At 40.2% G+C, this 144,179-nt stretch overlaps 8 protein-coding genes and 1 long non-coding RNA gene across 13 annotated transcripts; 3 read left to right on the forward strand and 6 right to left on the reverse strand.

The window, feature by feature from the left end:
- The first annotated feature begins 15,118 nt into the window (after positions 1-15,118).
- glipr2l (GLI pathogenesis-related 2, like) lies at positions 15,119-20,680 on the forward strand. Its single transcript, XM_068323302.1, has 5 exons — positions 15,119-15,486; positions 16,066-16,174; positions 17,653-17,756; positions 18,089-18,166; positions 19,206-20,680. The coding sequence occupies exons 1-5, from the start codon at positions 15,474-15,476 to the stop codon at positions 19,367-19,369; spliced, it is 468 nt and encodes a 155-aa protein (XP_068179403.1). The 5' UTR covers positions 15,119-15,473; the 3' UTR covers positions 19,370-20,680.
- Positions 20,681-21,378: 698 nt separating this feature from the next.
- Positions 21,379-34,293, reverse strand: nacad (NAC alpha domain containing). Its single transcript, XM_068323301.1, has 10 exons — positions 34,174-34,293; positions 30,618-30,904; positions 25,154-30,536; positions 24,824-25,063; positions 24,220-24,311; positions 24,029-24,094; positions 23,775-23,921; positions 23,516-23,647; positions 23,261-23,383; positions 21,379-21,514 (listed from the first exon to the last, which is right to left on the reverse strand). Exons 1-10 carry the CDS (start codon positions 34,256-34,258, stop codon positions 21,500-21,502), a joined length of 6,570 nt encoding a protein of 2,189 aa, XP_068179402.1. The 5' UTR covers positions 34,259-34,293; the 3' UTR covers positions 21,379-21,499.
- Positions 21,529-34,287, forward strand: LOC137601219 (uncharacterized). Its single transcript, XR_011037043.1, has 4 exons — positions 21,529-22,152; positions 26,717-26,861; positions 26,946-27,101; positions 34,161-34,287. It is a non-coding gene; the product is annotated as an uncharacterized lncRNA (long non-coding RNA).
- A 1,136-nt stretch (positions 34,294-35,429) lies between the features above and the next one.
- tbrg4 (transforming growth factor beta regulator 4) lies at positions 35,430-42,480 on the reverse strand. The gene is made up of 11 exons (XM_068323877.1): positions 42,410-42,480; positions 41,048-41,553; positions 40,599-40,919; positions 40,153-40,327; positions 39,609-39,766; positions 39,407-39,514; positions 38,942-39,086; positions 37,769-38,011; positions 37,002-37,113; positions 36,757-36,871; positions 35,430-35,901 (listed from the first exon to the last, which is right to left on the reverse strand). Exons 2-11 carry the CDS (start codon positions 41,471-41,473, stop codon positions 35,794-35,796), a joined length of 1,911 nt encoding a protein of 636 aa, XP_068179978.1. The 5' UTR covers positions 41,474-41,553; positions 42,410-42,480; the 3' UTR covers positions 35,430-35,793.
- Positions 42,481-56,461: 13,981 nt separating this feature from the next.
- Positions 56,462-66,249, forward strand: LOC137601982 (potassium-transporting ATPase alpha chain 1). The gene is made up of 24 exons (XM_068324490.1): positions 56,462-56,613; positions 57,439-57,543; positions 57,898-57,957; positions 58,183-58,386; positions 58,477-58,590; positions 58,748-58,882; positions 59,090-59,207; positions 59,889-60,157; positions 60,327-60,405; positions 60,517-60,636; positions 60,822-60,931; positions 61,103-61,237; positions 61,428-61,620; positions 61,745-61,920; positions 62,061-62,197; positions 62,340-62,490; positions 62,851-63,019; positions 64,231-64,385; positions 64,563-64,686; positions 64,848-64,993; positions 65,124-65,257; positions 65,532-65,633; positions 65,736-65,827; positions 65,938-66,249. Exons 1-24 carry the CDS (start codon positions 56,602-56,604, stop codon positions 65,964-65,966), a joined length of 3,069 nt encoding a protein of 1,022 aa, XP_068180591.1. The 5' UTR covers positions 56,462-56,601; the 3' UTR covers positions 65,967-66,249.
- Positions 66,250-66,973: 724 nt separating this feature from the next.
- LOC137601981 (DENN domain-containing protein 3-like) lies at positions 66,974-89,751 on the reverse strand. Its single transcript, XM_068324489.1, has 28 exons — positions 89,679-89,751; positions 87,284-87,441; positions 86,969-87,137; positions 86,703-86,792; positions 86,323-86,438; positions 86,042-86,157; positions 85,619-85,730; positions 85,260-85,379; positions 85,044-85,142; positions 81,984-82,103; positions 81,747-81,862; positions 81,469-81,624; positions 81,282-81,378; positions 81,048-81,151; positions 80,594-80,784; positions 80,324-80,483; positions 79,997-80,192; positions 79,604-79,772; positions 78,728-78,987; positions 78,457-78,627; positions 77,977-78,106; positions 77,629-77,736; positions 73,770-73,909; positions 73,057-73,217; positions 72,812-72,948; positions 69,737-69,855; positions 67,520-67,654; positions 66,974-67,245 (listed from the first exon to the last, which is right to left on the reverse strand). The coding sequence occupies exons 2-28, from the start codon at positions 87,365-87,367 to the stop codon at positions 67,027-67,029; spliced, it is 3,795 nt and encodes a 1,264-aa protein (XP_068180590.1). The 5' UTR covers positions 87,368-87,441; positions 89,679-89,751; the 3' UTR covers positions 66,974-67,026.
- Positions 89,752-90,423: 672 nt separating this feature from the next.
- LOC137601748 (solute carrier family 45 member 4-like) lies at positions 90,424-103,413 on the reverse strand. Of its 4 annotated transcripts, none has more exons than XM_068324125.1 (13): positions 103,301-103,413; positions 101,362-101,738; positions 97,395-97,583; positions 97,128-97,307; positions 96,293-96,984; positions 95,989-96,132; positions 95,618-95,866; positions 95,383-95,502; positions 94,689-94,788; positions 94,475-94,555; positions 94,230-94,360; positions 93,869-93,937; positions 90,425-93,724 (listed from the first exon to the last, which is right to left on the reverse strand). In XM_068324125.1, the coding sequence occupies exons 2-13, from the start codon at positions 101,609-101,611 to the stop codon at positions 93,503-93,505; spliced, it is 2,427 nt and encodes an 808-aa protein (XP_068180226.1). In that variant the 5' UTR covers positions 101,612-101,738; positions 103,301-103,413; the 3' UTR covers positions 90,425-93,502. The 4 variants fall into 4 exon arrangements, with proteins under 4 accessions (XP_068180227.1, XP_068180226.1, XP_068180225.1 ...); XM_068324124.1 differs by having other exon boundaries at positions 101,905-103,365; XM_068324126.1 differs by having other exon boundaries at positions 90,424-93,724; positions 96,899-96,984; positions 101,362-103,364.
- A 626-nt stretch (positions 103,414-104,039) lies between these two features.
- Positions 104,040-110,389, reverse strand: LOC137601803 (G-protein coupled receptor 20-like). 2 transcript variants are annotated; one of them, XM_068324219.1, is made up of 7 exons: positions 109,901-110,389; positions 107,079-107,298; positions 106,716-106,982; positions 106,379-106,620; positions 106,140-106,224; positions 104,997-105,122; positions 104,040-104,801 (listed from the first exon to the last, which is right to left on the reverse strand). In XM_068324219.1, the coding sequence occupies exons 2-7, from the start codon at positions 107,262-107,264 to the stop codon at positions 104,619-104,621; spliced, it is 1,089 nt and encodes a 362-aa protein (XP_068180320.1). In that variant the 5' UTR covers positions 107,265-107,298; positions 109,901-110,389; the 3' UTR covers positions 104,040-104,618. The 2 variants fall into 2 exon arrangements, with proteins under 2 accessions (XP_068180320.1, XP_068180319.1); XM_068324218.1 differs by having other exon boundaries at positions 109,867-110,389.
- Positions 110,390-114,280: 3,891 nt separating this feature from the next.
- On the reverse strand, positions 114,281-134,374 carry LOC137601301 (diacylglycerol O-acyltransferase 1-like). Its single transcript, XM_068323440.1, has 17 exons — positions 133,977-134,374; positions 128,018-128,105; positions 127,149-127,189; positions 126,710-126,795; positions 123,541-123,593; positions 122,999-123,104; positions 120,330-120,458; positions 119,944-120,012; positions 119,727-119,830; positions 118,756-118,794; positions 118,491-118,532; positions 118,374-118,418; positions 117,880-117,992; positions 117,403-117,468; positions 116,833-116,920; positions 116,082-116,144; positions 114,281-115,572 (listed from the first exon to the last, which is right to left on the reverse strand). Exons 1-17 carry the CDS (start codon positions 134,213-134,215, stop codon positions 115,423-115,425), a joined length of 1,521 nt encoding a protein of 506 aa, XP_068179541.1. The 5' UTR covers positions 134,216-134,374; the 3' UTR covers positions 114,281-115,422.
- Positions 134,375-144,179: the final 9,805 nt, after the last annotated feature.

Raw genomic sequence — 144,179 nt, forward strand, 5'->3', positions numbered from 1 at the left:
ACTAAACAATCAAGCCTTAAGCAGTATGGGCGGTTTTCTAATGACATAAACTAAACTAAAAGGAAGCTGCAATAGGATATCAGATGTCAAGTCTGGAAAAGGCCACTCTCAAGCAAGAGTAATGACTGAATCAAATAGCATTCCCTCCTATGGTCTTTACATGATTGGCTATACTCTGCAATAACTAATGGCCTAAAAAACGGACTGGTGCATTAGAGACACAAGTCTATGCTAATGGATTCTGGTGCTTGAAATCGGGTTCACTGATGTGGTGTCCCACTTTATAAATCATTGTACCATGGAATCAAAGTGATTTTTATGTTTTTTTGGTTGAGGCATAGTTTCATGGCTTTTATGGCTACCCAAGTAACTCTTAAAACTATGACTGCATTTTTGAAGATAGATGGAAGCAAAAGGAAGGTATGTATTGAGTTATGAAGTGAGTGGGGTTATAAGAACAGATGCTCCCAAGTTGATGGATTACAGGACGCATGAATAATTATTATTCAGTGGAAAACTTATGAAGAAGTACATTATTAATAACCGACAGTGGACATTTTGTTACAAAAAGATTTGTTTGTTGTGCACTACAAGTTGTACTGGTGTTTGAATAGTACCTTCAGGGTTTCTTAGGTATCGGTAGTTGGAATCTGAGAAACAATGGTGCTGCGGGCAAGAAAGGAGAGCAAGAAACATGCTGGTCTGAGACCGATGTTTGTGTTTGCCTCTTTTCACTTCACTAGCTCCAGATGACACATCTGATGTTTATGTCTTCCTTGAGGCACAGGGTGTCCTCATAAAGCCCCCTCAGCTATCTTTTTGAGGTTATGTTTTGGGTTCGCAAGCCATGTCCTGACACATTCAAAAAGGCCACATATAAAAACAGCTTCTCTTAAGGCAGATATATGAAGAGGTCTGGCTGAAAAACAACACTCATATTGTATAGTCTAATGATCTGCCAAGACAATGGCTAAAGCTTTTCTGTAGAGATTTTAAATGAGTAAGAGAAGAAAATAAAAGTCCATCTGCCTGGTTGGCAGCAGATGATTTATTTTGTGAAACTTATCTTGGCGTAATGCCAGAATCCAGAGAAGGAGCCTCACAACCTGTGCAATTCACTTTCTATCATTGTCGTTGTTCTGCAGATTTACAGTGAAATCTCCCTACTGACCCCTACTGCACTGGTGCTTGGTGACCAGCCTGTAAAGTTAATGGGACAGATCCAATTTGTCTTGTAACACACTTCACACACACACAAAAATCATGCACTACCACACTTTCTCTCTTCCTCACACACATCTTCCTGTTTCTTCCTGTCTCTTACAATGCAGAACAACATCATAGTCTCTAATATTTGGGGACTCCAATCACAGTGGTTATAAAACCTGACTTACTGATTGAGCGACTGGGCTGCAGTTCTTGGACATTATTTCCATATTGGACATTATTTCCACTTAACAAAACAGATTTGACCACTTCTGCACTCTCATTTCCTTGTCTTCAAATTAATCATTTGCACATACCTAGCACACAAATAGTCACCATGTACACTTTGAACATAGTTTGCTACTCATTAGATTTTATAGGTCACAACCAGAAAACTTTCGGTTTGTCCCTTTAGCAGTTGCGACAGCGTCTTGTCTTTTTCCCATTTTAGGTGAACGCTCATATTTGTTTGGCCAAGTGTTTTATGCCAGATTCCCTTCCTGTTGCAACCCTCTGCATTCATCCAAGCTTGGTACCGGCCTACAGTTGACGCTGGCTTGTGTCCCCGTCGGGCTGCAGATGTCTGGGATTGAATCTAGGCAGCATACATGCAAAGCATGGGCTCTACCACTGAGCTATGTCCCCAAATTAACAATCATGCATGTTCAGTCTTAATGTTCTGGGGCCATTGTCTGTGGCTGTGTTTTCTTTTAAATATTTACAGGCAAACCTCGGTTTCCGACCACAATTCGTTCCGTAAGGCTGGTCGAATTATTCGAATTCCAAATACATTTTTCCCATTACAAGTAATGTAAATGGTCCTAATCCATTCCAAGACGCTACAAAACTACATTTTTTCAACATAAAATGTTATTTTGTAATGTCATTTATATATCAAATTGTATAGTAATGAAACACATTAAAGAAATGTAAAAGAAAGACGCAAACTCCAGAAAGAAATAAAGAAAAAAAAAAAATCAACGTAATCAGTTTAGGCTATGGTACGAGTTACCGTCGTTCTTTGGAGAGAAGTTTACGGTACCGTAACTCGTACCATGGGCGATTAAGTGAAAATTATTGAATACACTAAACTAAAATAAAAAGCACATTACCATCACGTTTTCTCTCGACTTTCCTCAACTTTTCTCCACTTAACTTGCCTTTTCTCACGCTTGGAGAGAAGAAATTATAATGATAATAATGGATTAGATTTATATAGCGCTTTTCTGGACACTCAAAGACGCTTTACATTGGATCCATTATTAATTCACTCCTCATTCATACTTGGTGATGGTAGACTACGTGTGTAGCCACAGCTGCCCTGGGGCAGACTGATAGAGGCGTGGCGGCCAATCTGCGCCTACGAACACCACCGGAACAACCCCACACATTCACACACCAGCGAATGCCCCACTTGAGGCATGGAGGGCAAAGTGCCTTGCCCAAGGACACAACGACAAATGACTCAAAAGGAGCGGGAATCGAACCTCCGATCTTAAATCATTGGACGACCCGCGATACCACTGAGCCACGGTCGCCCAATAAAAGGCGTTTATTTTGAGTTCGACATCCGAATTTTTTTCGACTTCTAAGACAAAAAAATTCCGAATTTTTTGGTCGAATTCCGATTTGTTCGATGTCTTAAGTGTTCGAAAACCAAGGTTTGCTTGTAATTTTCTCTGTCCTAGTTTTTTTTTATGGGGCTCATTTACAGTATATGCCATTCATCTTTCCATCACTGCCCAGCCTGTGCAGAATCACAAACTTCATCATTCATCGGCCTCCTCAGATTCCTCATAATCTGCAGGACCATCAGTCTCCACCACCAAAGTCTGGAGTGCATTAGGGATTTATCTTGCTAAGGGCAAAAGCTGACAAAAATCTTTCTGTTCATGTTAGCATTATTTCTATTGTAAACAGAGATGCTGATATTTTTGAGGTATGCAATAGCCTGAGTGTACCAGAGATTGAACTGGAACTGTTGAAATAACAGTTATGTACATGATTATCATTGACATTGCGTAGTTCCCTGTTTGGCAAAATTTAGACTGCTGTTTTTGACAGTTTAAGGTGTCATAACCTTTCAGTGTAACATGACATGTGGGAGTACTTGTACAGGCAACTCTGTACAAGCCTAAACCTCTTCTGCTTCTATCATCAGTACAAATATGAACAACTGTTTACAGATTATGTAAATCTAATAAACAAAACAAGTTTGAGAACAGCTTCTGATCAGGTGAAGACCAGCACTAACATGAAGCTTCTATCTAAAATAAGCTACCTGGTGGGCCATTTCAAGTTCTACTTTCAAACGCATGGCAAGTTGCTTCAGGAAATCAGTCCTCAGATTCGATTATGCACTTAATTATACCAAAGTCCAGACAGAAAACAAGCAGGAATTCGAGGACGTCTGCTGGGTCCATAATTGGTAAGTTTGTTCTGTCACATTTTAGCATATATCAGATGAGGACCCAAATTCAAAATGAGGCCAGAGACATCAGACAAACAGTTCAAAAATGTATTAAAACAAAAGGTACAAACGTAACAGGCAGCTATGTCTATGGAGAGATGACTGATACAAATCAAGAAAAAATCACTACCAAATCAAAAAAATAAATCAAAAACATTATCATTGAGCAACACTCAGAAGACACTTGATGTGAGAAAAGCTGGAATGCATGAGAAAATTCACACCAAAAAAGGAAACAACAAACTGACAAGTGAAGAAGGGAAAACACACTGACTAAATACACAGAGTGATGAGAGATTTAGGACAGGTGGCTTGGGGCAGAGGAAACAATCATACGCAGTGTAAACAAAAAGCAATCGTTATTGAGGAAAAAAAGACAGGAAGTAGAATGAGACTACTTTGAAGACTGAACTACCAAAATAAAACAAGAAACAGAAAAAAATGGAGACTTCAAAATAAAAAGAAACTGAGAGCAATGAAACTATATTACACAATGCACAAGTGTCGACACCACGACTGGTAAAGGTGCCTGGAGTTACTTCCAATAGATCCGTTTTAGTAGACTCAGGGCGAGGACACAACGGTGTGCTGTGGAGGCAGTCCTCACATATAGATATACTGTACAGTAAAAACACATATCAGAGGAATTACAGAATAGTTACTAGAGCTTAACGTCCCTATTGGGATTATGCAAACAGTTGTCAAATTGTCCAGGTAATAAGTTACCTGTCGGTCTGTAAAACTTCCCATGGCTCGACTGTAAAATGCATTACAGGAACAGACCTAAAATATATCAATATATGTTAAATCTCTTATTCAGGGAAAAATGAACTGAAAAGCAAAGCAGCAAGAAAACACCACGTATAGTGTTTCAATCAATAATCCGTAGTAGATAATAGGCAACACATCAGCTACTGGATACATGGCTCCTCTAAGTGTCAGTAACCATATGTCCATTAGGCTACTAGACACTCGAAAAACCCCTGAGAGGAATATCTGTCTTGTGAAATCGTTTGTGTTTGAGCCAGGCTCTAGTTGTTGATGAAATGCAGGAAGCACTTTGGCAGCACTAGTTCCAAACTGAGCCCTTAAGCAGCAACACTGTCAGATGAGAAATGTGTGTGTGTACGTGTGTGTGTGTATGAGTGTGTGTGTGTGTGTGTGTGTGTGTGTGTGTGTGTGTGTGTGTGTGTGTGTGTGTGTGTGTGTGTGTGTGTGTGTGTGTGTGTGTGTGTGTGTGTCAAAAAAATTGTCTGCTTGGATTATCATTACAGGCTTTATTTGCACATAACAGTTACAACAGACGTATTTTGAAATTTAGAAAAAAACACTTAAAAGCGAACTGAAACCAAATAAGCTGGAAGAATCTCGCTCTCCTCAGCACTTTGGTTTGGAGAATGTACATGAGTCATCATGTAATAATACGAGAAGATAACTGTTGCCAGGATGACCAGAAAGAATACATGAAGTAAAAGTACTGCTAAACTGATAATGACATTTAAATTCAACCTTTATAAATACATATATATTCTGTCTGTTGATTAAATATACCCCACACCTGGGGAACAGCAAACTTCAGTGACCTGTAGAAGCAAACGCTCAATCCTTGTCTAATCCAATCTGTACTCCCATCTCTTTTTTAATCACTTCATTTATTCTTTTTTTTACTTTACACCCATTTCCTTTTAGCCCCTGTGACATGAACACCCACTGGAACAGAAGTTCTGATGGTAGTGAATATATAATTCATCCTTATGGCCACACATTGCTGCATATTTCAGCCTGACAGTCATGTATAATTACAGTTGACTCTGTGTCAAGCTGTCACTCTGGTGCCCCGTGTCAGTTTTTCCAGACTTTTCTTCATACCTAAAAAAAAATATTAACGGGGCAGTGTGGGCTGCCTTATCGTCTCTCGGTTGCAGTGGATTGTTCAATTACTGTCAATCGCTGACAGAAGAATCACCCTTTTCACCAGGGCCCACCTCCAATGAAACAATTCACAACTACTGATTAAAATGGGGTTTTGCTGAGCAGACATCCAGAGAAAGCACTGTAGTGTTTAGCAAATGAGATAAAGCCAGTGGTAATGATCCTCACAAGGGTGGTAATGAGACTTAATGGGAGTTAATGGGGTTACAGTGATCAGGAGTGCAGAGAGACCCCAGGTTAATACAGCTCCTAACAGGACAGAGACTGACTGAGAGTAGGTAACACACACACACGCACGCACGCACGCGCGCACACACACACACACACACACGCAAGCACGCACGCACACACACACACACTCACACACATACACAGACAGTATAGGGTATAGGGCATATCTTAAGGTTTGTGAAGAAACCATTACATCATTATAACTATCTTCAGTTTAAGAATAATACATGAGCCTTCTAGAAGGTTTCTGTCTTTGATTATCTTGTCCAATACAAGCAGGGTGCAGGTGTGTGTGTGTGTGTGTGTGTGTGTGAGTGTGTGTGTGTGTGTGTGTGAACATTTGTGTTCTTTCAAGTATTCTGTGCTTAGCAGCACTTAATGAGATCAGGGTGAGTGTTACCTGTGAGGAAACCTTTGATGAAATATGTTCAGAGAGGGGGGGGTCATAGAAGAAAAGATGGGAGGAGAGACCCTGGAGTTGCATGGAATTAAAAAGGAGGGGGCAGGGCATGTTGGGTACATAGAGATGGCTGGAAGAAAACGGAGGATATGAAGGACATAACGGTGAGAAAGATGGGGGAATGAGAAAAATGACAGAAGCAAAGATAAGTGACAGAGAGCAGAAAAGGGAACATTCATATTTAATCAAGAGGGAACGTCAGATTCACTGCAAAGAAAAAGACCGATGGATTTGCTTACAGTCAGAGACACCTACTGTATGAACACCAAACTGAAACGAGCATACACACTTTCTCAGCTACAAACACTAGTGAGTAATAGTCAATCTGTTTACTCTTATTTGAGTAGATTCCACTAAAAGTTTATAAAAGTCCATTAGGGAATATTTGGATTATAGTGTTTCCTTCATCATAATCTCAAATCCTCCCATTTAACTGTAATACTTTAATTACACCACACACACACTTCAGTGAGCTGAAGGCTAAGAGGGTCTTTATCCCTGGGGGAGAAGGGAGAGGCATGGGTAAGACAGTCAGAAAGAGAGGAAAATAAAGAATGCCAGAGAGCTAACAGTGAAAATAGGACGGTAGACATAACAAGTAGAAGAAAAGAAAGAAGAGAAGAAGTAGTATACTTTATTGATCCCTCAGGGGGAAATTACAAAGTCACTCGGTTAGTTTGACTAGTATACAGGGCCCCTGAACACACAAGCACACAAGGGGGCCTGTAAGCATGCAGTTAGTACAATCACATCACTACACACATCAGGGAGGCAGAGTGACGGGCAGCTGCTGTGGAATACGCCCCAATTTGAGCAGCTTGTAGGGGGGACGGCGCCTTGCTCAAGGGCGCCTCGGCAGTGGCTGAGAGGTGAGCTGACACCTCCCACTGTCAGCTCACACTCCAGGTGGCATCATGGCGGGAGCGGGACTCGAGTAAGTAAGTAACTATACCGTCTTTCTTAAAAAACTTTTCATTGATGGATAACTTTAAAATGTTTAGTTTTCTAAACACCAGACACGCAGCGCCGCACACGCAGACCACATTCTTATCATAATGTACATGTCAGCAAAATTACACGTAGCATTTGTAAACACTATGAGAAATGATCCACAACACAAAAGCTTGTTCGTGCTTGTTGGTGCTGCTCCCATGTTAATATAAATCTGCTTTTTTATGCATTAACCAAACTGTCCTCTCATTTATTCTTAAAGCGTTGCCTAAGGCCTGGCTTGCTAGAGTTTCTATTGTTTGTTTATTTGCTTTGTTTTTGTCATAATGGGAGCAATTTTGGCAAGTACAGTATATAGTCTTAGAGGATTTAGTTGCATCTGCCAAGCTGAAATATTCTGAAAAGGGTATAAGGAAGAAGCAAAAGAGTGAACTTCTGTGATTTACCGAATATAGATCTGAATGACTGCCCCCAGGTATCTACAACCTGAACAGAAAAGGGACAGGATTGGCAGGATCTAACAGCACTTTACTGACCAGCGGGCTGGAGGGATTCTGGTTCACACCAGATCTGAACACAGACAGGAAGGATTTCATTTCCCAGAAGGACCCCCCACCCCCCACCCCTCTGTTTCACACACACACACACACACACACACACACACACACACACACACACACACACACACACACACACACACACACACACACACACACACACACACTCCTGTGTTATTTCTATCTAACTTCACATTGGTGTCTTTCATTCTGTTCCCAAAAGCTGAATAGATTCACAACACAGAGAGTGAGACACACACATACAGACAGGAACAACACACACACACATAATTGGAGAAAGTACATACAAAGGAGACACACTTTTCTGTCACACACACACGCACACACACACACATACACACACACACACACACACACACACACACACACACACACACACACACACACACACACACACACACACACACACACACAAATACAGACCTCATGGGCCCTATTTTAGGTTGCTGTCAGCAGTGGGACAGAGGCTAGAGGAAACAGGATGAATTCTCCTCTGCCTCTTTCCATCACACTGCAATGACACCCCTATTTACCTCCCCCATCTATCTTTACACTGACTGTCTACCAACTTATGTGTGTGCCTGTGTGTTTGTCTTCACATGTGTGTGTGCGTGCGTGCATACGTGAGTGCGTGCCTGCGTGCGTGCATGTATGTGTGTGCGGGTGCATGCCTAAAGGTGTGTAAGTGTGTGTTGTATGAGTATGTCTGTACTTGTGCACCCAAAAGTGTACCAGCGCATCCGCAGTGATTGAGTGGGGTGAGGTGGACCCTGGATATAGTGCTCCACAGCACAGAACATGCTGTTGGGTTTAGTGTTTGAAAAACTGACATTAAGTCCCACAGGAGAGACTCAGGAAGTTTCTTCATTAAAGTTTACATGTGGTGCCAATCTCAAGGTTTCCCAAACAATCACAGCGAACGATTCCCTCTATGCTTCAATTTTAAGTTTCCACTTTATTTTCATGTCATCTCTTCAGGCTCACAAGCATTCTTCCTTCCCTGTCGTCGTCCAATTGATTTGCTCCACACCCCATATGTCCTCCTGCGAATCTGCGAAAGCTACCTTCAGTGGAGGGAACTAAAATGTTCTATCCAATTCCCCAACCTCATTTGGGCTCTGAGAAAAATGGTCCCTTTCTTTCTTTCCGTCTGTCTGTCTCTTTCTCTTTCTCTCTCTCTGTCACTCTCTCGCTCTCGCTCTCTCACACACACACGCACGCACAAACACACACACACACACACACACACACACACACACACACACACACGCAAATGGCCTCTGCCATGCAATGCTTCTTCCTAAGGCTGTGGTCGTGCATTTTTGCTTCAAATTAATTTTTTTGCTTGGTCTCCCTGGCCTTTTGTGATCCATGACCACACAAAGAGAGAAATCAGACACTGAGAGCGAATAAAATGGATATTAAAAGTACAAGCTGCTGCTGTGAGCTATCCACAGGCTGTGCACCACACTGAAACACTTCTCACATGCACTTCTCAAGGCATTTTATTTTAAAATCGACTCTTTTGTGCCTTGTATCCACTTGCATGATTGTGCTCCAACAACATCATTTTTACACTCACATTGACAGACGTGTTATGAAACACATTGTTTTCCTGTGGATACTATGGATTTACAGTATGTTTAAATCTTGCTTGTGTCCTTCATTTAGACAATGTAGCATCAGCAGAATGACACACTTCATACTCTTAAGCTAAATGAGTGTGGGACCCTGAGAGGGTTGTCATAAACACTTTACAGTTCAATAGTAAATGGTCATATTATGTCAAGTCCTTGACAAGTCAAGTCTGTTTCAGTTGTCTGAGGTCAACAATCTTTATATTTCTGAAGAGGTACCAAATGAGTGCCGAAAACCACATTCCAACAATCATGTTTACATTTTCTTACACAAGGCTGTCAATGCAGCAAATTTATTCATTCACCTTCTCAGTCTATTCAGTCACTCCCTTTTGTGCCATGAGGAGGCTGTCACGTCAGCAGGATGAAGCATGAATGCCATTTCTCATACACTCGTACCCTTCTGACAATTCAAGTACAGACTTTCTTCATCAAATGTGCAGCGATGCATGTTTGAAAAGTCAAATCTGCTCACAGCTTGCCATTGTCATCATAACACATTAATTAACATATTAACACATTCCAACATCTCAAGGACATGAATTTCCAAAAATGCTTACTTGCTGTAATGCAGTGTGAGATGTGTCTTGCTGAGTTTGCAGCAGTTGATTTAATTTCATTCGGTCTTTATCATAATCTCACTGCGTTCTTTATGATGGCTTAACTACACAGGAAGACACGTGTTCATGTGACAAAAGTTTGTAGGCATTAATGAATAGTGTGTTCTTGAATGTACAAGAATAATGAAGCCTGTAATGGACTTTGAACAAAATGAACAAACCTCTCCTCTTTCCCTGTCTATTGGGGAGGCTGGGTTTTTATTCTGTGTGTGTGAGGCCCCGTCCACACGATAACAGATTTTTTTGAAAACGCATCGAAAATGATTCGCGTCCACACGACGGCGTTTTCAAAAAAATCTCCGTCCACACATAAACGCACCAGTGCGTTTTCAAAGACTGCTATAAGCATGCCAAACCATGTGGTGGCAGTATTGAGTCAAATTTGATCCAACAGGAATCCTCCGTGTTTTTTTGTCAAAATACACACATAGATATGATGTCACAGAGGTTTTCGTCGCAGGCAAGACGTTTTTAAGCGTTTTTAAAAAGTTGCGGATACACCATCCACAGGACAACGCAGACCCAGCTTTTTTTTTTTTTTAAAAATCACCTCGGCCAGCGTTCTCAAAAAGTCGCGTTTTTGTTCCAGATATCTGCGTTGTTGTGTGGACGGAAGGCGTAAAACCCAACAAAAAAAGTTGCGTTTTCAAAAAGTTCCGTCATCGTGTGGACGGGGCCTGAGTGTCATTGACAGTCTGCTGATAGGTTACTGGAGGTTTTGGCACCCTTTGTTCTTGCATCATCTCACCACAGCATTATAGCATATATCTTCAGCATATACCAACAATAATAATGCACGTCAGCAAACCAACTCAAAAATACTGTACTCTCCAGCAAACGCATTCTAGTCCCATTTAACAAATGGCTTTATAATAACTTGAATCAAAGCAGCAGCGTAGCGTTCAAGGTTAGAAAAGATTACTTATTAACATAAACTCAACAGCTAACCAAGCCAATTCCAACCACCCAGAAATATTAAATTATCTAGGTGCTTCATCCAGCCACTAAAGCTGTACCAGATGCTGAGGAAGCAGCCCTGTGAGTCCTATGCAGGATGCTCGGGGCAATAATTAGTACCAATTATGTCAATAATTTTCTGAAAATAACAGTTTGTTTGACAACACGTTGGTGAAGAGATCATTGCTTATGCTCCTCGGACATGGCTATTAAATATGAATACACACAGTGCAGAGTGAGTAAGAAAGAAAGAAGTGCATAAGAAAATGGAAGCCCGTCTTATGTCAGTGTAATAAGAAGCCCTGGTACATGATGGCCTAACCTTTTCACACCAGGGTCATATTTTATTTCTCACGTTTTTCAGGTATGCAATCTGCTAATACTCTTTCTGTCTTGATTTTCCAGCTATTGTGGTCCTGGGTTGTCAGTGAAGCGTTCAGCTGTTTATCTCAGGTGATTGCAGCGACACCACTTCGTCAGCCACAAACACACATTATCACATGCCATCTATGAAGTTACTTATTTCAGTTGAAACACAATTCTAGTGCACACAGCAAGAGATAAGATGGAAATGAACATTAGGTACAAATATGTGGAAGAGTGCAAGGCTGTTCTGGAATGCTGTTGTCTATTTTTCTTGAGAATTTCATGAAACTATTTATTTCCTTTGGCACAAATTAAAAGGAAAATAGAGAGAATATTCTTGGAAAACGCAGTACTCCAGTACAATTAGCTATGCTGACTCATTGACCATGAAGAAAGAAGATACATTGTTGTTTATTCACTACTGGAAATGTAGTTATACTCATCTATAGTCCATCGAATCATTATAGTGAATGAAATTCAAGACACCAGTAAGAAGAATGATCAGCTTCATTGAAACAGTGCACACTGAAACAGTTAAACACATAATACTAATACTACTATTACTACTACTACTACTACTACTACTACTACTACTACTACTACTACTACTACTAATAATAATAATAATAATAATAATAATAATAATAATAATAGTAATAATAATAATAAATATTTGTTTTCAAATTCAGATTTACATTATATACAGTTCTTGTCTAGTAAATTCTACGAAAATAAAGAATACGTATTGGAAACACAGTGAACCATTGAAACTTTCAAATATAGATGAAAATGATGGAAACCAACAGCAGGTTATGAAACTATAACGTCCTTCTTCAGGTAAGCATCTGGCTCATAACATACTTTAGTTGAACATACCTAAAACTGTGTGTGTGTGTGTGTGTGTGTGTGTGTGTGTGTGTGTGTGTGTGTGTGTGTGTGTGTGTGTTTGTGGGGGGGGGGGCATGTATTTGTCTCTATTGGAATGAGGATGTGAGGATAATTTAATTATGGACTAGATAGAGCAGATTACTGAGGTTAATATCCTGCATGCACTCTGCTCTTCTCTGGACACAGCAATTGCTTTAAGCACATTAAAAAACTTTATTGACTGCTATGGCCTTTTAAGACATTAAGTTTCTGCTGCTTAGTGTCAGACAGCAGTTATACAACTCTGCTGACTGTCTCCGTCTTTCTTGGTCTGTCTTTCTTAATTTTCCGAGCTCTCAGCTTGCCCTCTGCTCTTCCCGTCACTCCATCTTCTCTGCATGTGTCTGTCTTCTTAAATGAAGGCTCCATTAATATGATGAGATTTGTATAGAGCCTCATCCACAGAGGCAGCTTGATGAGGGTTGATTGGCAGATGATTAACTCCTCTTAACCTGTAGAATAATTTGTCCTCAGAGGAATAGTTGTACTGATGACACCGTAACGGGCTTCTTGATATGTCAAATTCTGGTGTGAAGCTCTGGAGAGAGAGAGCCTCCAACAACTCGTTCAAAGAGGTAGAGCCTTTACTCAGTCCTCTCAACAGATCCTCTTCAGATCTTTCCATTTTCAGTCATGTAAACCTCTTAATGAGGAAAAAGGTGGATGGAAGGAGTTATTAAAAACTCCTAACCTTCCTCTGGGGACTGCTAAAGAGGAAGTAAGTGCACTTACAGGCTCAGTAGCTGTTATTTCACATTTCTGTTGCCATAAATCCATACTCAATTCAGACATGATAGGAGTGGAAAATGATTTCCAACCCCATGACGAATTTGGCATTTCTCACTTTCATATGAAGGATTTGTTGAAAGATTTTCATTAAGGTGCTCCAGGTGAGAAAAAAAAAGAAAGTAAATTACAGATGCGCGGAATGAGTAAAGGAATGAGAGACAGGGAGAAAGGAAAAGGGAGGAGAGGAGAAGAGGAGTGATGTCGCAACTGACAGGGAATGGAGCCAAGCAATAAGTACAGCAGCTATAGCCAATGTGAAGAGATAAATGATGTAATATCTGCATGGATCGATGTCTGTACTGTCCCTCTAAAAGGAGTCTATAAATTAAATCACCATCCCTTCTGCTGCATGCGCACACTGATGCACTTAAATAGAAACATTCCCACCGCAGATACACATAAGATACTCACACTGCATGGCTATCTCAATTAGTATGAATTAAGATGTATGACTGTAAAGTCTCAGTATCTTGAGACCACTATGTAAATGTCTTCTTCCAGTTGTCCAGACCCATCACTATACAGATGGTAGGGGGAGGCGAGGAGGAAACCAATTTCTTATAATGGCACCATCCAGCTAATGAGAAATCAAGTGGTTTGACTTTTCTCATGAATCCCGTCATGACCACTCATATTATGGAACTGAGATGTCATTAGTTGCACTTACTCTCTCTAATGGTCCCATCATATCCATGTTTGTTGCCTTTGCGAACAGTCCCATCTTGTGGTAGATTAGTTAATTACACTAGAAATTAAGAAGCCCTGCTCCACCTCATTAATATCTTATAGTGTAGGTTAGTGGCTCAGACAGCTGCCAAAAAAGAAAGACAGACAGAATGAGGAGCTTCTTTTTATCTGACAATTACTGCTGATATGTAAATGCACAGAAATGGATTTAAAATATTTACAGTATGGATGAATGCCTTATGTTCAGTAGACACATTGCTGGTATGGTGATGTATATGTATGTCACAGAATGCCTGGGTTAATCTAACGACCACCAGATATACAGTACATTGATAAGACAATGTGATCACTCATTCCAATTATCTTACAGTCAGCACTGTAACCACTGATGACATTTAGAATTCAAAAACATTCATTTATTCATATTTTCTGAGCATTGAGAGCGAGCGAGAGAGAACGAGAGAGAGAGAGAGAGAGAGAGAGAGAGAGAGAGAGAGAGAGAGAGAGAGAGAGAGAGAGAGAGAGAGAGACAGAGACAGAGACAGAGACAGAGAGACATAGAGAGAGAAAGAAAAAGAGATCCTAGGAGTAAATCAGAGTAATAGTGTATCAGTGTATTACGTGACAGTTAAACAGAAAAATATCAAAACAACAAGACACAAGGAAAATAGAGGGACAACGTAGTACAAAACCTCAGCAATGATTATGTTGGAGAAACGTGAAAGAAAATGTCAAGCAATCACCCAAATCTGCCTGAATAGTAATTAAGCCTTAGTATTCTACTGTTGAACATTAACCACCCACAGTTCAGCTGATTTAGAAGATTGAATAAAAGGATATATTTCTCAAGTAGGCTTAATCATGCTTTACACAAATTATAATAGAAGTGTATGCAGTCAATGAACAAAAGAGTTATGAAATGTACATTAAAATCCATCTAGAGGTTCTGCTGAGGGTAGCATGCCTCAAATGGTAAATCAAATGGTGTAGACCTGTTCTGCAGCGTGACTACTCTCTTTCTGTCAACCACAGTTGAAAAATTATTGCCATTACAAATGAGCATCTCGGTGTGTTCCTAAGTGGCACATTAATCAATGGCATAACTCATGCATCATGACAATGTGGAAAGCCGCTGCCATTGTGAGCATTTTATAAGACTAACATTGGCAAAATATTAGTCCTACAAAAGTTACAAAATTCAAGAATCTCAAAGCCATATATGGGCAATTGTCTCACAAAGATGATGTCATTAATGACATCAGGGACTCCTCAATCATTTGCAGGAATGCAAAGACACAGAGTGGGCGTGTGTTCTCCTGAACCCTAAAGATAGGCCAGGGCTTGTCAGTCTTAGAGAGAACCACGTTTAGTTACTAGCAGTGAAACACAACTTGAGGAAGACGGAAATTGTGAAATGCTCATTATGAGCAAATAAGTAGCTAAAGGGGAACTGTTACCATCTGCTGTGAGTTAGGGTGGCATGAGAGGAGTTAAAGGCATTGAGCAGCTGTTTCCAAACAAACTCTAATGGAAACAAGGTAGAGAAGGCAAGCAGCACAGAAACAGGCAGGAAAGGAGGGGAGATTACAAGACAGTGGAAAGACTACTGTCATTCAGCACCCAGTGTGTAAGAAAACCGACTGCAGGCTTCCTTTGTACACAATGGGAAAGTCAGGTAAGTGGAAATTGCACCTTGAGGACTTTTATTGTATCAATATGTGTTACAACTATCCCCACATGAAAAATGTTTAGGTGTGTGTGTTTGGGTGTGTGTACATGTGTGTGTGTGTGCGCGTACTTCTTTAAGTTATGTGTTTGTGATCTTTTCTTGATTAAAAAAGATTACAATTGCAAAATAATTTATACGTAAGTTAATTTTACTCTCCATTGGTGCCACGAGTGAGATTTCAAACTGACCTTAGGTCAAGATTCATTTTGCAGCTGGCATAGTGAATGTTGGAAATTAGACATCAATGGTACTTGTGTTGCTATGTCAATGTGCCTATTGTTTGTCCACTCTGTGGGTCTTGTGTAAAGGCCAGTGAGTGATAGGCACCAGGCAGATGTAGATGACGTTTTCTGCTGTGTCAGCTGTCGTCTGTCATCACAACTGTAGTCACTATCACTGAGGTCAGTCAGACTTTGGTTGGTAAACCTCTTAAGTGGTAAAGTTCAGCTAGAGTCTGTATTTTGTAGTGGTGCATGTGTCTTCATACCAGATCGTCACATCTCTCTTGTTATCTCTGTGTCTCAGCCTCTAAGCAGTTTGCTGAGGAGGTGCTTCGGTGCCATAATGAGTACAGGAGGAAGCACCAGGTGCCTCCACTGAAGCTGAGCAGCAAGCTGAGCAGAGAGGCTGGCCGGTGGGTTCATGCACGCACAAATGAAAGAAACCTAATGGGGAAAAACCACACATACCAGTCAGTGACAGTCCCAGCATGGCCTGTCAAGTTTTCTTCATATTTTCACAGCTTGTTGCACAAATTGCAGCCACGTTAGTTTTTTTTAAATCATAGTTGTAAACATGGAGTAAATGCTAACTCAGGGCTGTGAGGACAGTGAGGTGTCTACCATGTAGGATTGGTTTTCACTCTGAGTATGGTGGATGGAACAATAACAGCAACACAAAGCTGATGAAACCAAACGTTTTACTGTCCTGATTGCAGCTTCAAAATAGTTGTAACATCATTTTTAAATTAAGAGCGAGGCCAAATATAAAATCTTTTATCTAATATATTGCACTACTTATTGTTTATATATGTTCTTTCCAGATTTGAAGAGGGTTGTTTGGAACAAGATAATATTTAACAGGCATTAAGGATTAAGTGTGAAAGTGAAATTAGTGAGAATGTGGACAGAGTCCCAAAGCTTGAGGAGTGGCATTCATTAGGTATTTCTCCACAGATCATATCAGAGAGCTATTTAAAAATTGGTAATCAAAGCCAATAATTTGTTTTTATGTAATTTACAAGGGATAGTACTGCATGGACTTGGACTTATTTCAGAAAAAAGTGTCTAACAGCTCATCACTGGTTCTGCGGACGTAAATGCAAAGAAAGAAAAAAGAAACAACATAAAAAAAATTCTCCCAAATGTTCCTGCCCTGAACTCATCAAACATTAACTAATGTGAAGTTTCAAAATATGCTGTGGCTGGATGAGTCACTATTTCTATTTATTTATGTATGTATTTATTTATTCAGTTTATTTTTCTTCTTTCCAGACATGTTATTTGCATTCTTTTAATTTTCAAAAGAAAAACATTATCAAAACTGATTATGCTGACAAATGGTCCCTGTAATCATTTAAATACATGTTTGTAATTTTTTAATAGTTGGATGATTATACTTTGATAAAACGTATCATTTTCTTTATCATATTTGGAGAATTGTTAAAAAGTCCATTGACTTCAATAAAATGAACCAATTTTAATTTTTTGGCCAAGAAATGTTTAGCTCATTGAGTTTAGTTTCAATTATAATACAAAAAAGCAAACTGTCCTTCAGTTTTCTGTGATAAGAAGATTGGTAGGCTAGACGGTAACTAAAGATGACAGACAAGTGAAGTGGGACTTTTGCTGTTGAGTTGAAGTATAAATACTACCTGTACATGAAATAAGGATACTCTTGTTAAGCACAGGTACCTCAAATTTGTATTCCTTTAAACATTTAATTAGTCCACTGAAATATTTCATGAACAAGGACCATTAATTCAGAATAGTTTGGTTCCATTTCAGGTTTATAAAGATTGTCAGGTCAGACATTTTCACTGTGAAGATGATCTTAGCAGATAGTGTAGACTTCAGCAATGCTATGCTGAACTTTTATTAACTCTGTTCATAGTTATGCACAAAGTCTGGCCAGTACTCGGATTCTGAAACACAGTGAGGAGTCAAGTCGAGGAAGCTGCGGAGAGAACCTGGCATGGGCCTCCTATGACCAATCAGGTACAGACTCTATTATTACCAGTGCATGATCTTGTACATAGGCCTTTTGGATAATAGAGTGAATAAGATAATCCCCCTATGGAATCTGTTTGGGCATAAAGCAGAGTGTTTTGCCCTCAACCTGAACAGCTGGGATCTATTTCCCGTCCACCTCTGAGAGTGTTTGAAAAGCTCAGACACCATGAGTCACTGCAGAAATATGTCGGCATAGGACGATGTGATTCATAAAAATTCTCCTACGGTGCAGCACTGAGTACAATCTTCTTAGACTCCTGTCCTTTTGATCGCTCTGTACATCACACAATGCAAAACTTTGTCTTGTACACATGCAGGAAGGGATGTGGCAGATCGCTGGTATGATGAAGTGAAACAATACAACTTCAACCGTCCCGGATTCTCCTCTGGCACTGGTGAGATTTACACGAGTGTCTGCCTGTGACCCACAATGATCAGTCATAAATAATCATTAGAACTATTGTTCTATAATCTGCACAATTTCTTTAAATAAGATAAATAAAACATCTAATATAAAAAGTTGGACAATAAGAGAATATTTTCATATGTGCACAAAAATGTGAAAAGAACTAAGAAGTAGTAATTATTTCTAGAAGCACAAAAGTGTTTCCCTCATCACACTGAACAAAAATGCTCCTGCAAATTTTTCAAAGGTCAGTCATTGTTTAGATTGACTTGATGTGCAAACACCAGCTGAAACATCTGCATCATACTGTATAGCAAGGCATGTAAAACAGATATTTTCAATTTCACTGCGACACTTCCTGCCTCGTACTTTTTCATGCCTTGTCTCGTGTCAGCTGATTTTTCCTTTTTGCTTTTTAAGAAACAATTAATTTAGCTTAGTTTATGTCTTCCTCTGTCTCTTTTTGTCATTTCAGCTTAGTCATTGTCTGTTTCTCTATCTGTATATCTTAATTACCCCAGTGTGTGTGTGTGTGGTGGGGGTGGGTCGGGGGGGGGGTCGGGGGGGGTGGGGGTTCTGGTTATTTTCATTCCTCATAAGTCACACCTCATTGTGCCACGACAAAGTGTGACTGTCTGACTCAGGGACCGGGGATTGAGAAATTAAAGAGATATCACTGTCCTCCTTGTCACGTCTTGGCTATGTGTCATTTCCAGTCAGTCTTAAGTGTTCCAGATGGTTTCCCACTATTTCAGGCTCTTAATCATGCATGACGCTGCTTATTCTTTGGAGCTCCGTACACTGATTCATGTAAAGTTGCTAGGATATAAAGTGAATGAGGTAAAAGCTGAGGTTTGGAACAGATGAGTGAGAGGGAAGTCAAAATTCCTACATCTGTAAATATTTAGAGGTGTCTGTATACACTCAGCTTAAACCATGTTCTAACAGCTTCTTCTCACTCAAACATTTGCAGTCTTTTTCCAAAATGTTCTCGCTATTTACCATTTTCCATTTTTTCCACCACCTAGGCCATTTCACAGCAATGGTGTGGAAGAGCACTCAGAAGTTAGGTGTCGGTAAGGCAACTGCATCAGATGGTTCTTCCTTTGTGGTGGCCAGATATTTCCCAGCTGGGAATATCACTAACCAGGGACACTTTGAGAACAACATCCTTCCAGCAAAAACCACATAAGAAGGACAAAATGAGCAAAGCCCGAGTTCTTATTCCAGGAGAGTGTGAAGTTACCTACCTGCACCACTACAGAGGATACTCAGGAGAGCACCATTGACTGAAAGGATTTTATATGTTGGAGTACACTCAGGTGGTTAGTCCTGTGTTAGCTATTTGGAAATGGACCAGTGTGTAATACAGTGTTAAGAGTGAAAGCATTTGATATTGCTAACAAATTATTGTGGACATTTGGAGCTATTATTCTTAATTGTGAAGGTCATTTAAAGTACCTGGGAGTCGTATTAAAAAAATTAATACCTACACTTATTATTTCACAGTGATATACAGTATATCCTAACAATTGGAAAGAGAGCTACGTATATCAAGGAACACACTTCACATATTAGCACATTAATTTTTTTGGTAACATATTGTGTAAAGCAGATGTTTCAGCATATGTGGCATACATTTGTGTTATAGCTGCCTTTTTGTTGAGGCAGATCTCTAGAACTTGTTGTGCATGTGTTCTTATTTGTTCTCTAATGTGGTTTTTTCTTTTACAATAAAGTTGATAAATTATCAGAAAAACATATATCTTCTATTTTTAGATATTTTATTGAGAAATGTTTGATAATGACACTCATGTGTATGACAACTGACTGTTAAGTGCTGGCAAAATTATTAAATTGATAGACAGTTATCAGATGAATATGGAAACACGAATGAACTTTTATTTGTTCAATGGGAGGGCGGAACGGTGGTGCAGTGACGTAGCCTCACAGCAAGTCTCTTGTTTTGTTTTTTTAAATGTTATATACTGGTTTGATCCCTGAAGGGAAATTAAGAAAGCACACTACTAGTTACTAGTTCAAACGCATGCATACATATATAAGTGAGTACAGGCCCCTGTAGCACACACACACACACACACACACACATACACAAGGGGGCCTGTAGGCATGCAAGGGGGGTAGAGTGGCAGGCAGCTCCTTCTTGGTGCACCTCAAATGAGCAATTTGTAAAGGGGATGGCAACTTGCTCAAGGGCGCCCCGGCAGTGCACCGGAGGTCAGCTGACACCTCCCACTGTCAGTTCACCTCCGGGTGTTTTTTTTGGGCGGGAGCGGGAATCGAACCGCCGTTCTTGAATCACAGGACGACCTGCTCTACCGCCCGCTCTACCACTGAGCCACTGCCATTTTTGTTTTGTTTCCTACCACATATAAACTACACTTCATGGTGGAACATCCCATACACACTAACTGTATAAAATTTTCTCACAGGAAGTCTTTGACATATATGGATATAGATAATAACATTTTTAAGTTTCTAATACAGTATGTACTTCATAAAATAAAATGCAATTTAATAAAATATAAGGTGCTTCACTCATGACATCAACATTAAAAACAATGGCTGTGTCTTTACTATCTAGTTAGAGCAACAACAGGTTCTACTTCAAAGTCTACTTATTGATCATCAGTAATTAAAAGTTATCAACACAAATACTGTATGACTTCTCACCTTTCACAGATGACTAAATCTGGATCTTAACTACATGATGATGGCTGTGCCATGTCCTTAACATTCTCTAACTGCTGTCCTGTCATGATGATAATGATTCAATGCACGTTATCACCCAGTAAAAATATATCGGAATCTCCCAGACCTGGATCAATTATGTGTAATGGTGGAACATCATGAGATGACAACTTTTAATGATAACTTGTGGACTAATAGACTAAACAAAAGTAAACATGGGCCAACACATGCCTGTTTCCAACTCAAATAGGCAAAGGTAAGAGGTTGTAGATTCAATTTTGTCTGTGTCATATCAGTTTCTTGAAGACTGATAAAAACAAAGCATAGGAACTCGTTTTATAGATACATGAATACATTTTGAAAATAAAGTGGCAAGACAGGTTCCACGACAAACCTTATTAATGTTTGCTATAGACTGCACAGCATCTCGTGTTAAAAAAAACATCTGCAGTCCTCTCCATGAAATCAGTGTCACACACAGCCCACGATGGAATGAACTTTATTCAGCAGATAATGGGGATGCAACATACAATAGCAGCAATACAGAAGAATCAGTGGTGTTTAAGCTCTGTAGATTGGAGTAAAGGGTCAGGTGGGAAATCTTCACCACTTACATGGTGAGCTCCTGTATGGAAGAGAGAGATTAAAAAAAACAGAAGAAACACAAAGAAATTCATGCAAAAATTATTCATTTGGTGAAAATAAACGGAAATAAAATTCAGATTTATAAGAATGAGACAGATTTCTTACAAATAACAATTTCTATAGTCAATAGAAAAGACAGGTTCTATCTTTCCTTACTAACCATAGCTTGTCATCGTAAGAAGCTTTATTTTACTTCCCACCGCATCAAGTAGCAATCATCTGTGTAGGGCAGGGGTGTCAAACTTACAGCCCCAGGGTCGGATCAAGCCCGCAAACGGGTTAACTCTGGCCAACAAGAAGATTTTTGCAGAAGAAGTATAAAAAATTGCTGCATTTTCTCATGAAATTGCTGTTCTAAATGTGTCCACTAGATGCCGCAATAGCGATTCTGTTAAGCATATCCAAGTATATACAGGGAGTCCTTATGCACACAACAGATTCCGAGATGTTTGCCAGCTCAATTGATCACACGTCATTATATATAAATTTAAATCTATAATTGCAAGAACAAACTGGGTGGCACGACGAAGATGAGTGTTGGGGGTGTGCGTATGGAGCAGTGCTGCTCGGTTTGGGGTTGCGGCAGAAAGAGGAAGTAATCGGATGTGGTGCGCAGTTGTAAGTACAAACTTGCAAACGTCAGTCAGTGGTTGTTTATATCTACAAATGTTCGCAAGTCAGACGGTTGCTTATCGTGGACCACCTGTATGTGGCAACTATAGCCTGCCGTACCACAGTGATGTAAGATGGTTAAGTCAAGGTTCTGTGCTGAGGCGTTTCTCTGGAACCTGGAAAAAGGCTTCAAGGGTTTTTGCTCACCAATCACCGCGAATGCCTCTGTTCTCCCCATCAATAACCAACTTGAAATGATAGACTTCAATAGAGAATCAGACTTGAAATAGACATTTGCAGCAGGTGGCCTGGATACATTTTATCAGTATCCGTTGTCAGGTTACCCCACCTTGACATTCCTGTTGGCTCAGGATCAAGATGTGGAAATGTTGAGGCACACCAATATGCCTAAAAGAACTGTTGGTATTTTGTTCAATCCCAGATAAGCTGTTACTTAAAGCTGCATGTCTTCATGGATATACTGAGATCGAAGGGGAAATCAGTGAGGTATTGTTCTCTTGAAATTGCACCTATTTTTTCCCCCAGAATTTTCAACAAACATAATGTGTTTTTTCAACTGAATTATTACCAATGTGTACATTTTCATAAAGTCCTTGTACAATTTTAGACCAAAAAAAACAAAGGAAAAAATTTGAAGTTTTTGTTATTTTTAAGTTACTATGCAATGATTTTACTGCTCTGGCCCACTTCAGAATACAGTTTCTGCCGTGAGGCCACTAACATAGAATGAGTTTGACCACCATGGTGTAGCGTGAACATGACAGGCATTTGAGTGTGAGGTACCACTGCCACCTAGTGGGCAATAATCTGCAAAAAGAATCTACAAGTTTAGTCAAGTTTCTAAAGTTGTTGTCAAGTTACTAAAGGGGACGTCTACTTGTCATTTGTCCTTTGATGTATCTCCTTTAATACAACCCCCCCCACGACACACACAGACACACACACACACACACACACACACACACACGCACACACAGTCATTCTCCATGCACCCCCTGCTCACTGACTATGACTCATTATTTTGTTCACCATCTGCCCTCCCTCTGTCCTCGTTGTCTTCCTATCATCCACCCCATCCTCTCTCCCTCCTCACCATGATAGCATTCACGATGTCATTCTTGTTGTGTTTCAGTGCACGGATGGCCTTGGATCGTGACACATTGGCCTGAGCCATCACCAGCTCAATGTCCCTCTGCTCAAGACCTCCCTCATCCACCTGATGTGTATAGAAAAGACAGTAAAACAGTTAGGGAGTCAACACCAGAGCAACGGGTTTACATAGCATTAGAACATTCATTCAACATAGTAACATGAAGTGCTTTAAAATAATAATTTAAATAGCAAGTACCTCTTCCTCCTCTTCACTCTCTTCCTTGATGGTGAGGCTGGGTGGGACAGGTGGGGCCAAGGGAGGAGAGGTAACAGGTACCTTAAATTTTTCTGCAGCTGCTTTATGAGCTTGCTGAGATAGGTCTTCAATCTAAAGAGAGGAGAGGAGAGGAGAGGTTGAGCATTTAAGAGGTTAAGAGAGAATAAATACAATATATGAAAAAACAAAATTGAAAAAGGAAGAAGAGACAAACAAAGACAGACAGAATAAGACATACCTTTGCCTCTCCAAATACAATATAAATGTCTGATGTGGGGCTTTTGAAAACATCTGGTCTGCTGATGACAAACAAGATACTCTTGGACTTCCTGATTGTGATTCTGGTCACACCATGAACTGGCTTCAGCCCCAGTTTAGACATAGCCTACACACACATCCACAACAAAGAAAACCTTGGACAGTTTAATTTCTTCCATAATCAATATACATGACTATTTTATTGCTTTATTTTCATGTAGCAAGTAGCCTGACCTTACGGGCCTTCTTCTCACTACGACTTTGTTTTGGTCTGTTAAGCCCTTCTGCACAGGAGATGGACTGAAAATAGAAGGTTTCTATTACTTTACTATGGCATTTTCATTTGTCTGTTTTGCTAATATTTCATTAAAATAAATCTCAATCATGTCTTGTCTTACTAACAGTGATGCTAGTGGACAGATTACCTGGGGCTCTGACGGTCTCAGTGGTTCGGACTCCTCTAGCTCAGGCACCGATCCCTCACTCTCAGATTCATTGCAAGAAACCAATACAGAAGCTATACAAGCACATATTAAAAACACACTCAAACACGTGAAAGTAAAGCGTATCACATCCTTTTTGGATAGAAATTTATCCCCAAAACATGTGGTTTAAAAGCTGATTGATTGATTGAGTGATTTAATGATCAGTTGATCTAAAAGGGCTTTTACTCTCCAAGTAATTAGATAAAATCTTGGAACTCTACTTCACATTGTACTTAATACAGTTTTAGCACCAAAGGCCACTCTACCTGCAACCTGTAGACCTCTAAATACACTATGCAATGCAAAGAATGTATACTTTGTGATGTCATGTAGCATTAAAGCACAGCTAATATACATTTGTTTACATTATAAATTTACATCAGGGCATGAGGAATATAATGAAACATAAATGTGAGTTCACTTTTCTGTAAGAAAAGATAGCAGGAAGAAATCATGGAATATAAATCAAGGCAGTAAAAAATTCAGAGATTACTGATGGAAATACAATTGGGTGTAGTCCCGTTGGAGATCAGAAACAACTCACCATTGTTCTTAAAAGACAGGTCAATGTCTTCTGAAATCTTGTGGTTGTGGTTAATCGGCCAGCCTGACTGTCTGTTGGTTATTTGGTTATTAGACAGAGGTTGTAGTTCCAACTGACTGGATGCAGAAGACTCTTTCTGCATTGGTCTTTTTCCTGCAGCTCCTCTGGGTTGGGATCTGTCATGTTGAGGCGATTGACTCTCATCCTCACTGTCTGTCTCTTCCCCAGATAAAACAGGACCTTACAAAGAAGTTTTATATATTTACTTAATTAAATTTTTGTAATGATATTTATAACGTAAAAACAACATGCAATAACTTCTATTCTTACCTTTGCCCCTGTATTGCGAAGTCCATGAACAGTCTTGCTTAATTTGTTTACATGGCTGGATGTTAAGATTAGTTTGAGGCTGAAGACAGTACTGAGATTTGGGATAGGAACTTGAGTCTGTGACATATTCTGATTGTTCATTCCCAGACTTGTGAGAAGATGATTCCTGGGTAGGCTGGGACAGGTTTAATGGCAAGGCAGATGAAAGTGAGGCCAAAGAACCACTCGTGGCAGATGCAGAAAGACTAACACTAATCTTTTCAAGGTCACTATTTTGGAGGTCTTGGGAACTGGGAGTGTGTTGCGTTGTGGAGGAGGTAGAGCAAAGTGTAGGTGTGCTGTGAAACATGGTCAAGGAAGACTGTTTCTCTGCTGAGAGGACAGGTTGGGATTCTTGCACAGGTGTAGGAAGATTATCCTTCTGTTCTGTTGAGTCAGGTAGAGGGGATGAGGAAGAGACAGGAGATGCAGATAAAGAGACTGGAGTCAATGAATATAATATGCTGTCCTGTGCAGCAGGGATGTGAATAGTACATAAGGTGTTATCATTAATGTCCACTGTGATTCCTCTCTGATCGTCAGATAATGGTCTGTTATCAAGCACTTCCTCTGTTTGATGTAATTGTTGGGTCATTGCCGACAGAACGCTGACCTTGTCTGCAGTGTGTTGGGTAGAGTTGCAGTGTCCACGTCTGGGACTTTTGACATCAGGACATCTGTTACGCCCTTGCATACCTGAACCATACTCAGCTTTGTACTTTCCCATGTGGCTTGTTTTAGTTGCTGATATGTTTGTATCCCCCTTTGACATTCCATCTGTAGTGTTTAAAGAAACAGGCTGTTTCTTTGGATCGTCAGCAAAATCAAGGCTGGAGTTAACAGAACTGCTTGACTCGAAAGCCCTGTGTTTGTTCTGCTTCCCTCTTTTCCCTTTTTTAGCAGGAACTGGCTTATCTGTGCAAGCTTCCAGTTTGTGGTCATTACATTCGTGATGTCCCAGGCCATCCTGTGCAGGGAAAGTTTTTCTTGCTTTTTTGTTCTTAACTTTCTTTTCTTTTCTTTCTCCTCTTTTCTCTTCTGATTTTTCATCTTCATCATCTTCCCCTGAGTAGCAAACACCCTGCTGTCCTCTAAAGGCATCTTTAGTCATAGGTTCATCAATGACCTTGTTAGTCACATCACTGACATGACCCTCTGTTTGGCTTTCTGTCCGAGGCGCTACCAATTTTGGTTCTGACTGAGAAACAGGATTTCCCATTTTGTGTTGTAAAGCATAGACTGATATGGATTCTTTAGATTTATATTTAGGAGTAAATGAACCAAAGGAACCATGTAGCAAAGAAAGTTCTGCATTACTCACTGATGTTGTTATTTGACACTCTGAACCATTAGGATGTTGTGCCTTGGTTTTTTCTGTCGAAGTATGATGCTGATTGATCAAAGTTTTTTCTGTTGGATTTAATGGCACAAATATGCTACCATTACCATCTTTAGAGAAAGTTGTCATTGTTGTGTTTGAAGTTTGGTTCATCGAGCTGTCTGTTGCTTCTTTTTCTTCATCAGGCATTTTGTCAGACACCTGAGATGGGATCTCCTCAAGTGGAATATTTGATATGGACTCTCTAACAATGACACTCACACTCTGGGGTCTCACTTCTTCTGACAGAGCATTTAGACCATCACACATGGCTACATTTAAGGACTCAAAGTTAGTGACACTGTTATTGTTAGAATTTCTCCAACTGTCTTGTATTTGTGTGTCTGTGTATTCATCATCATTGTTTTTGAACAGATTACTGACATCATCCCCTGGGAATATGGAGCTTCCAGCTTCTCCTCCCCCTGCTTCTGAGATTTCTGCAATGGCTCTCCAATGGGCTAAATTGGATTCAGACGCTCCGTCTATGAGCAGCCCGTCCTCTGCCGTCTGGTCTCTGTTTTGACACAGGTAGTTGTTGTCTTCCTCATCCAGAACAGGCCCCAGAACATTGTTATAATTGTTACACACTTCATCCATCTGCAGGCTTTGGCTCTCTGTGTCACACATGAGCAGTCGATCTGTCTCTAAATCATAATTCTTCCCAAGAGACAGAGCAAGAGACTCCCCTGCTCCCCAAACACCAAATTCAGTCCCAGATGCCAGTCCTTGACCAAACCCAAGCCTCATGCTGCCATCACACCATGTATCCCTGCTCAAATCTGTTTCTGAGTTATCCCTTTTGGGTGAAATAGCAAGGGGAGAGTGTGGGGATCTAACAGTTCCCAGCACTCCCTCATCGGTAGTCAGGGTGTTTTCACTCAGGTTCTCCTGTGCAGAGTCACCAGGACAGAACTGAGGCATTAGGGCTAGATTATCAGCATGCTCTGAGATTATCTCTGGAGACGCAGCCATGGGGATGTTACTGGGGTTAGGATTAGGTTCTTTTGAGGTTAAGAGAGGAGGAACACCTTTATTCAAGTCATTGGTAGCAGTGGCTATATTAAGAAAGAGGCTAGAATCAATGCCTCTATATGCCACATTCATGGAGTCAGCTGAAACATTCCCCCTTTTCAGTTCAAGATCAGTATCATCCTCCTTGTGAATACTGGGCCTAGACATGGACTGTACCCCTCTGAACACATCAGAGTTATTGGAGAATGACTTGGATAATGCAAGTCTACTTGCTCCTACAGTCCTGTGGCTTTCTGAGTGATAATGATGAGACTTGATTAGCAATTTAAAAGAGTCTCTTTGTGGTTCCTCTGTCGGTTCCTCCTCTGAATAATCATCGCTCTGCTTCAAATCGGTTTTTGCCTGCTGGGGGTTTTCCTCAACCAATTTTTCAACAAGAACTGAAATGTTCTGCACTGTTGTGTCTTGTGTGGAAGTGGCATCTGGAATGTGGCACCCAACGGTGGGACCAGCTGGTATACAAGTGACTATGGAAGTGGTACAAGAGTCTAAACATGACCTATCTCTAGCTTGCTCTGTGGTGGTCGCAGAACCAGAGATATTCATAGTCTCATTCCTATCCACACTCTCATCCATAATGCTGGAGGATTCTGCTTTACAAGTGATTGCTTCTGAGTGATCACATATTTTCTTTTGATCCACTGCAATCTCTGTGCACACGCTCTGTGCAGGCAGAGATTCTGTTTGTTTTTTTTCACTAGTAAATTCCAGTTCAGAATATATCTGTGGCTCTGGGGTTTCCACTACATCCACATTAATAGGTTTCACTCTATTGCCTCTGGGGTGGTCAACAATGAATTCAGAAAAACAGGTGGCTCTAGAGTGATCTTGTTTGTCTGTGCTTAGATGTGTGTGCAAAGATTCGGATTGGCCTGTTCCACCAGTGGGCCCCTGTTCAGTTTCAAATTGAGTTTCATTTGGATCCACTGGTGTGGGCTCTACTATTTGTGCATGTCTCTCAGTGCTATATAGACTTTCATCATCCTCTCCATTATAGGAAGCAGAATCTAATGAGTCATCTGTATCATCTTGGAAACAAAAAGATTCATCCAACCCCTCATTTATGGATGTCTCTGAAAGTGAATGGAGGAATGATACTGAGCTGTCCTCATCAGTAGGATCATCCACTTCATTGCTATCATCCTCTTCCTCATCCTCTTCCTGCTTTTCCTCCTCCTCTACAACTTTAACCTCTACCTTAGCCTCATCACCTGCCTCATCACTGTTATCATCACCATCAATAGCACCATTTGCATTACCAACATCATCATAATCATAATCATGTTCCACATCCTCATCGTCATCATTGTGATCATCGTCATCATCTTCATCATCATCATTATCATCATCGTCATCATCATCCTCAACATCTGCCTCCTCCTCTCCAGCTGCATATGCATTCACATTCATTCCTTCATTTCTATCATTAACTTCTCCTATTTCATTGTCCTCCTCCGTGGGGAAGAGGGTGATTTCCATTGAGTCAGCCCTAAAGATGAGGCTGGTGTTGAGAGGAAAAGGGATAAGAGATGCAGGGATCATCCTTTCTTCTTCTGGTGTATCGTCAGCACAGGCTGTCTGGGGGAGTATGAAAGAACTGGGCCCAATCATACTAAAGCCTCCAGAACAGAAGGCATTCAGGGGGGTGATTGGTGAGTCAGGGCTAAGATTAGATGAGACCATAGTTATGTTTTCCAAATCAGGTGCCATTTCATCAAAGGGTATCTCTGAATGGTCATCCCTCTGTTCATAATTTTCTGATGATATACATGCCTCCAATTCTAGGTTCAGGTCTGCCTGCATTGGCCTCAGGCACTCTGCTGTCCCTGTACTGGCCTCTTCATGTAAGTAGGGTGAGCTTTCAAACCCCCCCCCATCTTCCTGGGAGTCACTGCTATGGCTGCTATTGCTCCTTAGTGGGGATATGTCTTCAGTCACCCAGCAAGGACGACAGTTTTCTCTTGAAATTTTAATCTCTTCTCCTCTTTGAGGCTCGGGCTCTTCAAGGACTAGTGCCCCTGTCATACCTAATTGTGAATTCATGATTAAATCCTCAGGATGGTACAAGTAGAATTCTCCTGCCTTCTCATCTTGTTCTGCACCTGCCCTTCCCTTTTCCTCCCCAACTTCATCACCAATCTCTGATAAAGAGCCTACAAAGCAGGCAGGCGCCTCCTGTGCCTCCTCTGTGAGGAGCAGGTTTGGAGAAGTGGAAGGGGAAGTTGAGGATGTGTAAGAAGTCCAACTACCTCCCTCCGCTGTGACATAAGAGCCAGAGGGAGATGTAAGAGGGGAACAAGGATCCTCACTGTCCGTGGGGGAGCCTGGGGAAAGTTGGCAGACTGGAGAACCAGGATATGAGTGATGCTTAAGGTGCAAAGAGCAAGAGGCCATTTTGATTGGGGTGGAAGGTGCAGTATAGTACAGGTCAGTGTCAAGAGATGAGGGCACACCAACTTTTAGTGGGTCAACAGCATAAGCAGGCTCAGAGAAGGACAAAGCAACTGGACAGGCAAGCTCAGAAAAAGAGAGGGAAGGCACTTTGTCTTTAGAAAGGATTTGACTCTCTTCTTGGTTGTCTACCAAATTATTATCTGTTATGATCGGTTCCAGGTAGGAAGAGGTGGGGCACAGGGGTTTGTGTAAAGGAGATGGGATAATCATTGGGAGCTGTGCAGGATCTTTATCTGGCTGTCTATGAACGTTTTGGACTTGGGTTTCCTCTTTGTTGATTTCCAACTGGGTCTCTTTTAGTTGTGATTGAGGATCTGATCGGACTGGCAAAGTGACAGACTGACCACTTGCCTCAACTAGGGGTTCCACGTTCTTCATTTCTGTTGTTTTGAGCAATGTCTCCTGACCCATCACCACCCTTGTGTTGATTGCCTGTGGCTCTTGATAGTCACTCTCCACCTCAGAACCAGTCAGAACCTAGGCATTACACATTATGTCAGAATAAAATGTACAAGTTAGTATCTACTGCAACATTTCAAACATGCTCATAACACAAACCTTTATTCTCTCCATCTTAACAGGGATGTGGCGGCCACATGGTCCATGACCACCTAATCTTCCAGAAAATCTTGATGGGTTGATGTTGCGATGGTCAGAACCTTCAGGTTGAGGTCTTGGGGTACCAGAAGTACAAGGTTTTGCGGGAAATATCCGTGGCCCAAACATAGATGTGCAGGATGGGAGTAGCTTCTGAGGAGTACTAGGAGAAGGACTAGAACCGCTGTCACTTGGGGAAGAGCCACTGTCACTAGGGGTGGAATCAGTTGACGGATGCCGGGTCATGTCTGAAAAAAGAATAACAAAATATGAAATAATATTTGAAATAAAATTGAGGCTTGATCACTTTTTGAATTAAGGAAAAGAAAACTTATAATTTTGAATACAGTGCACCCTCGCGCATCAAAGCTTGCGACTTTACCTCATCGCGGATTTTTGGTAGGCAGTCACGTGATACCGTACGTGCATTCTATTGGCTGACGGCATCCGGAAGTGTGCTCGGAGTTTCGTACTTACGTGAGACACAAAAATGCTTTAAACACTTGATAAGAGTGTAGCAAAAGGTAATACAGATAGAAAGTGGTTTAATATAAGTATGGGGAGGGTCTTAAACGTTTAAATTACCATAAATAATAAGATAAATAGTTTGTCACTCAATCGTGGAATTCATTAATCGCGTGTGGTTCCTGGAACGCATTAACCGCAAAGAATCAGGGTACACTGTATTGTTGTAGTTTTAAGGTAATGCTTAACTGGAAGGAAAAACTCTACAGTAAGATCTTACTCAACCATAATTCAGTGCTTCTCAAAAGAAATTGCTGTAATGACACAACAGAAGTAATTAAATAAAATGGTGACATGGTACATGGTACAGACAGTATCGTGTATGAGCTAGAAAGGGAAAACAAATGGTGGGAGAATATAATGGAATATAAGACTTTATTCCATATTAGTTTCAGGTCTAAAATCCATCAATTGTGTTATGTCACATTTGTTATGGATCTACCATGAAATCATACATTCAGATAATTGCTCGACAATGTGATGGAGGCGTCTTTCCAAAGCAGGGAGGGAACAGAGCCTTTATTTGGTCTCTTAACTGGGCTATTGCCAAGGTGACCTCAATCCACATGCTGATTAAAACACTGAAGAGGCTCAGCCCTGTGCCAGCCACAGACACACACTCATACACACACTTACGGTGCCAGGAATAATAATAATAATAATAATAATAATAATAATAATGGATTCTATTTATATAGCGTTTATATATCCATTATTCATTCACTCCTCATTCATACTTCGGGATGGTAAGCAATGTATGTGGCCACAGCTGCCCTGGGGCAGATGACGGAGGCGTGGCTGCCTGTCTGCGTCTATGGCCCCTCCGACCACCAACGGAACAATCCCACACATTCACACACCAGCAAGTGCCTCACTGGAGGCAAGGAGGGTAAAGTGTTTTACCCAGGGACACAACGACAAATGACTCGGCAGGAGCGGGAATTGAACCGCCGATCTTGAATCATTGGACGACCATTACGCTTATTATTTCAATGTTTATTCTGCATTCCCTCCTTTGTCTCATTGCCTAAAAATTTCTTTCCAATTGTGTGTCTAGTGAATAGTGCTGTTGCCTCACAGCAAAAAGGTTCTGGGTTTGATTCCGTTTTGTATGGATCTTGTTAGTTCTCTATGTGGGTTCTCTCCGGGTTCTCCGGCTTCCTCCCACCTCCAAATAATGTAGCTTAGATGAACTGGTCACACCAAATGGTTCGTAGGAATAAGTGTGAGTGTGTGGTTGTTTGTCTTTTGTGTGGCAATGGCATCCTATGTGGGGTGCTTGCACCCACAGCTGGCTGGGATAAGCTCCAGGAGACCCATGACCCACAAAAGTGGCTGTAGATGAAAAGATTGCAGTTGTCTTATCGAAAAGAAAATAGATTGTAGGATAGTATATCTAATAGTTTAGTATAAGTATAGTATATCTAATCAACACACTCTGGTTTATCATGAATATATTAATAGCAGCCTCTACTGGTTTCACTTTTAACTGTGACTCTTGCTTGCTTAGTGTTTGTTATTTCTCACATAAAGATACTGTATATCTTCATTGCTTCTTCCACCTTGCTGCTCTCCTTCCCTGTCTGCTTCCCTGTCAGCACTGAGCTTCCCTGCATGATTACTACCCTAATTATAAGCTTTACATGGTTTTGCATCTGCTGAGTAAAGCTTTGTAGGCTAAAACCTTTGTATTCCCAGCATTGGGAAGTGTGCTGTTTGAAATTTGTTTTTCTAGGCTGCTAAATTATTGATTTGCATGCATATCCCTGCTAGCAAAACGGTGTCTGTGCTGCAGATTCTTCAATGCAAATTGTTAAAATCATTGTGTCTGCCTCATCCCCTTAGTTGTAGAGCATTTTAAGTCTTCTCTGGGGTTGCATAGCAGTGAAATCAAGCGCCTCGTTTGCCGTTAGTGCTACAAACAGAGCAGTCTGGAGCTGCGTCATAGAAGCTGCGGCGCTGGCCTGTCAGCCCCAAGGGGCATCTCTATTTCACTGTTCTTTTCCATCTGCGATCTTTATCTTATTTTTGATCAAGTTATTAGGTTCAAAGACAAAGAGCTAGGATAAGGTAGGAGAATGGCCAAATTAAGAAGCCACAGTATATTATTTCTAGAAAAAAAGGAGACAGAAAGTTTTCTTAATAGACATTAAAGTTACCAATCTAAACTCTACGGTGTTTACATTGGAAAATACACCACCACCTGGAAGTTATATTGTGTGCAATAATGACAAACTCATTTGACCATTGTAAACTGTGATCAAGCTGATACTAACAAAATCTTGAGCAAAGCTTATTGAATTTTATATATATATATATATATATATATATATATATATATCTTCCTCCTTTCAAATTTGTCAATTACTCATTTCATACTTACACTATTCCAACAGTCTAACATTATGTTTTCGTGATCCTACAACACAGAATCCTGCCATGATGCTGTGTCATGTTCAAGCTAAGGCTAGGGGAAGGGAGGAGCCACTATGCACTTACAGCACACAAAACTGTTCTGTGATGTGGATGCAGATTGGGGTGGTACCAGAGCTAAAGACTGGACGGTGGGAGCAAGGAAGCCAGGGATATGGAGGGAATACGGTGTTTCTGACAGGCCTGGTTTGCATCCTTAGGAGAGGCTACTATTTGCTAGGAGGTGGAGGATGGTAAGGAAAGGGAGAGCAGCATGCAATTTGGTGAGGAGGCTAACATCCAGCTGAATCACAGCTTACTCAGATCGCACATGTCAACAGACTGACAACAATGACAGTTCTCCACATGCCAATTTCAAACATGCTGGTCAACACTTCTATTAGCACAGGAGATTATGTTTATATCTAGCCATTTCAATTAACACAACTCCCCTCCTTTCTCAACTCTTGCTACTCCACATAATCCTCATCTTCTTTTCTGTATTGCACCATGGTCCCTGTTAGCAATCATATCTATATGCTTACTAATACCGTTCTCAATCTACAGCCCCAGTTCCTACCTGGTCCAGGGAGCCCTGTTTCCTCACCTCCCCCCTCTGGATGTTTGTCGGAGGGGATAGATCTGTGTGTGGTCTCCCCTGGCATGTTTCTTCCTGGCTCTGTTTGACTCTGACGCACCAATAAACCATATAGCTGGAGCAGACAAGGTGAGCAGAGAGAGAGGAAGTGAGAGAGTGAGAGGGAGAAAGAAGACGGAGAAGGGAAGGGGGATTTGGATGCTCAGCAACCCAGCATTTAGATCTTCCCTGCAGCACGTGTCTGTCTATGTATGTGGTTGTGTATGAGCTGGAGAGAGAGAGAGAGAGAGAGAGAGAGAGAGAGAGAGAGAGAGAGAGAGAGAGAGAGAGAGAGAGAAGTATATGCTGGCCTCTCCCTGTGCTGCAGTACGATGATGCTGCTGTTGTGGGTGTGCTTTTCAGATCCTCATGATCCAGTTCATCTGAATATGTATGTGTGTGTCTATGCATGCGTATGCGTGTAGAGTCTATGAGGGAGCTGCAGCATTTTTTTTTTCTAGATGCCCAAGTCTTGCTTCCATCCTCCTTCTCCCTCCCTTTGTCTTTCTCCCCCTCCCCCCAATCTATCTTCTCAGCCAAGCTATGACTGGATGTTGGAAGATGATGTCAGCAGTTTTCCACTGCTCTCTCAGTGCTGCCCTCAACCTTGGCGTAAAAGACCAGTACTGCAAAGTAAAAAAATAAATAAATAAATAAACGGATGGAGAGCTTGGGCAGGAAAAGGAGGGGATTTACTGAAAGTCAGAAGTAGAAATTTATTGATTCCTGAATATCAGGAAGCATAAGGTCAGCACCATGGCTCCCCAATGTCATTGTTCATCAGGGTAACAATTTCTCATGTCACTGTATTACAATTTGTTTTCTTCATTTATACACTTTTTATTCCCACTATCATGTACCCAATGCCATAACAGCTTCTGGTCAGTGTTAATGCTGATGTGTAAATAGTATCACTCCAATTAAATCTTGATCTTGCCGTGTATTTATAATCATGTCACATGGAGATTTTTTTATCAATTGAAAGAAGTGCTTGAGGAAATCAATATATCAATTTCCCACATATTCAAATGAACTGATTCTATTTTCATACAGCAGTTTCATACAAATGATAAAACAAACTACCACCCACCACCCGCTGTGTGTTAGGAATCCTTAGAGGCATGCCAATGAAATATACTGTGGATTCTAAAAAAAAAATTACTGAATCTTGTAAGAATTAAAAGACCAAAAAATTGCAATAAAACATTTTATTCCAACACAATGATTCACATAGTTAATTAAGTTAAAACAGTCTATTCAGGAAATCCAATATAGTGACAACAAATGATCCGGGCAGTTCTGTTATGACATGTCACTTGCAGATGTAAAGGCTCGACTTTCAATCGACTTTCTGCCGTTTATTTTTGTCGCCCTCGCTTGCTTGCCATCACCATGGGAACAGGGAAAGCCCTGTTTGTTGCCAGGGAAACCCGAGAATTTTTTTTTTATTTTGAACAAATCCTGAAATACTCCACTTTTCGAGCAAGAACGTGGCTGTACATGAGCATTGCTTGTGGACACTTTGTTTGGAAAGCTTGGATTTAACTGAATATTCAAGGTTGTTCAAAACTTATGGGCCATGTCTTCTGCCACCACCTTGTTTATTTTATCTTTTAGCCATCCCAGTCTCAGCGAGTCTGTCTTCAACTCCTGCCACTCATAATACGGAACCTGAAAGGGAACAAAAAGGACTGATCTGAAAATATTCATTCAGTAATCAAAAGACGAATTGCTTTTACCAATGACAGCTTAGGGAGTGTGACTGTTAAACTTATTTTATAGTCATAGACATGAAAATAAAGATGCAAAGATGGCTACAGACATTGTCCTACATGACAGATTGGCCTGGAAAAGGCAAAGCAGTGGCAGCAGCTCTATTTTTACTACAGACTGCAGCAGAATCCACCTGACTCTCAGCTCTAAACCAAACCCCATGGTTTGCGGTAGCAGTAGTGCTCATTTACCTCTACCTATATTCACTCATATGTGACTCAGTTGAATAGCAAATATCACACAAGCCATTCCTTTGCATCTGGCTTAAGTAAGTGTAAGGAGAACAGTACACCCCATTAGTAGGGGTAGAGAATCAATTGAAGACACTTGAAGAAACTATAATCCCCTTCGGGGATTATAACAGTATATAAAATTAAAAAATTAAAATTAAAAAATCACTACAGCAAACAGTACCAAGATAGTCGTGGATAAGTGGTAGCAGTCTTCTGTAATCTATTTTAGGTGCTTCAGTTCCCTGACCCTGTAGTCCACGCATAGAAAAATCAAAGGGTTAAACACTGAATCCCAATCGCAACCAGTTGCTGTTCCACTGGGGCATGTGCGATCGTGTATATGGTTTCCGTTCCTAATGGTGCCTTCGAGGGTACAAATTCCATCAGTATGAATTTTTATGTGAATGACTAATTGCTGGTTTGTGTGGTCAAGTGCTTTGAATGGCCAGGCAGACAAGAAAAACCATAACTGCAGTCCATTTACAGTGTACAAGAAAAGTTGGTTTATTCCATTTCCTACCTCCACGATGAGGAAACCAGCCAACTGAAGATGCCGCTTCATCATGACAAACCGTCCCATAAGGTTTTTACTCTTGGTGCAAAAGTTTGAAAATTCCCAAGTCAAGAAAGCAATCCTAAACAGACAGACGAGTGCAACAGACAACAAAATGGAATTAAAAAAACAACAACAACAAACACATGCAACATTCAAAGTATTTGTAAGTCAAGTAAAACATATATTCCAACAACTTCTTGATTACTCACTGCCGTGACCCTGCAGGTAAATCCTGATGTCCTCCTCCGCTGGGCAAATGAGGGGCTTTCAACATTGTCAGGCCAATTAGATTGTTCTCACAATCTAGTAGCAGTTCACCATCTGATTAGAGAAAGGCGGGTAGTGGGTAGTGGGCAGCTGTCAGTGGGATGCCTTTAATCTTATACTGAAATGTGAAAAATATTGCTTGCAGAATTCCAGGAATAAATAACAGTTAGTACTGCATGAATGTGATCTCAAAATATACATTGCCAAAGGTATTTGCTCAGCTATCCATATCGTTGAACTCAAGTGTCCCGATCACTTCCATGACCACAAGTGTATAAAGCCTAACACCTTGGTATACAGACTACTTCTACAAAGATTTTTGAAACATTTGGTCTCTCTCAAAAGTTCTGTGAATTCCAGCATAATTCCCACTTTGCGGGAACTGTTTTGAGATGGCCCCTTCCTGTGACAACAAGACTGTGCACTAGTGCACAAAGTAAGGTCCATAAAGATGTGGATGAGTGAGCTTGGTGTGGAAGACTTGACTGACCTGACCTCAACCTGACAGAACACCTTTGGGATGAATTAAAGCAGATAGTGAGCAAGGCCTTCTCACCCTGCATCAGAGTCTGACCTCACAAATGCCCTTCTTGAAGAAGCTGTTATAGTTGAAAATTCTATGGTTAAATACTGGGACACCACTATTCATATGCGAGTGAATACTGTGAGTAAAAAAGTGTATAGCTAATGGTTTACTTGGCCCTCTTACCAATAGTCCATCCATACACAGTCTGAACACCAATGCGAAGGGAAGCCGTCTTCTGTGCAGCAAAACTCTGTAAAGTCTCTCTCAGGCTATTCTGCAGGGGCGTCAAAGCAGCACTGGAGACCGGGACAGGCAAGCCACTCAGGGAGGGGGGAGGATCAGAAGTACCCAAATGCTCTAACTGTAGAGTAGCAGCAATGTGGCGGAGCTTCTGAGTATAGTTCCCTACTTGAATGACACTGCTCCCTACAAATCAAAACATAGAAAAAAAAACAGTAAGTCCTGAAAACTGCTTTTTAAAGCATCATAGCAATCAATGCAATGTGTGAGAAAATGTCATTAATGTGCATCATTTGGTGCTGCACTGCCATCTGCTGAGCCAGGTTGGTATCTGGAAGGTAAACTCACAAAGACCATTCATCATTTTAACATCATTTCTGTAGGAAATGTTGTGTGGACAAATTATTAGCACCTGCAGCACAGCTTAGATTTGCCCCTTGACTCTATGAATTTCTTTAATTTAGGCACTTGGTCATGGTTTATGCTCAGAAAACTGGTTAAGTATGGAATAAGAGGTACAGCTTACCTCTTTAGAAAATAGTCCGTTCAAATTAATGACACAATATATTTATTTAGTAACGTTACATGTGGAGTGCCCCTGGGATCTGTGATCTGCCTGAAATTCTTATACAGTATTCCCTCACTTCAAGATGCACGGCTTCACTACATCGCAGATTTTTAGTACGTAGTCACATGTTTCTGTACACGTATACTATTGGCTGACAGCATCTGTGTGTGCGCTGCCTTCCAAGACTTAGGGATGCAGTGCACTTCCGTGTATTAAAGAAACACTTTTCTTTAATGCAAAAGTGTTTTAAACAGTCTGCAAGAGTGTGGGAAAAGGTAATACAGATAAAAAGTGGTTTAATAACAGTATGGGGAGGGTTCATAATCGTTTAAACTACCATAAGTGATCAAATAAATAACTTGTCTCTAGAACGCAAATTTTGTTTTTCACGAGTGGCCCTGGAACGCATTAACCGCGAGTAACGAGGGGTTACTGTTGTTAACATGACTCACATCTGAACTTTTGTTTGTTTGTTTGTTATTTGTTAAAATCTGTAAGGTTGACAGATGGCACAGATTTGTGTTCATCTGGGAAGCCACAGTTCTTACCAGACACTTGTTTAACATGATCCTCATGTGTGAGAGGGATGAGGTACTGAGGCTTGGCCTGCTGCAGCACACATAAAGACCACACCACATCAGTATGCAAGAAAGGCTCAAGGTCTGAGAGACAGGGCTCTAGCACAGCATGAACCTTAACAAAAATAAGGAAAGAAAAAAAATTAAAAGAAAATATTTAAAGCAGCACATTTTTAATTATGGTAAAAATTTTAAGTTAGCTCTAAACATATAGGGAGAGGCAGCACATCACTATAACAACTTACACATTGTTCTCCAATGTAAGCTGTTAGCAGATAGCTATGGAGTTAGTGTAGCTAACTTGAGTAGATACCTCATCGACAATTCATAAACATCATTCCTGATTGATTTTAACTAAACTTCTGATCTTAGCACAAATTGTGCCTTGAAGATAAAAGGTAGAAACAACTATAAACAGTGACTACTCTTTTGTACCTTGCTGAAGAAATCTCCACTGCTGGGTAGAAAATTCACTCTGGCAAAAGTCATGAGTAGATTACAGATCTGATGAGGACGGTACTTCTCACTGTTTTCTAAATAGTGCTGGTGAAAATAATACAGTGGACAATTATATTTCTTATTTGAAAAAGAGATCAAAATGAACTGAATTACTGACAGTATTTCTAGTATTACTAACCTTAGCAAAGGCATCAAAGAGAGGGATGTGGAGCCATTTGAGTAACGCCAGTGACTTAGCACAGCGTACAACCTCAGTAGAGCTGAGTTGTGGAACTTCAGGCACCAGCTTTGTGGACATTTGCTGAAGTAGCTGACATTGGTGGAAACCCAGCTTCCCTGAAAAAGGGCACGAGAAACGCTTAACTGTCAGCATCACAGCACACAGTATGCTACTGAGCAGAGTAAATGTTAAAGTTTTTATAAGCTTCATGAATCAAAAAACATTGATAATGAAAAAGAAACCAAATAAGACCCAGTAGAAAATAAAACTTAAAATAAAACTTGTTCCATCTATTCCATTGTAAGTCATTCACTTCACTATTTCCCATTTCCTTTTTTTAAATATCATGTTCTCCAAATCCAACATTTTTATGTATGCACACAACAATAATTACATCACACGAAAAGAAAAATACAGAATGAGACACAGGAGCATTAATACATTGACACACAGAACACTGGTGTATACATGCCATCATGATTACAGTCAGTTTTGCTATTACCAAAAGTGAATGCCATGTCCATTATCAGTGGAAGGGTGAAATCTGATGAGGGCTTCAGGAGAAGGTGGTAGGACAATGCTCTGAGCAGCGGAATAGGTCTGCGGTTTTGAACAGCCAAAGACACACAGATTTTGCGAATATCTTGTGATGAAAAATGTTCTACGTATTCCAAAGCCTGCAGTAAAGACAAACAGGAGGAGACCACTAAGGTTTGGGATTCACGATGCACTATTCAGAGAACTACCTTAAAAGAGATAGGCCCTTGAGACTTCAGTTATATTCTACGTTGTGCATTAATTAGTGGGTACCATTGTTTAACACATGCCTTAATTTCATATTATCAAACACGTTATTAAATTTATGTTGTTTTTTGTTTAATTGATGACATCATACAATTATACAAGCCATTACTTCTATCAAAGCCATAGATTATTCAACTTTAGTACCTTGTGTTCAAGTTTCTCCATGAAGGATGGTGACAAGCTTTTTCCTCTGGTTATTAGTGCCCTGACAATCTGAGGATGAGAAATTTCAACCCAGCGCAGCTCCAGCTGCTCTAATGCGGCGTTCACCACTTCCCCAACATTCTGTGTTCTGCTGCCTAGTCCCTTGTCTACCAAGTAGCTCAGCTGCTTGTAAGAAAGCCTGCGAATTCGCCACAAGACCTCAGCCTGGACATGGCCAAGTACTGAGTCAGTGGGGGGTAAATCCAGTAACGTGAGGCTATACCACACTGACACTAGAGTGCTGTTCCACACCTGAGTCACCTGGATAAAAACAAAGACACACAAAAACAAGTCATTTTTTTAACTGGTAAGCACGAGGGCTTAGACCAGATGTCAGTCGACCTTATAAGATGATCATGCCAGTTCACTCCTGTATCAGGCTCCCTTACTTTATCTGATGTGAGATTCATCATTTCCTTTACTCTTGAATCCCCCATTATATTGTTTGCTTGTTCCTGAAGCTTGCCACTTTCCCCTAGGATCAGATAAGTCAATTTAACCAAAGCCTTAGCTGCTTGATCAGCATTTCCTTTATTCTCTTCCCAGGCCTGTAGGACCTCTTCTGGCACGGTTGCCTTCTGTAATAAGACATCCAGTGGTGGGGCAACAGGTCTTTTGACGTCAGTGTTTTGAGGGGTATGTAATCTTCTATCAAACATCAACCATTCTGTGACTAATGGCAATCCCTGAGCCCTATGAAGCCCAGGTCCAACCAAAAGTACAGGCAGACGGGCAGCAGCAAATGAAGCAGCTGGAGTCTGTAGGGAGGTCCTACTGAGCAGAATGGCACATCTACTGAAGAGACGGGTGGCCATTGTGTTTTAGACAGTGGCCAAGCAATGGGAAACAAGCCTTTCTCACAGTTCAGCAGCTGGAGTCACTGTCCCATGTCAACCTAAGAGGACAGGGAAGAATTCAGTCAGCTGTGGTTGACAGAATGAATGAAAGAATGCTCACATGTATCATAAATTCCATGAGTCAACACAATAATGGAAAAACATATATATACATCAAAGAAAACAAAAGTACACCTAAAGACAAGGTAACAATCTGTAACTTCAATAAAAAATACCCTGCAGTAACCATATACACTGAAAAGTCTGGCATTTAAAACTTTTACATGAACTAGTCTGTTACATTTCACTGTTGTAGATGTTGTATTACAATTTTTTTCCCACTCTACACTGCTGCAAAGTTTAATGTACAGTACTGCATAGCATGCTATTCTTCCAATGAAAGTACAATCCCTAACCAATGACAGATTAGCAATAAATGGACCTCAAGCGCAGCTATTTGAGTGAATGTTTTAGTGACATTCAATCGACGATCTCAGTCATTTCCCCTGAATCTTTCAACAACTCAACATAAACTATTTTTAAACGTTAACAACATACATAATCCAATCTGTATTAGCCGGTCCAGATAGCCATGTCTTATTTGAACCCTAAGGTTGTGTGATACCAGGTGACGCTTGTTACACACACCGACACTTCTCTGAGGCATGCAAGAACAACGTAGCTCGGAGGTAATTTTGAACATTTCTCCTTTTTAGCAGGGGTTATGCTACGAAAGCCAGAGCGTGGACGTCATTCTGGTCCATGTCGCGTTAAATCCTGACCTTGTCCCGGAAGGGAGACAGTCTGACACACCGGCAGTGTTTCCTTTTGCGCGCCATCAGAGGCGTCATGAGCAAATATGAAATGAATACTGGCGTAAGTCCACCACAGCGGCCAAACATCTGCACAACTCACCTTTATTTAACCAGAACTTTCGTTGACGCTCTTCACATGGGGCTAACTATGACAGAGTCGCAGGATAGTGACGTAGCTGTACACTGTCATGTTACCCTCGACTTCTTCTTCTTCTTGATTTCCGGCAGTGTAGACGCTGTACTGCGTATTACTGCCCTCCAGTGGTAGCTATTTTAATCTACTTCAGATTTTTCCATATAGTCCAGTTTCATGCAAAAACTTCAAGACTGCTCTGGAAATCAATTGATGGTTCTCACAGTGGCCAAACATAGAAGAAATAGAAAAGACTTGAACTTCTAGTTCTGCCATCTTTCAGTGCTGTATTGACGGCATTCTAAGAACACATGTTTAACTGTTTCTGGCCTCCCACAGTGACATAAACCTGTGACATGTTTTCCTATAATAAATAGAGACTCATTTAAACCACAATGAGCCATCCTCAATCTACAAAATTTAACAGAGTCCCTTCGGGATAGTGAGCTATGATGACATTTCCTATTGACTTGAGATTGAATAGAAAAGTAGTGTCTCCCCTTACTTTCTTTCTCCCAATCCACTTGCCACTCCTTAATTAGGCCCTCTTTAATTATTCCTCTCAGTTCCACTCTTCCTAAAAGGAGGTGTTCTACAACTTGCTTATTTAAACTTTCTTTGGCTAAGCTGTCTACTTGCTAATTACCCTGTATCCCATTGTGCCCAGGAACCCAGCAAAATGAGATGTCACTGCTTACCCTTACTCTATTTATTACTCTCAGGATTTCATATACAATTTCAGACCGAGCATGAGATTTCCCCCTCTTTAACGCCTCTAGGGCAGCAGCAGAATCGGAACAGATAACAATTCCCCTGGCATTTGTCTCCTCTATCCACCATAAAACCCAAAGAATTGCCATTAACTCAGATGTGAACACAGAACTTTCATCAGAGATTCTAATACTACATTTTAAATTAAGTTGCTCTACATAGACCACAAACCCAGCTCTCCTACTGTCTGGATCCCTAGAACCATCTGTAAAAATTAGCAACTTACTCTCCCTAATTGAATTAAGATACATTTGAACACTAGTTATCATCTCTCTCTTATCTTTCTTGTGAAGAAAACTCATGTCGATGTCTAGCTCATTCATTACCCATGGGGGAATGGGTGACCAGCTCGTGTGGTCCACTATGCCCCTCTGATCCATGTTCATTTTTGTAGCCCACTGATTCATATCAACAATACATGATTTAAATTTCCCACTTCCTTCCACCTCTTGTAAAAGACGTCTAGCTGGGAAAGTTTGAGAACTTCCATTAATTTTTACCCAGTACTGTAATCCTAAGTTAATGCGCCTTAGCCATAAGGGCATTTCTCCCATTTCAACAAGCAAAGCAGGGATTGAGGAGGTTCTAAAAGCTCCACAGCAGAGCCTCAAGACCTTTGCCTGAATTACTTCCAGCCTGGCTAATACTGTTTTCGAGGTCGCACCATAAATAAAACACCCAAAATCAAAAACTGATCTAATCATGGCCTGGTATATTAGCTGCATCGTCTCCCTGTCAGCTCCCCACCCACACCCAGCCAGGCTTCTTAAGATGTTGATGATCTTTTCACACTTTTCCACTATTTTACTAATGTGTACGGCCCAAGTCATACGCTCCTCAAACCAGATGCCCAAAAACTTAAAAACCTTCACTTTTTCCAATAGAAAACCATATATTTTCAACTCAGTCATAGTTAGTTTTCTCTTAAATCCAAAGATCATATATTTTGATTTTGATGTTGAAATCTTGAAACCCCATGTCATTCCCCACTCCTCTACATTCTGTAATGCCTTTTGGACCTGTTTTACAATAAACTTCACATTTCGTCCTCTTTTCCAGATGGCCCCGTCGTCTGCAAACAAGGACAGCCCAAATCCTTCACTTATACTATCAAAGATGTCATTTATCATTACATTAAACAACACTGGAAAAATAACACTTCCCTGAGGAGTACCATTCTCTATTAATACTGTCTTAGAACTGACACCACCCACACAAACCTGAATAGTTGTTTCCTTTAAAAAATCTTTGATCCAATTAAACATTCGTCCTCTAATTCTCAGATCATAAATTTTTATCAATAATCCATCCTTCCACAGAGAATCATACGCTTTCTCAATATCTAAAAATACACCAATTACCACTTCTTTATTATTAAACGCCCTTTTAATATCTTGACTAAGACTAACAAAGTGACTGACTCCATTGCGGAGCGATCCCTCCTAAAACCATTCTGGAAATTAACAAAAAGCCCTCTTGATTCCAAGAAATACTCTAACCTATTTGTAACCATCCTCTCCATTATTTTGCAGAAGACTGATGTAAGCACTACGGGCCGGTAAGAACTTGGATCCGTCACCTCTTTGCCTGGCTTTAAAATGGGGACCACCACTGCATGCTTCCATTCCTTCGGTAGACATCCCTCTGCCCATACTGTGTTCATCAAAGCAAGGAGGTCATCCAACACAAAGTCGTCTAGATGTTTAAAGAGCTCGTAGGACAGTCTGTCTCGCCCTGGAGTGGTATTTGCCCCAGCCATAATGGCATCCCTCAGTTCCTTGATGGAGAAAAATAGGTTAATTGGATTCTCATTTTCCATGCTCCTCTCCAGTTTCCACCGGTTAGCTGACATCACCTCTGCCCTCCTCCTAGATCCCTCAACCCCAAAACTCTCTGATTTATGCACCTCCTGAAAAGTATCTACAAACATGTCTGCCTTTTCTTTATTTGACACTGCCTCAACCTCACCTTTCTGCAGCACTTGGATAGATCTTCTCCTATAAGCCCCTGACAGTTTTGTGTACAGCTGACCATAACTGCCCTTCTGACATCTCTGGACTTATTGTGTCACAAAATTTCCTCCAGCTATTCCTCTTTTCCTCTTTTATGACTTTCCTTGCCAAAGCCCTCAATCGCTTAAATTCAATAACATTAACCAACATTGGATATTTCCTTAATATTCTATACGCTCTATTCCTGTTCCTTACAGCCTTATCACACTTTTTGTTCCATCAGGATACACGCTTCTGGGTCTTAAGCTCTCGCTTCTCAGGAATGGTGCCACAAGCTACTTCATGAATCATGAAACTAATGGAGCTATTCCACCTGTCCACAGAGCCCTCACTGCCAACCTCTCCTACTAAGCTATTTGCTCTTTTCCAAAATTCATCCCACTCGGCCTGAGAAAAGTTATATCTGGGTACCCTCTCTTCTTCTTCCTTCCTCAACTCTCTCCCAAACCTACACAAAATTGGGAAATGATAACTACCCAGCGTACAACTATCCATTACCTCCCACTCCCCTATTCTAGCTAAATTGGGGGACACTATTGCTAAATCTATGTTACTAGAGGTGTTTCTAGCAATATCATATCTTGTTGGACTACCATCATTTATCACTACCAATCCATGCTTATCCAGAAAGTCTTCAACTACTACCCCATTGCTGTCCCTTTTCTTACTACCCCATAAAGGATTGTGTGCATTAAGATCTCCTGTCCATACAACAGGGCACCGTACTTTCTCTATTATCTCATCAAAATCTGACAATAACAAACAATTACAGGGATTATAGAAGTTAATCACAGTCACTCTATCTTTATTTTTACAACTATTATTACTGTACCTGTTGCTGCCCCACACCTCCACAGCTATACACTCAAGACTAGCACTTAAATTCACTCTCCTGTACTGCAGCCCATTTTTAACAAAGGTCGCACAACCCCCATGAGATTTATCAATCCTCCCTATCTCTCTACCTACCACTTCTGCCCGATTCAACCTCAGGCACTCATATCCTGGGATTACAAAATCCAAGCTGGGCTTTAACCATGTCTCCTGAATACAAATCAGCTTGGGCTCATTCTCAAGCTTGTCAACATACTTTTTCAACTCCTGACCATTTTTAATTAGGCTCTGGGCATTCCATTGGAGGATACAAAACATTATGATGCTAACAATCCTCCACATCATCTGCTATGTTTGAATCCTCATCCTCACTGTTTTCCCTCATCCTCTTTGCTCTATTCTGTACCTCTGACATGTGCTGATGTAATTTGTCTGGAACCTGCTTCGCCCCAAGGAACCTTTCAGCTGCCCCCACCACTTCCCTGATAATGTCTGATCTATTTGTGGTCTTTGACAGAAAGATGCGCTTAGCTCCAACCAATACATCAACCACAAATGACAAAAATGACTCCTTACTCATAACCAACATGTCCGGAGGAGGCATGATTGGTGCAGTGCTTTTGTTCCCCAGTTTTACATTAACCCCACTTTCTACTCTGTACCCTCTTGCCACTGTCTTCACTGCCTCAGCATATGACAACTTGTCTCGCTCCCTCACAACCTGCACCTGCCTGGCCTTGATAATATATTCACATCCATGATATGCTGCCACATGGTCCCCCCCACAGTTATTTAGAGCATTTAGGGACATCTGATCTACACTCTTTAATTCCATGATCTCCGCCACACTTTAATGTACACATCTTTTCTTACCCCTACAGGAGTCCGCAATATGTCCATACCTTTGACAGTTGTAGCAGCGCAGCGGCGGCCTCACGTACCTCCTCGCCTGATAGGCCATACTACCAAGAAAAACCCTCCCTAGTAACTCAGTGCCTGCAAATGTTAGCAGAACTGGCGGGTCCCACCCAGCTCCCTCCCTACTCTTAAACCTCCGTACATCTGTTACCTGTCCACCTCTAATGTTGTCTAGTATTTCTTTTTCCGACATACCAGCAAACATTTCATAGACCACTCCCTTAACGCCTTGATTCCCTTTAGGAGTTAAGTTTATCTTCTCTACTTTGGTCACCACTTTCCCCATGCTGATAGCATCCTCATACTGCTTCCTATTCACACAATTAATCTTCAACACTCCATTAAATACAATCTTGGCCTCAAAACCCTTGCCTATCTGACTCTGTAGTGACATGTCAATTTGCAAAGGGTTGATTGACTTGAACCCCGCATCCCCCGGTTTAGCTCCCTTAACTCTGAGCAGCACTGTGAGTTCTTCAGGACTTTTAACTCTCCTTTGGTTCTCTGGTATTTCACCTTCCTCCCCCGGAGCCCCTCTCTTCCTGAGCACCTGCTGCCACCCCCCTCCCTCAGACCCCCCTCTCCCTTCAGAAGCCATACGGCCTCAAATCCTTTCCCCCTACGCTGTTCTCCTAGTTCTAATCCTACTCTGTCAAAAGAAAGAGAAAGGAGTTTTACAGTTGTGATCAAACAAACAAAATGAAAAGAAAGAAGGGCCAACAGAACAGTGAGAAACCACCAATGACCAACAACTAGCATCAAACACAACTCCCCCTCTCGGTACCTTACCCTCGACTTGTACTGTGGTTGGCTAGAAATTTTCTCACGGCGTCCAATTTTGTCGCATTAAAATGACGTCTGTAATACGGTAAAACATTTAGTAGCATAAATTTAATGAGTGGGGATCAGGCTATCTCATTTGGGGATTAAGGAAAACATATTTACTTTTTAAAACTCAACATTACAGTACTTTTATTCTGTTTTCCCTTTTATTTATCCAGGAAGTCTCATTGAGACCCCTCCCACTCTCTCCCTCTCTCTTGCGGCTGATAGAAAAAAGGTTGCTGAGGTTTTCACGGGGTTTACCCAGTAGAACTTTATTAATAAATAAATACCAGTGTTGTTGTCTAAGAATGCTTAGTGATGTCCAACCAACCAAATCAAAAACAATGCCATGCTGGGTGACAGATTTTACATTTGAAATGACATACAGAGAAGCAGGACACACTAAATCAAGTCTCTTTGGAGTGGAGGAGGCTGCATACACAGTTTATCGTTATAAAAAATCACAGATAAAAAAATCACTTCTGCAAGTACTTTTCTTGCAGCGCATATAAAACATGATGTATTTCTAGAGTAAAAGAGGATCTTCAATTGAATTATTCAAATTATGTACATTTAATGTACATTTAATGACAGTTTTTTATCAATCCATATTCCAAATTAGCTGTCGGCAGACACCTTTGCAATCAATGTGCCATCAGGTAGAAATCCCTAGATTATTTTCAAATCTCAATTATAATGTCAGATACCAAGAAAATCTTCCCCTTCTTTTCAGCTTTTCCCTTCAGGGGTTGCCACAGTGAATCAGTTGCCTCCATCTAACCCTGTCTTCTGCATCCTCTTCTCTCACACCAACTACCTTCATGTCCTCTTTCACTACATCCATAAACCTCCTCTTTGGTCTTCCTCTAGGCCTCCTGGCTACCTTGCAGTTCAAAACTCAGCATCCTTCTACCAACATATTCACTATCTCTCCTCTGGACATGTCCAAACCATCTCAGTCTGGCCTCTCTGACTTCATCCCCAAAACCTCTAACATGTGCTGTCCCTCTGATGTACTCATTCCTGATCCTATCCATCCTGGTCACTCCCAAAGAGAACCTTAGCATCTTCATCTCTGCTACCTCCAGCTCTGTCTCCTGTCTTTTCCTCAGTGACACTGTCTCTAGACCAAACAACATCGCTGGTCTCACCACAGTTTTGTACACCATTCCTTTCATTTTAGCTGAAACTCTTCTATCACACCTGACACTTTTCTCCACCTGTACCATCCTGTCTGTACACGCTTCTTCACCTCTTTTCCACACTCTCCATTGCTCTGGCCTGTTGACCCTAAGAGAATAAATGCATATTTACCAAGGTGCAACAGTCTGCATTGAGTTACTATGTTGCCTGGCTCAACTACTACTTTTTTCTACATCAAAGTCATCAAGAGGACATGATTTACACAATTCAGTTATAGCGGTTTACATGAATCCCAACAATATCTATACAGAAACATTTTAGGCCTTCCTAATGGTCTAATGGGTGGAGCAGCACAAAGGTAACATTTAACAGTTTAACAGAGTAAAATCAGGTGCACCAAGTCACCGGAATGTAAGGTTTGAAAAAATGAGAAGGTGGGTTGATTGAGCTATTAGATGAGATGATGAGATATTGATATCATATACTTCAAGTCAGCACGTGAGGGAATGTTGTGGACTTAACTTATGGGTGAAAGCAATGCTATAATCACTATATGCAAGACATATTTTTTAAGTAGAATAAAAAAGATAAAGTATATTTGAGTTATTATAAAAGAAGTCAAAATGACAACTCTAAGTCACAGTAACCAGAATAGCAATTTTCATACCAGAAAAATCCAATTTTGTCTGTGTGATACATGGGAAGATTGGTCAAGATGACAGGAATAAAGACAGTGGGGCAAACAGTTGACTGCAAAGTATTACTGGATGAAATGAAACTGAACCCTGAGAAGCTCTTATTTATTAGTCTGTTATTGACTTATGATTTATTATTATGAGATATTATGAACCATTATTGTCTCATACACTGTTTCCCATCATCCCATTTCCGCTCCTGCCTCTTCCATCTCCCATGCCATGCACTAGTTAATTTGACCCGATAAAACAGAGCTGATAACATTAGACTACTTTGAGTTCAAGACACTGTCAACCTAGTATACAGTTGGCAATAGTACAATATTGACTCTCTTAAACACAACTTATCTAACCTGGATCTTATGTACCCAGCATGCAACTGACCAAGAACACTTGAGGGACAGGATGACCTTAGCGTAGCATAGTTGAACTCAATTCATTTTAACTTACTACTATTCAAACCTTTATACTCTGCCAAGAAGTAATGTTGTTAGTTAGTGAGTTAGTTACTTAGTTACTTAGTTGGTTCAAAGCTATTGCAAATGATTTGCATGGATAATGTCTACAATTCTATGATAAATATTTCACAATGCCATCTACTTAATATCCACCACGTCAAATGATCTTCATGCAAGTTACATTCCGGTTCCAAAATCTTTTGCTATGTGGGATCCACAGAAAATTTGCTGTTGTGAGAAAACAATTGATGACGTTACAGACTGTAACACACTGAAACTGTGCTGACTCAGTTTGGTATCTTGACAGATATCAAAGGTAACTGATTTAGATCCTGAAGAAAATGAATTAATCTAATTTTTGTTTTAATCACAGCCAAACAGCTAATTACACATAATGTGACTATTAACCCTTTTGTAGGAGTTAAAGGGGAAAATTGCTGGAAGTTTACATCCTTTAGTGTGTGTCAGAGTGGTATCTTATTTTGTTAATCCGCCATATGTGTATGCCTGTATTTCTTAGAGGAAATATTACTGATTAGTCATGTTCCATGATGAAATAACAATTTGACATTGCATCAACAATACTGTGTCTTTTGTAACCCCTACAAGTCTAATAGTGTTTTTCGGAGGTTACGAGCACAGTAACATAGTTCAATACCTAATCTCAACTTTAACCATTTTTTTCTGCGCAAGTTTAAATTGCAGAAATCATACAAATTAGAAACAAGTTTTGTAACCCAAGTAAAGAAATCCTTCATAAGTTTGCTTTAGATGTTGCTATGATAACTGTTTAGTATGACACATCAAAGTCAAAATGAATACATTCTGCATCAACACACAACAATATACTGTAGAAATCTGTCTACCCCCTCACCTGAACTCAGCCTCCTTCTGCAACTCCATCATGACCTTTTTTAATGACAAAATCACAAATATCTACCTGGATGTTTTTGACAAAATCAAAAACATTCACCAACATCTTGGATCAATCCCTCACCTCAGTGTCCCAGCCCACTCTCACACACCCTTACAATTTTTCTCTTCCTTTTAGTTACCTACTCCCTCAGAAATAACAAAATTCATCAGAAGTGCTAAGACATCCACCTGTCAACTGGACCCCTTACCCATACAACTTGTTAAAGCCTGTCTCCCCTCTTTGATCCCTCTCATCTCTGCCATCATTCACTCCTCTCTCCTCACTGGAACTGTCGCTACTTCGTTCAAAACTACTGCCATCACCCCAATAATGAAAAAACCTCGTGCCAAACTGTCTGACTTCAACAACTTCCGTTCCATCTCCAATTTACCTTTCATTTCCAAAATCCTTGAAAAAACAGTTGTCTCCCAACTCCATTCTCACCTCACACACAATAGCATGTATGAATAGTTCCAGTCTGGTTTCCGCCCACTCCACAGCACTGAAACTGTCCAATGAAATCTTCAATGATCTTCTTATGGCAGCTGATTCTGGACTCCTCACCATCCTCGTCCTTTTTGACCTGAGTGCAGCCTTTGGTACCATCTGCTTATGATCATCTGTCCTTGAAGGGTTCAATAAAGCAATAAGATATACTGTAGATAACATCTTCATGTATGTATATTTAAAATAAATACTGTATATACATATGTGTTCATGTGCGTGAGTTACATAGGATGATTAGTGTCACTTGAAAAAAACAAGGTCTATATTGTGAGATAAAATTTTGATTTCTGAAACGTCATCACAGCAGCACCACTGACTTCATTCTCATGTCTGGATTGGTAACGCCTCATCATTGGTGACATGTTGTTACTGTACGTAAGGTGCTGGGAACAAAACAAACACTTCACCTGCAAATTAAAAATGACATGTGTGGTTTATTATTTTCTAATGTGTGAGCAACAGAGCCTGAAAATTTCTTAGACTTTCTTAGAAATTAAAATCTACTTTGTTCAGTGTCACCAGTTCAAAATGTCCCCAGACTTGGGATCTCTTTCTGGTTGGATCCATTGTAAAGTATTTACGATGCAAACTGTCTGTCAGCAATCGGAACGCTAATGTGATCAATCCAAGGGATATTGACACGATAAGCAGCGCGCTGCGCTGTTTCATCCATTTTAACACATCTGAAACTTGCCTGTTTTTCAGATCACCCGTTGATCCGGACCACTGAACAGTTTCACCTGGTGAATGAAAGCGCCAGTGTGTCACCTGGTGAATGGGGCGCTTAGTGTTTCAGCGCACTTTGTGTGCCAAACATCATCAATCACATGTTTTTTTCATGTTTGAAGCAGGCTCTGGGGCAGCGGTTCTCATGGGAACACCCACCGAGTCCAGGGCGTGTATTGGCACGCCGGAACAAAGCGGGCATCACAAGATGGAGCCAATACATTTACTCTGCTTTTGGAGAGTTGCGGCACAGGAAACAAACAATTTATGATTTAAACTGATGAAATGTCACATGAGGAGCACACACTTGCAAAGAGAGGAGTGTGTTACTTACCCCAGACGAAGGTCAATCAAACACAATTCCACCAACTGGCATGAGACCAGAGCCCATCCAGCCACAGTTCGCACCAGAGAGGATGAATGGACGGAAGCTTCAAATCTTGTGGCCTAAATCCTGCCAGAAAAAGGACTTGGAAACCACTGAAACAGACATTGTCCATTTTCTGGAAGGTCTGAAAGGAAAGAAGCTGGACAAGATTGGTGAGATTATCTACAACTAGGGAGCTTTGAGGTAAAGACATTTGGGTGAATCCAGGAACACAGAAGGAACCAGCAGCACACCTCAAATCCAGTAGACAACAGGAGATTGAGAGGCTTGTGAAAGAAAGAAGGTCCCTGAGGAAACACTAGAAGAAGGCCACAGAAGTGGAAAGGAAAGGATTTGAGGCACTACAGGGTGATATCAAGCAGTGTCTGCTCTGCAAAGAGCAGAATGCTTGAGAAACCAACATAAGAAGAAGGAACTAATGAGGGCTGACGTCTACAGGGACCACTACAAGTTTGTCAAAGACCTTTTCACCAAGGGGACAACTGGAACCCTCAAAACACTCATAAAAGAGCTAGAGGAGCACATGAGGAAGACCTACTCTGACAACCAGAGGCATGTGCCTGCCAACATTCTGGATGACATGCTACCAATCCACTCACCGGAGCAGCAGATGGAAATAAGTTCCCCTACATGGAGTGAAGTTGAAAGCACAGTAAAGCAGGCAAGAACTTCCTCAGCCCCTAGGTTCAACGGAGTTCCATATAGGGTCTATAAGAGCACGCCTATCATCCTGAAGTACCTCTGGAGGTCAATAAAAGTGACATGGGAAAAAGGAATTATACCAAAGGCATGGTGAGGGGACGGGGGGATCTTGATTCCCAAAGAGGAAAATTCCTCAACCATCGACCAGTTCCGACAGAGCAGTCTTCTGAATGTGGAAGGAAAGATATTCTTCAGTGTTGTGGCACAGAGGCTTTCAGCATTTTTGCAGAGCAGCTTTGTTGACACCTCAGTGCAGAAGGCAGGGATAAGTGGTTTCTCAGGATGTCTGGAACACACAAATGTCATCTGGCACCAGGTGCAGATGACCAAGAAGGAGAAGGAAGACCTGCATTCGTATTCTTAGATCTTGCCAATGCATTATGGTCAGTGTCTCATAAGGTCTTGTGGACAGCGTTTAACTTCTTTCAAGTCCCAAATAGCATCACAAGGCTGGTCAAAGCCTATTTCCAGGACCTTCTGTATTACTACACAGGCTACCACAACTGCCTGGTAGCATCTCGAGATCGGCAAAATGACAGGCTGCACCAAATCCCCACTGGCAGTTACCATGGCAATGGAGCTCATTATTCGGGCATCCCAGTGGGCAGTTGGAGGCGAACGATTGAAGACCGGACTGCGTCTTCCCCCAGTCAGGGTGAAGATGCAGGATGACATCACAACAATAACTATAACAAGCACATGCGCTAAACGTCAGCTGGATAAACTCTAGAGAAACATCAAACGGGAAAGAATGAAGATTAAACCTAGCAAATCCAAGAGTATTTCCATTGTCAAAGGCCAGGTCACCAATGTGAGGTTCCATGTTAACAACGAGCCAATACCAACAGTTCTGGAGAAGCCTGTCAAAAGCCTAGGGCGCTTGTAAGGCTCAGAGTTCAAGGACTCAAAACAACAGTTGAAGCAACTCAAGTAGGATACCATCAGTGGCCTCAAACAGATCAACAGTATGGCTCTGCCTGGAAAGCTGAAACTGTGGTGCTTTCAGTTCGGGCTGCTTCCCCGTCTCATGTGGCCACTGTCCATCTATGAGGTCACATTTTCCTATGCCAATCGGCTGGAGAGACTGATCAGTGTGCAAGTGAGGAAGTGGCTTTCTGCCAAAATGCCTTATTAGCATAGGTCTTTATGGCAATGGAGTCCTTTCCCTACCTATCAAGCTTGGTGGAGGAGTACAAATGTGTCAAATCAAGGCTGGAGATGACTCTCACTGAATCCCGGGATCCATGTGTCAGAATCGCTGCTCCAACCTTAGCTATGGGGAGGAAATGGAAACCATCTGCAGCAGTTGCAGTGGCAAAGACTACCCTCAGACACCAGGTTATCGTGGGGAAAGTCCAACATGGCAGAGGCGGCCTTGGATTGGAAGCGACAACACTCACTTTGACCTCTCCAGCTGGACAGCAGCACATGGTGGTGGAGGAAGTGTGCCACCAGGAGGAAGCAGTCAGGTGTGCCACAGCTCTCTCCCAAATCCCAGCATGGCAGCTGGATGAAGTGGGAGGGCGTGGAAAGGACGGACATCACATGGAGCGATCCGTGGGGCATGGAGTCCAGCAGGATAAGCTTCATCATCAGAGCCATATATGCTGTCCTGCCCTCTTCAACCAATCTACATGTCTGGTATGGAGAGGACCCAGCCTGTCCCCAGTGTGCAGGTGGGTTGCATGGCCAGTCTAACACAGGAAAGATATACCTGGTGCCACAACCAGGTGTTGAAATGCTTGGCTGCCGAGCTTGAGAGCAGAAGGGTAACCATCAATGCCATGCCTCTAATCCCCTAGTCTACCATCCCACAAAATATATCCTTCGTTCGGGAAGGATCTAGGCCCACTGAGTGCAGCCCGAGTCTGGGAAATGCGCGTGGACTTCAACTAGAGGCTCATCTTCCAACACAAAATTGCAACGACGAACCTGTGCCCAGACCTGGTCCTTTGGTCGAAATCCTGCCAAAGTGTCTTCATCGTTGAGGTAACTGTCCCATGGGAAGACACCATCGACGAAGCATTTGAACTGAAGAGACTGCAATATGCCAACTTAGCAGCTGAGGCAGAAGGGCGGGGCTGGAACATGAACGTGTAGCCAGCGGAGGTCGGCTGTAGAGGCTTTGTGGCCAGGTCCACCACAAAGGTCTTGAAGGAGGTAGGGATTAGAGGGCAGGCTCAACTGAGGGAAATTAAAGAACTTCCAAATGACCACGTGTTGCCACTGTCTGCCATACACCAGGTCTGATCATTTCCAATTGTTTGCCTCTTGTTGAGGCAAACAATTGGAAATGTGTCGGGTTGGCGGCACCATGTGATCATCACCAAAATCATAGCCAAAGTGCACCCCATCCAAGAAGGCGTCTCCATCTCATCCAACAACGGTCCAACTGATATACTTAATCTTACACATCTAGTTCTATTAAGAAGTTGTGTTGAGTAGAAGTGGCTTAGAAGTGGACAGCGTTAAAGAATTAGGCATTGAATGTTATAAATTCAAACCTTCATGTAGCCACCAGGGAGTGTAGCATGTCTCACTTAGAAGTGATTTGAGCTGCTAGCAATTTTCTCCACAATTGTGTTCTCATTTTATCTGTGGTTTTGTGCAGCACTGTAGGGCATCACTGACTGTCTGGCCTGCTGTCACGCTGCAGATTGCACACTCTTGAGCTTAACCTCTTCACTCTTCTTGTGATTTTCAGTTAATGTTTTCTATGTCAGGGCAGTCAATCTCAATTCAGCCAACAGATAATACTCTGCAATGCTGTCTTGCTGTATTTGCTGTAAACTGATGCTGTGTTCAACGACGTGGCAGGAATGACATTGGTCTGTTTTAACCTTCAGTGGTCCTCTGCTCTTTACGCCAATCAGTTTGTCAGGATAAAAAACGTGCTGAGGGGTGATAAGAGGTAACAAGGAAACACTGGACTACGCATGGCTTGTGATATCAGTGTGTTTGTACATGTGTGAGTTCTGGCTAGGGGTGACATTGTTACTACTGGAAGTACCATTTCACGCAGGTACCCTCTTGTGCATTTTTTTGTGCGCATGTGCATTCTAAAGGGGAGTTGTTATGTATAAAAGGCTATTCCAGATTATCTGTCCTGTTTCTGACCATTGTGTTTGTTTCAACAAGGGCAAAACTGCCTGTGCGTTTTAGACTGGACCCTAACTGGCAGCCAAAATTTCGGGGACAAAGAAGGATCGAGTCATCTGGACTTCCATTGATTTAGGAGAGCAGTCCCCTATTACACCTGCAGCCATGAGTAAAAAGGTGTGCTTTTAGATAGATTCAGCCCAGGACGGACAAAGGAAACCCTTGGACCAGAGAAGAACTTTTGTTGTTTTGTTTTGTTTTTTTTTACATTTTTAAAGCCAACTCTGAGAGACCACTAACTTATATTAAATCTGACAGGCTGGGCCTTTATCCAGATGATTGGTGCAAAATGAGCAATTTGGTTTTTATACAGACTAGTGATGTATTTGTTGGTGGGCTTATTTGTTTGTAGCTTAGCTCTGAAATTGACATTTTGTAGCATCGGAGATCTGCCCTCTATTATTTGATATTTATTTTTTCTTTCATATGATGCATGCAGTGTAATTGTGTATTTATGTTTTTAAATAGTGGAACTTCAGAGTTTCAATCACTGAAGGTCACCCAGTTAATGGGAGGGAATCCCTCAAACGTTGGGTGATTCAAGGAGTTCCTTTTGAAATATACATCTCACCAGTGTTTTTTTCCCCCCACGTGTTACTTTATTATGTTTAATTTTAATATCCCTCCTTTTGCAATCATGTAAATGTAGGCAGAAAAATTCAGTCATCCGCAAGATGTTCTCCACGTTTTTGAAGGGACTCCTATTTACTCCAAAGCACTATTTACTCCAAAACATTAAGTTTAATTTACTTATTAAAATTCTAATGCATATTCAAAGTAATGTTATGCAAATATTTAATTTAATGAGCTGATTGGATGATCCATTACAGCACAGTCCTCTTTGACATAGAAAATAATTACACCAGTATCTAGAATGGACCAAATAAAATGTATTCATACATTTACATGTATCAATAGTTTTTAATTGCTTTCTGCATTTAGGAAGCGTACAATATGTTTGAGATGGATGGAGAAATGGACAAGAAGAAAAAGAAGAAGTTGAAGAAGAAAGAGAAACTGGAGGGTATGAAGAGAGAAATGGATATAGTAAGTTAAAACAGATTTCTTAGAATAGAAGAGTAGATACAGTAGTGATAGTAATGAGCCATGAAATAATTACATTACTTTAAATGATGATTCAACTGTTAATTTAGTCCTGTTAAAAGTATGAGTGAGAGTAGAGAGAGTAGAGTAAAACTTTATTGATCCCTTAAGGAAGTTCTGTCAGAGAAATTAACTATAGTGATACATTAATAATAAGGCCGCAGTGTTAAGAAAGTTTAAATCAAGGTACTAAGTACTAAGTTACTAATGAACTCACACCTTTCCCTCAAAATAATTCTCCGACCCTAAAAAAGTCAGTTATTCTGAAACAATGTTATGATCTGTCTCTCCCTGCAGGATGACCATGAGATTACAATTGAGGAACTGGAGATGAGGTACAACAGTAGTGTTACTAAGGTAAGACACTTCTTTCTGAATGAATTTCAATCCAGAAGGTCCATTCAGTGTCTTGAGTTTTTTTGTCAGGTTATTGAATTCATTCATTCTTCTCTTCAACCACATCAATCCCTTCATTTTCCCTCTGCCAGGGTCCATCAGGGTTAAGCACAGAAGAGGTTTCAAACTCCTTTATTTTTTTCGTACCAGACTCACTTATCCCTTTTCTCTGTTTTCCACCCGTAGGGCTTGACCACTACCTTTGCTCGTCAGATTTTAGAGAGAGATGGTGCCAACGAACTGAAGCCTCCTAAAGGAACCCCAGAGTATGTAAAGTTTGCCAGGCAGCTTGCTGGAGGGCTGCAATGTTTGATGTGGGTCGCTGCTGTCATCTGCTTCATCGCCTTTGGAATTGAAATAGGGAGAGGGAACCTCACCGGCTTTGATAATGTGATTTCTACATATTTCATTTTAAAGTGTTTCTCCTGTACTTAAATGTCAAAATACGGTGCTTTATATTAGTCTTCTTTTTCACTACAGCTGTACTTGGCCATTACTCTAATTGCTGTTGTGGTTGTAACTGGTTGCTTCGGTTACTACCAAGAGTTCAAGAGTACCAACATCATTGCTAGCTTCAAGAATCTAGTACCACAGGTAAGTTGTACCCACGGAAAGAAATATATTAACAGCTTTTTTCCATTTTCATTACATTTTTATTTCCTTTTACTTTACCACCACAGTTGTCTTTACTCATTAGTTCATTTCTTGTCATTTTTCATCTAACTTTGCTCAATTTTTAAAAAAAAACTAGCAAGCCGTTGTGATCCGTGATGGACAGAAAAATCAGATAAATGCCTCAGAACTGGTTGTGGGGGATTTGGTGGAGATCAAGGGAGGAGACAGAGTCCCTGCTGACATCCGCATCATCAGCGGTCAGGGCTGCAAGGTACATCACACACACATACGCAGTATACCTGCACATGTAGACAAATATAGATATACTGCATAACTGAACTCACAAAACTTGTCACTGTGCAGTTAGTTACACACAAGACAAAAGACGAAAAGTTCAATCAATTCAATTTTTGGTTCCTAACCTGACTTATAAAGTGGACGTGTATTGAGGTAGTTGTGGAAATCCTTTGTGTGCCAGGTGGACAACTCTTCCTTGACAGGGGAATCTGAACCTCAAAGCAGAACCCCAGAATGCACTCATGAGAATCCACTGGAGACCAGAAACATTGCATTCTTCTCCACAACCTGTTTGGAAGGTAAAGCGAGTAGTAAATACAGTCAGTCAGTCATCTTTAGATTACACCGCTATATCCGCCGCATCGGGTCACGGGGAGCTGGAGCCTCTCTCGGCTGCATAGGGAGTGAGGCGGGGGACACTCCAGGCACGACGCCAGTGCACCGCGGAGCCACATACAAAGACATACTAACACGCACACACACACTCACTCCTACAGGCAATTAGTACACATATTATAGAACATAATGTGTTTACGTATGACATTCAGCTTCAAAGCGGGGATGTATTGTAATTGTCAGTGTTCGTGTGTTTGTCCGTCCGTCCACCAAGTATCTTCGCGACCGTTGCAGATAAAAAGATGAAAAAAAAGCACATTACTCATACGGCAAAGGGGATGAAAATGAGACGATGACCTTGACCTGGAGAAAACTAGGCCAAGGTCAAATTTCAACTTTTGTACACTCAAGAACGGGATAAGATAGAAGGACGAAGGAGGCCAGTGTAAGACCATAGATCAAAGATAGTGATTTGATCAACGACAGTAGGTCAGAGCACAAGCATTGATCTTTGACCTATGCAAGTAGGTTAGGGCAAAATTTTGAGTTCAGGAGTGTCACAGGATGTTGCAGTCTGTGAATGCCTTTGTTCTAGTTGTGTCATGTATTTATAGCCATCATACCAGCTTTCCTTTCCTCTCCAGGTGTTGCTACAGGTATGATCATCAACACAGGTGATCGAACAATCATCGGTAGGATTGCCACCTTGGCAAGTGGTGTCGGCAACGAGAAAACACCCATTGCTATCGAGATTGAGCATTTTGTTGACATCATTGCTGGTCTTGCAATCTTTTTTGGCTTTACCTTCTTTGTGGTTGCCATGTTCATCGGATACGCCTTCTTGGAGGCTATGATCTTCTTCATGGCTATCGTGGTTGCTTATGTACCAGAGGGGTTACTTGCTACAGTTACTGTGAGTGCCTGTAATAAATGTGAATGTGTATAACAGCACTGTTTATGGCTTATTATGCTTAATGTTTAATGTGAAATGGTTTTTAAAGTCAGTGGGTGTGTCACCGTGCATATCATCTATAGGCTACCATGCTATAACTCTACTGTGTAATATCTGCCACTGTTAACAGGTATGTCTGTCTCTCACTGCTAAACGACTTGCGAGGAAGAACTGTGTTGTGAAGAATCTGGAAGCTGTGGAGACTTTGGGTCAGTATATCTTATCTGATTTATGTGACCTTGATCATTTATTTACTAATCCACACTAAAATGACATCTTAGAAAGACTGGATAATTTCTGTTCCTTCTACGTGTGTTTAGGCTCCACGTCAGTAATTTGTTCTGATAAGACTGGTACCCTGACCCAGAACAGAATGACTGTTGCTCACCTTTGGTTTGATAACCAGATCCATGCTGCTGATACCACTGAAGATCAGTCAGGTACATACAATAATGAAATATGTCCCTCTTGCAATCTGTCAATACTATGTCAAGAAATTAAATATTGATATAGAATATCTTATATTAATATGAATTGTTCACAGAATACACAAAAACTGTTTTGTAATGTTGAAATGGGGATATGTGTGTGATCAGTAGAAACTGTGTGATTGTGTGTTTTCCAGGCCAGAGCTTTGACCAGTCATCAGAAACATGGCGTTCATTGGGAAGAGTTGCTTCACTGTGTAACAGAGCTACATTCAGACCAGATCAGGAAGGCATACCTATTCCCAGGGTACAGCTTTACCATTTTATGTTGTAAACATCCATGTGGCGTCATACTGAGTGGACAGAATTTGCTGCGTTAATTAAAATTTTGACTTTATTGATTATGCTGTCGTACTAAATAAAGTAAAATAATTTTTTAACCAGTTATTTGTATTTGTATCTGATGTCTAACATGTAGAGGATAGTTGTGGGAGATGCATCGGAAACAGCTCTGCTGAAGTTCACCGAGCTCACTATAGGAAACATCGCAGAGTATCGTAACCGCTTCAAGAAAGTGGTGGAGGTGCCTTTCAACTCCACAAACAAGTTCCAGGTGAGAGCTAGACATCTAGCTGCTAATGGACTTTGCATCACAATTGATCAGTTTCTACATGATAAAGCAGAATAGTAGAGAATATATATATATTTTTAATGAGATTTCCCGCTCTGATACTGTGTTACTGTGAAATGCAAATTAATGCCCAGGTCTATTTGGCTTCTGTCAACCATCCTTTTCTCTGCAGCTGTCCATACATGAGCTGGAGGATCCTCTGGACCTACGTTATTTGTTGGTGATGAAAGGAGCACCTGAGCGCATCTTAGAGCGCTGCTCCACCATCCTAATAAAAGGCCAGGAGCTGCCTCTGGATGAGCAGTGGAGGGATGCCTTTCAAACAGCTTATATGGATCTAGGAGGGCTGGGAGAGAGAGTACTGGGTTAGGGAGTGATAATTATGACATTCTGAGACCTAATGATGTGGTTTGCTGTATTCAAAATTATTTTCCTGTAACTTGAGTTCATTTTTATCTTAAAAAATCATTTTAATCTTCTGTTCCCCAGGTTTCTGTCATATCTATCTGAATGAGAAAGAGTTTCCTCGTGGTTATCGTTTTGACACAGACGAGATGAATTTCACCACGTCAGGATTGTGCTTTGCTGGTCTCATCTCAATGATTGACCCCCCAAGAGCCACTGTGCCTGATGCAGTGATGAAATGCCGTACCGCTGGAATCAGGGTGTGTTGACTTTTGCCACACATTAACAGCAAATTTCTTTCGATTGTATTATTTTACACTACAGGTAATTCTGACTAGGACAATTAGTTTGAATCCTGTTTCACAATCATTATCATTTTTATTGGCACTTGGGATGTCAGGTTATTATGGTGACTGGGGATCATCCAATCACTGCAAAGGCGATAGCTGCTAATGTTGGTATCATCTCAGAGGGCAGTGAAACAGTGGAAGATATTGCACAAAGGAAGCGCATACCTGTTGAACAAGTCAACAAGAGGTACCATATTATTTCTTTTTATAATGATTTGACTGGTTTCAGTAATGAAAGACAGCATTCACCTTACTACTGTCCACTTTCTGAATGCGCTGGCTTTACATTATTTGTACGAATACTTAACCTTTTCAGTCACTGTGTGCAGGGATGCCCGTGCTTGTGTCATCAGTGGCGGTCAGCTGAAAGAGATGAGTTCTGACGACCTAGATGAGGCACTGCGAAACCATCCTGAGATGGTGTTTGCGAGAACATCCCCTCAGCAGAAACTAATCATCGTGGAGAGTTGTCAACGTCTGGTAAATACATACAGAATTAATATACAACCAAAGTACTTGTACTTTCTTAGTTCTGCAGAGACAATTATTTAAATTACTTGACTCATAAAACTATTGGAAATTAATCCAAAGCTACTTTACGAAACATACAATCCAGTGTGTCTGTGTAGGTTCTCAGTTATCCAGGTCATGGTTATCCAAAGCTGTTTAAATCAGTCCACTGGACTTTAAGAAAGTTTCTTGAAAATGTTTCGCCTCTCATCCAGTATTAAAAGAATAAGAGGGATGTCTTGGAAGGCTCCTGAATGAAGAAGCAGCAGGATAAGAGATTGTTTGAATTGTATGATTTCATACATCTCATGTATGTGTACCCCTCCCCAGGGCTCTATCGTCGCGGTAACAGGTGATGGTGTGAATGACTCTCCAGCTCTTAAGAAGGCTGACATTGGTGTGGCCATGGGGATCGCTGGATCAGATGCCGCAAAGAATGCTGCAGACATGATCCTGTTGGACGACAACTTTGCTTCTATCGTCACTGGAGTGGAGCAGGGTGAGATTTTTACATCCCTCTTCAAAGCGGTGATGTATTGTAATTGTCCACAACCATTGCAGATAGAAAGATGAAACAAAAAGCACATTACTCGGGCGGCAAAAGGGGATGAAAATGAGATGATGACCTTGAGAAAAGTAAGTCAAGGTCAAATTTAAACTTTTGTACATTAAGGAACCAGATAAGATAGAAAGATTAGGGAGAAGGCCAGTGTGAGTAAAAGCTAGTGATCATAGATCACTAGCGGGATGTTGTCACAGAGTACAACATCCCGTGACAACGCTGAATTCAAAATTTTACCATGGTTTTACAACTTGCACAGGTCAAAGATCAAAGCTGCTGCTTCGATCTATGAAAGTAGGTCAGAGCACTAGTTTGATCTTTGACCTATGCAAGTTGTAAAACCATGTTAAAATTTTGAATTCAGTGTTGTCGCGGGATGTTGTACTCTGTGACTGCACTGGTTCTAGTTTAAATTGTTGTTGCATGTTGACTCACAGATGCTGCTAAGACAAGTCAGAATGCATGCAGGGCATCCACTTTGTCCTACTTAAATGGACATTCATGAAGAAATTGTATACTTTAGATCTTCTTCTTTTCCTTTTGGCTCTTCCCTTCAGGGTTCGCCACAGCGAATAGGTTGCCTCCATCTAACCCTGTCTTCTGCATCCTCTGCTCTCGTACCAACTACCTTCATGTCCTCTTTCACTACATCCATAAACCTCCTCTTTGGTCGTCCACTCGGCCTCCTGCCTAGCAGTTCAAAACTCTGCATCCATCTACCAATATATTCACTATTCACTATTGTATATTGTAGATGGATGAATAAAATGCTCCTCAAATATTGTCAAGTAACATCAGCTGCAACGACATAAAAAAATATAAAAAAGCTTTCTAAAATGTAAAAAGTAAAACTCTTATTTAAAAATTCAAGTAAGTACAAAAAAAATACATTTTTGTTTTTACATACTATCTCAGAGGTTACTTTAAAAGTACATATATATTATATACAAATGACATGTTGTACATAAGGTTTTACATATTTTGAATAGCCCCTATACCAGTATATAGTGTACAGTTTAAAATTTTATATTTACATCAAATAAAATATTGCGAGTTATTAGTCTGTTGTCCATTTGTTGGTCCTGGGAATGCAAATTACTGTGTGTGTGTGTGTGTGTGTGTGTGTGTGTGTGTGCGTGTGTGGGTAGGCCGTCTTATCTTTGACAATCTGAAGAAGTCTATTGCCTACACATTAACCAAGAACATCCCAGAGCTGACCCCATACCTGATCTACATCACTGTCAGTGTGCCTCTTCCTCTGGGCTGCATCACCATCCTCTTCATTGAGCTGGCCACTGACATTGTGAGTATTTGAGTCGATAATTGTGTCTAATGTTTTTCTTGCAGTCCACCATTACCACACACCAGTTGTATCCTCTGAAGGGGTAATTTTGGTATATCAATTATAAAATTTCCTCAGGCTGTCTTCCTCACTCTTGACTATGCTGTACAAAAACATATTATTTGTTCATTACTGTAGTTCCCCTCCGTGTCTCTGGCTTATGAGAAAGCAGAGAGTGACATTATGCATTTGAAGCCCAGAAACCCACGTCGTCATCGTTTGGTAAACGAAGCTCTGGCTGTGTACTCATATTTCCAGATAGGTGAGTCAGTGCGTGTTAGTCAACAATAAAACAACAATTAAGTAACATCATTTACATCAATCTTAATGCTGAAATAGCCTTGCTTAAACAGTACTTGAAGGAATCTCTTATGAATTAAACCTCAGTTTCTAAAAGTGTACATGAATGTTTTTCTATTTTAGGAGCAATTCAGTCTTTTGCAGGATTCACAGATTATTTTACAGCCATGGCCCAGGAGGGCTGGTTTCCACTCTTGTGTGTTGGCCTGCGTTCTCAGTGGGAGAATGTTCATCTTCAAGATTTACAGGATAGCTATGGACAGGAATGGGTTAGTATAGAAAATATATTGGTTTGTATTTATTGTTTTGAGACTGGACAGAAGAAATGTCTCATGATTATCTCCTGGGTGGTGGGGATGTTTCCATCTAAACAACTTAACTCCTCCCTTGTCATTCCAGACCTTCAGTCAGAGATTGTATCAGGAGTACACGTGCTATACTGTTTTTTTTGTCAGTATAGAGATCTGTCAGATCTCAGATGTGCTGATCAGGAAGACCCGACGACTCTCCGTTTTCCAGCAAGGATTCTTTAGGTGAATACAGCTGTATAGTAAACAGCTAATAAATAGCTATGCTGTAATTCAGAGTTTGTGAGAAATTTTTTGCCAAACGCTTCAACGACTAGTAACTAGTCTACTATATCTATGATTTATGTCATTACGAAACTCTAAACATCATCAAAAGGCCAGAAATGTGGCCTTGTTACATTATTGTCAATCCTTCCACTTGGAAACAATTACACTTCTAGATAATTTTCTGTTTAAAGATTCCACCTCTTATTTATTTCTGTTATTTTTTTGCGCGCAGGAACCGTGTCCTGGTTACTGCCATTGTCTTCCAGCTCTGTCTGGGTAATCTGCTTTGTTATTGTCCTGGAATGCCCAATATCTTCAATTTCATGCCCATCAGGTAAAGTATTACCTCATATCAAAGGTGATCTTACGCTAGAAGACATTACGTTTTTTTCCAATACAATTATTGTTTCTTCTAATGCTGTATTTTTTCCTCAAGGGTCCAGTGGTGGTTTGTTCCTGTTCCATATGGTATATTAATTTTCGTTTATGATGAGATCAGGAAACTAGGAGTGAGACGAAATCCTGGAAGTATGATAATTTTTTTCATTCCATTTAACCATTAATTTCAATTCTTCATTCATCTTTGACATCTCTGCATCTGTTCAGTATTCATAAATTTTTGGTTTGTGATCTCTCAGGTTGGTGGGATCAGGAGTTATATTACTGAGAGCAGAGAAGCTCTTTCCAACATCTACATGCATGAAAGTGTCACTCACTGAAGGAATGCAAACCTAGAACCCAAACCAGGAACTGCATTCACTCATCCATTCATTCTTTCCTCGATATTACTGTGTGATCTATGTATTCATAACCTGTCTTTTAATGCCAAAAGTCTATTTAGAGCATTAATAAGGAATAAAAAGGTATCAATTACTGAAATTCATCATTTAATTCCCATATATTTGTTGTGTTTCAGCTTGTTGATTGTGGCTGTGTTGTATTTGTATGAATAAAGAATTTTCAGAGTGATGATGACTTCCAATCGTTAACAAGATCCTAAACTTCTTCATAATCGTTTGATATTTTTTTTGTTTTGTTTTTATATCTTCACTCAGAGGTAATCGTTGACCCAAAAGTATACAGACGCTCCTCTACTTACTTTCATTCGTTTTACGTTTTTTCTATTTTATGTTTGAACTGACTGTAAAATAATTTTGTAAAAAAAATTTTTGTGAGTGAATTTTTGAGTTTAGCGCGCTCTCCGTAGTATGAGACGTTCAAACGATCTTACGTTTGACACTGTGTCCATTGTTTACATGGTGACAGACTGAATGTGCCTTGCCTCTTCCCAGTTCATCGCTTGTTACCCTTGTGTTAAGACGTCGTATCTGTGATCTCTGTGTTTACGTATACATTGTTTTGCGTATTTGTAACCCTAAGTGAAATGGTTGGTCAAAAGCTTAAGTCTACAATTGATTAGTGGTAGTCAAAAGAAGCGGTGTGTTATAAGATATGGTAATAGAATTTATGAGATGTACATACAGTATTAACGGTCACACATTGCTGGAACATACTGTAACAACTTATGCTCATTTTCACATTACATTTTAACATTTATGTTATTGTAAAAATAGGATGCACCACCAAATTACATAAAATGATTTTTGATTTAATACAGAGATTTGCTCTTTGCCATTTTATTCACCGGACTCCACCCAAAGCCAAAAAAAAATTTTTTTCCCCCTCCATGATTCTCTCCAACTTTATATTTTCTCCAAAGGTGTTCCCTACTCAACTTTCCAGATGGCGATTTTGCCATCACGCCATGCAGAACCACTCAGGACGTAGCGATCCTCAGCGGAGCAGAGCGTCTGGATGCTGTCTGCATGGGCCTGCAGCTCCTTTGTTACAGTGAGGCTCTCTGGGTTCATCACCAGCAGTTGACTTCTCATATTGCCATCACACTGACCCCCAATCCAGCCTTTTCCATGACCGGCCACCCAAATCTGTGGGGAGAAGAAAGTATAAAGAAAATGTAGAAGTGATCACTAATTAGGGGGGAAACACAAATAAAAAAAACCATAAATAGTATTACTGTAACTGGTTTTCTCAAACAAGCATACTTTTTAATATGTTACACAAAACAACTGAATCATCACAAACATAACTCCACCTTACTGCCTCATGAAGGAATGCCTGCCTTGTGTTCTCATGAACCAGTATCTAGGTCACAAAAAAGAATAAATTCAAATAGCTCAGTGCTTGTGTACCAAAACTCACCTGGTCTTTGACTCTTATCATACAAGTGACTCCTGAGCTGCCAGGCAGCAAGATTCTTTTGGCTGGAAGACTATAGTTTGTATACCAGAGACATACTTCCCCTGTGTTTGCACAGCCCGTCCACAACTGCCCTCGCTGCAACAAACACGAGAAAGTGGGCATAGACAAAATTATTTTTACTTGTGGTTATAAATTCATCTTCGTAAATGAGTTTCACTGAAGGGGATTCATGTTTCAATTAGTCTTGTTTGTCTCATTTCAGGTATATTATAACTCTAGGTACACAAAACTCATGGAAGTACCTTGACCTTCTTCTTTTCCTTTCGGACTTTCCCTTCAGGGGTCGCCACAGCAAATCAGTTGCCTCCATCTAACCCTGTCTTTTGCATCCTCTTCTCTCACACAAACTACCTTCATGTCCTCTTTCACTACATCCATAAATCTTTGGTCTTCCTATAGGCCTTCTGTCTGGCAGTTCAAAGCTCAGCATCCGTCTACCAATATATTCACTATCTCTCATCTGGACATGTCCAAACCATCTCAGTCTGGCCTCTCTGACTTTATCTCCAAAACCTCTAACTTGCTGTTCCTCTGATGCACTCATTCCTGATCGTATCCATCCTGGTCACTCCCAAAGAGAACCTGAGCATCTTCTGCACCTCCAGCTCTGTCTCATGTCTTTTCCTCAGTGACACTGTCTCTAGACCAAACAACATCGCTGGTCTCACCAGTTTTGTACACCATTCCTTTCATTTTAGTTGAAACTTTTCTATCACACAGCACACCTGACACTTTCCTCCACCCGTTCCATCCTGCCTGTACACGCTTCTTCATCTCTTTTCCACACTCTTCATTGCTCTGGCCTGTTGACCCTAAGCACTCAAAATCCACCACCTTCTTGATCTCTTCTCCCTGTAACCTCACTCTTCCACCTGGGTCCTTCTAATTCACACACATGTACTGTGTCTTACTGCGGCTAACCTTCATTCCTCTCCTTTCCATCACAAACCTCCACCTGTCTAGCTTCTCCTCCACCTGTTCCCTGCTCTCACTAAAAATCACAATTTCATCTGCAAACATCATCATCACTCCAGAATTCCTCATACAGTACCACAGTTCTTCTCTGGGAACCCTGTCATAAGTCATCCAAAGCTGTTTAAGTCAATCCACTGGATGTTAAGAAAGTTTTTGAAGACGTTTTGTCTCTCATCCAACAGACTTTTTCATTTCTGAAGGTGGCTGGTCATGTCCCAGCTTATTAACCCTGTGGGGTGTGGTCAACCTATGTTCCTGCTTCTCCTGGATCCTTTTTGCAAAGTCAAACACCATCTGTCCTTCTGCATTCCTCTGCTGGATACCAAACCTGCCCATCACCTCCTCCTCACCTCTGTTTCCTGCACCAACATGTCCATTGAAGTCTGCACCAATGACAACTCTCTCACTTCTAGGTATGCTCTGCATCACTTCATCAAAGTCCAACCAGAGTTTCTTCTTCTCTTCCAGCTCACATCCTACCTGTGGAGCATACCTACTAACAACATTGAACATCACACCTTCGATTTCTAGCTTCAGACTCATCACTCTATCTGACACTCTTTTTACCTTCAGGACATTCCTAATGAACTCCTCCTTCAAGATAAGTCCTACTCCATTTCTCTTCCTATCTACCCCATGATAGAAGAACTTGAACCCTGCTCCTAAACTTATAACCTTGCTACCTTTCCACCTGGTCTCCTGGACACACAGTATATGAACTTTCCTCCTCTGCATGTCAACCAACTCTCTACCTTTTCCTGTCATTGTTCCAACATTCAACATCCCTACTCTTAGTCCTATAGTCTTGGAGTTTGTCTTCTCTCTCATTCTACGAACACACTTTCCTCCTCTCCCTCTTCGACCAACAGTAGTCCAGTTTCCACTGGCAATCTAGGTGAACTGCACCAATGGCGGTTGTTGTTAACACTGGCCTTGGCCGATCTGGTATGGAAGTCATATATTCTATTTGCATATAGATTTAGCAAAAGTTTTAGGTCGGATAACCTTCCTGACGCAATCCTGTATTTATCCGGGCCTGGGATCTGCACAATAAGACACTGGCTTGTGCCCTCTTGCGGCTACATTATGGAAGTACCTTTACCTATGTAGTCCTTAAGGGATCAATAAAGTTATACTCTACTCTCTTAATGTCCTGCTAAATTGCACAGTTTCAAAAGTCACCTCTGGAATGACGATGAAGCTGCTGAAGCTACTGGAAATGCTCCGTAAGTCATCGGGGAGAGTTATTTTTTTTTGCGGTGTCCCACTCTTTTCCAGTACCACAATGCTGTCACGACAACCTGCGTACACACATAAACACTTAAACTGTCAAGGGGCCCGTTTTACAAAGGCAGGGTTAACATACCCTGAGGCAAACCTGTGGTTCTTGGTTGCTTTACCCTGAACTTGGAAAAACCAGGGATTTTGGTTTCACAAACGCGTTTCAGGGTTAGTTTTTCCAACCCAGAGTAAGTTGACCAGCAGTTTAACAGACGCAACAACTCGAACAAAAGCCATCATCAATGGAGCCCCGAGTCGATGATTTACCATGACGACGGACGAGACGCGCACCGCAACACTTTACGGCAGTCGAAGTGCAGATTTTAATTTATGAATATGAAGACTTTGAGGACATTTTCAGAAGAAAGAACAGCATTGCAGCTGCAAAGCAGAGCGACATGTCGTGGGAGTGAATTGCTGCTCAAGTCGATGCGTAAGTTTAAACGTAGTCCGTTCCACTCACAGTAAAAATACGTAAGTAAACGGCTTCAATAATAGTTTATTAATGTATTTTATTTAGGTGCGATCCAGTGGGGGGGAGAAGCGCACGTCAGCAGCTGAGAATGAAGCATAAAAACATTGTTCGCACAGGTCAGACTTCTGCATCATGTCGTTGGGGATCCTCCTCATTATGTTTGATATTGTACAGTAAATATTAAGTTGACGTTTGACTGTTCAGTTGTTTTATCGCCAACACAATGCTCTTCTCATGCACATAAATGCGCTCTCATCTATATCAGGTTCTGTTCAATATGAAATATATTTAAACGTTTTATTGTTATGTAAATAAAACAGTAAATTGGCATATGCACGTTACAAAAACAGTTGAGAAGGATATTCACACCACTGCGTACACCTATATTATATAAGAACTGATATCAAGAGCTGACATGTAGCTCGTTTGATACAGTAATAGCCAAAACTGCTTTAGTTCTTACATCAGTGGCTGTGACATTGTACTGCTTATAACCGCTTTAAGGTATTCCAAGTTTTATTTTCTGTCTGTTTTAGTCACATGATATACACAGGACTTAATAATTGATAAAGAAAAAGAAATTAACAAGAAATTGAAGAAACCAAAGGTGGTCAAATATTTTATGTCACTGATTGTTCTCTTCCCATTGCTTCACATTCTGGTGGAATACAGAGTGTGACATTTATCCTCTACTGAAGTATTAACAAATTCTCATCCTTTTTTAAAAGAGCATGGATGGACAGTAGCAGAAGAGTCCCAACTGCACAGAGTATCACAATGAAATAGACGCTCAGTGACCACTAGCGATTCATTCTGTGGAATTCATATGTAAATATGTTTTAATGTCCTACTCATGTATTCCCATCTATCTGCTGAAGAAGTTTATTGAATTTACTTTCTAAAAAAATACAGAAAATAGAAATGGTTTACTAGGACATCCAGATTAGGAGGACAGATCTGCACATAGAAATACTGGAGCACAAGTTAGAGGTGGGTAATGGTCACAGGTGAATCATGTTAACTATTAGAATGTTAAGTATTGTAACGATACAAAAAGTAACTTTGTATTTGTCAGAAATAAAAAGACCACAAGAAATGAGTACTGTACGTTTTTATTGTTCGCTGTGATGGTGACTCTGAAATGATTCTGGCAGATGCTGACTGTTACTGCTCTGCCTTCCTGGATAGCAGGAATCATCCTGAGGTGTCGTAGGCTCTCTCCTGTAATGTATAGTGGATTCATTAGACTGGATTACACAATGAAGACAAGTGAATTATTGTGCAAATCTTTAGGTTACTGACCACGTTACAGTAAGCTGTTCAGGTGAGACCATATATCCAAGAGTCAGGAACAGACCCAGACCTCCACATCAGAAATGTAGTCAGCAGTATTACATGATCTGGACAGATGTATATCTATAATGCAGTGTTGAACATGTTGAAACAATGTTCAGTCTACAAGTACCTTGATGGGAATGAGGTACCATCTGTGCAGCCAATTACATTGGGAAATCCTAAAAGAAATTAAAGTTAACAATCCAATTTTGAGGTTGTAGCACAATGTCATTAAGAGAATATCATTTGAAATTCATTTATCAGATTTCTACATCATTCACCTGAAATCCTGTGGAACTCCTTCTTGATGCTTCTGACAGGTTTATCTCCAGGGAAATAGAAAAACTGTTTCAAGTAAAAGTTTCAAGGCGAGGCGCACTGAGCATCTCTCACATTGTGTAGACAAACTACCGTTTGCGAATAAAAAATAAAAACTGACTGGAGCACTACACACAGCACTGCTGCAGATGTGAGGATGGATCAGGTCGTGGGTGTGTGTGTGTGTGATGGCTCGGGACGTGACTCGGTAGCAATCATAAAGAGAACTGTCTGGATATGACTGGACATCTGAACACGATGTCCAGGGCGGAGTCAGAAGAAACCCTGGGTTTGTGGAATAAAACCTGCTCCCGACCAGGTTATGATCAGAGAGTCTGTTACTGCGGTAACAAACCCAGATGTTCAGTTTACCTTGTTACGTGAAACAGGTCAGGGTTACAGCTCTAATCCTGGGTTAAGTTACCTCCCTTTGTGAAACCGAAAACCCTGGTTTTCCCTGATTTTAGGGTTTCCACTGAACCTGCTTTGTGACATGGCCCATCCTCCCGACCAGGCTTGCTTAAGAATATGTTACTGTAGTAACAAACCTAGAGGTTCACTTTACCTCGCCTCATGACACAGGCTAGGTTTACTCCTCTGACTCTGGGTTAAGTTACCTCTCTTTGTGATACCGGAAACCCTGGTTTTCCCTGATTTCAGGGTTAACTAAACTAAACTGGCTTTGTGAAACAGGCCCAAGATCATATTATAAGTAAGTGCTATTGTTTGAGTTTCATTTGACTGTGACATTAAAGTTGTAAAGCCTCAGGTACATATAATCAGTGGTCAGCTAGTTTTAAGGCAGTAACAGCTATGAAAGAGAAGAAAAGGGATTTATGTGGACTCACAACACCATAATGTCCCAGCATGAATCTGTATGGAGGAGAGATGCTCACAGCTGAGGTGCAACTGTCGCGTCACTTTGAGACTGTCCGAGTCCCATTGCAGAATTGTCCCATCACAGCTGCAGGAGTATATCTGCTGACTGGGAAAGACACATGTGCATTTATACATTTAAGGTCAGCTTCAGAAATGTGATTGTAAATGTAAATCTCACAAAGCTCGCAACTAAATAACATAATCATGCCTCTACCTGTGACACTGATCTATGGTCTCTCCTGTGAGTCCAGTCACTTCATGTCTGTGTTCGGTCAGCTGTCTGTTGCATGACATGCTGTGAGTGTCAATGATATAAATTACAGAGTCCTGCGATCCAATCCATACTTGCTCCTGGATCAGTCCCAGCATGCAGTTCTACAAAGCAAATTATTTCCTTTGAAAGTGGCAGGTCAGCTTATACAAAATCACTCTTGTTAATAATACAGCGCATGCAGCATAGATGTGTAGAACCCTATGTGGACTTTCTCCTATAACTACAGTATAACACTTGCCAAACCAATTGCAAAGATCACAAAAAAAATTTGCTTAGAGAGACACAAAGCTGAATACTTTTGGGAATATGTTAAGTACTTAAAACATAATTGAATTTGGTGTCATCAAATCAACATGAAGTTTAAATACAGCTTAATTTAAGCTACAATGTGAGAAGTTGACAGATTTGCTTTTTCTCATACACACAAAATCAAGTCCTTTCAGATATTGTAAAGACTTTCTAAATACACATATATTAAGACGTAAGGTCAACTTTTCCCTTATTAGGTTTAAACAAATTCATTTTAAAATAAGTTCTTTGATGCAGCACCCCCCACTGAGCACAAAACATTTAAGAAGACATTGATGGGAAAAAATGGAGATGTTTAAATAAATGTTGCTCATAGAAACACTCGGCAGCATCCTTGCTCTCACCAGCTGCTCCTGTCCGACCTGTATGCTGGCCTGTAGTATGGACCAGCTAGAAGCATCAAACACAACCACTCTCCCCCCGCTAAGAGCCACCCAGAGCTTCGGGTTCATATCATCCACTGCATCATTGCTACTCAGCTGACCTGGAGAAAGTTAGACGTCGAGAAAGGGTGACAGAGCAGTGAACAACTGAATTAAAAAGAAACGTTACTCAGATTAGCTTCTTATATGTTTGTAAATTGCTGTGCTTCATTTCAGCCCTTAAAACCACTTGAAACTTTTATTCTGACAAGTTTAAATAAATGACAGATGAAAGGGACAGTTATCCTGCTGCTGATATCCTGCTGCTGAACCCAGCTTCTATGGACATATCGGGGGACGACGGATCAGCGTTCACGTCGCATCACCCCCAGTACCCAGGTTCGCCTGGGGAAGCTAAAGATCCTACAAGCAGACTAAATTCTGAGAGACGATGCCAAAAAGCCAAGTCACAGAATCCTAGTCCCAGTCCTATAGCCAAAAGCAGACAGCTCCAAGAGCACCTGGTGGTAGGACCAGCCTTTTGAATACTACAACTCAATGTTGAAGGTCTTTCCTCAACCAAGCAAAGCCTCATCTAAGTCCTTGCCTCCTCCCAACATTCTGTTGATGTCATCTGCCTCCAAGAGACCCACATTGGCACAGAGGTAGCAGGCCAATACACATCAATGGTTATGACCTCCTGTGCTATACACCCCATGCCAAACATGGACTTGCCACCTATGAAGTAGCCGAAGCAAACCACCTGACAACAACACAGTTCACAGATGCCTTAACCATCGGTGGCTTCCATATTGCTAACGTGTATAAGCCCCCGTGTGCCCATTGGGATCTGCAAGTTCTGCCCACTCTTCCCCACCCCGCCATCTATGTGGGGGACTTCAACAGCCACCACCCCAATTGGGGATACCCAGCAGTGGACTGCGATGGTGAGGCACTTTCAGACTGGGCATCCAGGAATGACCTTGCTCTGATACATGACCCCATGGTGGTGACCCCCCATTGGTGCTTGATGACTTCCCACACAGCCAACACCGGCCTTAGCTCATACACATTGGCCTACAACTCCCAGTCATAACGAGCCCAAGGAAGATGCGCTGGAACCTCCACAAAGCCCACTGGCGGAAATACCGTGAAACTCTGGATTGAAGTATTGTTACCATCCCACTCCACACAATCACAATAGATGAAGCATACAACCACTTCTGCTGTGCCATCTACAAGGCTGTCCACTCAGCAATCCCAAGAGGTTACTGACCCGTCTACGTCCCCTGCCTGGATGAAGAAAGTGCTGCCCTCCTGCAAGCCTATGAAGCGTAAGGGGACCCTGAAATGGCAGACCACCTCATTGAATCACTGACTACAGCCCGACAAAAAAGGTGGGAGGAGACAGTAAATGACTTGAGTTTCACCACTTCTAGCAGGAAATGTTGGAGCCTCATCCGCCCCCTAGGAGTTGCACAGAAACCTCCTACCCAAAGCAGACCATCCGTCACACCCAACGAAGTGGCATCCCACCTATTGGTCATAGCAAAACCAACCCAAGACAAACACACCAGAAGAGGAATGACAGCTGAGCTTAAGGAACAACAGAAAACACCCAAAGAGGAAGACAACTCTGAACTTCCTCAACCTTTTGAGAGTGATGAACTGGGGAAAGTCCTGCAGGGCCTGAAATGTGGGAAGGCAGCTGGATATGACAACATCTTGCCGGAGTTCATGAAGCATCTGGGCCCTCGAGCCATAACCTGGCTGACCCAATTCTACAGTAGAATCGTACAGAAAAATCAGATTCCAAAGAAATGGCGCACAGCCAAAGTCATTGCGATACTGAAACCAGGCAAAGACCAGAAAATACCTGCAAGCTACTTCCCAATCTCCCTACTCTGTGTTCCCTACAAAATCTTGGAACGTCTAATACTCCACCACATATCCACAGGAGTAGAGGACCTCCTCTGTGCGGACCAGGCAGGTTTCAGGAAGGACCGTAGCACAAGAGAACAAGTACTGGCCCTTACTACGTTCATCGAAAATGGCTTCGAGAACAGACTAAAGACCGGGACTGTGTTTCTTGACCTCACAGCCGCCTGTGATACGGTCTGGTACAAAGGCCTCCTTCTGAAACTTGCAAAGGCAACAACAATCATCAAAACTCTCCTGACCAACCAGAGGTTCAGAGTACACCTCGGCCAGAACAACAATTCATGGAGAACATAGAAAAATCGACTCTCCCAAGGCTCATTTCTCGCTCCAACATTGTTCAACCTCTACACAAATGACCTCCCCCGCACCAAATCCCGCAAATTCATCTATGCAGATGACATCTGCCTTGCATTCCAAACACCAGATTTGGAACAGCTGGAACACGTGCTCACAGAAGACCTCAGCAAACTACACCAGTACAGCAAAACTTGGCGGCTAAAACCAAGCCCTGCAAAAACTGTCTCCAGTGTACTCCATCTGCATAATGCAACAGCAGCCAGAGGACTGAACATCTCCCTGAGTGGGCTCGAACTTAAGCACGCCCCCTATCCCATCTACCTTGGAGTGACCCTAGAAAGGACCCTTTCCTTCAAGCAACACATAGCAGGGATGGTGGCTAAGATAAAGTCCAGAAACAACCTGCTCTGTAAGCTTGCCGGTGTAAAATGGGGCACTTCCACTTCCATACTACGCACCTCAGCTTTGGCCCTTGCTTATTCTGCAGCGGAATACTGTGCTACTGTTTGGTGCAGGTCATCCACACACACCACGTGGACACCCAGCTCAACTCAACCATGAGAATCATAATCGGGACAATTCGCTGAACACATCCGGCAAACAGCATCATCCCAAAGGACGCTCCAGAAGGTCAAAGTCTCCCCCCATCTACCTATCCATCAAGACATCCTTAACCCACCCACTGCTCGACTCCCATCCAGATGCCCATCTGGAAGAACCCCCCACCAACTGACTTTACTATCCAGTCAGCTTGGAAAAAGGAATGGGATTCCAAGGAGGTCTGCAACAAACATCTGGTGTCAGACCCCACCCATCCGGTCCCTGGCACCGAGCTTCCACGAAGACAGTGGTCAACCCTCAACAGATTTAGGACTGGACATGGCCCGTGCTTGGCCAGCCTTTGAAGGATGAAGGATCTTTCATACACCACCATGATCCATGATCCCATTCAAAATAAACAAATTTTTTGTTATGTTTTGTCCTAGATTATGTTCAAAATGTTTCTCACTGTTGGAATGAACCACTGCCACAACGGCTTAACATTGTTAACGATTCCTAAGTGACATGTTTTTTTCATGGTGGGGAAACCCGGTTTAGTACAAGGCCATGCTGGGAATGCTGAGATTTGAATCCATGACTTAAAATTTGCTAGGAGTTGAACCTAGAATCTCCTGATCCCTACTCAGACGCATTATACATTTCACCACTGGCCCATAATTGCATGAACAATTTTTTTAAATTGTATTTCAAAACGGATTAGGAATTGTCATTCTATCTTGGGAATGTTTTACAGAATGTTAAAACTTTTTGAACATAGAGGAGAAATGCAGCAGAAGCACAAATGGAGCATTGAGCAGAAATGCTTTAAGCGTGTCCTTTTTGTCCTCATTAGAATCATGCTCTGACAGTGGCTGTCTTGTGACTTTAGCGACATGTGTAAAGGAAATTAAGAGCTCATGATCTCTCTGCTCAGAAAGAGCTTCAGCGAGTGAAACTGATTATCACCATACATAATGTTCTTCCATGTGTTGAACAGCAAAGGATGGATAATACCAGCAAGAGGACAACAGGGAGATATGCATGAACAAATGATCACAGTAACCTGGTGTGTATAGCAGCACATGCACAGTCTGAGGTTCAGCCAGGTCCAGTGATGGGTTGATCTTGTGTTTGAGCATCTCTGTAGTAGTTTTAGGCACCATCATGGGCACTGGTCCGGAAAACACAAAAGAATGGAAATGGAGAGGTTAAACGTTAAATGAATATTAGAAATTCAACAGAAAATGATCTGGCAACTACGCAGAGAAAAAAAGAACAAAAAAATATATTAATCATTTTCATATTCATGACAAAAAATACTCATACTGAAAGGAAGACAGCAAGTAAAATCCTGCATTAATGAAGAGTAAAAGGGCAGAATGCAGTAAAGACAATAGAACTATCTCCACACCTTCATGCTTGATCTTATCAAAGTAGGCCAACTTAGAAGCAGCTGTGATGGACCTCTGGGTCTGCAGGCTGCCCATGACAGCATCCATCAGTAGGATGTTGGTCAGAGCTTGCATCAGGTACTGAGGGTCCTATATGAAAATAAATAGTATTAGTTTCCATTTCCTTCTAAAGTGCTGTCCGTTATTGTTTCATTCCTTTTATTTTGCAATGTTTCCTTTTGTCTCTCCTTGACTTTTTTAATTCCCATTGGTTTTGTTGCTTTTTTGTAGCGTGATATTGTCTCTTACCTCTTTTCTTTTTGGATTCACAGACTGTTCTTTTGACTTTCTATTGTCATTATCTTTTTCTTTTCTTCATCTGTTGTGCATTTTTTATATTGCATTCTCTTTTTTTAAAGCATCCTCTCTGTCTTACATTTATTGAGCCTTATGGCTTTGCCCTTGATGTTTTTGTAATTTTCCTTACAGATTTACTTCACCTTATGTTGATCAGACAACTTGCGTCCAGCCCACATTTCTTTGACCAAAAGGCTCCAAAGCCCAGTCTCTGTCTTCAGGTTGGCCTCAAACACCTCAGGCCGGCCCGAGGTCATGGTCTGGATGTGAAGGGCAGGGAAACGGAAAAGCAGAGCTGGAATGACCTTCACCTCCTGCACACACATTAGATGTTGCTTTCGGAAACGTTTTTAAGGTTACACATGAATATTCGTAATATAATATTCAACAGAATTGGGAAGTGGGATATCTAACCTGAATGTCTCTGAATTTAGTGATTTCCAAGAAGCCAGGTTGTCCTTGAATGAGCAAGAACAGACGTTTCTGCGTTACTGCAATTTTACCGACGCCACGGGAAGTCTTGACACACTGCGACAATTTGTAGACACACTCGATATCATCAAGTTGGTAATTGACTTCAGAGGGCAAGCTTAAGTCTTGTGTCTCTGACTTTTTCTCTTTCCAAACGGTGTAGAAGACCTTGAACAGTTTGGGGTCCACCTGTTTTGTCTGGCCTGGAAAATGAAAAAAAAAAAAAACAATGAAAAAGAAAAAGAGAGAGAGAGAGCGAAGGAGAGAGAGAGGAATGTAGAAAGTAAAAGCAAATTCATTGAAAGGGCAAAGCTATAAATACAAGCCGCTAATGTGATTATAGTTCCTTATTCAACCTCAGATGCTGTACCTCGAAATAGCACATATTATTCTTGACATTCTATAATTAACCCTCTGACACAAGACTGATAAAACCCACTATTTATTGTTTAGGACTGTTACAGTTCCGTCTGTTTTCCTTCCTTTTCACCATGAATGGCTGTATTTCATATCTGATAAAAATCTAAGCCAAGATGGAGAAACCCATGTTAAAAAAACCCAAGAAGAAATACATAATCTACAATGAAGGGATTTATTTTACATCACATGACGTGTGTGATGTGAAAAATTTAAATCCGAGCTACAGAGAGCTGATCATTCCCCCTGGGACCTAAACAAGTTATCATTGGAGCATGTTAACTAATATAGCACAATCCAGCAAATAAGAATCCACCTTTGACAAAAATGATCAAATACATTCATCCATCCATTTTCTTGTAGACAAGACAACTGTTATCGTCACTTTTTATCTTTACTCACCTTCAGTGAGAGCGTCAAACAAACGGTGTATGGTTGCCACATCATTTACAATCCCACACTCCTGGACACAACGTACAAACTCCTCTTGATGCAAATGCTTGCAGGGCAGCTCAAACTTCTTGACATGGTCGTCAGATTGCACCACCAGCTTCTTTCTCTCTGTCATTACCTAAGTGATGGAAACACAAATTACTGCTTGCTTCATGGGTGTATGTGTTCACTAACCAAGTCACTTCACATTTGTTTAGACGTACAAAACATTGTGAGTTAAAATGAGCTTTGATCAATGAGATCTTAACACTTATATTTCTCGATGTGGAAATTTACTCAAGTATTTTGCTTGCTGTTCACCAAATTAAAGGAGGGAAATTAACACTGTATGAAATGGCTGACCTTGAAGACGAGTCTTTTGAGTTCAGGTCTTTTCTCAACTCGTCGTCTTTCGTCTTGATTCATTGAGTCCACCAGCCATGTGACCAGTGGTGTGGGAAAAAGGGCTGTGTCTGTCTTGTAGAGGTTCTGAAAATCCCCCAGAGCATCGAGATGCCGAGAACGCAAAGTATTGATGAAACCACGCAAGTAGTAGTATCTAGAAGTAAAATAGTATACCCAAGCATTAAGTAGTTCGAGGCAAAGTCAGGCACCTAGACCCCTGATGTAACGCAGTGATGCAGCAGTACAAACACTTGATTGTAGGAAATGACATACTGAGCAGAATACCTGGCCAAAAGAGTAGGGTTCTCCTTCTGGGCAGAGAATATGGTCTTGCTGAGTAGCTGGATGAGCTCAGTGTGAAAACTTTGGACAGAGTGGACAGACAGAGAGGCTGGGAAATCTGGAAGCTTAAACACCGTCAGCCTCTTACGAATGATCCTCAGTGCTAGCAGACACAAACAGATAATATGAAGGTAAGGGTGATAGCAGGAGGGAAAGAAACAACCTTTTCGAGATATGTTGTTTTTGTCTTCAGTTTGTCCCTCTGTTACTCACCAGTGTCTGACATCCTGCTAATCCCAGTCAGCAGAGTGTTTCTGTGGAAGCTAGTAGTCTGATGGTCTTCAAGATCTGGGAGGCTCATTTGACATCTTTTACTCACCCCATTCTCTGTAACAGAGCTCTTCCTCCGGGCATGAATCTCCTGTTTGGTCACTCTGCTTGGAGTTTCAAGCACAGCCCTCATCCTGGACATATGATAGAGACAATATAGCATACTTCCATTTATGATACGAAAAGAAGAAGAAATAGATTTCTATCCTGCCGCAAAGTCATAAAGGGGAATTACTAATAGATATAAACATGTATTAGCATGATTGTGTTGTTTTTCAAGTTATACCAAGATTTTTTCCAACTCTGTTCATATTAAAAATGTAGACAGACAAATCAAGGCTTGTTAATACATATTCTGCTTTGTTTTGAGGTTTTTCAAAATAGATTATAAATTCACTTATTCATCTCAAAACGGGTCTCCAGCTCCATTCGAGCAAAATTGTCCAATTTCCTATTAAGACGGTCTTTGAGGAATGAATGGAAAATATGTGTCCCAAGCACCTGTAATACAGACATGTGATTTTGAAGATTAGCTCATGGCTCAACTTCCCATGTCCACTAACATGACTATTTATTTGTTTCAATGCATATTAATATATGACAGAAAATATAACCTGTTGCATAATTGTACCTTCTTGTAGAAAAGTTGTTCAGCTGAATCTCTGGTTTTCAGGAACTCTTCGCTGTTAAACACTCGATGTTCACAATTCAAATGACTGCCGACATCCCTATTGTGTATATGAACCCTATATTAATATTAAATATTAAACATTAATATACTACATTATTTCAGAACATCATCAGGACACAAACTGAACCTGAATATGTTGACAATCAGTTCCAGGGTGATCCTCTGGATTTCATGGTTGAGGTTGTGTTGCCATGCTCTTCTCTGTAAACGCTGCTCACTGATGTCAGTGCAGCTCGCACGCTGGCACTGATACAGGTCAAAATGTGTCTTCAGGGAGAGACACCTACAAAAATACACCAATCTGCACATCTCCATTCCAGGACAAATCCCAATCCACTTGTTTTATTTGTATTTCTGTAGAACACAACTATAACCTATTGTTACTATGAGCTGTGCACTAAATACCTTTGTGTGAAGCAGTCTGCAGCACATGGAGGAATCTCTGGTAAATCGAATACCTCACAGCAAGAAGTAGAAACACTTCCTCTGTCAATGTTGACGAGGATCAGATCATCTGTTTCCTGGATAAAGGAGCTCAAAATGAAATTTGTTCCTGTCTCTGTTTTTATTTAAATGATACGCTACGTTTGTACAAAAAAAAAATCAATGTTATCTCTGTAATGCAAAATTTCATGGACTCACAGCAGCGATCTCTTTAAAATGGCTGAGATGGCAGCCCATGAGAAAAGCAGTAGGAACCATGAGAAAATCCAGCATGCCCCTGGCCAGCACAGGAACATATGGCTGCTGCCACGACAAAGGCTGAAGCAAAAGATCATGGAAGCACAGAAGGATGAATTAATGGATCAAAAGACGGATAGGCAGGTGGCTTGATCAAGAATTATTGAGGATTGAGCAGCTTTCATTACAACCTTTTAGTTACGTTAAGTTAGAATTTTCAACAAAAGACGACCAAATATTTGTTTACAAGTTGCATTTAGTTTCAGCATCCAAAGAAACATATTTTCTCAAAAGAAATTCCCTAAATATCAGCCATGTAGCACTGCACACTGTTGGTCGTGAAGTTATCATTTTAAAATACAACGGGACAACCATGCTTTGGTTTTCTATCCATCTATCTGCTAGGCGTCCACACCAAATGCCCTAACCACCTCAGCTGACTCCTTTCGACGCAAAAGAGCAGCTACTCTACTCTAAGCCCCTCGCGAATAGCAGTGTTTCTCACCCTATATCTAAGGGAGACACCAGCTCTACTCCTGAAAAAGCCAATTTCCGCCTCGTGTATCCGCAATCTCGTTCTTTCGGTGATGACCCATTGCTCTTGACCCTAGGTGAGGGTGGGAACGAAGACTGAACGGTAAATGGAGAGCTTTCCTCTTGGCTTAGCTCCCTCTTTGTGGCAACAGTGCAGTAGATGGATGGGTGGACGGATGGATGGATGGATGGATGGATGGATGGATGGATGGATGGATGGATGGATGGATGGATGGATGGATGGATGGATGGATTGATGGATGGATGGATGGATATTCTTTATTAATCCTGGAGGAAATTGCACATATCCACTGCTCAGGTATACATAATAAATTAACACTTCAAAATAACATAAACACCAGGAGAAAAAGAAATACTGACACCACAGGACATACCTCAAGACATACTGTACATTACACTAACAGACACATACAGCACTAACAGGACATATACTACACTAAAATATAAACCGTATAAAATAAAATAAAATAAAAAGTGAAAGTGAAGGTAACAGGAGGCCCACGTGGTGGGTGAGGTACACCCTTCTTACATTGTAAGGCATGTCACTATCTAATCTCACAACAAATCGCTACCGGGTATCGCTACTACTGCCCCAATTCTCTGTCCAATCTCACTTTCCATTGTTCCCTCACTCGTGAACAGGACCCCAAGATACTTAAACTCCTTCACTTGTGGTAGGACCTCATTCCCCACTCGGAGAAGGCAGTCCGCCAGCTTCCTGCTAAGGACCGTGGCCTCAGATTTGGAGGTGCTGATACTCATCCCCACCGCTTCACACTCGGCTGCATACCAAACCAGTGAGCACTGCACAGGCCGATGACGCAAACAAGACCATATCATCTGCAAAAAGCAGCGATGCAGTCCTCAGCCCACCAAACTGTAAACCCTCCTCACCACGACTACGCCTCGATATCCTGTCCATGAAAATCACGAACAGAGATGGTGATAAAGCGCAGCCCTGGCGAAGGCCAACAGCCACTCAGAATAAGTCCAACTTACTGCCGAGAACCCAAATGCGGGTCTCACTTTGAGTGTACAGGGATTGGATGGCCCTGAGGAGAGGCCTCCTCACCCCATACTCCAGCAGTACCTCCCACAGTATATCCCTGGGGACCCGATCATATGCCTTCAAAACACACGTGGACTGGATGGGCATGCTCCCAAGCCCCTTTGAGGATCCCTTTGAGAGTTAAGACCTGGTCCGTTGTTCCATGACCACGATGGAACCCACATTATTCCTCCTCAATCTGAGGTTCGACAATCGGCCGGACCCTCCTTTCCACCACCTTGGAGTAAACTTTCTCAGGGAGGCTGAGGAGTGTGATGCCCCTGTAGTTGGCAGACACCCACTGGTCCCCCCTTATAAAAAAAGGAACCACCACCCCCACTCAAAAAAATAATACTGCATGTTACTTAATTCAATCAGTGAAACATTTTTACACTTACAAATATTGAGTAGATATGAAAGCTCTCCAATATGTTAAAACAAAACCTGAGTCATGAGTAAAGTCAAAGTAATATTTTCTAGTACGTCTGAACTAATTGATTTGGTTCAATTACCTACGCAAATTGAGTAAATGTAACTGAATTTGGGGGTGTCGCACCCCAAAATGAGGGGGGATGGCACCTTGCTCAAGGGCACCTCGGCAGTGGCTGGGAGGTGAGCAGACACCTCCCACCACCAGCTCACACTCTGAGGGATGTCCTGGCGGGAGCTGGATTCAAACCACTGACATCTGCTCTACCGCTAAGCCACTGCCAGAGTGAGTGACCAGCGCCACAAAATCCTAAAAACGCGGAATCGGTTCCCTTCTTTTTACTTGATGTTTTTAAGTTGTTAGTTACGTCTCCAATAAAATTGAGTTGACTTGTTTAATAATTGCACTTATTAAAACTAAGTGATATTTGTTAATATATATTCTCAAAAACATTGGTGAAACATAAACTTTTTATTACAAATATTTAAACCATATAATCTGTGAGTCAAATACTTTATTTTAAGTAAGTAAACTTAAATTACATGTGTCTATTTCACACAAATATTCCTGTTGGAGTTGTACTAATTAATTTTGATGTAGTCAAATCAAATACTCATCATGATGATATTCAGAATTTTTATTGAGCATGCATAACTATATATTACTGTCACATTTACTAGGTCCTTGAATCATTTTTTAGAGTGCAATCTACCACTCTTTCAGCACTGTCCCAGACTCCCATGCAATGTTAAAGAGGCATGTCAGCCACGACAGCCCCTCAACACCCAGAGCCTTCAGCATTTCTGCACAAATCTCATCAATACCCGGAGCTTTGCCACCGTGAAGTTATTTAACTATGTACTTCGGTGACGAGATAGATTCGGTATTGGTTATACTTGATTTTTTCTATTTTACTTTGGTTATATCAAAGAAAAAGAAAAATCAAGCATAACCAATACCGAGTTCTCTGTAGATGTTTTCAACTGACCTGCAGAAAAAGCAAGAAGCTCTCTGCCACCAGAGTCAGTCTGGCCCAGTCATCAGAAAATAATACCACCCGCCGCTCCTGCAGAAGACAAGACAGCACCTGTAGGGATCAGGACAGGAAAAAGGAGAACATGAAACAAGAGATGAGAAAAGTGATAAGATGAGAGTCAAACTGAGCCTCATCCTGTTCCTACGACAGAAAAAATGTTTCTGATACCTGCAGTAGTTCTAGTGGCCTGAAACAGAAGAATGGTAGGTGAAGGTCTAAATCAATGGTTGGGAGGTCTTTGTCCTCTTTTGATGGCAGTACGATGGTGAGAGGACTCAAGGTAAACATCTGTAAAACATGCAGTGTTGAAGTCTGTGTTCTTTTGTTATGACATTCAGAGGATGCATGGAAAGTAAGTACACATAAACGAGTACAGTACCACTATTTAAAGTAGTTTTTCTATCATATGAGCCTAAAACTACATGTTCATGGAACTTAGAATGACCATAGGTCTGAAGTAAAATAATTAGTTTAAACATCTATTTTGTCTCTACACACTTTTATTAAGCACACACACACACACACACCAAATGTAGCTGTCCAGGAGGGGGAACTGGCACCAGAGCCAGTTTGGTTGCAAACACCTTCACCCTGCTCTTCATGTCGGACAACCGACAATCTCTAAGCTGAATTAAGAGACTGACAAAGAAACATTAAGACAGAAAGAGGGAAATATAAGAAAATTTCCCCCAAAGCATCATCTTGATGCATTTATTAGTGCAAACAAAATGTACTAAATGTAATGGATTGAAGCAAACATTACCAGCAGTACTTGTGATGTATGAACATGTTACAAACATTCAATAGAAACTCTTGAAATACAGATTACATGACATCACAGGTAACATTTAACGTCAGCACTAATAAACAGTAAATATCTGAGTAAACTTAATATGAACAAATTAAGAAAAAAACAACTTAAGTTTGATTCATTCCAGGTTTTTTCCCACCATGAAAGACAGTCTTTAAGAGCAGTGAAGTAAGGACACTTGGATATGACACAGAAGCTGTAGGCAGTGAAAAGTTGAGAAAAATCAGCTCCATTCTGGAACAAAGATGTTTCATCCTGAAAAACACCGGGGAGACTTTATATGTCATGTATAAGCAGTCATTTAGTTTATGACCTCATCCTCACTGGTTAAGTCACCAACAGCTAGGGCCACATTTGTTGAAGAGGAATATAATATAGAGGAGATGAAGTGGAACTGAAGTATAAAGCATGACTCTGTACCAGAATGGGACGGTAACACTGCATTACTACTCCATAGGTCTTTTTGCCAAAAACATCAGTGAAAACCAGGAAGTGGAACTGCTCATCTCTCCGTTCTGTGGTTATATGGAGTCCACCTGGTGATATACAGGCATGACATACAGCACTGATGACTGCAGGATGTAAAATAGTGTTACTGTATGGCTGTCAAATACATAAACTAACCATTAGACATGTCCTACATAAGTCACTATCCACAATAAGTGTCAGTCAGTCAGTCAGTCAGTCAGTAAAGCAAATATAAATCAGTGGTGCGTAACGTTGTGCTGCTGTAGATGGTCCTCATGTATTTAGTTGTGAGTCTGTCCATGTGTCCTGTGAATACCCAGACAATCAAACACCTGGGAAGCAGAGCTGAGGCATAGCCATGAGGTTGATGACTTTAGGAAAATGGACGTTTTCAGTTCTGCTTCCTCCCTCTGCTTCTCCGCCTGCAAAAATATGACATGCTAAAATAAGATAAGCAAAATTAGACAAATCATTGATGATAGCATACTTTATGTAAAATTATACCAGAGAAAAATGAGAAACTTTGAAGAAAACAGTGTTTTCATCTTTACACAAATGGTTAATGTGTATAACAGAGGCAGACAAGCAGGCAGCGCACCTTGGGTAGGAGTTGTTGCAGCTGAAGGTCGTTCCTTCCGCCGTCTCTTCCCATGTGATCTCACTCTTTTGCTTGCGGCCTGGGGACCGCTAATGAAAGGAGGTGCCAGGACATGCAGTACCTCTGGCTCTAACACTGTGTTTTCTGGAGTTCCATTATTGACAGCAGCCTGCAGGACAGACAGGAAGGGAAGGTTCTACTGGGCTTCTGAGAGAACAGCAAACAATTTGTCGTGCCAGACTGGAACTGAACTACAAATGTAGATGAGACCTTGGTTAGCTTGATGTACTTCAGCCTGAGTTTGTAAGAAAATACCTGGAAGACCTCACTGAGTTTTTCCTCAGACGCTCCCAACACAACACATGCTTCCAACAGAACAGGAGGTAGATAATCCACCATTACAGACACTGGAGGCCCAGATGGACCAGTAGAACCATTCCAAGAAACAACTCTGACCTGCTGGATCCCAGACACTGAAAGAGAGAGAAGAGGTCAGGTGTAAATGAAGAGGTGCAGGTAACAGTTAGTCATCTTCAGATTACCACCGCAGCAGGTCACGAGGAGCCGGAGCCTATCTTGGCGGCATAGGGCGTGAGGCGGGGGACACTCCAGGCACAACGCCAGTGCACCGCGGAGCCACACACAAAGACATACAACCATGCACACACACACTCATTCATTCATTCCTACGGGCAATTTGGAATGGCCAATCAACCTGAAGCACATGGTGGGAGGAAGCCGGAGAACCCGGAGAGAACCCATGCAGACACGGGGAGAGCAAGCAAACTCTGCACAGAGCAGGACTCGAACCCGGGTCCGCCGTGTTGTGAGGTGCAGCGCTAACCACTGCGCCACCGTGTCGCCCCGCAGATAACAGTATTTTTTAAAACATATCACATGTTGTAGTTACTGTTTTCCAGATAATGTAATACAGAAACAGCTGCATACTTCTACATTGTACAATTCTTATAGATGCATGTTGTCCGTAGAGGCTCAGTGCACACAATGTTTCCAGTAGGTTAAGATGATGATTAAAGTTGTCCGAAACAATCAACATTTTGTTATGATTGCAAATGTTTCATTACTTTGTTTAATATTTTTTAACAGAAAGCTTGAAAATGTCACAGTCCCTGCCTCTCATTCCCCTCCTGTCACACTGCTGCAGTATTTTTCCACTCTCCCTCTGCTCCACTCTACCTGCCGGTCATGCCTACTGCATCAGCCCACTCTGCTCACCTGCTGCAGATCACTGCAATCAGACCTGCATATAGTCTCTCCAGCACCTTCACGACTTGCCAGATTGTTCCTCAGCGTCATGCGAGACTTTCCAGCGTTCATTCCCTGTCTGATCTCCCGGTGTCGACTCTGCCTGTCCCTGACCTGCCATCCTCGTCTGCCTCCCGGTAAACTCACCTGCCTTCTGTCCCTGACCTTGTGCTTGCCTCAGCATCTCTGGTATCTGCCTGCTCGTCTGGTTTAGACTCCTCCGCCTGGCCTCGTCTCCTCTCCTGCCTGCTCCCCAACGGTGCCTCTGTCCTCGCTGACTGCTCACCTGGCTACAACCCCCCCCCGCCTGTCTCCGACCTCGATTCAGCTCACTCCTCGTCGGCCTCACAGCACGTGCAGCCGGCTCTCCAGAACGCAGAGCGTCCCGCTCGTCTTCTTGGTGAAAATAAAGGTCATTACCAACTGTTCCTGTGTGCCTGTGTAATGCATTTGGGTCTAAAACACACCCGTTTCAGAAAATGTTATTTCCAGTTTGTAACTAAAAATAGTGAAATTCAGGACTTAATCATGCTATGATAATTTTAGTAAGAGTGGCTACTGAGAACAACCAGTGTATCTGGAATACTTCAAAATTATTTACTGTCCTACAATTTTTTATGAATAACCATCTAAGTTACTTTTATTAACACGGAGTAAATCAGTACCTAATGTGTGGTATCAATGGTTGTGCATTTCAGTAAATACATAAACATATCTGAGAGTTGAATCCATGTGCCTAACTGTCGGATCTTTATCTTGCTGTACAAACATTGTTGTTTCTGTCAGCATCTGTATAGTGGAAAATTGTCTAACAGCATTGGGACTTATTTACAAATTTTATTCAGATACCAAACTAGTTTATAGCCAACTACCAGTGGTGGACAAAAATATTATCTGCCCAGTCTTTTGATTTGCTGCAGGACAAATTTCAATATTTTAGTAATGAAGTAATGAATTTTTTTGTCTTCAGATGAGCTCTGCTCTGCTTAGGAATACAGCACGTCTCAAAATAGATTCCAGGTTGATCCCTCTTCATTTCATAGTTAAATGTCTAAAAACAAGTTCCTTATTCAACAGTGAGGATGTCCAACATAACTAACACACCATAAATAAGAACTAACCATAAGACATTGCTTGGCCATGGACGTAAAATCCATTTATAAACGCTCATTTGATTGTCTGTGGAAAGTCAGATTCCATTTAAACTATAACATGGCTCTTTTAAATTTATTGAACATCTTTTGATCATAAATGTTCCAGACGAACTGTCTCCGAGAGATGTCATTCTGAAAGGTATCCAGAAGTGAAAACTTACGGACTTTGTTTCTTTTTTTTAAATATAATTTTGTTTGTTTTTAAACCTGCGTGCACACAAAACTAAAATAAATGTCCATGCTCGCCTTGTTTTACCGAACACTCTTAAAAGCTCCAAAGCGTCACTAACCTCACAGACGACCGAACGGCTTCTGTCTCCTACTCCGTCTTCCCACCTCGGCAGTCTCCTCACTGAGGAACACGCGGCACCAACGCGCGGACACGAGCTCGTCCCCTCGAATATACTGCCTGCACGCGCATTGATTCGAGTGATTCATACGTCACACAACACAGATGACGTAAGACTTTGTCGCCTCCAGTCTGCTGTGTATTACAGTATACTATGCCTTACAATGCCTCACATATTCTATAAACTTTTGAAGCATTTATTTTTTAAAAAGTTCAACTTTCAATTCTCTAAACCTAAAATAGCTTCTGTCAAATGTAATAATAATAATAATAATAATAATAATAATAATAATAATAGACCTTTATTAAAGGTCCTTATCAAGATGAATTTATAGGTCCTTATCAAGATGAATTTTCATGTACAATTCGATCAATCTTGTTGGAAAATTTCTATCCACCGTATATCTTAATTATATAGTTCTTTTGACTATAAATGCGGAAAATTGTACTGACAGAGAAAACATCAATTGAACGTATATGTGTTTTTCAACAGGCAAAGTGGCCGTGGAATACAGTACCGTACTGTGATGTAATAAGTCTTCCACACTTCTGTGTTCTATAGCACCACTTGGTGGCGGCATCATGTCAGGACAACCAAGACAAGCATTTACCCGTTTATTCACATGCGTTCTTGAGATCAAGAGAACACTTCACACAAGAAAACATAATTTATTTTGAATTATAAAACACATTGTAATTGTCAATATGAATAAGGATGGAGCATTGATAGCCATGGTATTAATGAGAAATTTGATTGGATTTGATTGTGCTCACATAACAATGTCATATACCTGTAAATATAGTCGTTAACCGTTCTTGGTTGTCAAATCAAGTTCTTGTGACTTCTTGATTTCATTTTAATTTGATTTGTATTCCATTTTTAATCTTATAATAGCTGCAGAATTAAGCATGTTTATAACACGTAAAAGAAAACATAATCAGATGACCAAAATTATTCTGTGTGTAAACAAGCAGGTATAATCTCAGGCACAAGACACAACTGGTATTAAAAAAAGGTCTGTTAAACAATAAACAACACAGCTATGAATGACTTTTAAAACAAATCTGATCTGTTTTAAGATCTGTTTTGTTTAAATCAAAATAATTTCAGTAAGTCGTGCCCTGTTCTGAAAAAAACCTTTTTATTCGATATAGTAGTTCATATTAAAAATGGGGTAAAATTATATCTCTGGAACATTTAGATCCTTTTAAGGTTAATAAAAATGTGTTAATTTATTTCAGATAGGTAGGTAGTTAGGTCGGTAGATAGACTTTATGTATTTATTTAATGTAAATTCTTCTTCACTGCATGTTTTTGGTAGCAGGAGGAAGTCAGAGAGAATCCGCAGAGAACATGTAAACCCCACAGAGAAAATTCATAATTTGGATTTGAACCCAAGACCTACCATAAAATGTATTTAACTCAGAATATGAATTCTTTAAATAGGACAAGAAGCTGTAGGAATCCTCTGAAAATGTGAAAAAGAATGTGCATCTAAAGATTTCACAAAAGAATAATCTTTTAATAGACTTATTATAATGCAATAGTGCCTCATGTTGACTAAAAAGATATTGTTAAAGCAATTCCTAAAACTACTAAGTAATGTAACTCAACCTCCTATCAAAAGATGTTTAATATAACAACAGGCTGAGAACAATCCCCCCAAAACACAATGGTGCTCACTCTGTGTCACTCACATTATTATCAAGAAAAGACAGTAAATAAGTTTATACACTAAATGTTTTCATCGACTCATGTTTTCATTGTCTCAATACTTCTTTTTTCATATATTAGGTCAAATCCACAAAAATCTGTTTAGCTTGATGCCTGAAGTCCTAAATGACAGGGATCATGCCATGACAATCAAAGAAATTGCATTGATTATCCACATAGAAAAAGTAAAAAAGTCTCTCATAAATGCCATGGCAATAGACAATAGAGAAACTGCAGACGTGTTCTCAGTTGAGGCATTATGTAACACACTTGTTTCTATCTGCACAACAGAAAAGCAAACAGAAGGTTGTGTGTTTGGTCATTTGGTCTGACCTTAACATTCACCAGCAGTTCTAATCTGTCATTGAATATGTAGCATTACAGAACTGTTTCACAGTCCACCTTATTACACTGTGTGCGTTGCACTGTGTCTGTCACACTGGAAATTTGTGTGTATTGGGGGATGTACCATATGACTGTGCTTCAAATGATTTTGTGCATTCCCAATAATACTCCAAAGGTTGTCTTCTTTCATGTTTGATACTGGGAGGTAAACTGACCCCCTGCAGTATTGGAGATATCCATGTCATGTGCTGTATTACTGATGAAATTATTCCTAATGCTAATGCGGGCAACAACAATCTGGCTTCCAAAAAAAAGTACAAACCAAAAGTGTGAATTTTTTCTTTATCACTGACTGAGCATCTATAGCCACTTACTGGATTTAACAAATGTACCACAATGTGTCACGGTTGGGCGTGGGAATGCTGGTGTGTGGCAGGGAGAGGCCAAGCTTGTGGGTGGAGCCACAGCTTCACACCTGTTGGTCTTCTCCACACCAGAGACACATCCACACACCCGTTCTGATCGTAAAACCTGAACTTGTTTTGGGCTAATGACCAGAAGGTTTTCTTAGACCGGCTCGATCAGAGCTCGGTGCTGGTTTGTTTTCTGAAGTTTGGTTCCTGTAAGTCTGTTCTCTTTCTCTGCCTTGTTCTCCCTGAGTTTATGTTAGCATCTTGCCCATGTAGTTTAAGTTTTGGATTCAAGCTATGGACAAGAGTAGTGTCTTTGGTGGTCTGCATTTGGGTCCAAACCCCTCCAGTCGTGACACAATAAATCTAATCATTAACCCATTTTCCATTTCAACTGTACATTGAATGTATATAACAAAACACCTTATGAAATAATTTGATGGAAAGCTAGCAAAATACATCTGCACACAATTTGAAATGAAGAATACAGAATCTAGAATGTAAATGTGTTTCTACGAAATCAGGAATAATTTATTTCAAAAGGTCATTTGAACAATGCACTACTAGTTGTAACGCCATAATGGGACTAAAAATGTTCATAAAATGAACTGTATTTACAACAAAAGTGGAAGGCATCAATTGTTATCTGGAAATCTTATGGCATTTAGTAAATGAAATTATAGCATTGAGGTATTTAAGTGACTGGAAGATATACGTCAACCATAAATATCGCAGAGGTCATAAAAGTTTAGAACATGTTTCAGAATGTGAATGTCCATTCAGTAGAGCAGGTTCAGTGAACTATAACTATATAACTATATGTCACACTGATGCTGCAGAACAATGTAATGTGACAGTGCCATTCAGAAATGAGACAAAGTGCCTTTGTGTTCAATATGCATTGGCAAAAAAGGCAAACCTGACCAGTTACCATCAAATGGCTGCTTTTTTAATGGCTTACGTCTGTTGATTTAACAATCTACATGTATTGTTTTAGGTTTAAGGGTTAAGGTAGTAACAAGAGTATCCAAACTGAGCTTGTTTCTTTTTCTCAGTTCTCCATCGAAGAACATAATCAACATTCCTGAAGATGGGATGTCCACTTTGTAACATGATTCCTGTTGTTACTTGTCCCTCTGCTTTCATAAAGGCACAGACTTCAAAAGTTTAACTCCCCCACATGATGTGACTTGTGCGTAGGGAGGATGAAGGCCATCAGTTGTTTTTGTGTTAATGTTCAGAGTGATTCACTATCTCTGTCCTGTTTCCTGTGAGGTTTAGCACAGTTGATTTTGGTCACTGGTCTTCGTTTTGGTGTGAATCTTCAGGTGAACCCACCAGATGCTGGTCCTTCTCTGAAGAGCTGGAATCCATGTCAGGATAAATAACAAGGAAGCAGGCGGCAAGGAAACCAAGGAAGGAGCCTCCAGAGGCCACTGCAGGAATGACACGCACAGTGCCAACTGCCTCCACCACAGCTCCGAGAGCCGAGGCAACTAAAATCTGGCTGATATAGACCTGGAAATTAAAGTGATAGAAAAATTCAATTGAAATTGTGCATTATTTTGCTTCGGGATGGATGCCACTCCAAAAAAAAACTTATGTGATGGGATTTAGGGATTTTAATTCCAGTCTGAAATGTGAAAGGATATGAATGCTCACCTGGCAGGTCAAGATCGCGCAGTCAATGCCAAAACCTCTTCTAGTGTTTGCTGGACTGTGTTGAACATACTGAGGAGATGAGCAGCAAAGGAAAGATTGGGCAGTTCTGGTTTTGCGTAGAGTGACATTTTTTTGTGTGGAATGTTGAGATTAAGAGCAACTGCTACAATATTAATACTATGTGAAATACTACTGCGAGTGCGCCCATATTTAAAAACTACCTAGATAAAACATTTCAATTCAACAACAATTCACTGAATTTATTCAACGGACTTGACTGAAATGCTGACTACAATTTGTTGATGGCTTTTTTTGTTTTTGTATGAAGTGGATATAATTCACTGAATACCTGTGTACGTACCTCTTTGATTTCATGGTACTGTCCAAGTAATGCATAAGGGCAGTAGGAGATACTCATGGAGATGATGCCCATCCCACTAATCATGATTACGGCAACATAGACATTAGGGAATATGGCCATGACAGCAGTTCCTAAGGGATATATAACATTTCCTTTTTATATACATGAGACAAATGCAATGGCTCTAAAATCCTCTGTTCTTCATTCTAGTTTTGTCAGATTTTTCTTTCATTGTGGCAGCTGACCTATTGAAAATCCCAGAGTTCCAACAATGTAGACAACCTTAATGCTCAGATCAAAGTTATCTAGGTACTTCTGAAGGATGGCTGTGTGGAGAGCAAGAAGGACAAAGACAGAGAGGCTTCAGTTATTGGAGGGGCATGAGAAGCAAGTTAGAAAAGAAAAGTAAACATTCCATTGAGTTTGAATGTCAAAGTAGAAAGAGTGTTTGCATTTTACCTGAGCAGACAGCAGCAGTTGCAGCGTAGACCACCAAGCCCCAGCAGCCCATCTGCACTCCTCTGTTATAGTTATGAAACTCTGTAGAATTTGCTGGGGACTGAAAACAGATGGACAACTTCAATAGCTTGACTGTGTCATTGACATAAGTGTCTTTCTATTTGCTATGTGCGACTTTGTGCAGATGGATTTATTCGTCCCAACCACAATTTTTCTTCTACCATGTGGTCTCTATCCTAAGAAAATTGTCAAATGATACCAGGACAGCTGTCCCTGACAACAAGAAATACAAGCATATATTTTTTTTGATCCTTTATGATTAATTATGAGCTGGAAGTGGGAGGTGTCAGTTCAGGAGGTGAACTGACACCTCCCACTGCTGAAATGCCCTTGAGCAAGGCCTTGCCCCCTACAAGTTGCTCATTGGAAACACCAGGTCAGAGCTGCTCGCAGCTCTACCTCCAACTCTGTGTGTGTGTGTGTATGTGTGTGTGTGTGTGTGTGTGGGGGGGTTGTTTGTTTCAGGGGCCTGTGCACACATGTATGCAAAAAATAATTTCCCTAAGGTAACACATAGGTTTTAAGGAAAATATTATTGCAAAAATCCGCATTGCATAAATCTGAGCAAATGACAATAAATGAACTTTGATATATTGAAGGTGTGTGTTTGTGTGAAGTAAGCATGGGTGTGTACCGTAGGGTCACCATGATAAATGACTTGCCCCATGAAATCTGTATAAAACACAGCCTCGGCTATAATAGAGAACCAGGTGATGAGGTGGCACAGACACAATCTCCACAACTGCTTCGGCATCTGTGGAGTGCAAAAAAGAAAAAAAATAAGGTCAATAGCGAAAGGCACACGTGTCCCCTAAACTTTTGAAGTGATGTGGCACATTTATGTTCAAGACATTTTTAATTTACTTCACCCTCAACATGGACAACCAGAGCAGTCGAACAGTTGTACTGGTGTCTGTCTCTCCATCAGAGTCTAAGCCATCTGATGACAGACTGCTGGCTGACAGTAGTAAGTCCCGTCTGTCTGAACGCAGCTGGAGGTCTGTCAAATCGTTTAGACTACGAGAGGTGGTGATTGGCTGAGGGCTCCCGTGTGCAGCCCGCTGCAGTCGATAACGTTGTGATCCAACTCGTCCATAGTAAGAGAAAGTAAAGGAGGGCTGGAGTGGAATACAAAGATCAGATCTTTTGCATTTGCAGAAATTAAATATGGTGTCAACTATTAGTAATCGATTATTAACTATTAAAGAAATCACCCATAAAACAGTAAATGTAGCTGTACTTGTCTGTAAAAGGTGGGCGCGTGCGATCGAGACAAAACAGAGCTGTTGGAGGGGCGGTCTGTCAGTCTAGTGGAGGCATGGGCTTTCCTTTCACTGGAGAGCGCTGAAGAGGACAGATCAGTACTGGCACCTGTAGTCTTGACCTGCCGACACAGGAGACATGTCAAAACATTTGAAACCATGGGTTTTTGCTCCGTACGTTGAACAACAATCAATTATCAAACACTTCTTTGACACTGACACTTGATTTCATTTCAGTCTGCTATAGCAATATAACTTTAAAATAACAAAGGCAACATCTACCATTGTAGCAGCTGATTTTCTTTGTCTTTTAGGAATTGAGTTCTCAAAGACAGTGATCTGTAGCTGAGGTGAGGTTTTTATAGGGCCCTTAAGCCCAGAAACCACAGGATTTTCTGACTCTAAGAATGTCATCGCTTCAGTGAGATTGGGCGCTCCACCAGGAGGTGACGAGGACCCAGCACTGCGTTCTGACGGCTTGAAAACATCCAGATCTCCCTGCATCTCTTGAAGGAAGTGATGCTCCCCAGGCAGAAAAAACTGAAAACCTGGATGGAGATCATGATCCAATTTGATGGTAGTATCTGGCAAAGCCAAAACCGAATCACTTTTACTCCGTACTTGCTCTGCATCCAGCAGGTATTTTTTCATGTACACATGATCAGGTCCATTGTCTCCTTGCGCCTGGGGTTCAAAGGCATCCTCCTCTGTGATCACATCTAGTAGAGGTGGAGTGTGGCCTCTGGGTCTAAGAGACGATTGGCTGCTTGTCTCCTCGTTTCCTATTGCTTTAAGCTCGTTGGAAGGAATAAAACGTTGCTCGGGGATAGAGAGCATGTGCAGTGCGACAGAGACAATGAAGATGATGCCTGCAAACATGAAGAGGACCTGTTCCTGTGATTTAAATGCTTGTCCCAGAGCTGTGCCAGTCCAGTCTAGTCCACCCAGCATGTAACCCACTGCTCCACCCAGCCCTGGAGAAGTAAACATGCATACAGTTCATGTCAACTATGCACAGCGGAAGCAACTAAAGGCAGTTATCCAAAACGATACTGTCCATACTATATACAGCAAAAAGCATTTCCAAAAGTTATGTCATTTTGCTCTCATATCTTACCAGCAGAGAAAGCATGAATATTCAGGACCATATCTTGCTCTTCTGTGTCGGCAACATCAAGAAGGTAAGCTCTGATTGGTCCCTCAGAAGCATCAGCACTAAAGTCCAGCACAACCACACCTAAAACAGTGAGGACGATGCCAATTGTCTGGTTGCCGGGTTTATCACCAACAGAAAGGCCTGATCATAAAAACACATATACAGATGTAGTTAAAAAGTAATTTCATAACTTTCAAGTGGTCATCTTAACCCAAACCTCCTACTCACCTATTAATGATCCATTTAAAAACAGCGCCACACCAAGGAGCACACCAACGCATAGCCCCAGAATGAACGGTCTTCTCCGGCCCCATTTCAGAGTACAACGGTCGCTGGTCGTGCCGATCAAAGGAGTGAAGAGGAGACCAAGGATAGGACTGAGGAACCAGGTCAAACTGTAATATTGCTCAGGAAGACCTAGAAAACACAAAGGTAGTTGCTTCACTATAATGCATTAAATCAGTCTATTAGGACCTGTGTAAATTACACAGATTTTGTTACATGTTAGTTACGTGATTAATGTATTTCAACAATAAATTCATTTCAGGCAGAAGTTTGATTAAAGAACATATTAACATTTTAAAGGCCATAATTTCAAGCTGTGCTACTTCTGAATTATTTGCTTTATTAAGTTTTGGCAGAAATTCTTGAACATAGAGCTTAAGAAAATAAAGCACATTGTAAGGTAATCAACAAACAAGTAATACTTATTTACTGATGGTGTTCAAACACTTAATGAACAGTAAATGCAAATAAGAGAAAATAATCCAAATCTGTTCAATACAGAGGAGGTGAATCACATACACGCTGATCTTTGATGATGACATTTTCCCTCTTTAGGGTAACTTGTAATTATTTAATGTTATTATAACCCTGTGTCCAACTAGGGTTAACTGAAGATCCCTTTCCCACATGAAGCAAGACATGAATAAAACTTGTTCTTTTATGCAGAAATACTATTTAATGTTGATTTTAAAATATCAGATTACACATATGCTTTTCACTTCACAAGTTCAAGTGTTTAACATTTTTACATCAAACTTGTGTTAAATGACCATGGAATCATGATTATTTTCTTGGTGTCCTGAATTAAATTATTTATGTTGAGTGCAATTCAAGTGTATTATTTGAAAGTGTGCACATCCAACTGTTGGAATCAAAAGAAAACACATTTCGGGATGAATCTCCTTTCTGAATTACCGATACAAGGCTCTTTGAAATGAATTATAAGTTTGTAATGACTTACTCATTTGTTCTGCTTGGATTTTTTTCCCCATCTTAGTGCAAACATGATCATTGTATTAACATAGCATTCCTTTTTTCTTCATGTATGAACTTGCCACACTCACATACATAGGTGACAAGACCATTCAGATAATAAAGGAGCCTGTTACAACAGAGAAGACGGAGGTATGCAAAACTCAGCCAGGAAAGTGATGAAATCACCGACAACCGATTCTGTTAACTACTGCTTCTGTTAGATGAACAAAATCCTGATTTTAATCTCCTAATGAAGAAGGGGACGCTTACCTTCAATGTACAAACCTAGTGTTCATTCATCTGGCTATGTGAGCTGGCTGTTTCTCACAGGAACAAGTTCCCCAATCTGCCTTGCCCTGCTCATGCCTTCCTTCTCCATAAAGTCAACAAAGCAGGATGACCCTCATGCATTTGGGAGAATGTTACTTTCAAAAGTGTTGTTCTTCCTCGGTCTTTCCCATCACTATTCAATCCCTCTTTTCTTAATGGGTCTCTAGATTTAGAGTGCCTGAAATCTTGTTTTTGTGTCAAGGAGTGTAACCCAAAACATGAAGTAATCTTTCTACAAATGAAATGTACTGTATTTGTCCTTCACATAAACAAGGAAACACATGTGATCAAATTCCTGTGACTGGTTTCATATTATTCCACTGAGCCTCAAGAGGAGATCTTTTTCTTCTTTGTCTTGTTTTCCTTTCGGCTTTTCCCTTCAGGGCTCGCCACAGTAAATCAATTGCCTCCATCTAACCCTGTCATCTAATCCTGTATTAGGAGATAATCTGCTAATATATTGCATATTACTTGGAAACACTGATATAAACAGTGCAGGATTATTTCTTTTCATAAAGTGCAATCAGGTCTGCATATATTTAGCAGCGCTGAAATGTACTGTATATTATAATGTCCACATGTCTGATAAAGATGAAACAGAGAGTCATTACAATTTAAGAGAGAGAGACTTTGGGGTGCAAAACAAAACTTCATCGGTAAAGATATGATGGGATTAAGAGAAAGACTGGAGATCTGGAGGGTCAGATTCTAATGAAACGACCCTCATAAGATGAAATGGTCTGAGGAGGTTGACAATAGCAAGCATGTTTCAGATAAACCTCAAAATCTTAACACAAGTTTTCTCTTCCACAGTCAAAATATTTAATTGAAATCTGTTACAAACTTGAATGACACAAAAAAACATTATTCAGGTGTTGAGCTCCTATGGGACAGATCTCAAGTCAATCAGGCACACATAATTAGAAGGAGTTTGGTAAGAATTAAAATTCACAATGATGATAAAAAACAAAAAAAGAAACCAAAAGAGCAACAACAAAATAAATCCCAATTAATTTGTCAAAAGTAAAAACTTCCAGTGTCATATGGGTGTACTGTAGTTCTTGACTTGAATTAATACAAAATTTTGCTCTTCTAGTTGAAACATATGGCACATTTTTGGAATATTTACAGGTGCTACTAATCACAAGCAGTCCTGTAGTCTTTCTCAGATCATGTTGGTTAGCGTGTTTGATCGGCAAACCAATTTTTTTTTTTATCTTGGCCTTTCAACTCTAACTTCCTCTTTATCCATGAGAATCAAGAGTCACTGAATTTTGCCACGATGATGTCTTCACAGCAGGCTAGCCAGCCAACACAAAGTTTGTACCATCAGTATTGAAGTTGTAACACCTTCCTGCCACAGGCATAACATTCAAGAGCCATCTCCTTCTCTGCCCCAGACTACAACTTTCACAATATTCCACAGAAATCCATTTGAAGCTTTCTGAGTTATTTCACTTACAATTCCACATGCAAACACAGACTAATAGGTCAGTAAAGTAATAGGTCAGAAATTTAAATGGTTCTGAGTAAAGTATTGTCACAAAAGGCTTCAATCCTGAATTTAAGGAACAAGATCCAAACAATCAGCACATGAACTGATCTTTTTATCAATGTATCTGCCTCTTTTCTTTTAACATAATTAAGTTTAAGTACTTCAAACCAACTATCCTGTGCCCCAATGTTATCACATTATTAATTCATTCATTTTTTATACCCACTTTTCATCCGCTGTCACGGGTGCTGTAGCCTATCCCAGCAGACTGAGGACTGAGACAGGGGACACTCCGGGCACGACGCCAGTGCACCATGGAACCCAATATATACACAGACGATCACAAACACATACTCACACCTAAGGACAATTTCATACTGGCCAATTTGCCTGAAGTGCATGTTTTTGGAGGTGGGAGAAAGCCGGAGAGAATCCACACAGACACGCGGACAACATGCAAACTCCACCCACTGTGCCTCCATGCCGCATGTTATCACATTATGGTGCAGCTAATTTCTAACAAGTTCATCTAATTTCTAATAACCTTTTCATTCCAGCCTTGGAGTTATAAAATTTTTTAAAAACAAATCTTGCCAAGAAACACCGCAGACTTAGTCAAAATTTAACTCATGGTAGTTTCCACAGATTAGTGACATAATAATATGGGTTATCAATTCACTGACTAAGCTGATTAATCAGTGCTGAAAGAACCTTCTCAATACCTACCGTCCTTGAAAAGCCAAAGTCCTTTGCCTTTTAGCAGTTACACTAAACGAAAAGGGTAAAAAAAATTCAGAAATATCTTTCTTGTAATATTGTGAATAGGGAGGGAAACTGAGGGGCTGCAATGTGCTGTGTTAGACATTCTCGTCATACCTAACCAGGGCAGCAAGCCTTTGTTTCATTTCTGCTATGGTGGCAATCCTGCATCTAAAAAAATAACCCCCGGTTATGGAGGTTGCTGTTGACAACAGGTTAAACAACGCAGAGTACAGTCAGAGAAATACTGATGGTAATACTGTGACAACTTAACAAAATTTGTTTAACAGTGAAAAGCAAGAGTGTGTGTCCAGTACGTCTATACTGTATGACTGTAATGCATCTCCTTACCTATCTGCAGCAGCACTGGCGTCACCAGGGCAGTCTCCATGGCGTAGCAGAACTCACGTCCAAACATAATGGCTCCATGCATTACCCAGCGTTGCAGAGGGATCCGTACACCACTGGCCTCCTCCTCCAATTCTTTCTCACCACCACTTTCCTCTGCTACTTCACTGTATTTACTTGTCCCTGGAAGACCAGAAGCCTCCTCTTCTGATTTTCCTTCCATTACACTCTTGTTTGCTTTCAGAGGAACCATTTAATTGGCTTAATGGTCTCTATTAGTATTAGACTTGATTCTAGAAGCTCTACTATAAAAATAGAACTGTATTTTTTTCTTTTATATAAAAAGAACAGAACATCCGTGGATATCATCTGGTCACCCACTGTGTAAGAAAAAAAAAAAATCCAGAAAGATTAATCAGTGAGTATTTTTTGCTAAGGAAGGATTCAAATAATTGCAAATGAGTGAAAATCAACCAGGAATCATCACCATAATGGAATTCATATGTACAAAAAACCTACCAGAGTTTTAAAACCCATCATGCTTACATATGAAAACCAACAGCTCAGCGACAGTATTCCTCAGTCTGGGAAGCACAAGTTCATGTTCACACATTCAGGAAGAGCAGAGAAGTTCAGCACAATTCCAGAGGTATTCAGAGGGAGGGACAGGGAGAAGGAGGAGAGGTAGGAAAAAGGGGTGGCAATATAGCTTAGGCCATGTGTTACCTTTGTGGAAGGCTGGGGAATGAGTTAGAGTGGGTCTAAGAACATGCCTGCAGTCGCTGCACAATATATTTTGGATATTATTTGCATGCACTATTTGGATTGTGTAAACTTGCAGCATTGGTCAACAGATGTCTGTTTGTCTGTACATGCGTGTGTTTTTATCTATGTAAGTACAACTCCACACATGCCAGGATCAAATCTTGTGGAAAATGTTTGACCAACCATCTAGACAAATAGTGTTACACAGTTAAACGATCTAAAACTATGCAATATGGTATTGCTGCAATGAGAACAGTCCTAATCTTTACTAATGTTATAAATTTGTGTTTATATTCTACATGTGCTGACAGATAAAGCACATCTTTTATTATTCTTTATGTGGAACACTGCAATGCTCCCTTTAGAAAACTTGTTTGAACCCAGCTGAATCTTACAACAGGAAACAAAATGATAGCTGAAGAAGACTGCCGGCCAATCTTGAAGTTTATAGATGTAAGACATACAATAAAACTGAACACAGGAACAAAAGATAAAGGAATTTTGCGACACATAACCTACGGTTGTAAAATTTAATCATTTTCATTCATGGAGTTTTTGGAGAAAGTTGAACTCTGTAAAGTTGAACAGCTGTAATCAGACTTGTTAATCCTTAAACTCTGTAAATTTAAAGCTACCGGTAGGATGAAGAAATCCTGGGTAGGAAATCAACGTATCATAAAACAACGGCGGTTGCACAATGGAGTAAAAGTACGGATTAGTCTGACTCGTTCTCTCTCGTATTTGCTCGGACTGTCACCTTACATACGTTTTACAGTATAGTAATGTACAGTAACGTACAGGTAAACAAAACAATTAATGTTCCAAATCTCTCTCCACGTATCCCAAAACAGTCCTGTGTACATTTATGTCGTGATTACACGTTGATAGCGCTGGATAGTCGCTGGAATGTGTAATGTATCATGGAATGTGAGTCGGTTAGGACTGGTTTCGCTAAAGGCTTACCTGATCGACATAACCATTATATCGTCTATTTAAAATATACAACAACGATTGATAACCGTCGCAGATGGCGCACACCTGAGCATTTTCATGCTAACACTGACAGGTGTGGCTAACGTTACCTCACACTTTGTTTAGCTAATAAAATAGACAGCTAATGTCAAATAAAGATAGAGAAAAACATTTATAATTTATAAGATAAACAGATGAAACATACCTAAAATGTTGCTCCGCTATTATAAGTAAAATAAGCTCCACATGATGAAGGCTATATTCTCTATAACGTGTATAACGTGATAATAGTGGGCACGGATAAGCGATCTGGCTAACCTTTGGCAACTACAGCACGCGTCAATCTCATTGGTTTCCACAGTAACAGAGAGGGGCGTGGCCATCAAAGGAGACGTGCGTCATTAATATGATCGCTCAGGGGACAGGGAATAACAACATCCAAACACTCATTTATTTTATAGTGATATTTACCATCCTACAAATATTACTAAATGTAATGTTGTAACTAATGGTAAAAAAAAAGCCTCAATAACAACAACAATAATAATAAAAAATAATAATAATAATAACAACAACAATAATAGTGTATTAACAAATTGAGTAATGTGGAATTTAACTTTAAAGTTATTGGTAATACGTAATAGTTTTCAAAACTCCATTCATCAAACTTAAACTTTAAATGCTTACACCTAGTATAACTTATAAATGAAGTACCAAACAGAAGTGGTCTATCTAACATATAAAAGCTATCATTTTAAGAAAATCAGGCGAATCTTATCCCATTAAAACGAGTCAAGACAGTCCAAGTACCAGGTTTGATGTATAAAGTAAATACTCACTACCCATACTAGTGTCTCCTTCATGCACTTAACATGCAATTAGAGGTTGTATTCACTGTTGATGAAACCAGACTGACACCAGTTTTACTTTACAGGACACTCTGTTAAATGTTTTATTTTTATATGGTAGTATTACAGCTCAAACATGAACAGCTGAAGCTGTTTTCAGTCATCAGGGAGGTTCCTGTGAAACTCTCAATGTCTTCTGCGCGCTCTTGCCGCAGAGGCCTTCAAAAGGCGGTCAAGTTTGCCCTCTGCTGTAGAAAAGTGGTTATTACGAAAACAGAGGTCGCCTTGTGGTTATCATTGCTCTTTTGGGGTGGTAATGGTGCTATAACAGATCTACTAAGGGATTACATCCAATTTGACAGATATATGGATAGTTCTGCCCTTGTTTAGCTGATATCAGTGCTGTTATATATTATAATTATTTATAATTCCTTGTTGGCAAATTGATCTTGCAGTTAGGAAGACATGTGATGGATAATTTCATCTGGCTTGATGAGAAATTTCAGTTGGAGACCAAAGTTGTGTCTTCATTGCTAGTTTTGATTGAGAGAGTTCAGGTTACTCTCAGATTGCAGCTGTTTTATCTATATGTTGGTCTCTATGTTGTCTCTATGTTTCCTTGGATAATGGTTATATTTCAGTTTGAATTTGTCTTCACCTTCAAAGTTCAAGTATTTAGAGTGTATGGTTTCTTTCCTGATTGGCTGTCCCTGAGGTGGCAGTCTTGGTCATCATGATCTCATTGTTAGGGACATTGGCGGCCATCCCTCCTGAGGCTTTGGAACTGTGCTGCATGCTGATGATGTCACCACTAGTCTGCTCCGGTTGTGCACGACGGAAAATACTTCTCATAGTGGCCTGAAGAGAAAAACACAGCAGAAATTTTGGTGAATAGAGGAGTAAATAATTGACTAAATGATGATGATGGATGTACAGATTATGGATGCAAGAAAATATGGATGATGGATGGATATGTGGGAGACAGCAAACATTTTGAGATGGATTGCATGATGGAAGGGAAAGATAAGAGGAGAAAAATGACCCAAGTACTACCTGAAAATTATTTGTAATAAAGCAATAAACAATAGGATCCATACAGCTATTCAAGCTGCTGAGAGAAACTGTTACGTGGTACACCAACACAGGATATGGCATATCGGGGATGAAATATGCCACCACCTGTAACACAATAAGAGAGAACACATTCTTTTACAAAGATAACAACACCAACAGCATTAATAACAATAGTCCTCTTTTTGTTCTTCTCCTTTCGGCTTTTCCCTTCAGAGGTCACCACAGCGAATTAGTTGCCTCTATCCAACCCTGTCTTCTGCATCCTCTTCTCTCACACCAACTACTTTCATGTCCTCTTTCACTACATCCATAAACCTCCTCTTTGGTCTCCCTCTAGGCCTACTGCCTGGCAGTTCTGGCAATATATTCACTATCTCTCCTCTCGACATGTCCAAACCATCTCAGTCTGGCCTATCTGATTTTATCTCCAAAACCTCTAACATGTGCTGTCCCTCTCATGTACTCATTCCTGATCCTATCCTTCTTGGTCACTCCCAAAGAGAACCTCAGCATCTTCATCTCTGCTACCTCCAGCTCTGTCTCCTGTCTTTTCCTCAGTGACACTCTCTCTAGACCCAACAACATTGCTGGTCTCAGTTTTGTACATCTTTCCTTTCATTGTAGCTTGAACTCTTCTATCACACCTGACACTTTTCACCACCCGTTTCATCCTGCCTGTACACGCTTCTTCACCTCTTTTCCACACTCTCCATTGCTCTGGACTGTTGACCCTAAGTACTTAAAATCCTCCACCTTCTTGATCTCTTCTCCCTGTAACCTCACTCCTCCACTTGGATCCCTCTCATTCACACACATGTACTCTGTCTTACTGCGGCTAACCTTCATTCTTCTCCTTTCCAGGACAAACCTCCACCTCTCTAGCTTCTCATTCACTTGTTAATAAAAATAGTAATAAACTTACTATAGTAGCTACATGCAGTGTCTCTTCAGGTATAATTTGTTCCACTATACTAATTCATAATCTCTTTGACATGTAAATGACAATGTCTACCGGCCATAGATTATGGCCTGAATTTATGCCAGAGCTGAGTGTTGCCATGGAATGTTGTTCTGTCTGTTTTTACAGTCTGCAAAATGATAAGGATATTTTAAAACCCTCACCTGTGTGATGTGGAAGGGTGTGAAGCAGACAGTGAAGATGATCAGCACTGTGCACAGCAGCTGGACAGCCCTCCTTCTTCTTTCTCTGAAGAAAAACATTTAAAATCAGCGCTGTGACATTGCATCAGCACTTTCAGGGCTGCAAATCTCACTTCTTTAATTCCTGTACTGCATTTTTCAGTAGCTACTACAGGTGAATAACAGACCAAGACTTCTTCTAGTTTAATCATTGGTTTTACCTGCTCTGCTGCATCAGACGGCGGTCAGCCAGTGCCCACATAATCCGCACTGTGAAGACCACAATGATGATGAGGGGTAAAAAGAATTCAGTAATCGTGAGAAAGAGGAGCTTTGAGAGACAGCAGCCTGGGTAGTGGAAAGCGGTGGAAAGGGAGTACGTGAAGACAATGGCAAATATCCAGATGGAGACACACACACATTTGGCCACCCCAAAGTTCCTCCACCGACGGGAAGCCTCAACCTACAATGACGAAAGAAAATAGTTTTAAATCCCTTCAGCTTTTGAAACAAGACAGTTTATATTTCAACATCGTCAAAGCTATGAACTTCGCCCACCTGCACAATGGCAAGGTAACGATCGACACATATGCAGGTCAGGAACAAGATGCTGCAGTACATGTTGACAAAGTAGCTGAAAATGTGCAGGTAATAGCAGGTGAGGCATGATCCTCCACTGTAGTAAAGCAGGATACGTGTTGGCAGAGACAGATTCACCAACAGGTCTGTCACGGCTAAATTGATGGTGTAGATGACTGAGGTTGTCTTCTGCTTGGTACGGAAACAAAACACATACAGTGCAACTATATTAAGCACCGTGCCCACCTGTGAATGGACAACAGGGAGAAGTTATAGCAGTTTCTCCAGCTGGGAGTTTTAAGAATAATATAAAGAGTAAGAATATCTTCCAAAAGTACCTACCAGAAATATGAAAGAGTTTATAACCATCAGTCCAATCCAAAAGCTGTAAAAGTCATTGTAGAGATCCTCATCTAAATGAGTAAATCTTCGCAAAAATCCTCCTTTCCCAGTTGTGTTACTGACTACTCCTGGCAACTTGGAAGACGAAGTGTTGATAAAAAGCCAAGATTCAGTGCTGTTGTTCATTGTTGTGGCAATGATGAGGATGTTTGTGCCAAAACTGTCAGAAAGAAATCACAAAAAGTTGTGATACAATAAAATTAGCCTTAAAACTGAAAACATTGAAGGTTATGACCGTGCTCATCCCTTCTTTTTTATACCAATTCGAAGGTATTAGCACCGATCCAGGTGACAAGGAGACATTCTCTGTCACATGTTAGACACAAGGTAAGCTATCCAACCACAGGACTAATTCATAGCATTCCTAAAATTCCCCAGATTTTTTGAACCACCACTATGAGCTCTTATGGCTGTTTATTTGTGTTAATGATGGTGATTCATACACAGACATCCCTTTCTACTCATCTGTCTCATCTCTGACTTTGGTGTGGATGTTTCCACTGCCTTAAACAGAGAAAGCCACTTTAAAACAATATTTGTTTATTTCTTTACTGTATATGTTGCTATATTTATTTATATTTATTCTCCCTTTACTAACAAAATCGAAATCATGTAACATATGTTCCCTCGTTTTGGTGAAGATGTCATGGCAACCATAACAGAAAGACTTGGGTTGCATTGACTTTAAATAACTCACAGGGATCAGATCTGAGTCATATTCATTTTGGGCCACTAAGATCGATCTTGATCTGAATGTCCTGTTTGTGTTTATTTCCCAAGTATGAAAAATAAATAATTCTTGTCTTTATTGACATAAACAGAGTAGATCGGGGTTAATATTTTAATTCATAGTAACTACATTGAGCAAAAAATGAAAGTGGTCGGACGAATATGTGCAATGTGAATTTACATGTATTGTATAACAGAACGTTATACAGTACATGCGTTCTGCATGATTTACAATGTCAACTTGAGCAACTCTAGTCTCGCACTGGCAAAAATAAAGGAACACTTCCTTAAGCTGCGTGGAAAACAATAGAAACTGACTTTTCTGTGAAAATGACATAAGAGTAGCACTTGTCAAGGTGAAGCCACGCATATCTGAACTGGTCTCTCAATAACAACAGCAGAAGTCACACTGATTAGCAGGTAGGTCATTCTTTTCTGTGACCTAGATACTGGTTCATGAGAACACAAGGCAGGCATTCCTTCATGAGGCAGTAAGGTGGAGTTGTGTTTGTGATGATTCAGTTGTTTTGTTTAATATATATGTATATATATATATGTGTGTATATATATATATATATATATATATATATACACAATATATATGTGTATATGTACAGTGTATACAGTATATACTGTATATATACAGTATATATATATGTGTGTGTGTGTGTGTGTGTGTGTGTGTGTGTGTGTGTGTGTGTGTGTGTGTGTGTGTGTGTGTGTGTGTGTGTATGTATAGTTATTTCTTCTCCTATATTATATATATATTCAAAACTAAAATTGAAATAAACATTTAGAGTAAAACACCAGCTTCAGATTGTTGCTTTTTGAAAGCTTAATTTCTACCTAAGGTAGGATGAAAGCCGAGCTTTGATTTAGTAAGTTTTCCTGTGTAACTCATACACATTAACATGTGTCAAGCCCACTGTATTGTAAATTATGATGATTGGTCTTTTTATGGCCTTACCAAAGCTAGAATTGTTAAACCCAAATGCAGACACCCATCAAACTGGTAATACCAGATGCAATTTGCCATGTATTAAAACTTCTGGAATGCTGCACTTTTCTTTAGGTTCTATTTCAGCTGAGCAACAACATTTTTGGACAAAATTACCTTCAGAGGTAAAAATAGATTGAATAAGGAAAACAAGCCTGTGCAGATTCTCACTGGGGTCTAGTAAGCAGATACTGTGACATCAATTGACAGCATCACTGTTGCTCTCCTATTGTTGCTCTTCCTCTTATAACATCAAAGTCTGTGATGCAATGACTGTAAAATAATGCTGAGAGGAGAGCAGAGGGCCCAGAGGCCTATCACAAATAACGCTGTCCAAATAAATTCCAGAAGCGTGGGAGTCTCGTTTGGGTGGCAGTGTGTGTGTGTGTGTGTGTGTGTGTGTGTGTGTGTGTGTGTGTGTGTGTGTGTGTGTGTGTGTGTGTGTGTGTGTGTGTGTGTGTGTGTGTGTGTGTGTGTGTGTGTGTGTGTGTGTGTGTGTGTGTGTGAAAGATTGTGTGATGAAAAGAAATATATAAAAAGGAAGAGACAGGATCGGATGGCAGAATACAGATCTCACGCTGTCCTGCATCAAATTATAGCTTTACAAAAAGCCCCTCGAGTCTAATGGAAAATTTTATTGCAACTCTAATTTTAAGTTGCACTTGTAATAGAAGTCCATAGGGACCTTTCCAAGACCTCTTATTGTGTTTTATTACATGCTGTGAAATGGAACATGGTACTGGCCTATGTTCCAGCATTATATTTGCTGAGTCAGTTTACGGGAAACTGACTCAAAAATGGTTTTGAGTGCTTATTCAGTCTATTTTAAGCAAATTCCCAAATGTTGGACAAACTGTAATCATCCTTATTTTAGGGATTTTTTGCCATTACGTTAAATTTTTTTCTGGCATGTTTTGTTTAAGTCTCATTACCAGGAAACATAACTTGAAATCTGTAATTTCCTTTAGGCCCTGTGATACAGTTTGTCCACAGTTTACTCACCTTCGGAGAAAAAAGAGAAATTCAGCGACTCAACTTTGTTTCTGATGAAGCTGTAGTGTCCTCATGTCCATCTTCAACTCAAGACTGAATTGTTCAATGTCCAACCATGAGATATTTACACTCAGTGACCTGTCCACCTTTGAATCCTCTGAATACCTACTTTACATTAGTTCCTTTACTGTTTGTAACAGTTCAGCATTTCAGAGTGGATTGCATTTTTCTTCTTAGTATCTCAGTTGTGTCCCCTTTCAGATTTTCGAGCCTGTTGACAGTAGTGATCAATCCACTTCTTCAGATTTGTGAGTCAAGTAGCATCTTTGTCATCTCTATCACTGTGAGGCTGTCTGCTATTACTCATCGTATTGTTTTTCTGCTCAGATCTTTCTGCTTCCTAGTCCATTGTTGTACATCTCAGTCCTTTATTGTGTCTCTTCTTCACCGCTTCTTTTACTCTCCATATTAGCATAATTTTCAGTTACTGACTCTCTTTCTCTCTCCCTCTCTCTCTTTCCCTCTCCTTCTCTTTCTCTGTCTCTATTGGCAATGACTCTGACTAAACTGCTTCCCTCCCTCTCACCCTAAATCTTCGTTTAGTCTGCAGACAGGAAGTCTTCGCATGTGTTTACGTTCTATTTGGACACTGACACACATGTCAATGTAGTTTGCACACACAACCAATGCTCCTGCACACATGCATGTGAACCCAAATATTCAAGCACATGGCATCACAATCACAACTCGTGCATTAGACGTGACATTTTGTGTAAATCTACACTGCCCCGCAAAAAAAAAGGTCACCGTTTGGGTTTCAATAAGCAAATTGCAGTGTTATAATCAGGGGTTGCTTCGGTTGGTCAAGTCTAGGCTCAGCAATATTATTCAGCAAAAAAATTAAGTCAGCTGAGTACCTGAATGTACTGAATGACCAGGCTACCCCACAAATGGATTTTTTCTCCCGGATGGCATGATCATATTCCAAGACAACAATGCCAAAATTTATCGGACTCTAATTGTGAAAGAGTGGTCCAGGGAGCATGAGGAATCATTTTGACACATCAATTGGCCCCCACAGTCCTGAGCTTAACCCCATTCAAAGTCTATGGGATGTGCTGGTGAAGACCTTACAGAGTGGTTTGACTGCTATCGTCAATACAAGAACTCGGGCAAAAATTAATGCAATTCTGGACAGAAATAAATGCTGTGACGTTGTACGAGGTTGTCGAAACAATGCCGCGGCAAATGCGCACTGCAATCAAAGCTACAGGCAGTCCCACGAAATATTAGAGTGTGTGACTTTTTTTTTGGCCGGGCAGTATTACGTCCTTTTCCAAACCATTATACGTTGTCATGCATAAGGGTCAAACTGAAATTACTATTACTGTAAAGCACAAATGATGGATGTCCTCAAAGTATGTGTTATTTGTGTTTTACAGTCTTAATGTTTTTAGTCTGACCTTTTTGTAATACAGAGGAGCAATATTTCACTCATATACCTTTGCATAAAATCATTTTTACCAAGACATTAGAAACTTAAAAATATGATGTGTACTCAATATATTTAAATATACACCTCTTGTTTTTGGACACAATTAGTTTTGTTTTTTTATGTCTATAATGTTTTATCTTTGTGTACGAAAAGATCTAGTCTGAAAGTCACAATTTTTATAAACATATGCTCAATAAATTTATCAGTTTGATGGAAATTGGTCACTCAGTTGTTAAACTAATGCACCCCTATAACATCTGAAATGACCTTACTTTCACTCATACATGGCTTGTGTCTGCAGGAGACTAACAGTAACTGGAATGCCTGATGTTATGGACCTAAGTCACAATGGAAACTATGGGACTGCCTGAGTGAGGGAAATTTACATCTTTACCATCGTCTACAGATTCAGTAGGAACTCCAGGCAGGAGGGATCCAGCAACATATAGGAATAAAATCCAAAGGTTTTCTCAGTCCATGAGGAGGAGTATTCCTGCTGTAATCGGTGCTGATGGGGACACACTGAATGTTTTTAATCCAGTTCTGTTCTCTGACAAATTTATGGTGCTTGTGTTTTTGTTGATTTAGTTGTATCATTGTCAATTTCTGCCTTTAAAAATTCTAATACTGACTTGAGTTTTGTGACAGCTGTATGTTTGTGTGCTATGATCTCAAATGTTTCCAACAACACTCAAACCCAGAGAAATCCATAACTTCATTCAAAGTACTGGAAAATTTCATTTGTTCACCTGTCACTGTAACTTCAGTGGGAGAGTGAGGGAGGGAGAGGAGGAAGTAAGTCAGTGTGAAGAAACCATTTTGGATCAAACATGGAGCTTACTGAACCATTCATGGAGGTCAAGTGAAAAAAACAAAACAGATTTTTCTGGATGTAACTCAATATTTTTCATAATTTCCAGAACATAGTCAAAGGCAGTATGAGAGTTGAGATAAAACCACACTGTTGGTAAGTATACCCATATACAGTATACTATATTTGCGTATGCTAAAGGAAGTATGCAGGATGTGAGACAGCAAGTTGGGCTCCAAGTCATGGAACTGAAGTTACAATTAAAAAACACTTAGACTTACTACTGCTTGTGTAAAATACATTATAAGACTTTACGTTGTAAGGAAAATTTCTAAAGCTATCGGTAAATTCTAACAACAAAACTAATCGACACTAATGTTGATGCGTGCGATTATATTCTAAGGAAACAAAGTTATACCCACTTACAAGTCAAATCCCCACTAACACCTGCATATGGCATGGATATTTCTTAGAGCTTTAAGGATCCAAAAGATAATACTTAGCAGTGAAGAACTCAAACTAGGTCCACAAACGTGATCCAGAAACTGCAATTGAAACTGGATTGAAATACTCAGCTCAGTTTGTCTCTCTATGAAATGTCCCTGTGCCTATGCTCCATCCATCTTACAGAATGAGACAGGTTAGTGTGTCCTGGTTTCCTGTCTAGAGGATCATCATCACTCACGGACTGTCAGTGTTCCTTGGAAAGATCCGGAATAACGGATGTCAGGAGAAGAGCCATGGATCAACCTGTTACTAAAGACGAGTACAAAGAGAGGTTGCAGGATAGGGACAGAATGAGGTTTCAAAGAAAAGAATTAGACAAACAGAGAGCTGAACTCTTGTGTGTTTAGATTAATATAAAAAAGATGCACAGATGATTAACTCCAGAACAGAACAACTGGAAATCTTTGTTTATTTCTGGAACCATCTGAATATTGAAGATAAATGAGAGATGAAAAGATTTCTGCTCCTTTCAACCCCCCACCCCCATCCTCTCATGCTTTATTTGTCAGGATTTAGTGGATGGATGAATGGAGGATTACAACTGTCCTGCAGAAAAGTTCACTTTTTGGCACTAGTGATGTGTTTTTTCAGGATGAATGCAGTTATGAGGGCTGATGTGACAAATCTATCCATTCATTTTCTTGTAGACAAGATGATCGCCATCATTTTGTCTACAGTGGCTTACCCGCCCAGCGGGTCACGGGTCTGCTGGGTCCTATAGCTGATGTGACAAATCAATCATTGTATAAATAATTACACCCATTACTCTTAAGATTAATGTAGCAAATTTGAAAGGGTAACCAGCAACCTTTAGTATTTGTATTTAGGGACCTCAGAGGAACCTAATTTTTATGGTGTGATGCTGACAATGTGTCTTTTGTTTCAATGGGACAAAATCAGTTGCCTCATATTGGTCATTTTCCCAAATGTTGACCAGTAACATTTAGTTTAGAGAAGTGTACTGAATTCTTTTGTAGAATTTATAAAACAAAACTAAAAGGGAAGCATAAATGTAGTGAAATTATACTCTGTGTAATCATGTATCCTGCAAAGCCCCCTGTCCCGTCACATCTACGCTCTAATCCCCTCTGACGACTGTTTAACTGAATGTCACACTTGCAGAGCACGTACACACATGCCTACAGACACTTGTGATTTGCCTCAGACTTTATGTTTAATTCACTGTCAACCTGACAAAATGCAGGTTCAGAATTCTTTCCTCACTTTTGTGGATGACAAATCTGCAAAGACACACACAAACACGCGCGTACACACACACACACACACACACACACACACATGCATAAATATAATTGGCTATTCAATAAAAAAAAGAAAACAAATAATATAGAATATGTTTTCTACTTTATTGCTCCACACAGTAATTGTGGTTGAGGATCAGACATGATAATGACATGTAACTTCCAATGAACACGTGTTTGTGGATAAACGTTTTCCAGCCACTGAATGACAAATCTATTGGAGCTAAAAACCACTTCATCCTCTCTCTCTTTATGTATAACTTTTTCACTTTTAATCCTTGTTCACTGTGATCCATTTTAAATGTCAAAATGTCAATTATGCATCAATACAAAAAACACAGTAAGACGTGAACTCCGAATCTTTATTTTTTGACAACATATTTGGACACAATTGTCTCATGATAAAAAACACAAACTAAATAATTTTGTACATAATGGATAATGATAATTATATTTTATCTCAATGGCACTTCAGGTAAAAAGGAATAAAAACAGACATAGATAACTTTTCTTTTCATACTGCCAAAGCAAAAGCTCATAAAACCTTAAGTCACACTCTATAGAGTGCATACCCCCACCACGTCCAAACAAGCCTACTTGAGTCTGTTTAGCTTACCATGACCCAACCTCCACAAACTATTGTGAAAAATGGTTCAGTAGTTTTGCATAATTGTGGAAAACGCTGAATAGTACATGTAAAAAAAATCCTCAATTCAGCCTTTATCAGGATCCACATCAATGCCCATGCCTCATGCCTTTACAAAATTTTAACTCTGCTGAAGACAAAGAATCAAGCTAACTGAGCTGAAAAATGGACACAGGTGAAATTATAACCTCCTTAGTTGAGGCAAAAACAAAACTCAGAAAGTATTTAGAATGACTTCAGCAGAGTCAAACCACAAACCAACAATTTTAACATCTGTTTATATTTCTTGACTCATGCAGAATGCCCCCACAAAGTTATGTGGAAATTTCTGTTGTACCTTGTAGAAACGTCCTTGAATAGCATTTTCACTTTGATCAGTGATCCATACAGTCCTTAAAAAATGAGCCACATCCTTATAGTGTCCGTGCATACAGCTGAATAGGGGGCAAAACCTCAATGGTAAAACAAAGGAAACATTTTTTGTATTACCTCATGCAGGTCTGTCCTTCGGCAAATGTTTCTGCACAACACTCAATGAAAAGTCGTTTGAGTCAGCTCCTGCATGGCCGAATCACTTGATAACGAAACAATCATTCTTAAAATAAAACAGTATTTAAAGAATCATAATTGTTCTTGACTTTTCACTTCAAATATTAAAATGCATTCCCCATGTCTTGAAAGACTGGAGGACCAAGAGGTCTGATGTAAACACACAATGATCAGTTAAAATGGACAATATATGCCATTCTCCTCTGGATGCTGGTTTGCTAGTGTGAAGAGGGACAGGACTGAAGCATCATGACAGACAGATGAATGAAGTGTATGATATGTGTGTGTGTTCCAATTAGGCAGCCTCCTGTCTGTAGTGCAGGACATAATAATCATGGACGTACATCAGCACGGCAAACGGCTGACCAATGATGAGAGTGATCCAAACAGCAGCATTGCCATAGTTCCCACGCAGGAAATTACCCACAAACCAGGCTAATGGAAGCTGAGAAAAAAAAAAAAAAAAAACCCCGATATTACATAAACAAAGAGGACGATGGGGTTTTTAATGACTAATTACTGTCTCACACTTTCTCTGTGCTTTGGTTTATTTCTCTTGTCTGAGTTTTACTACTCACCACAGCATAATAAAGCAGAAACTAACAAAGTCAGCAAAAACAGTGAGAGATGCTAACTTTTGTCCTGCCACATGCCCCATAATACATCACAAATGTCCTGTCATGCTAATGAGGTTATTCATTAAGTTAATGATATTGGAGTCAAGGCCAAAAACTGAGAACACCTTTTACTTCTTCCCACAGGAGTCCATAGAACTTCATTCACATCTTGATATTGACTTTTATTATAACTGGACTACAGAAAGATAGTACCTCCACCATTACTGTTGTCTTATTTGTAACCATTTTCAACCAGAATGGCTTTGTGATACAAATGCGTATCCTACAGTTTTAGATTAAAGTAAATTGCCTATCATCAGTGATTGTTGGATCTTACCTGCAGCATCATTCCCATGAAGGCCCAAAGTCTGAACATCCTGAGCGGCACACTCACCAAGTACTGACACAGAAAAACAAAAATGACATCAAATTAATGTCCTGAAAAGAACATCATCATATGATCTTCACATCAGATGGAAGAGGACAGTTTGGAAGGACATTTCAATAGAAAACTACAGGAGTGGAAGCGGATACACAGTGATGATGAATGTACGTACGTCTAAGTGAATGCAGTTTAGCTGAGACAAAGTGACATCAACAAATTACTGTGTGGTTGAAAATGTGGTCTTTGCTTCAGTTAGTGAAGATTTAAGGATCCTTACAAGATGCTTCAAATCGGGGAAAATGTTTCTGACATAACTGGTAAAGTTTTGTTGGCCTGGTACAGCTGGACAAGCAGGAATGATGGTCTGACTACATAGCAGCCTGTGATCTACAGATTAAACTGCCCATGAAACCAACAAGGCAAGCAAATACAATATGGTTATTAGGTAGGATGAAACTGAGAAATATGTACTCTCTGCTTGGGTGATTGTAGAATTTAAAAGGTAGCATAAAGGTTCATTTTATTAGGTCTGCAACAGAATGGCTTTGTCTTTTATGAGACTCTGCAGATTCATTGTAGTATCCTCAGCAGCATCCTTAAATTGAGTACTGAGTTTAACCAACTTTCGGCACACTTTACTATGTCTTAGACAGTTTTTACAGTGTCAAAAGAAACAGAAACAGAAGTCTTAATCTTTGCTCACCTCATGAAAGAAAGCAGACAAGAAGAAAACAGCCGACTGGCTGATTTTTTTACTAAATCCTCTCCTGAGCAGCGGCTTGTAGAAATGACTTTGAGAAAGAGAAAACGACAAAGAACAAAAGTGCACACTTTTAATTGTTGGACAGGCGCATACTGCACATCAGAAGGTTAAACACACAGCAGCTATAGAGATAGCTTGAGGGTAATAATTTTTCTTTATTTGTTTTGTCAGTCAGTGTCTGTTTCCCCAATGTGTAATACTTAATGTGGAAATATCTCAACTCTCTTAGGTGATGCAAGTCTCCCACATTGACAGGAATTTAACAGACTTTAAACAGCATTTAATTTACTTTGTCTTATTTATTATAACCTCACAGCAGTTTCTCTTGCTGCTATGTTAGTGTATGCGGGACTGGCTGCAGGCACTGTATTTATTACTAACACTTATTCTCTCACATCCAGATGAATCACTATTACAAATAGAGTGGACTGCCTTGTTAAGCCTTGTGCCTTGCTTGCTTCCATAAATTTCACTGCTCTGTCTCAGCGTGTTACTGTGTGAATAGCTCACCGTAGACACCACTTGTGTACTGGGATATTCCAATTCTGCCAAAAATATGTTACTGACTCAGAGTTCCTGAAAGAAGACTCAGAAAAATAGCAAACATAAGCATTACAGTGTCTAGTTAATAAATCGAAGGCAGTTTGATCAATCCTGAGGAACATGGGAAAGTCTAAAAAATGTTATATGTACAATTAAAGAGAAAATAACTGTAAATATGAAATTATTATGGTACATTAAGTGATGAAATTTAATGCAAAAAGTAAAATCAGCACATGTACAATACAGCAAGGATGCATCTTCAAAATAGACCAGTGTGACTTTATAAAAAACACAATTGATTTTACGATTACAAGATGAGTTCTGCACTCAGCTAGGAACCCCATATATTCTTATACTTATTAGTACGTAAAACTACTGTAAATTGTTCTTTGGTACAGTCTGGCCGTACTTCATCAAAAATAATAAGCAGGCACAGACGCTTACCACCAGTCCTTGTAGAACTGTCTGTCTCCAAAGCGCATAAGCTCAGCAGTGAAGTTCATGGATGAGTGGAAGAACCAATAAAAAAACATCAGCCACAGCAGGTGATTAGGAACCTGGAGAAGAAGAGTTAGAGTAATGAAGATTATCATGCACAAAATAAATGAGACACTCCAGAATAAATTTAAAAAACTGACTAAAAGACAAAAAGCTGTTGTAAAACTCAGTCATGGTGAGATACAGCTCATTCTCTATGGAATTATATCTGATATGCTGAGTAGACTCTCTGTTTCTTCTGATTTTGATTCTAAAAATGAATTTATTATCAGAAGCTCTTAGGATGGAGTAGATTTACCTTGATATAGAGATGAAACTGAATTATTTTTAAATTTAAAACAGAACAGAAAGTCATCTTGACAACAGTATCTTTTATAACAGTCACCAACACACAGCCAGCACCAGGACAAACAACAAATTTGAAAAATGTTTCGACTTACAGCTAATCTCAGAAGTCTCTCAGTCATCCTGGACAGATCCATGTCCTACAGAAGAGACAGATCCAACAATCATCATTCCACGTTGTTGTTAGCCAAGCTTCATTCTGTCATCCTTACCTCAAGTGGTTTCATGGAACTCTGAATGATGGGAATCATCCACTGATTGACAGAAAGAAAAAAAAAAGTTTTATAGATTGGCTTCACATGTAAAAGCATTTTTTTCAGCATGTCTCTTCTAGAAACCAATAAAAACCCATCATAACATGAGGTTGCAGATAAAATTTAGGATGAATCAAATATACTTTCATTTAAAAGAAATGAAGTACAAATGACAAACTAGTGCTGTGCCACACACTGATTGTGGATTAAATAATAACTGTACCTGTTGGGTAAGAGCAACCAGCAGCTGGGTGAAGAACAGCTTTGGACAAAGAGACACAGCAGTAGTTCAGTGAAGGAAATTCACAAAAATAAATAACTTGAAATGGTTAGAGATACGTAACATGGACTACTTCTCTATCCAAGCACTAACTGATGATTGTTGTCAAATTTAAAAACAATTAATAAGCCAATTTTAGAATGACTGTATTTATGTATTTATGATTGTAATGAAACACAAATTGCTTTATGGAATGATATTTCATTAGACCCATTGTAAAATTTTCCATTATCATGTGGACATTTTGTGCTTCCTGAGCAGGGAACACACAGAATCAGTAGCAAAGCTTTTTGAGAACAGTTTGGAAACACTCAATTACATTACAGTATAATGTGAAGAACAGGGAGTTAAAAAACTGGCTGTTGTTTTCCTCATCATGTTCCCAGGTAGAGGCAATTATTATACGTAAAATATTAGAACTGCCAATAAAAATAACTAAATGCATAAAGATAATACTGAAATTGAAAGTTCCAGGAAAACAAAATCCCTTCACCAACCACTTGAAGACAAACATCAAACACTACTTCAGTGAAAAGCACTAATAACCCAATTACTGTGAAAATGCACCAAAACTACTGGAAATGGATTCTTACTTGGCTAACTTAAATCTATCACAGTGCATCGCATTCTACAAGAGCGTAATATGTTTTCAGTGTGGCTACCTGTGAAAACCGGGCATAGATATTTCCCGAACCCAACTGATCCAAGGGATTTAAATGACTGAATTTACCTTAAAAAGGAGAATTTTTCTCTATACATATACAAATGAAATGTCAGTAAGCTAATCATGGTTTAGAAAGATGGGAATGTTAGAGTACAGTTGTAGACAAAAAAATCAGACAAAAATATGTCCCTCTGAGATGTAGTGGAAAGTAAATATAGAGTTAAAGTATACAGCTAAGATATTTCCTCACCATCTCACAGAGCCTCCTCAGTAGGAAACCTAGCCGGATCTTAGCTGAGCGAGGGAAGTTGAGTTCGTAGCACAGAGTCGGAGCAAAGACAAAGTAGTACATGTCTACAGAATGGAAGAGTAGCTCAGTGATTCCAAATATGTGACACAATAAATTCCAGGCAAAGAAAGCAGTTGTAGAGTTAGGTTTCATAAAAACACTAGAAAGATGTGTTTACCTCTGATGGTGAGGTTCCCTGGGTAAGAGACCCTCTGGTCTCCTCCATTTAAATGCTGTTCTGACGGACCTGTGGACAGAATTAATGTAGTAACATACATAAAGTAAGAATGTAAGTCTGACGGAGACAACATTAAATTTAATTACTCATTACAAATTAGTAGCACTCTTGTGTAGGCATGCAACAACTGAGTTTAGTTAAAGGACTGCATTCATCTATGAGCTGCAGTATCATGTATTGACCATTGGATGTCACTGTAACAGCATGTGGGCTACAAAATAAATAAAACTTACAAAAAGAGAAATTAAATTTAACAGAGAATTTATTCTTTCTTTTAAAACCCTCTCTCAGCAAAATATGCATTTGAATAAGCTGTGATGACTCACAAGACAGAGACCTGGCCAACTTCTTGGCCTTGATGGTGCTCAACTCTCTGCACCACATGTTGACGTCTTTATACGAGTAGAGCTTCAGGAACAGGATGGTGTAACTGCTAAGAGCAAACACACCACCAACTGGGAGACAGAGAAGAAAAAACAGTGAGAATACTGTGTAGTTTATACTATGGTGTGTCAAAAGAGCAGAAAGTAATTAGAAAGAACCTGACGCAAGATTAGCAGATAGCAAAAATTCAGATTGAGAAAAGGAGGAAAGGTTAGGGACAAAGGAGAGAAAGTAAGTAAAATGTTTTATATGAAGAATGGAAGGGGAGACAGAAAGGCAACATTAAGAAAGCGAAGAGAAGCTAGAGAGTGAAAAAGGAATAGAAAGCGAGAGGACAGGTCGATTTGATCTTGAACAAACAGCCTGAACAAAGCAAGTCCACAAAAATAAATCACATCCACTCAAGTGTGAGAAATCAAAGTACGCCAAGGACGTTATAATACAGTTCAGGCATCATGTTTACCAGTGTCTTCATGTGTGTGTGTTTGTGTATGAGCAGATGTCTTGAAGACGGATCGCCCAGCCATTGGTGGTTCAAATCCCGCTCCCGCCATGACATCCCTTGGAGTGTGAGTTGATGGTGGGAGGTGTCAGCTCACCTCCCAGCCACTGCCGAGGCGCCCTTGAGCAAGGCGCCGTCCCCCCCCACAAGCTGCTCGTTTGGGGCGCGACCCCCTGTGCGCAACCCATCACTCTGTCTCCCCCTACTGTTTGTGTGATGTGTTACTAATTGCATGCCCACAGGCCCCCAGTGTGTTGTGTTCAGGGGCCTGTATTTAAAAAAACTACGTATATATGCATGACTAACAAAAGACTGTAACCACATGCAAAAAGAGTGAAGGGTGTAAAGATAATTTCCCCACGTGTGGACGAATAAAGTATATTAAATCTTTTAATCTTTAGGTAACTAAATACCTGTGGTATCAAATGCAAATTTGAAGCACTTTGCTTGTAAATCTTGGTTCAAATATAATCTTGGATGAGAGTTAAAGAATCTGCTGTAAAACGACCTAATATTTACCCAATACTTACTCTGCTCCTGTTCTCATTAATTTCATTGAGAGTAAATGCATTCAAATAAGTTTCCAAAATCTAGTTTCCCCATTATTTGCTCCTTGCTTTCTGTCATTTGTGTCTTCATTTATTCATTCATTTTCTTTAAAAAATTAATTCATTTATTAAACTCACTGTTTAACAGATGAATAGCGTAGCGAAATAAGTTGCTGGGATAAAACATATTAAAAGACATCTAAAACAGGGGAAAATATGAAATAAAGTCATCATATCAGCCCTCCACAGATTAAATTCAACACAATTTTAAATTGCTTGTGATCAGTTCCTTGAACTCTGCACAATGGCTGGTTGTGTCAACTGTATTCAGCAAATACAACAGCTTCCTTCACACTCACATATACTGTATGTGGACAAATTAGTACACCCCCCCCCCGCACACACACACCCCCTCACAAACACCTGAACTCTGTCGTTGCCCTTCCTGTGTGAACAGCAGAGTAGAAAGGAGAACAAACAGACAGATGGACTGACTCCTTCACTCCTTCACCTCCCAGTGAGAGAACAGATGAGAGGAGTATAAACCAAAAGGGGAGAGGAGTGAAAAAATAAATCAATGACTTTATAGAGGCAGATGAACACTGGAATGTGTACTAGATTGAACGAGACCATATGTATTTCTTTCATAATAAAGATAAGCACAAGGTTTCTTAATGAAAACTTTAAAAATAAGCTTAGAAGTTTAATCTAAATATATTAACTTAATGATGAACATTCCTGTAGAATATCTGTCAGTGAAGTGACTTTTGATCATGGGAGTGAAATTTTCCACATGATGTTTAGAATTAACTCTACCATGTGTCTGAGTTTTACCAGTCAAAGCAAGTTTTCTATTATAAAGATTCTATTCTTGGTAAAAAACAAACAAACAAACAAACAAACAAAAATCAAATATCTCTTAAATGTGACTGTCTAGTATGAATCATTTACTCACCAAACAAATAGTAACAATTTGTTGGATGTTAACATCTGTATACTTTATTTAACCATTCCACATTTAGAATCTTTTATTCCAAACCGGATTTCTGCTCCAGGGAATATAAGTGCTCTGGTGCATCATGTTCTGTCAAGTACAGTATTCCCAATTCATCAAAGCTGAATTGTATGTGCATGGTTTCTGTCAGGCAGCCTGACAAAACGAAGGAGAGTGACCCTTACACGACCCTGTTCTGCAAACCACACCTACTCTGACTCCCCTCCCCTGCTGGACTGAATCCAGGTATGATCAACTGGCCCATTACCTCTAACCAATTATGATTATGACTCTTTATAAGAGATGTCTTTTACTGCACTAAAATGCTAGTTGACTGTTTCTCTGTAGGGTAAGTTTATGAATGGCCTTTTAATTCTAATTACAATGAAATTATGTTTTATACAAATGGCTTCATTGTACACAACCAGCAGATGAATAATGGTTTGGCAGCACACAGTGACAGACACAGCTGTTTGGCTCAACTGATCACCTCTGCTATGTACAGTAGGTTATAACACAGCATGAATGGTGATTTCATAGTCAAACAGTAGATACATTTTCTTTTACCTGGGGTCATGGAGGGGACCAGTAGGACCACTGCAGCTGGGAATGTCAGCATGACTGCAATGTTGATGCAATGGAGCAGAAAGCCCTTACCCTCGCTGAGTGACCCCTGGCCAACAGAGTAACAGACACAGACAGAGAAGAAATCTTCAAAATAGCCAGGTTTTTGTTGATCTTACTCTAAAGTAGTGAGGAAAATACAACAGCCAAGCATACAAGTTTAAGAATTTATTATTCTTTTCACAGAAGTACTGTACATTTTGAGTTATGATGGCCTATTACAATTTTAAAAAGCTCATGATGTTCCATATTCATGGCAAAGAGAGAGCATATCTGAAAATGCCCTAAGTGCGGATGGTGAAACTAATTTTCCATTTAACATTTGCAAAAGCAATTGGGTAGGGTCAGCTAGTCAGTCAGTTTAAGAGAACACTTTTAGAAAAATAATCCCTCCTGGGAGTTGTGAAAGTGCTCCAATCCAACAGTTCAGTTATAAAACCTGCAGTGCTCTGATGTTTGGGTGCAAACAGGGCTTCTCCTCTTACCTTCGACAGCTGCCTCTCCGTGTAGAGTGCCACAAGAATGAACACATTGGACACTGTCAAAACACAATAACAAATTCACATCAGTTCCACTAACACAGGTTCTGTTACATTTTTAGTCTGCAAGTGTCTGAAGGACAAAAGTGTAAATACAAAAAAAACAAAAAATATCTACGTGTTTGTAAGTATTTCCCTGTGGAAAGAAGAAACATGTCAGACAGTCATTCTTTGCCTATTAAAATCAAGGAAAAAACATTAATGTTAGATTGCTGGTATTAAACGTGACAGATGACAGAAGTAAAGTAAAGAGACAAAATACAATGTGGTTACTAGGGAAACTAGGATCATAATGTGATGCAAAATGTAACTTGCTGCTCAATGTTGAAGACAATATTTCTCCAAACTTTACACTAACTATATAAACAAAAGAACAGGACTCTATGGGATTATCTTTGTTTTGTCAGTAATTTTAATAAGCCTTTTCAGAAAGATCCTGCTCACACACGCACGCACACACACACACAAACACACACACACACACACACACAGACATACACATACACACACACACACACACACACACACACACACACACACACACACACATACACACACACACGATGGCACAGCAACACTTGATGACACCAACACTAGGACAGCATACTGTCTCGTAGCTGGAGTAATAGAGTAAATTGGTGCACAAAGACACATTTCATCATCAATCTTGTTTTTTTAACCTACTCTAATATCCACATTCTAAAACAATATCGGGACAAATTTTAGCTTAGCTAAGCTTTCAGTGCCATCTTCTTTCTTATATGCTTTATGTCACACATTTTGTCACTAAATCTGATTCTGTGTCCAGAAAATTAGATAAGAATTTATAAGGACTTGTGTATTTCATTGTGCAGTATCAGCTTCAATCGCAGGGCACCTCGCTGAACAGATGACTCTGTATATTTGCTACACCTGTTTTATATAGATTGAAAGTAATCATGATTGCAGCAACTGTTCTATTTTAAGATCCTAATCAGTGCTTTCACATGTCTGTTCATTTAATCTGGGGTGATGAAGTCTTAACTCTCAAACATTTGATTACTGGGTATTACATCTTGTCAGCAATGCAACTATCAATTAGCACTGCTATCACTGCTTCGAGCATATGTTTATCTTTGACTACATGATGACAGTTGTGCTACTGTATGAGGTGACAAGACATTTCAACGAGGTAACACATGACTTGGAGCCAACTTACATCTTTCACTCGTGACATTGATCAGATGTGTGATGTTTTATCTGCATGTGATAATTTTTAGGTTTTAAATAAAGTTGTCCTCACCATGATCAGATTTCTGATCATTATAGATAAATAATATCATAAATATGTACAGTGTAGGTACTTGTGACATTGTATAAAAGATCATTTACAAAATAAACAATGCATCGAGTTCAACTATGTAATTTCAACTCAGCAGTTACGATCGAAATGACTAAGAAGTTTGAAGATTATGTAAATATGATCATTAACCACACATGAAATGCAGGTCAGCAGAAAAATATGCAATTCAGGAGGAAATATTAATTTCAATAATGCAGTGATACCCGAGAAACACAAAAGGTAAGTGTATTTCTCTCATCTGTGCCATTTATACACACAACTGACTCCATCAATAAATTAACTTTTGATACACTGACAGGATCTCATGTTAATCAATATTTTGTGTTCTTCTACATATCAAAAATGTCAATACAGGTGTGAGCCTCTATGTCAGACAAAATCATTTGTACTGATGGATGGCTGCTAGATAAAAACGTACACATGGATTTGACCTGATCTGCGCATCTTTATTGAGTATACGTATAAGGTGCCTATGTTGGCACATTTGATGCACTCTGTAAATATTAGGAGAAAACTGCGCAATTGAATTCAGGTAAGAGCTTTTGTGTCTTACACAACATGGGAAGAAAGTAGGAAAATATAAATGTTGGCTGGAAACTAGCAGTGACACTAAGCATAAGATGGAGTATTATATGTATATCAGGCTGGATGAAACAGCACCATTTACATAAACATAATTCCTTCACCAGGACAGAGATATTTCAGAAGCAACAGCAATGCAGTTAAAATACCTTATACTACCAAAAACTCATTTATTTGGTCATTCACAGGCCAGTCGCCTAAGTGCACTTTCAAGGCTGGTTTTCCAAACATCTGCAAACTTTTAATTTACTGTGTGATGGGATACTTATTTGCAGAAAATGTGTAGTTGCTGCAGTGAGTCTAGAAATGCTGCTCAATGCCCGCTGGGAATGAACTGCTATACTGTATAGTACATATGACGTAACAGACCCATTCTCACCTGTCTCTTTAGCATCACCAGTGCAGTCATTTACCTTAACTCACCCAGGTCTTCCTCTCACCCATATCTCTGGCCTTGTGTTGATGCTGCACTTTTCGTCACCTTCCCTCACTACTTTTTCTCTCTAATTTTTTCCATCTTTTTTTAATTTCTGCATTCATTTATCCCTATTTCTGTAGAAACACCTTCCGATGCTTCACATTCTCTTCGATTTAACAGGATCCTATTCTCTCTCGTCTGTCTTGCTCCTGATATCTCTCGCTCTCGATTCCTCTTCTCGTAGCACAGCAACACCATGCCGTATATAGGGCAGGTGATTGTCCCTCTAGAGACGCTTAGAGCTACACCACTGCAGACTTGCACTGCAATATACTATAAAAATAAATATTGAAAAAGAAAAGTCTGACTAAAACATAGGTCTCTACGTATCTCACAACAAGGCAGGATTTGAAAAAGTTTTTCACTGCTTCAGAAACACCTCATCTATTTTACAATATTATACAAATATGATTTATTTTCAGAAAAAAAGTTATTTATGGAAAGTTTCTTTATGCTTGTAGAAATGTTAACATTTGTACATCACTTGAACTGGTTTTGCTGTACAATTTAGGGACATGGCCAATTTAAGATTTTTCTGTGGCTATACCATCTGCACTAATGTACACCAAGCTGAATCGACTTCCATTATCATTCATTGACAAACATGTTTATAGAATTCAATATTAATCACAATGAACAGTTATGCTGTTTAAAATGAGATTGTCCATGATCATATGGTTTTTCCTTTAGGGTCACAGATGAGGTTGACCTACCAATCACCAGGCATGCTGCAGGCCAGCTGTATGGATCTTTCAGAAACAAGGAAATCACCTGAATTGGGTCCACCAGAATACCGTACCTGACATAAAAAACAAAACAGATATTATACAGTAATTAAAATATTAACCAAACACAAATTTACCTGTGGCAGAAAAAAATAAATACATGTTTAAGTAATTTTCAGGTAATTCAGTAAACTGAAGGAGTGGCCAGATAGCAGGTTCATAGTTTTACAGTAGCCACTATTTACAGTACAGTAAGTATTTTAACTTTTAAAAAAGGATGTGATTTTACACAGATGCAATTGATAACATTAACAATAGATCAGCAAAATTGAGGGTCTCAGTGTAACACAGCCGTCCTTATTCTTCAGTTCTCTGATTAATGTGGAATGTGAAAAAGACAATAATTTATGACAGACTTTTTACTCACCTTAATAGGTTTTCTAAGAAGAGGCGAGCATTACTCAACACCTGTAACACAAAGTGAGGATTACAGGTCTGACTGTTACCTGTATCATTTGTTTAATCTTTGTTTCATTCATCTGTTCATACTGCCTTGTGTCCGTCTGGTGCTCTTTGCTCTCATGCCTCTCCCTGTACCTCACCTCTTTATCTCAATGCTACCCACTCAATGCTATTATTTTCACAGCTCCTCCTCACACTGACCTCTCTTCAAATGAACAATAACAGTTTGTAATGCATTACAAATACTCAACCCTTACGAATGGGACAAAGTTTAATTCGAAAAAATTATATTATTTTTTTTAAAAATTCTGTAATGAATTTAATATCATCTGTTCAATTCCTGACTTCACCTTTATTGCTTCTCCCCAGTTCAGATGAGGCTGAGCTAAAAGCTCGAAATAAATTTGTCAGTCATATTTACTTGACTATACGTACTTGCACATATTTCCTCTATTTCGAGACAATTCAGACTCAAAAACTTCAGAGGGATATCATTCCCCTAATCAAAGTTTTTTTTCTTTTTTTTTGCTGAGTGATTGAACGAGCAGGAAGCTTGAAATGTTACAGAATTAGATGCAGACACAATTTTTAAAAACAGATAAATCTCTTCTGAATTGTATAACTTGAGCTGAATAATACATGATAAATTCATTATTGTACTGGTAAAATCATTTCAAACTCAGACATTTCCTCACAACATACAGTATTGTGTGTCATGTTGATCCAAATGATTGAATTGTGAATAAATGTTTTTGAGATCCACAACAAATATAATAAGATCTGCTTTCACCTGTGTCTAGTTGACAATGTACATAACTCAAACTCAAGTCTTACCAGCATGACCACACACCAGTTAAGGATTCCTCTGTAGTTATTGTAACCACTTGTTGAAGTCAGCAAGGACTCCTGTGTCTTATGACAGCTACAGAAATAAAACAGATAAGTAAATGATAGAGTATTAAGAAAAGCATGAATATACGAGGCATTTATTGTAAAAGCAGGAAAGTAGGTAGTGTGTTTCATTCATGCTTAATGATGATGACTACAAAGTAAATTTGCATTGACCTACTGCTAACAGTCAAATAGTTTGTGTCAAAGAGTTAATCAGTCATTATTAGCTTTATGCCATTGTTTTAGTTACTAGGAAAGTTCTCAAACGCAGTCATAACTTACTTCTATAAAATTATCTATTAGAAAATTACTATTAGAAAATTAACTAGGTAATTAGATCTTTGGTCTTCATTCATTCGCTCATTCATTCATCAATTCAAGGAGACAGCAGTTTGATTATTGTCCACTTCAGTAGTTAATCCTACTCAAAACAAAGAAAAAAACATGACGAGTATTACACAGTTGTAATTAGTCAACCCCTTAATTACAAGTGTCATTAAAACTTTGTATGTTGCTGTGACCTGCAGCGTATCACCAGCTTCAGGCAGTAATCTTGATGTATCCTGGTCCTCCTGGGTAATGTCTTCTAGCTACATAATATTCCTGGGTTTACACACTGCACTGTCTTCTTCAAAATCCTCCCTAAGTTTTATTGGGATTTAAGTCAGGCAATTGTGATGGTAACTCTAGAATATTGCAGGAACGTTTCTACAATCTACCAATAGTGAACGATGTCTGTTAAGATCATTCTCTAATATTCACTTTCTTCAGAGACATTTTCTTTCAGGATTTCCCAATACCTGATTAAACCCATTTTACCCTCAACACACAGCAGGTCTCCAGTAACCATGGAAACGATGTTGGCCCAGGGCATCACTGAGACACTGCCATGCTTCATTGTAGGTAGGTTATTCTTTTCAACGTATACTGTACTTCATTCTTCATCCTCATCCTTCATAGCTGCCACCGATTCATAGGAATGAAAAGATGGCTTGTTTCAACGCTCCATGGTAGAAGAGATGGTTTGATCATATGGAGCAGTTTTTTCCTGCATTTGGACCAGTAATGGGGTACTTGTCATGCCATGAGATGACTTCTGTTTCCATTTGGCGCTATATAAATTTTTTTTATTTTTTATTTGATATCTGAATAAGGGCATGACACTAATTTAAGGCTTTCACAGAATATACTTTGGGACAGTGCAAGTCAATGAGGTGTGCGGGGCTTAATGGGGCACTATTATGAAAATGACAATTTTTCAGGTCTCTACATATACATAGCGGTCCTCCCTAACCTGACCAACTCCTAAAATCTGGTAAACAAACACTTCCTGCATCAATAGATATTTGGACTTTTAGGAAGTCATGGCTCTGAACGACTCGAATCGATCATAAAGCGCTAGAATAGGCATTCTTGACGTCAGACTGTGCACTCTGTGCTATTGGACAGAATATTGGACGATATAGATTGGTGGACATGCTCAAGGGCGTGGACGATATGGATTGGTTGACACGCCCAAGGGCGTGGCCATCCCAAAGACGGAGTTCTTTGTGTTGGAGGTGACGCAGCAGTCTGTTGAAATGGCTTCCGTGAGAAGGAGACAAGGTAGTTGCTCAGTTGTTGATTGTACAAATCAACACCAGTATTTATTTTTAATCCCATCCAATGAAGAACGGAAGACAGCGTGGTTGCATTTCATTTTTAATGGCAATGTGCTGGCTACATCCCCTGCACGTTTGTTTGTGTGTGCGAACCACTTCACTCCAGCCTGTTTCAGCAATAAGGGTCAGTACAGACGGGGCTTTGCCTCGAGACTGATCCTCATTCAAGCATCACTCCCAACCATACGGGACCAAGGAACTGCATCCTGGTTACAGGTAAGTCTCACCATATTTATCTTTTTAGCAGTTGTCTGTTAGCATGAGTGATCGAGTGCTATTTGGCTGATTAGGTAGCACTGCTTTGTTTCGCATTTGCGTGTGTACGCTCCGACATGTGTGTGCATGCTAAACCTACAGTATCTAGGTACAACGCACGTACGTTGGGCTCACATTTGATCTTTTTTCCTGTTGTCTGTTAGCATGAATGAAGTCATGTTATGCTAGGCTATGTAGGGAGGTCTCCTTTGTTTCGCATTTGCGTGTTGCGTGTGTGTGCACACATGCTCCAACACGTGTGTGTGCGCTGGACCTACAGTATAAAGCTAAAACGCACATAAGTTGGTCTCATGTTTTCTTAACCTATTATCTGTCAGCATAAATAAATAAATTGGGCGGCAGTGGCTCAGTGGTAAAGCGGGCGGTAGAGCAGGTCGTCCTATGATTTAAGATCGGCGGTTCGATTCCCGCTCTCGCCCCCCCAAAAATACCCGGAGGTGCGCTGACAGTGGGAGGTGTCAGTTCATCTCCGGAGCACTGCCGAGGCCCCCTTGAGCAAGGTGCCGCCCCCTTTACAAATTGCTCATTTGAGGCGCACCAAGAAGGAGCTGCCTGCCACTCTACCTCCCCTGCATGCCTACAGGCCCCTTTGTGTGTGTGTGTGTGATACAGGGGCCTGTACTCACAAATATATATGTATGCATGCATTTGTAATCAGTAGCTAGAGTGTGCGTTCTTAATTTCCCTTCGGGGATCAAACCAGTATATAAAATAAAAAAATAAAAAAATAAAGTCAACTTCTGCTAGGCTAACTAGGGAGTTGGGCTTTGTTTCGTATTGCGTGTGTGCGCGCACATGTTGGAATCGATTGTTTGTTCGATGGCATAGCGACAACGCACACAGGTCTTTCCTTCTTATCCAATATCAGAACACTGGTGTCCTGAAATTAGTGTCCCTCTTCCTTGTGCATCCATTCAGCCTACAGCATCAAGGGACGTGGCGTGCCAAACTGACCCAGTGGACACTCATACTGTTGGTACACAGCTTTTCCTTCAGGACTCTTCATTCCCACTATAGAAGTAAAGGTATGTACAAGTCATATTCCATACAATACGTTTTAATATAATTGGTTACATAGACTAATTTTCTAAATATTGTTGTCAATAGGTGTTCAGGCAACTGCGTCCTGTAAAGATGTTGGTGTTGGAACATCCCCAGCAGACCCGTCCTTTCTTTTTTCATCAACACCTGTAAAGAGACCCTCAAAGAGAACTCGTCTGGACCTTGAAGAGGAGCTAGAGGAAGATCCATTAGAGGGCAGCTCTACTATGTTACACACCTATGATCCTGCAGAGTCCATCACACTGTCACAGTCAACACTTGTGTCGTAAGTTACCCATTATCCTGTTGTGTTAGTGAGTGCACATGTGTTGATAGTAGTTCAGTAAAAAATAAGTGTTGTGTATTTGAATATTCCAGCAATATAAAAAAATATATATATAAAAATTTTGAGACAGATTCATGTCTGTCATGATATTGTTTTGGCTCTTTATTTCGTTACGTTTCTATTGTACAGTTTATATTCACAAAATGTGAATATAAACTGTGGAAAATGAAGTTCCTGTCTATGGAAAATAAAGTTCCTGTCTATGGAAAATGAAGTTCCTGTCCTGCAGATCTTCTATAATTTTTGACTATATTTGCCTTTGTAATGCTGCTATTATTTACATCAGTAGTTTTACCCATGTTTAAATTAAGTGGATGCTACTGAAGATAACTGTTTAATTTCTAATTGTATTCTCATTTTCTTTGATATAGGCAGGAATCATCCACTCCCACCCAGAAGATCAAAAAATACATAGTGTATGAAAGCTGTCTTCTAAAATTATTTGCCGAGTGTCCTGTCTGCACCCGGAAATGTGATGTAAGGACCACAAAACTGGGAACATTCCTGTCTGTGGAGCAGAGATGCTCCCATTGTGAGTTCCGCAGGCACTGGAATAGCCAGCCTGTCCTTGGGAGTACACCAGCTGGGAACCTGCACCTCTCTGCAGCTGTGTACCTCAGTGGAGCTTCCTTTGTAAAAATTGCACAGGTAAATAATATGCAACTGCATTCCCTTCAATTCAAACAACTATTCTCACTGTACAGTGTGTCTGGTTAAGTTACGTGCGTCATATTGAAAAAAAATGGCCTTCCAACAGGTGTTCGAGGCGATGGATCTACAGGTTTTCAAATATGACACATTTCGCCGGCATTCCAGATCTCTTATTGAGCCTGAAGACATTCACCACTGGAAAACTTTGCAAGAGGTGATGCTGCAGCAGCTCAGTCAAGATAGTGAAGTAATAGTTGGTGGTGACATGAGAGCTGACTCTCCAGGTATTTGCATATGAAAGAATTGGAAAAAATTGTCCAACATTTTGATATTTGGTGAAGTTCACAATAGCTACATGAAAATGCAACATAATCAATTTGCTGTGTAATATAAGTTGGAAACATCTTTTTCAGGGCACTCAGCAAAATTTGGGAGTTACACAATGATGGATCTCAAAACAAATAAAGTTTTGGACATCCAGTTGATTCAGGTGAGTGTTTCAAATTCAAATTATAAAAAGGACCACCAGTGACATTATTTAAATGCACATTTGTTTATTGGTCATATTAATTTCATCTATTTTTTTGTGTTGTTTTACTTTGTCAGAGCAATGAGGTTGGTGGGAGTTACCACATGGAGAAAGAGGGTCTGAGGAGGAGTCTGGCATTGCTTGAAGACCGTGGCATTAACATTGACTACATTGTCACGGACCATCATCCTCAAATTCAGAAGTTCCTCAGGGAGAAAACCATCACCCAATATTACGATGTGTGGCACTTTGCAAAAGGTATTTGTCCCCGTTATCATATGCATCCACATAGTATGTGTTACTAAAAGTGCATGATGCACAAAGCGCTTTGTATTGCACATTCCATGAGCGACATGTTAGAAAGTCTGTGTCCTTCCAGTGGCATTTTTAAGCTGTGAGCCATTTAGTGTCATGTTTTGAAAAAGGTTAAGAAATACTGCAGTTGACTGATCATTGTATTAACTATCTATATTAACTTCAGGTATTGCAAAGAAATTAGACAGGACCAGTAGGAACAAAGACTGTCAAACAATAAAGAAGTGGATGAGAAGCATAAACAGGCATATATACTGGATTGCATCAACGTCATCCACCGGGCCAGAGAGACACGCCAAATGGGCTTCAATCCTCAACCACTTGCAGCACATCCACACCCATGATGACCCTCTCTACCCCAAGTGCCTACATGAGGATCGCCAGACAAAGGACAATACAAAATGAATCAAAGAGGGTATTGTACTAATAAACCAAAAGCTACTTCATAATCCTCATTCAGTGACAAAAAGACAACTACACCTAGTAATTCATTCATTCATTTTCTTACGCTGTTTCCGCCTTAGCAGGTCATGGGGAGTTGGAGCCTATCCCAGCAGACATAGGGCGTGCCACGGGGCAAACTCCGGCCGCGACGCCAGTACACCGTGACACATAGTAATGTGCTTAGAAAATCGTCGCAAAGGATGTCAATTAAAAACTTTTTTTTTTTAAATCTCCCTCTTCCCAGGTCGTGGGCGTTGCTGGAGTCTATCCCAGCGGACCATGGGATAGGCATGGAGACCACGAGAGATGGAGGGGACACTCTAGACATATATCGTGGATCCGTACGAAAGCAACTACCATTCACACACATTCCCAAACCTATGGTCTATTAATTAGACCATAGGTCTATTAATTCTTACTATTAGTCGCAGTCTGAATGGACACCAACCCGACGGGGTTAATTCAGGGCGACCCGGTAGTGATCGGAGTCTCTGGCTGCCAACATTCAAACTAGCTAACGTCACCTACACATTAAAGTTAGCTATTACAACTAGTTAGCCGCAGACTTTTAAAACACTACAAAAGTCTCCAAACGTTCTTTAAACATCCCAGTGTTGACGTCCTGTAACCTTAACTCACCTCAGCCTGTCGCTTATGTCATTCCTACGTTTCCTTTTCTCGGTCTTGGCGTTGAAGACCGTCTCCAGCGACCGGTCGCGTCTGCCCTGGCCATCATCTCCGGTGATGTCAGCGGTCACTGAGCTCTGACACGCGGCAGCAGACTTCACGGTTAGCGGCAACGAACTTGAGGCTCGCGCCGCCGCGAAAGTCGCTCTTCTCTTGCGAGAAAAGGTCCCGATGATGTCAGCGTCACCCATAATGACTGTGAACTTACCTAAAGTTCACTTCAGCCGTTTACTTCGTGCAATGGTGTGCTTGTTGCAAAACTAGAAAGCCAGAATGGGGAAGTAGACTAACTCAGTAACCCGTCAGGGGATCAGATTTCCCTGCAGATGACATGGGGGAAGGATTGTACTCATGACGCCAGATGAAGGAAACTGTCGCCGACATACGTGTTTCAGACGAACCTGTTTTCATTTGAATGGAAGCCGCGGCTCCTCCCAGAGAGCAAACGTTCCAGTCAAAAAAAGGAATGACACAACACTAAGTCTTCATCTGCAATTGTGCTAGGGTGTGTAATGGCATACAATAATAACTAGTGCGTTACTAATTTATAAACTTTTAATTTCTCATGTGACACAACAGCCCCTTCTCCTGGGTCGAGGTCAATAACAGAAATCATTGCTTCTTCCTTTTTGTTCATGCCCCCCTCCACCAAGTTTAATAGAATCTGTCTTGTACTTCAATAAGAATGAAAACAAAAACTACTTCTGCAAGTAAGGGAAATATATACAAATAGCTATCCTCAATCTTCCACTCGAAAATACAAAAACTTTATATTTTGTCATAGAGGTTGGTTAAGTAGTTTATGAGTAATAAAAAAAAAAAGAGAAGTCATATTTTGAAATGCTAGAAAAAACATCTTTACACCATTTTCCATTCTTATATTTCAAGGGCTTATTCCTTGCTACAAGTAAACTCCTAAGGTTCACGGAAACTGTTAATACGTAATCGGCGGTTTATACGTAATCATCAGAAATGGTGAATAAAGCATTTTCCCCTAATCTTAAATCAAGTGAAAAACAAATTCTAGATTCACACCATTCATATATTTCCACTACAAAATTAAATGGGATCTTTCCTACCATATGCCTTACCCTCCAAGATGTAGAATTTTTTGTCCAACAGCTTTTGTTTAACTCATTCATCCACCTCTTCTGCCTCTGTTTGCTGCTAATCCTGTGGAAGAGTTTTATACTCTTACATACATTCTCAATCAATCAATACCTATAAGAGTGGAGGTAGGAGCACAAAGGTAGACTACATCTTGTGTAGACGGTGTAATCTGAAAGAGATCAGTGACTGCAAGGTAGTGGTAGGCGAGAGTTTAGCCAAATCTGGCGTTTATTTCGATTGCAACTCATTTTAAAATTAAAGAAGAAAAAAAAAACGGAAAAAATTAAGTGGTGAGTTGTTGGTCCTGAAGGGTTTTTTTTTTTCATCCTTTTCATCTGGCGAGGTATTGTGCATCAGAGGAATGATGAATGTCAGCTGTTAGATATAATACAATAAAATTACTGATGAGTGAGTGCAACTCACGGTCAATCTTGTTGTTTTTAACTTTTCTCAGTCGTCAGATGTGACTTCAAAAAGTGAATCCCTGAAATACAGCATTTAGGTAAAAGTCTGGCAAATCCTTCATTGATTTTTCTTAATATAACTCATCTCCCTTGTTCTTAAAAATGGGCACCAGCACACTTCTCCTCCATTACTCAGGCATCTTCTCACTATCTAATATCCTGTTGAACAACCCAGTCAGGAACTCTACTGCCACCTCTCCTAGACACTTCCAAACCTCTACAGGTATATCATCAGGACTGACTGCCTTTCCACTCTTCATCCTCTTCAATGCCCTCCTCACTTCATCCTGACTAATCTTTGCTACTTCCTGGTCCACAGCAGCCACCTCTTTTAGTCTTTGTTCCCTCTCATTTTCCTCGTTCATCAACTCTTCAAAATACTCTTTCCATCTTCCCATCACACTACTGGCACCTGTGAGTAGACTTCCATCCCTATCCTTAATCACCCTAACCTGCTGCAAGTCCTTCCCATCTCCTCCTCATCATCTCTGTTTCCTGCACCAACATGTCCACTGAAGTCTGCACCAATCACAACTCTCTCACTTCTAGGTACGCTCTGCATCACTTCATCAAAGTCCAACCAGAATGTCTCCTTCTCCAGCTCACATCCTACCTGTGGAGCATACCCACTAACAACACTGAACATCACACCTTCTATTTCTAGCTTCAGACTTATCACTCTATCTGACACTGTTTTTACCTCCAGGACATTCCTAACAAACTGCTCCTTCAAGATAACTCCTACTCCTACTTGAATATTTGCGTTTAATCTGTCACAAACATTAGTCTGTTAGTTCAGTACTCTAAATGATAACGCGCATGTTACTTTGTCTTTTACGCTAACCCCTCAAATGCAGCATGAAAACAACTGAAGATGTTGAACTAATTATATTATATAGATAGAACAAACAGCGAACAGTGAGTTCTTACTAGCTAAATATAAAGTTTGTATCAGTGCCCTGTTTCATCCATCTATAGTTTTGTGGTATATTGTTAGCATCAGTGGCAGCACCAGGTTACAGTAGATTTGACCGATGCCTACAGGGGAATATTCTGTGTTCAAATTGTCAAGATCATTAAATAAAGACCTGTACTGTTCTAAGTGGAATCTGAATGTCTACAACATACATTACAAGTGAATGAGTGACTGCAAGAGAGAGTTCTGATCTCTGTGGTGAATTGTCCACCTCTCCATGGTGAGCACTGATTCGTGACCCATGTCAGCTGGGAGAGACTCCAGCCCACTGACGACCCTGAAAAGGAGAGGTGAATATCATAGAAAATGAGTGGAGGATCATTACAGCCTCACTGGTTCTCTGGTGTGACGAATACGGACCAGAAGTTTTTCAAAGATGATGAATATTTGTTTTGACCATATAATTGAAGACCCTTCACTGCTCAGTTTTGAGGATTAAAAATTTTCTATAATTAATTTGGATCTCAATTATTTCCCCTCAACACACACATGATCCTATGTACTATGTTGTAAGTTACTCCTTATATTTATTTCAGTCACAAGATTTTTTAAACCTTCGGTTTAATGAGGATGTCCTTTTGGTCCATTCTAGTTCTATGTGCTTATCAATGCTGTGGTGTGAATTAATCACTGGCATTGAGCCATCTTTATCAGTTCTTACGGTCTATACGGTTGTCTTTCAGAGTAATGAGCCTGTCTGCAGGTGTTGGGATAAGAGACCTTGGGGACAGATCAATAGGAAACTTATCACTAATTGTTTTAACTCTCAAACCCCTCGCAGGACTATATTTGCTTATGCCTCCCCCCAGCATTAAAAAATATAAAGGAAGATCTCCAGTTGCTCTTTAGCTTGTCGTGTCATATATTGTTTTTCTTTGTGATGACTGTAAAATGACTCAAAGCTATTCTGCTTTGTAATTATGAAGGACAAATCCGACAAAGTGCCCCTAGATTCAAAGTTTTAGCTTGCTGCTCTTTTCTGACAGCTTGTAATCTTCCTCAGGGAGGCTAACCAGCAAGATTCAACTGACGGGACATCTCATCCATGGCAATGCAACAGTGTCCCCAGCCTCTTCTATCAGCCTGCTCAATGAACCAGTAGAGGGAGTCCAAGACTTCAGCCGTAGTCCTTCCTTTTGGTGAGTCATGCCACAGTGAAAAACCTTCAGCCTGAGTTTTGTGAGACCACTATCTGTTTAAAGCCGTGGCGATAAGTCACGCTATTGCCACAGGAAATGCATCGATTAGTTTCAAGGTTTCAATCATGTATCTTTCCTACATTGATTAGTGGTTAAGATGGTTTTGCTGAAAATTCACTGAGATATAAAAATCAAACTGAATAGAACTTGACTCCAATGTCTCCTCTTTCCTCTCTTCAAGCCATATTGTTGTGTGCCACTCTTCTAAAGCTCCACAGATATTTTGATAACAGCTAGCCGTTTAAAATTTAGTGACTTAGAGGATTTTTTTTTCTACATTATTCATACTTTCTTGAGAGCCTCAAAAGTAAAGCTTTCTGCAAGCTCTCTATCTGAACTTTGAGGTGCAGGTAGGAGCGAAAAATTACCCGTTTCCTGTCTATGTCTTTCTTGCTATCTTTCACTGTGTAAAATGATTTTTAAATTACCTTTACCTTAAATCACTGCAGTCTTCTACCTTACATCACTGCAGGGTTCTACAGTATTTATATGCAGTGTTTGGCCAACTAAATGTTGTACTTAAATCAAACTCCTGTCTGAAATACTTTTGTATATTGTTGCAATAAAAATTCTAACTGAAACTAAGGGACTTTGCTGAAACCCCTAAGACAATGCACTGAACAGAACTGATCAGCTATGCAGGCAGATTGAACTGTGCACATAATTTAGGCAGTAACTGCCTGTTCATCTACCCTGCTTTGTTGCTCTCACACTGTTGCATCTGTCAGTGGGTTAAAATGTTTAAATGTAACAACTTAACCATGCTGAAAGCTGGCACAACTGAAAACATAAATTTAGGGCGATAGATATGGAGACAGTTGATAAATATAGATATGAGAGAAAGAGTGAGACAGAGAGGGAGAGAGAGAGAGAGAGAGAGAGAGAGAGAGAGGGAGACAGACAGACAGACAGACAGACAGACAGACAGACAGACAGACAGACAGACAGACAGACAGACAGACAGACAGACAGACAGACAGACAGACAGACAGACATAGAGACAGACAGACAGACAGAGAGAGAAGAGAGAGAGAGGGATCTCCTTTTCTATCTACTGCATGTCCCCCTCCATCTGGAGAGACCGAGGCAGCGAGAGAATATGTTTGCCCTTGCTGGTTGTAATGAAGCTTTGGAAGGATAGATGACTCACTTTAATACAGGCAGAAGAGAAATACACACTCCTACATCACTCAACTAACCTGAGCGTGTTTATGTGTAGGTGCATATGTACAGCAGCCTCTCTGTATATGTTCTTTTGATGGTGATCATAGGAGTGTGGTCTAAACCTCTGTGGGTGTAACATTAGAAGACTGGATTGCGATAAAGTTGCCGCTAGACAAACAGACAGTGAGGCAGGTGTGCCACTGTTGCTGTTAAGACACATTTGTGCAGGTACCATGTGCATCTGCATGTCCAAGCACAAAAATCTACACACAAGTAGAAGGCTAGTGACTAGTGTGCACTTTTCTGCACGTTCAGCTTCACACTAGTAAGTGATCTCTGCATGCACCTGCGAGTATGTATACGAGTGTGAGATACAGTATGTGTATCTCACACTCGTACACATACTACTTTCATTCTGTATACAAGTCAAATTACAAAATAATCACGTTGATACAATATCCGAAAGAGATTCACGTAAAGAAGATTTTCAATAGTACTGTCTGTTTTCTGAACAAAGAAACATCCAACCTTTTGACATTTATCAAACTAAAAAAAACCAGACAAAATTAAGAATAAAACAATTATCCATTCTCCACAATCATCTCTTCTACAATCATGTCTTATACCTTTTTCCTTAGTTTTTTCAATCTATAAAACTCTTTGTAAAAACTGGCTCACCACTTCTTGTTGAGACAGAGAGAAGAGAGAGAGAGAGAGAGAGAGAGAGAGAGAGAGAGAGAGAGAGAGAGAGAAGAGAGAGAGAGAGAGAGAGAGAGAGAGAGAGAGAGAGATATCTCATTTTCTACTGCAGAGAGAGATGGGGGGGTAGAAAAAGAGAGACAATCTGGAAGATGACTTAGATAAAGAAGACAGGTAAGATAGAGGAGGAGAAAAAAAGACACTAATTTTTTTCCAGGAGTAAATCTGTTTCATGTAGTTGCTCAGAATGACACCAAGCATAACCATAAAGTTTCAGTCTCATGTTGAGATACCTGCTGACATCCCAATTTCTGAAGTCAGTCTCCCCTGTAGGAACATTGGCCCCAGTCATGCAAAGGACCTTTGCGTTCCTTTGTTTTCTATGTAGTAATAGTAAAATATCCCTCCAAGCATTGTAAAGTAACTTATTTTCTACATTGGAAACATTATTCGTGAAGAACTCACAGTAACCCAGTTACCTTGTGTCTGTGGTTAGTGCTTTTTTTTTTAGCATACAAATTTATTGTAGGAACAGGAGAGTTCTGTGTTTCTGATTCTTGGGGGCTCTGAGTTTTGGTAATTCAATGGATTCGAGGCTTGATTAATAGTGTCTGCCTAAAGTGTTTAATAACTGTAATTGTTTTTTGTCCCAGACGTGTGAGATTATTTTTGCTGTTGAAAATTATAATTATTAAAGATTTCTATCACATGCAAATAACTGCTTTTTACCCGTTTATGAATGATTAAATGTATTGTGCAATTTTGAGAGGTATGAAATTGGAAATAGGATTTTCTATGCCCAAGGACAGCATATGTGATTATCTAATCAGATTATTCACTGCTGCTCCCTTTTTTGGCATCACAGCCAGTCAATGTACTTTATAATTCCTAGTCAGCTTCAGTGGCTTTGCTATTTGTTTCATTTAAACAAGCTTACTGGGGTAAAAAAAAGACTCAAACTATGAAGCAGATGTCAGTCAAACTAATTTGCCAATCATTACCATCATGAATTGTCTTGAGTTACATACACTGAAGAATTCAAGCTTGTAGAGGAATTTGATTACATAAGAATATTCTTTCCACACAGTTAAAAAGATTTTTTTTTTTTTTAAATTTCAGTATTGATCTCGGTTGAGTCCATACAAGTTAGTTAAGTTGATTGAACGTAATTACTAGGGCTGGGTCTTACTTAACTTTATGGCCTTGACTGAGCTATATAATAATAAAGTAACACTACTGAAATCAATAAAAATAATTCTTCTGACTCAGTTAACATGTCGTGGAAAAGATGTCCTAAAAGTCCCGGAAGCCTTTTTGTAGCTAATATATGTAAAACATTTGTTGCATGTAACCTCCTCTAGCTTTCTGTTATTACAGCTTTCCAATAATCTATTAGAAAACAGCATGTCCTGGTTTCCTGACATTTGATTGAACCTTGTTAATGTGATGACATGTAAATTTTTCTTGCTCATATTCCAAGGTAGGATTGTTCCGGCATTAGGGATTTAAACCTGGGGAGATTACCATTCATATTGACCAAGGAGCAGCCACTGATAAAAGGATGCTAATATCACACCTGCTCCACTCAAGTCTCATTGCAGTTCAGCTGAGTAGGCAAATGAGTCAATACACAAACAAAGCTCAGATGTGCCTCGAAAACAACCCCAGAGGTTCAAAGCATCAGCTACTAGTCCAACACCTAAGACTCTAAAACAAGGCAGACCAACTTGAGCACTGGATGAAGTGACTGCAAGTGTGCCTGGTACAAGGGTAAATGTGTATTGAAAACTTTCATCTAGTACTCAATGCAGCTAGAAAGAGCAACACTGAAAGCCAACACTGACGCAAGTAATCAAGTATGGCGTATGCCAACGTAATGCACTTTCTACATTACTATTTCATAAACCTGTACCCCAGAAGCCAGGATATTAAAAAACATGGATTCAGGTTCAGATCTAGATGTATGGTTGACAGTAAGCTATACACCAAGAGAGAACTATTCTTAGACTCACTGATCCCCCTCATAAGAATCTAAACTGAGGCTGTAGAGATTTACAATGCACAGAGGGTTCCAACCTCAGTCCAGCACCCTGAGATGAGCAATGAAAAAGAATGTGAGGATTAGCAAATGTCAGAGCGACGTTGCAGGATGAAACAAGGAGCATCTGTGAACACATCAGGGAGATGCCCCCTGTATGAACTGCTAAGAGAGTTCAAAAGACAGAGGGTGATGAGGAGGAAGAAGAGATAGTGTGGAAGAATAAGCCCTTCCATGGGATGTATCATTGACAGATAGAAAAGTCTGTTTAAAGGAGGCTCTGATCACTGCAGTACAGGAGGAGGCCCTAAACACCAGGTCCAACTATTGGCTAACCAACCAACATGGTGGTGTTTGAAAAAGAGCAGAAGATGGCAACAGAGATAAATTTGGCAATCCCAGCTGACAGTACAATCAGGAAAAGATTGAGAAATTCCACAGGCTAAAGCAGCAGCTGCAGCAGATGTGGAAGGTGACAGCCAAAGAGCGGACTGTAGTCATTTGAGCAGCGAGGGCTGTGACCCCCCAAACTGGAAGAGTGATTCCAGCAAACTCCACCTATAACATCTGAGGTCTCCTCCTTAGAGTAAATCAAAAATAGAGTTCCCACTCTCATTTGTGTTTCCCTCCAATATTAAACATTTATGTCTCATTGGCTGTAAACTAACAATTCACATTAACAAATATATCTGTCTGAGCATAACTCATTATGTCAAATGTCAAACTACCTTTCTCTCCTCTGGCCTTCATTGCAATACTTCAGATAAAACCTAGATATTGCACCTAAACATGAGGATCATTATTACATTACATAGCAAGTACAATGTAAAAGGTTACATTCAGAGTAGTTATCAGATTTACACTGGACACATTCAGACAGCAGAGTTTAGAGACACCTAAAATAGTTTGACTTGTTACAGAATATTAAAGGGCACAAGTGGGAGTTACAGAGACAGGCGGGATGGGGGGACCACACAATGTGTGTGTGTGTGTGTGTGTGTGTGTGTGTGTGTGTGTGTATGTGTGTGTGTGTGTGTGTGTGTGTGTGTGTATGTGTGTGTGTGAGTGTATGTGTGAGTGTATGTGTGTGTGTGTGTGTGTGTGTGTGTGTGTCTGTGCGTGCATGCTTGTGTGTGTGTGTGTGTGTGTGTGTGTGTGTGTGTGTGTGTGTGTGTGTGTGTGTGTGTGTATGTGTAGCCCAGTTTAACATTTTGCCTGAGGAAATGTCATTCACTACTCATTAAGGGTGTGATGTAAAATGGAAATTATTTTGTATAGAACAGAATGAAGCAGCATTTTGTCTGTTTCATTTGTAGCCGCAGTGTTTTCTCTACCGTGAAATAGGTGAGTGCAGATTCGAAGGTTAAAAGACTTTCATTTGATCCGTTTTCCGTGACAACACCTTCGAACCTGGTATGTGAACCGTTGGGAGGAAATTCAACATGGTTTGGAGGAGACAATTGTTTGGTGTTAATAAAAGTCTTACTTAATGAGCTGACAGCCTTTTTAGGGGTTCTGCTTTTACATATGTTGAATGATTCACAAATAGGTTCTCAGCTTGGTGTTATGAATGTGAACTCACAATATTTTTGTGAGGCCTTCACAAATTAACATAAATCTCTGGATATCAATGAGATACAGAAACAAGCTTTAAATGCAATACTCACAATTTACTATCAGTGTTTGCTCCATTTTGTTTTGTAAGACTTTTCATGGTTGTTGAGTAGTTTAAATTAATTTTAGTACCTTTTTTCTACAGAAATATGCATTCAAAGCTGTGGGTCAACAATTATTTACTACAATTATACTACTACTGTCAATTAATGACAAACAGCCTTCTACTTCAAACACACACTACCCAAAATATGTAAATATCCACATCTGTTTGTGTGTGTGTATATATATATGGCACTTTTTGCATTTGTTAATTCACACTCAGCAACAGTTTTAATTTTCAAATGTCTTTTCTTTTTTCATTCACCCACAGCTGTGATTCACATGCATTCAGATTTTTATGTGACTGATTGGAAATTTTCAAAAACACATAAACAAGTACGACTACCACCTTGATTTACTACTTTTTCGTTACAATATCCATATGTACAAATTCCACCTCTTCTCTTATATTGTTTGTTAGTTATTGTTTTAAATTTTCTTCTTTTGTTTCTGCTTCTGTGACACCTGAATGGTCCCTCAGGAACTAAGGAAGGTTAAGTTATCCTGTGTAAATGAGGTTTGTTGACTGACGCTAATTTTGATAAGTGTCTGCTGTGATGAAAAACAGGCGTAAATTCAAAATGGCAAGATTTCCTTTTTTGTGTTGTGGGTTATTTTAGCAATTTTGGAGGGAAAGCCAACTGAATTATGTTAATAACTCATAATATCAGTGTTAATAATGACATCCAAACCTTCAGTTGGCATTGTAGTTTATACTTATTTACATTTGAACAAAATACCCTGATTACTGTAAAGTTTACAAACAATAAATGGTTAATTTTATTTTAT

Source organism: Antennarius striatus, chromosome 9, assembly GCF_040054535.1.
Source record: "Antennarius striatus isolate MH-2024 chromosome 9, ASM4005453v1, whole genome shotgun sequence".
NCBI lineage: Eukaryota > Metazoa > Chordata > Actinopteri > Lophiiformes > Antennariidae > Antennarius > Antennarius striatus.

Coding starts and splice junctions, on each gene's coding strand:
- tbrg4 (XM_068323877.1), bottom strand. CDS start 41,473: ATGGCCACCCGTCTCTTCAGTAGATGTGCCATTCTGCTCAGTAGGACC. Junction 40,920..41,047: donor TGAATCTCACATCAGATAAA/GTAAGGGAGCCT, acceptor GTTTTTATCCAG/GTGACTCAGGTGTGGAACAG. Junction 35,902..36,756: donor CTGGTTTCCTCATCGTGGAG/GTAGGAAATGGA, acceptor GTTCCCTTTCAG/GTTCCGTATTATGAGTGGCA.
- glipr2l (XM_068323302.1), top strand. Junction 17,757..18,088: donor GGCCTCCTATGACCAATCAG/GTACAGACTCTA, acceptor GTACACATGCAG/GAAGGGATGTGGCAGATCGC. Junction 18,167..19,205: donor CGGATTCTCCTCTGGCACTG/GTGAGATTTACA, acceptor TCCACCACCTAG/GCCATTTCACAGCAATGGTG.
- nacad (XM_068323301.1), bottom strand. CDS start 34,258: ATGCCAGGGGAGACCACACACAGATCTATCCCCTCCGACAAACATCCA. Junction 30,905..34,173: donor AACAGGGCTCCCTGGACCAG/GTAGGAACTGGG, acceptor TTCTTTTTTCAG/ACATGACCCGGCATCCGTCA. Junction 30,537..30,617: donor TTAAGATGGAGAGAATAAAG/GTTTGTGTTATG, acceptor TGTAATGCCTAG/GTTCTGACTGGTTCTGAGGT.
- LOC137601803 (XM_068324219.1), bottom strand. CDS start 107,264: ATGAACAACAGCACTGAATCTTGGCTTTTTATCAACACTTCGTCTTCC. Junction 105,123..106,139: donor CACCCTTCCACATCACACAG/GTGAGGGTTTTA, acceptor ATTGTGTTACAG/GTGGTGGCATATTTCATCCC. Junction 104,802..104,996: donor TTATTACAAATAATTTTCAG/GTAGTACTTGGG, acceptor TTTTCTCTTCAG/GCCACTATGAGAAGTATTTT.
- LOC137601301 (XM_068323440.1), bottom strand. CDS start 134,215: ATGGGTGACGCTGACATCATCGGGACCTTTTCTCGCAAGAGAAGAGCG. Junction 116,921..117,402: donor GTACACAAGTGGTGTCTACG/GTGAGCTATTCA, acceptor TCTTTCTCAAAG/TCATTTCTACAAGCCGCTGC. Junction 115,573..116,081: donor TCATGGGAATGATGCTGCAG/GTAAGATCCAAC, acceptor TTTTTTTCTCAG/CTTCCATTAGCCTGGTTTGT.
- LOC137601748 (XM_068324125.1), bottom strand. CDS start 101,611: ATGGTTCCTCTGAAAGCAAACAAGAGTGTAATGGAAGGAAAATCAGAA. Junction 97,308..97,394: donor TTTAAATGGATCATTAATAG/GTGAGTAGGAGG, acceptor TTTTATGATCAG/GCCTTTCTGTTGGTGATAAA. Junction 94,361..94,474: donor AACTCTGGGATTTTCAATAG/GTCAGCTGCCAC, acceptor TATATCCCTTAG/GAACTGCTGTCATGGCCATA.
- LOC137601981 (XM_068324489.1), bottom strand. CDS start 87,367: ATGGTGGATTATCTACCTCCTGTTCTGTTGGAAGCATGTGTTGTGTTG. Junction 80,193..80,323: donor AACCCTACTCTTTTGGCCAG/GTATTCTGCTCA, acceptor TTTTACTTCTAG/ATACTACTACTTGCGTGGTT. Junction 79,773..79,996: donor TCAAAAGACTCGTCTTCAAG/GTCAGCCATTTC, acceptor TCCATCACTTAG/GTAATGACAGAGAGAAAGAA.
- LOC137601982 (XM_068324490.1), top strand. Junction 64,687..64,847: donor GTACTCATATTTCCAGATAG/GTGAGTCAGTGC, acceptor TTTCTATTTTAG/GAGCAATTCAGTCTTTTGCA. Junction 64,994..65,123: donor ATAGCTATGGACAGGAATGG/GTTAGTATAGAA, acceptor TTGTCATTCCAG/ACCTTCAGTCAGAGATTGTA.